This window comes from Dermochelys coriacea, chromosome 9 (assembly GCF_009764565.3).
Source record: "Dermochelys coriacea isolate rDerCor1 chromosome 9, rDerCor1.pri.v4, whole genome shotgun sequence".
Classification (NCBI taxonomy): domain Eukaryota; kingdom Metazoa; phylum Chordata; order Testudines; family Dermochelyidae; genus Dermochelys; species Dermochelys coriacea.
The window spans coordinates 46,995,050-47,139,228 of NC_050076.1; the positions used below are offsets into that span (position 1 = coordinate 46,995,050).

The window sequence follows — 144,179 nt, forward strand, 5'->3', positions numbered from 1 at the left end:
CCAGTTCTGCAGCGTAGACAAGTTTATTAGAGCCTGTAGCAAGGTGATGTGGTTCCCCACCGCCCTGGAGAGGGACGAGCCCCTCCGGACGCCAAAGTGGGGAGAGCCAGTGGAGCCTGTGCCTGCCCCCCAGAGGTCAAGGCACATGACACGAAGTACAAAAGCCCCACCCCAGAGCTTACTAGAGCCCCAGCCGCCGGAGAAGCCAGATGTGGCCTAGCTCCTGGTTGGGAGACTCCTGCAACTGGCAACCGACCCGAGGACTGGCCAGACCAGCCGAGGCCTGTTGCTGACCAGACCCTGGAGAAGCTGTTAAGCCTGCCCATGGCAAGTTACCCAGAGGAGCTGCCAAGCCTACCACTCGCTGGGTACCCTGAGGAGCCCATGGTGCTTGATTCCTTGGCGGACACCATCACTACGCAGGGGGGTAGGAAGTAGCCCGGGGGCAGCCAACCCTAGTCTGGCTGCAACACACCCAGAGCCTATGTCAGTGTGTTGTGGCTGACAAAGCAGCATGCCTTCTGCCGCTGCTAGGGCCCAGGGCTGAGACGCAGTGGAGCGGGTGGGCCTGCGTCCTCCCTGCCACTCAACGTGTGGGTGGCAGTCTCCCCCTCTCCCAGGCCCTTTGGAGCCAGGACCTGGGCTTGTTGAACTTAACTGTTTGCTCAGCCCCTGCCTGAGGGCCTGAGCCATTGCCTCTGTACGGCCCGCCCTGACCCAGGGCCTGGGCCTCCGGAATTCGTTTCTTTGCTCAGCCCCTGCCTGAGGGCCTTAGCCACGGACTCTTTGCCACCCGCCCTAGCCCAGGGCCTCGGCTTATTGCTTAACAGTTTGCTCCATCCCTATCCAAGGACGGGAGTGTGGGGCTTGCTACTGCCTGCCAGCTGGGCATGCATAGCCCTTGTTTTGCCTCTACTGCTGTTGCAGCGCAAGACCCCCGACAGAACCAGAGGGACGTAGTGAGGCGATGTGGTTCCCCGCCACCCCGGAGAGGGACAAGCTCCAGCCGATCCCTTCTACAGAGCCCTGTCTGCTCCCCCAGCAACACTGGACTACAGACTCCTACCTGGCCTTCTAGTCTGTTGAATGCTGTAAAAGACAAAATGGTGGGCACAGAAACAGCAATGGCCACATGGTGGAATTAGACAGCATCTGTGGAAAGGGACTTATATTGCAATTCAGATGGTGGTATGGCTGTATAGAGCACTGGTTATTAGCTACAACCATGCCAACTTACTGAGGAGAATAACTAATTCTTCTCCCTTTCTCTCCAAAGCTAACCTAAAAGGGGCAATGCAATATAGAACAGAGGTGGGCAAACTACGGCCCGCGGGCCACATCCACCCCTCGGGACCCTCCTGCCCGGCCCCGGAGCTCCTGGCCCAGGAGGCTCACCCCAGCCCCTCCCCTGCTGTTCCCCCTCTCCCGCAGCCTCAGCTCACTGCACCGCCAGCACAATGCTCCTGGAGTAGCACGGCTGCAGAGCCCGGCCTGACCCACTGCTCTGTGCTGCACGGTGGCGCGGCTATAGTGCCGCCAGCCACCTATGCTCCAGGCAGCGCGGTAAGGGGGCAGGGAGCGGGGGGGTTGGATAGAGGGCAGGGGAGTTCGAGGGGGCGGTCAGGGGCCAGGGGTGTGGATAGGGGTCAGGGCAGTCAGAGGGCAGGAAACAGGGGGGTTGAATGGGGGCAGGGGTCCCGGAAAGGGAGTCAGGAAGGAGGGGGGGTTGGATGGGGCAACGGGGGGAAGTCAGGGGCATGGGTTCTGGGGGCAGTCAGGGGACAGGGAGAAGGGTGGTTGGATGGGGCAGGGGTCCCAGAGGGGCAGTTAGGAATGAGAGAAGGATTTGGATGGGGAGGTAGGGGGCAGTCAAGGGTGGAGGGTCTGGGGGCGGTCAGGGAGCAGGGGGTGGTGGATGGGGCAGGAGTCCCGGGGGGGCCGTCAGGGGACAGGGAACAGGGGGGTTGGATGGGGTAGAAGTCCCAGGGGGGGCCATCAGGGGGCAAGAAGCAGGGGGGTCGGATAGGGGTCGGGGGCCAGGCCACGCCTGGCTGTTTGTGGAGGCACAGCCTCCCCTAATCGGCCCTCCATACAATTTTGGAAACCCAATGTGGCCCTCAGGCCAAAAAGTTTGCCTGCCCCTGGTATAGAACATACCATACCCTCATAAAAGATGTGTATTCAGAAGATACTGAACTCAGGAAGTCTAGGTTCAAAATGCTTCTACCACAAATCTACCCTAACCTGATCAGTACAGCTACAACTTATTAAATAAGTTTAGTATTTTGCTCTATAACCGAGACTTGTCAACATGGAAAAATAGTTTGCACCAACAGTATGTAGTGCTGCAGATAACTAACATGAAAAATGTCATGCAATACAGGTACTGAATAACAAAGTTAATCAGTTTTTCCACTCAGATGCTTTTTAATATTGCTTATGCTTTTGTGCAAGATGTGGTCTTCATAATAAGTACTGTAAAGGCCTAATGTTCAGCAGCTCCTTTTTCACTGGCAGCTATTGAATTGCCAAATGAACATATATATATATATATTTACCTGTATATTTGTCAACATTGTTATAACTCTTAGCAGGACTCCAGGAATATAATCAGTGTGGGATCCTCTCTCAAAGGCCTACTATATTTAAACAAAAATTAAAATGAAAGTCAGATGCTTCGCTTTTCCCCTTTATTATACCAGCGCCATTCATGCCACTATAGTTAAGAGTCTGTCAGCATTTTTATTAGGAACAACTACTCCAGGGGGTTATAATTCAACAGTAAAAATACTCTCCAGGAGGAAACTTGTCATGCAAGGGAGCACTTATTTAAAATGGAATGTCAAAAATTATATTTAGATGTTTATTTTAAAGCACCTATGACTGCTCAGGCAATCAGTTTGCTGGACTGGCTGAAGATTCAGCCCCCATTCCTGCAAAGACTGACATCTGTGCTTAACTTGACGACCATCCACTTAACCCAAATTCTGCTCCCCATTTAACAGCATGTCTGTAACCAAGAGCAGAATCTGGCCCAATAGCAGGTGCCCTCATTGGGGAGCACCTTCCCATAGCATACTAACAATGTTTAAGCACAGGGGGGAGTCTGAAGATTTTTTGTTCAAGTATAGCTACTTTCAAATCTGTTACAGAATGTCCAGGAAGACTGAAGTGTTCTCCGACTGTCTTTTGTATGTTACCATTCCTGATGTCCGATTTGTGTCCATTTATTCTTTTACGTAGGGACTGTCCAGTTTGGCCAATGTACATGGCAGAGGGGCATTGCTAGCACATGATGGCATATATAACATTAGTAGACATGCAGGTGAATGAGCTTCTGATGGTGTGGCTGATGTGGTTGGGTCCTCTGATGGTGTCGCTAGAGTAGATATGGGGACAGAGTAGGCAACGAGGTTTGTTACAGGGATTGGTTCCTGGGTTAGTGTTTCTGTGGCGTGTAGTTGCTGGTGAGTATTTGCTTCAGGTTGGGGGCCTGTCTGTAAGTGAGGACTGGCCTGCTTCCCAAGGTCTGTGAGAGTGACGGATCGTTTTCTAGGATAGGTTGTAGATTCTGGATAATGTGCTGGAGAGGTTTTAGTTGGGGGCTGTACGTGATGGCCAGCGGTGTTCTGTTATTTTGCTTGTTGGGCCTGTCCTGTAGTAGGTGACTTCTGAGTACCCATCTCACTCTGTCAATCTGTTTCCTCACTTCCCCATGTGGGTATTGTAGTTTTAAGAATGTTTGATAAAGATCTTGTAGGTGTTTGTCTCTGCCTGAGGGATTGGAGCAAATACAGTTGTATCTTAGGGCTTGGCTGTAGACAATGGATCGTGTGATGTGTCCTGGATGAAAGCTGGAGGCATGTAGGTAAGTATAGCGGTCAGTAGGTTTCCGGTATAGGGTGGTGTTTATGTGACCATCACTTATTTGCACTGTAGTGTCCAGGAAGTGGATCTCTTGTGTGGACTGGTCCAGGCTGAGGTTGATGGTGGGGTGGAAATTGTTGAAATCCAGGTGGAATTCTTCAAGGGCCTCCTTCCCCTGCATCCATATGATGAAGAGGTCTTCATCTTCCTGAACATTCTGTAACAGATTTGAAAGTAACTATACTCGAATAAAAAAACTTCAGCAACAGAATTCAAAGTGAAACAGCAGAACTAAAATTCATTTACAAATTTAACACCATTAATTTCAGCTGAATAGGGACTGCGAGTGGCTGGCTCATTACAAAAGCAGCTTTGCTCTCCTGGAATTGACACCTCCTCGTCTACTATTGGGAGTGGACTACATCCACCTTGATCGAATTGGCCCTGTCAACACTGGTTCTCCACTTGTGAGATAACTCCCTTCTCTTCATATGTCAGTATATTTATGTCTGCATCTGTAATTTTCACTCCATGCATCTGAAGAAGTGAGGGTTTTACCCACGAAAGCTTATGCTCAAATAAATCTGTTAGTCTTTAAGGTGCCACCGAACTCCTTGTAACATTATAGTTGGGAGTTGCAAAGGAGCCAAAGCAAGGCAGGTGCTCAGATCCCATTGCATTTCAATGGGGGTTGGGCACCTAATTCCTTTTAGCTCCTTTGAAAATGCTCACACATAAGCTATCCAAGTAAGTTCTTTAACAGAGCGGCATTGAATACTGGCCTGAGCACTTAAATAAGAACTAGATGGTGATTATATCTAATATCTTTGAAACATCTTTTGTTTCGATCAAGTAATTCTCTGCCTTCTTTTCCCCTCCCCATCTGTAAAATGGGAATAATATAAAAATATTGACTCACATGCCCATTTATTTGAATTCTCCAGATGGCAAGATCTGAACAAATTGACTCTATAGGCAACTGATAAAGTTTTCAAAAGAAACTAAATCCCATTGTCAAGAGCAACACAGTTACTCAGGAGCCTCACAGAGGTATAATTCCTATAGCATTATACACAGTATGTTAACAATTCAGACATGAGGATTGAGGTGGGAAGAAGGATCAACTAACTACACAAGGAATGAAACTGCAGTACCACTCTGAAATAAACTGAAGACAAGGACTTGTGGGCGATAATAAAGAGGTACCTAAATTCCTCCACACTGAGAGGTTAATATTGTTACACAGCTCTATAAATAAACTCGGATATTCAAAAATGTGACTTGAATTCCTTAACCTTGGATCTAAAAGACAGCAGGATACAACTTACAAAAAAAATTTAGATGAGCCCCATTATATTCAAGAACTAAGACCCATTTGATAAAGTTCTATTGTACACTGAATTGTTTATTATCCCTAATGTGCCTTATATAAGTGAATCATTGTACTTGGACTGCTGCTCACCGAAGGCGAGATTGGAAAATACCAGTTCAACCAAGCATTTTTTGTTTTGTTTGAGAGGGGGACTGTTATTTTTTTCCTTGAAAGGTGCCCGTGTTTTAATGCTGTGGTTGATGAAATGCATTTCTAAAAAAATCCTCCAAAAATATTTTTACTCTTTTCAAAGAATCAGTGAATATAGTCTCACCACCTGTTACTTAATTAACTAACTTCATTGCTCATTCAAGCAAAATCTGGTCACTTTCAATGGAAGGGGACTTTCAGCAAATGCTCATCTTTTTAAAGCAACTCCTGATTTGTGTTTGGTCGAGATTGTTTCTCATGCGGCTGTAATCTACAGTAACTGTTGTCTGACAAGAGCCTTTTAACTGAAATTGCTCTTGTTACTGCTGTAATAAAATCAGTTCAGAAGATGAAGAGGCTGGCTTTACATGTTCATCTTTTTCTCCCCCTCTTTTTAGGTAAGTTTTCTATCATTTATGGTACTTTATAAGACATTAAAACATTTAAAGTGTTTAGAGGGTTTCATTTTAATATTCAAAGCCAGTTACTGAAGAATCAAGTGAAATCTCTGAAATTAGACAGAGAGGAAGGCTGAAAAAGCATCCTTGTTGCTATTTGATAAAAATGGCTTCGTGACAGTTTGCATACTGCAGGCTTCAGCAAATATGGGTGCAAGGTGACACAGGAGTGAACATTACTCAGCTTAAGGAGAAAGTAGATGTATTCGGATACACTGTGATAAGTCCAACGCATTCATTTTAAAAATAAAGCACAATAAATTGTTCAGGAAAAGTAGGTATGAACAAAGTATTGAATGTTGCAGGTTTTTACAGAATCTAAGTCTTTGAGGTACTCTGTTACCGTGGTAATATTCCATAAATACATCCACTGAAGTCAATGAGACTACTTTCAGAGTAAGGGCCTCCTCAAGTTGAGTAATGGTGGCAGAATCTGAGCCTTGGAGTCCAAATGGAGGGTCTAGAGACACATTTCTGGCTAAGTGCCCTACAAATGTAGGGTCTAATACTGCGACCACTGAAGATAATGAGAGTCTTGACACTAATTTCAATGGGAACATGATTGGGCTTCGTATCGCCATAACAATATACTATATAGGGTGTCATACTGGTGGAAAAAAGTACTACAGCTTACTGAAATTTTCTCACAATCAGTCATAGCATTATCCTGTGTCATCATTTCCCCCCTTCCCTCCCCCCCCCCCCCGCCATTAAGACTATGATTGAAAGATGAGGGGAGAGGTGGCCAAGAGGAAATTCTGGAAAAGGCAGAGCTAAGAGATTTCTGACCAGCTGCAGAAAAGGAGATGGCAAGTGGGGTATTTCAGATGCACCATCCCATTACACTCAGGTGCATTTGAATGATCTTCTTCCCTCCCTTTTCAGCATCTCCAGTTCATTTTTAGAATTATGTGTGTGGCTGCCAGTGATGACTGATCCTTGCAGGCACACCTTGACATGCTCCTGAGCTATAGGAAGCTTGGGTTTAAGTGATAAGATAGAGGTGAATCCAGCAGAACTCACTGAGTCCTAACTCATGCAAAACTCCCATTTGCTTGAATGGCAGTATAGCCAGAGTAAGGACAAAGGGAGGATATCCATCATCCCCTCAGACAGTCACAGCAGGCTCAGTGGGCCTTCTCCAAGTCCACTGAAGTCAATGGAAAAAATCCTTTTGATTTTTCCTTTTTGATTTTCACTGAATGCAGTGAAATCACTGCAGTTCTGCCCTTTCTGGGTGTCATGCAGCAGCTCTGACCCTGGCACCATTGAAGAGGACAGCATGCAAGGGGAGGAGGAGGCAGCATGGATAATGAACCTGGAACAGCTGGCCAGAAGTCCATACAGGGAGAGCAAAGCAGACCAAGGATCCCTCTGCACTGCAGGAGCTCTAGGAGCAGGCATGGAGTGTCTGCATGGATGCTGTAGCAGTTGAGGAGAAGTTTCAGTTTCCTTCCTGCCCTAAGCAGATCACCTCTGTAAAGCCTGTTTACTACTTTTGCACGCGTACTTCTCTCTGATTAAGAACGGTGTGATTTTGCCTACAGTAGATAGCACTATTGCTAGTGTACTAGCCACTTTGCATTACTTTTTAAATATTAGGTGAAATAAGTAGGTCATCAAGTAGTGTTATTTTTAGATGTACTTGTAACTCTCATAGGGGGCTCAGCACATCATCTAATAAGATCTATGACACTTCCATGTTATCAGTACCAATTACAGACCTTTCCCAAGGGCAGAAAATGATTATAATTATTAGTATTTATAATAAAATGATGACTGACTTGGGGGTATTTTTGGAAACCCATGTCTGAACACTCATAGCATGTACAGTATGGGAACATCGGTATGACAAATATCATTGTCATGCTAGGAAGACGCATAACTGTCCTCTTTCTTGACTGACTATAATTTACAGTCTTTCCCAAAAAACTTGTAGCCGACTCTCCTTGGTCCTTTCAAATTCCACAGACAACTAATACAGGAGGCACAGAATTGGAACTCGAGGGATATGGGCTTAATGCCCAGCGCTGTGGCAAGTCAAATACTCTCTGTGCTCAGCTCTGTCTAAAATAAAGGTATCAATATACCTTTTCCCCACCTTTTGTCTGCTTGTGTGCCTATAGCCTGGTCCAAAGCCCACTAAAGTCTATGGAAAGACTCCCCCTGACTTCAATGATCAAGCCCTTAAGAGGGTAAGAGATGTGGGGCAATGACTGTATGTATGTACAGGGCCTAGCACAACACAGCCTCAATCACTGTACATGCTTTCAGGCCTGATTGCTGTATTTCTGGTAGGACAGGGTGAGATTAGACTAGCTTGTTGGCAGCAGGTCCGAACCCTTCACTCTTTCTTCCAACTACTCTCACCATATTCAGTGAGGGGAGGAAGAGTGACCGATGGAAAACACATTCCCGAAAAGAGCCAAGAACCCCAAAGATAGATACCAAGGCCTTCAAAGACCAACGTTATTGTGTATGGAGAAATTCTTTTCAATAATTGTAGAAGTTTCTAAAATGTATTTGCTATAACTGCTATCTCTCAGTGGTCTGTACAGATGAAGTTGTGGCACTAAGAAGCCTGGCTTTAAAGGTGAAGGGAAAAGGAAAAAGTACCAAGTGCTTACAAGCTCTCAGGTGTGGCATATACAGAACCTGTGATGCCACAGATGTTTGATCCAAACTCATCTGGGGAGACTTGCATTACTCATGTTATACTTATAAGAAGCACACGGGAACTTTATAGGGAAGAAGGCAGACCGCCGCATTTATTGAGAATACAACAGCATATGCTTTTTTAATTTTGTACACACACACACACACACACACACACAAACAGTCCTGTCAGTTGATGTTTATAGTTACCAGTCCAGAGTCTGGATCAATTTAATGGCCAGCCAGATTGGTCGCAGAGGGAAGCAGGGCTCTGTCAGTCGCAATCTGATGCTTTTGGAGTGTGGCAAGACAAACCCAAAGTCCCAGGGCAAAGCCCTCTGTTTTTATAGTTCTTTTTTTTGTTGAAGTTTATAGATTTTGCTGTGTTAGTTTTTGACTGGTTACTTTTTGATTGGTGTTAATATTTTAAAACACCTCTGAGAGGGTCAATTCTGTTTTTGTTTTGATTTAATTAATTGTTTTGTTTTTAGGGGTGCTAGCCTTTACCTCAAGGTTGTCAATTTCCCCTTTTTTAATTATGGATGCAAGTTGATGGGTTTTTGGCGTTAACAAATCTCGTTAAGTGTCTTCGCTTTTCTTTTTTTGACCATCTGGTTAACAATGGCTTTTACACCTTTTTTTTTTTTTGATGCATGCATTTTTTATTTATGCAAACAGTCTTTTACAGAGACCAAACAGTTTTTTACAGAGACTTTGAGAATACAAACAGTAGTATTTTATATCGAGTAAAAAGGCATTGCAAATTAAACCTTGCTAAGTTTTATAACCAATAACCAAGACAGTTTACATTGAGACCCAGGCCTTCAATGTTCCTCTAATCTATTTAACATAGACACAATACAGAATTCTGTCTCTAACTTACTGAACCTTAAAACAATGAACTAAAGAGGGCCCAATTTGTAATGCATATGGGAAAACAGAATCTCATAGTCCCAGAGGGTCATTCCTTTCTGCTATTCAAAAAGGGTGGCTAGCAGGATGAAATCAAATCATACATTAATTCTTATAATGCAATTATAAAATCCTGCTCCTACACTCACTCATGTGGCTTTCCCCATGTCATGCCAACACCACATCACCATGTCATCTGTCTGCTGGGGATTCCTCTTGCTAGCAGTCAGTTGCAAACAGCCACCCCCTTGCCTTGAGGTACTGACCCCTCCTGCAGCCCTGGGGGAGGCAAGGATTCACCCAGCAATCACTCCAACACCATTGTCAGTAACGAACAACCAGCTTTCTCAGCCAATGCACAGTGCCAGTGGTCCCCAGTATCTGCCCCTCAGTCACTGATCTGGGGCCTCCTGCCCTTTGGGCTCTGGCTCCTGCTTGCAAGCAGCACAGAGCAGGCGTATAGAGTCTACATTTTCAGGCTGCTCTCTGCACGTTTGTCCCAGCCTGGAGCTCAGATGCTCAGCTGGTTGTGGCCCTGGAGCAGCAGAAGCCACGCAGCCACCTTCTCCAGTTGCAGGAGAGCTGGCAATAGGGGATGGATTTCCTGCCAGCTATGGAGCCAACCAGAGCTCTGTGAGGGTGGGAGGTCGGCTTTTCCTGTTTGCTCATCCCTCTGTCAGTCAGGGCTCTGGGGGTAAGCAGGGCTGGATCTACAGTTTTTGCCGCCCCAAGCAGTGAAAAAAACTGCCGCCGCAGACGGCAAAAGGGATGCTGCCGCCGAATTGCCACCACTGCAGAAACACTGCCACCCCTTTCTAACTGCCACCCCAAGCACCTGCTTGGAACACTGGTGCCGGGAATCAGCCCTGGGGGTCAGGCCAGCTTTCACAGCACTACGGCTAAACTGTGGGGCAGGGCTTCACGCTATAAAAATGACATCTCCACACCTGCCTGTCCTTTGTTCCACTCACTATCTGTAGAGCTGCAGAGCTCCGTGTCCCTGAACAGCCTGGCACCACCTGTACTCTTCAGCCTCCTCCGTTAATGATGGGGTTGAGAGTCGGAGAACATGGGAATCCCAGCCATCGTGCTCAGGGCTGTAAAAGAGCCGCAGTGGTTGAGCAGTGAACTTCCTCCCCACATGTGGCAGCTCAGAGGGGTGGGCAGGGAATGAGCTGTCTTCTCCCATGCTGAGCAGTTAGCTGACCAGGGCTTGGCAATGGAACTGCTGCTTCCACTTTTCCAGAGATCCAGGTAGGGTGGTCAGGACAGTTCAGTGAGGGGTAGAAGGAAAGTCAGCCATAAAGTCCCCCACCCCATATTCTCACAGGCTCAGCTTTTCCTTGAGTCCTCTGGTCAGACCAGTCTTAGTAATGTCACCATGAGTGTGCCATATCCACCCCAAAACCAGTTCTGCTGGACCGGCTAGGTGTTGGCAGACTAGGCTGAACCTACAGAAAGAGTGATATCAATTTTACAGCAGCCTTTGGCAGAGGAGGAAAATGCAATGGTGAACTCTTGTATGTTATTCATGCACATGACCAGGAATCCATGCTCCCCACAAGCATCAGTTATAACTTTGGACAATTATATTTTATTATTAAAAGAGTAGTCAGACCTCTTCACTTTAACTTTTCACTATCAGACAACATGCACCACCAAAGCACCAACTGTCAAGCATCAGGTAAGCAGGTATGTCAGGAATTCAGAAGCCAAGGAGTGGTAGAACTGCATATGAAAAGTCAAGCATCAAGAGATCCAGTCAATTGTTAGATATCAAGAGGAAGCCACAGCTTAGGCATGTGGTTACAGGGAAACTAAAAATAACTTGGGGGATTTTTAACGCTTTGCTTTTTAGCTCTTTGCTGTATGTCTCTAAACTACTATTTTTCCTTCTCGTTAGACTATACAGCTAGGATTACTTTAGATGCTGGGAAGAGAATGCATGGTCCCCCTGGTTTGTAGCCCCAAGTAGATAAAGTGTTAACAAAAGATGAAAGCTAGAATTTGTATAAAAAGCAAAGATGTTCCTTTGTTAAATATTGCAACTATAAAGCATGAACCAAATAATTAGCATGGGCTGAAGAGACCAGGGTATTAGAATAAAACTCTCCCATCAAAATTCATAAAGCCATCATTTTATACACTTCTAATCCCCTATTTAAAAACTCTTCCATGCAGTGATGCCTATAAATAGCTGTATTTTGGCCTGGCTGTAACTGACCACTGAGGCTAATTAACAAATGCAGCCATCTTGACTGTTATATCTCCCTCACCCACTGCAACCCCATTTGTCTTTTGCATCTGTTCATATTCCCAGACTGTGCGATCTCTGGGCAATCTCTCTTTGTGTTACTTGTTTATGCAGATTCTAGCACAGTGGGATTCTGATCTCTAACTATGAGCTCTAGGCACCATCACAAGTAATAAATAAATAAATATAATCAGGAGACTAACCAGAATGGCTCCTCTTTTGTGCCTGTCCTCCTTCTCGCTGCCTTAGTTTTTGTTGAGTCTCAAGTTATGGGAAGGGCTGACATACTATGAGTGAGTGTTAATGTGAAGAATCCAGCAGCTGCACTGAACATGTCTGGTTGGACTTGTGCCATTTTCTCTCCTCATGATAGCCTTCCTAACATGAAACAATGAGTAAATTGCCACTGTGGTATGTCACCGCACACTAAAGTGGTATGAATTCCAACAGTATGTTACTCCACACTGACTTGTTCATTTACTGGGTTTGATGGGTTAGCTAATCCATTTTCCTTGTCTTCTTTAGGCACTCACTCAGACCTGCGAAAATATTGGAACCGCAAGCAAACCAAGACACAAACCACAGCTCAGTCCTTTATATTATGCACTCTTGATACTTCTATAGTTGGGGGGGGGTCAATTTGCAATGGGATGTGAAACAGTATAAATGTAAGCCTTTCCCCTTACAAGGTCAGAATTATAATTAGTTATTGTAGTTTATGAGTGGTGCAATCTGGAAGACTTTGAACTGAGTCACACAGCAATTCCTATGGTCAAACCTTCTGTTTCTTGATTGGTTATCATGCAATGTTGAATTAATTCATTGCTTAGTTTGCCCTGTGCCCCCTTCCCTTTCCTGCTGCATTTGCTTCTCTTTCTAACATTTTTTAAATTCCTGAATGAATTACTCCATTAGAAAAATCAAGAATTTGAAAAACAGCGTTCTGATTTATAGTGAGCAAATGAAGACACTAAAAGAGCACTAAAAAGAAAAGGAATACTTGTACAAGTACTCCTTTTCTTTTTACAGATACAGACTAACATGGCTGCTACTCTAAAAGAGCACTAATTTCCTTGAGAAACTGATGCTCAATATTTCCAATAAAACAAAAGATCTGGCAATATATTTCAAGGGTGTCAGTACATAATTGCTATGCTATCTGAATCTTCAGGTATCATGAGGGGCTGACAGAGAAAACTGAGTCTATTAACCAGCTCTGCCATGTTAGTAGCTTCTGCTTCTCCATTACTAAAGGTATCCCAAGCCAATTGTCTGCTGTCTGTGCTCATCAACAAGTCAACAAACTGAGGCAGGTTAATCAAGACACCCCACAGTAGAGAATGTAAAGGATTTTTTAAAAAGAAATAGATTAAACTTTTGGTCTCTGCTTTCCCATCAACATTATTCTTATAGTCCATCAGAGCTCTTAATAGATTATAATGTGCCCCGTTTTGACCCAAGTGGCTCGTCAGAGTTTGGGGCCTTGGGGATGTTCCAACTGGGAGTAGAAATTAGTGATAGTCAGGTATTCACAAGGAATGTGTAAAGTCTTTTGTCTCTGAACACAGAAGGAACCAAGAATAAAAGTTTCTTTGCTTACAGCCCCTGAGCCTCTTTAACCAACACCAAAGCCAAAAGCTCTCTCTCTAGCTTTTTTCCAGGGTCACACTGTGCTGGCTCTTGCTTGACTTTTCTTACATTTTTCCCTCTGCCTCTCTGCTCTTGTCTGAGAACTCAATATCAGTATGTTCTCTCACACATACACAATCCTCAACTCACAAGCTCCGGGGGCGGGAGGGTAGTTCCACACATACCTTTTATCTTATGTGGGCCTTATGTTTTCAGGTATGTTAATTGAAGGGTGAGTTCACACCTTTCCATATCAATGGGGCTTTAACTTAACATATAAAAAGGTTTCATCTAGCTCATAACAACAATGATCTTCTTGTAAATGTGGCAACTCCTTTTACTAGTAACTTTAAAAGAGAATTCATTACAAAGCAAGTCAGTAAGATTAAAGAATTAAATAAACAAAAGTTTACTTTTTCCTCATAAGGTAAATACTTAAGAAATAATTGTAATTATGGAGGGCAACCCATGTGGAAATTCCAGTTGGAAACTGCCAGCTCCAGTTAGATTTTGGATCAGAGCTATTAGTTTGTTTGTTCCTAGAGCTTTTGATCCTCCAGTAGAAACCAACAGAGATGAGTGCAGACAACCAAGTATTCCAACAGAGTCCACTGGAATCTTTACTATGGAAAAGGTCTATGGCTAACTTCACTGGGATCTACACCAGTGGAAGTCAGCAATGATGTTCATATAGTCCTTGAAATGGAAAGTCCACCTGAAGAGTTCCTGCAACCTTCCTTCCACTACCCAAGCTGGAGGCAGTCAGCAAGGCACCTAGAGTAATGACAAATTTGTGTCAGGGAAGCTTACACAACTTCCGCCAACAGTGCACTTTGCTTGAGTCAATGCCATTTCCCTGTCAAGTTCACAGACACTAAATAGAAGAATAAAAACACAAAGAGGAAAGATTATGGAGAACAATAAGTATAGCAATTACTATATATTCCACTTGACCAGAATGTACTTAGCATTCTGCTGGGCTGATTCTTCCTCACAAAAATCGTCCCTTTGACTGAAGGATTCAGCCCTTAATCTTGACAACCACATCCTTGGGCTATTGCTTAGTGAACTAATATAGCCTAAAAATGGCAGACTGCTCCTTATTCAGGATAGTATTAGTATAAATTCAACTTACCACCACCTATTTGATTGCCACTTGCACTGCAGCAAATTTCCAGTCTGGCTAGATGTACAGGTGCTAGCTTTGATCAAGCTAGAACATTAAAAATAGAAATGTAGCCCCAGCAGCTCAGTGGCAGGATGGGATAACCACTTTGAACACAATCTGGCTTGGGACCCTGGGTACTTACTTGGGTGGCTAGCCAGTCCTGTTGCCTGAGCTGCCGCTGCTATTTTTAGCTAACTACCTCCATCAAAGGTAGCACAGGTATGTATACCTGAGCTGGAGATTATACCTCCAGCTTGACTGTAGATGTGCCTTTTGGGGACACATGGGGTAGGTATGTCCTCTAGTTGTGAGTGATCTGCTAGTGTAAATGATGGTTGATTTTTCTATTGTAGAAATAAGATTTAGAAACAAACAAGATGCTGGTGTAAGAGGGCATCACTCAGTTAAAGTGAATGGTTCCGCACCTGCTTATATCAGTAGTTAATATGGCTCACAGAGCTAAATTCATCTTTGGTGTAACTCTATTGACTTCAGCTGAATTTTGCTAGGGAGGAATCTGGCCAATATATCTGTATTTTAGCGAACCCAAACCATAGTTTTATAATCACCAAGATGCTTGGCACATTTCTAGCAAATACTCTGTAATCTTGATCTATACAAATATACAGAAGTCTAATAACTGATGTAACGCTTTTTATTTGTTATTAGCTTCAGGTAGATACCTCTCTTGTGACACTGTAGCTTTTCTTGAACCTTTTATGTCCATCTCAGCAGCGAAATTCCAAGGGCCAGATTCTCTACTCTATTCCATCAATGTAAGTCCATTTGACTTCACTGTAGTTAGAGCAGCGTAAAATTGGTGTAATGTAGTAGTGAATCAGGCTCCAAGTCCTTTTCTTTGATACTTTTTGAATACAGAGCCAAATTCTGCTATCATTCACACCAGAGTACATCTGTGAAAGTCAATGGAATTATCCTGACTTATATCAGTGTTCGGGATCAGAATACGGCCCAATATTTTTTATTCATACAGCCATAAGAAAAGTCCTACACTGATGAGGCCTGATACAGTTTTGATCTCACTTCTTTTAGTAAAATATCAGTTAAAGTGGTGCTTGTAAAACACATAAGCACCATATCAAAGGTCTCATACTTACACTGTTGCAGTGATCGGGGTTGCTAGAAGCCTTTCCACTTTATACTAACTCTGGTTTTCAATTCAGTGCAGCTCAAACATGCATCATCCTCATCACACATCAGGAGAATTTTCTGTCTTTTCTAATAAGTTATTGACATTTTTTTTATGGGCTGATGAGAAAGCTCAGGAGCGTCTTCAAGGGCAGAGCATTGAAATCTCTGCTGATCACCAATCACAGACTGTGCCCAGAATAATGAAATCTCTATAGCCTGATCCTTGATTTTTTTTAATGCCAAACGAAACAGCAAATGGGCTTATGAGCAACTCCTAATGAAATGTTTGTAAAACAGTGCCAGACACAGATAAGAGCTTTCACCATTTCAATAAAGACAGCAATCTAAACCTCAGCAATTCCACAGTAAATAAACATCAGCTGTCATGTTGTAATAATATTTTATTTTTCAGTGTGTAGAATATTCATACCAAAATTCTCCAGGTACAGGTATATGATTGACAAAGCCACAAATTAAAACAAATATCAAAGCAAACTAACGTAAGAGAATTCAACTAATTGCTTCAGCAAAGAAATCCAACTCTTCTGTTAACCCTTTAAAAGACTTAGGGAAAAGGTAAAAATCTTAGGGAAAAAAATAACCTTGCAGCATGATCTGAAGGTCAAGGAACCCACACTCTGCAGGACTAATGTGATGAGTTCTAGAGAAAATAAATTTCCATAGAATATGCTGCGTCCAACCCCTTGACATACAATTCTAGGGACTATCAAAATGAGCTCCTTATCTTATCTGAGGAACATGAGGAGAAAGGCACTCTCTAAGATAACCAGACAATCTCAAATAATCTCTTCCATAATCATTTAGAATATTACAGAACAAAAATCTACAATTAATTGTACCCAATAACAAACTGCAGCTAATGTAGCATGCAACACATACGCAATATGTTCCACATAAGAAACTCCAATAAGTGGACAGGTTCATTCTACATTAGTTGACATTTGACTTTTAAGTTGTCTTCAAGGAGAGACCCATGTAGTGTGGATTGCAGTGCTGTAGCTATCATTGAGTTAGTTGATGACACCTTTCTGCAGGAAGCTAGCGGATGGTAGGTCTTTGCTTTGAAGCCATCTCTTGACACTAACAAGCCAATTCCAAAAATACCCCATGTCTTAATATAATACAGAGGCAGTGCTCAAGTTTGGGTTAATGACCTCCTTTATTAATGACTGAAGTCCAGAGGATTAAGATTTTTTTTTTAGTCTATTGCCTGTCTTCAGTACAATTGAAAAGGAGTTGTCAGTAAAACCATGTACCTGAAACAGGACTGGATCATGGAGTTGCTTGAGACGTTCCATCTTTTTCTTTGATGGAAAGATTTTCCCAGCTTGCTTCTCCCTTTGTCCTCAGGAATCCAGATTGGATGGCCTTTAGGACATGTTAAATGGCTCATTTGTTTTCCCAGTCTTTTTCTGGTCTGTGTGAGGAAGCTCTGATTTTGGGGTGAACAGTAGGGTAATAGTATTTTGGATCTACTGAGCAATTATTTATTATGATTGTCCAGCACACAGCATTACTGGGGAAGATGCATGACAAGGGAAGAGCCCAGATTTATTTTCAGATCCCAGGTACAGTTTCCAGGATTGACTTTTTGAGGGGAAAAAAATCTGTTTTTACTTGCAAACTGAATACATTTGATATCAAAATAATTGAATGAAAATAAACATGGAACCCCAGGATGCCATTTTTACAATCACTCATCAAACTACAGCCACAGTGATTAACACTTCTGATTGGGTTTTCCTCCCCTTCCAAAACAACATTTTTATAATATGTCAGAAAATATGCAGAAAATAATAAGCATGTACCATATGGCCCTGTGAACATCTGCAACACATAGCACTCCATGTCAGCAGTAGAGTGTGTCAGTATCAGACTGCCCAGGCATTTTCATCTGATCTCCTCCAGGGACTGAAGGAGGAGCAATAACAATAAAATGGAACTGTGAATGTTGTTTAATGTTTTCCAACGGATCATGCACATTGGAAACAGTAATTAATTATTTGGTTTATAATGCTTTGGGGAATGACTGTCCAACAAAATAATGTAACTCATTTACATGTGCAATAAAGTTTAAGTGCAGGGGCATTTCATGGCAGCACAATGATTTGAAAGGAGAAAAAAAAACATTGTCATTACAGCCACATCTAAATAACCAATAGGAAAAACTATATCAAGCCCATAAGTGATTTGATTTCTTTCTTTTAATGTATAATAGTCCTTCAAGAGGCATTCAAACCCAAATACACTTCACAATAGTGTATAGAATAGTGTATAGAATACCCAAGGAATAGTCAAGCACATTTAATCTAAAGAATTATTTATTCCTTCTGAGCTACCATACCAGTCCTGTCATTCAGAATATATTCCCCCAACAACTGTCATTATTTATTATTCTTATTATTACTTCAATTTTTCAACGAATCTGTCTAGTTTAACCCAAGGCACTGTACAAAATTAAAAATGATACCCATGAAATAACCTACATAACAAATCACTTTCTCTGCCTAAAGCTGCTCCACAATCATATGACCAACAATATTTGAGAACACCAACTAAGATTTTAAACTAATGCCCTTCAGTCCACTATTCTCAAGTCCTCAATCCTCCCCTCCCCTCACCCAGGAAAAGCCTGCAAAAAAAAAAGGGGGAGGTGGAGGAGGGATGAGCCATGCAGTGTGCCTGGCAGTTCAGTAAATCCAGGCTTTGTCAAATGAAGGAGATAAATGAATCTAGAGACAAAGACCTCTGCGAGACATGCCCTGGAAGCAGACTGCTCTGTTATACCAAGGGGGTACAGCTGAAGGATTGTAACTACTAAGGTTTAAACATAGTGATGATTATTTAGGTAGACCAGACCCAAATCACACAGTGCTTCAGAGGCCAAACAGATCCAAAGGCAAGAGAGGCTTTATTGGTCAGATGCACCACCATAAATTCAACTCAAACTAATCAGCATCCTGTGCAGATATCAGAGTGCTAGAATGACATGCTTTCTTATTAAAAAGAAAAGGAGTACTTGTGGCACCTTAGAGACTAACAAATTTATTAGAGCATAAGCTTCACGGCTGCTACTCTGAAACCTGTCAAAATGCTTTCTTATTGTAGGTTACCAAGAAGGCGGTTCCATCTTGAACTATTCTAGGTGCCTGAATGCCTTTGAGGCAAAGTCCCATGTAAACTACATGGCAACAATCTCATCTCAATGTGGCATGAATAAAATCTGCCATTTAAAAGAAAAGGCCACACTTTATGCACTGGCACAGATGGTAAAAATGTTGCCTCTGCTTCTGAGGGAAACGGGTAAGAAACAAAACTACGTACGTAGCTGAAGGAAAGGCAGGCACGCTCTCATTTGGGGGAAAGAGTGAGGGGGGACTAACAGAATTGTCAAGTTGTCTCTATATAAGGGAGGATCCTAACAGATGCACTAGGAAAGGAAATGTCAGGCCTCTGTTCTTGGTTGTCTACTTATAGCCACTACCTCTAGGAAGGGGTTCAGGGAGTGAGAAAGACTGATGGACTGGCATTCCGATATTCTCAGTAATACAACTCACTGGACTCTCTGGGCATTGGCAATGGTAGCAGAGCACTGCAGGATCTCCTTGCTGAAGGAGTTACAAGGAAAGAGTTAGAAATTATCATCTAAAGTGCTTCTTTTACCTCCCAGTACTGCAAAGTGCATTGCTTTCTATGTTCAAGCCTTCCTCCCTCTATTGATCTATTTTTACCCCAGTGCCCTTCACCTCCTACAAAAAAATGCATTGTAAATTACAAAATGCTCTCGCAAAAACATAAGGAGCCCAATTGTCCTCCTCAGAGCCATGCAGGAAGGGAGGCACACTGGAGAGCAAAAGGAGTACCAGCTCCATGGAATTATCCCCTCCCCACTATTCCCATAGAAGTCACCTAGTTGATGCATCATGGGGCCAGGGTTCTGCAGATTGTGGGTCAGTTGATGGCAAGAGGGAGTTGTGCTACCGTAAGAGATGTGGTAGCCCTGGGTGCTGGGTGGAGACCATAGATACCTTCTGATTTAGGTGACTGAACTCCTTTCTGGCCACTCCAGTCATGGTATTTCCTGTTGCCATGTGTTTGGGATAGGAAGCAACAGAATAATAGTGATTATTTTCAATAGTTTAAAATTATCAGCTACATTTTCCTTACCATATTGGCCTCTGGGTTGAGCAAAGGGTTATCTTCACAACATTTCTTGCAGATTGTTGTCCAAGTACTGAAAATTAATTTTAAAAAGGCTATTTAAAATGTAATAGTACATATGAGAATTAGATTTAAAAACTGTCAAAACATAAAGGGTAAATTTCAGCATTTCAGATTGGGGTAATGTATATGAATTGTTCACATCTCTGTCCCAGTCTTACTTTGCTGTCTTTTTTCTCTGATATGTCCATTTCAGCTCTCTAGTAGAGCTGGTCAGAAAATGGTAAGTATTCTCCATGAAATATTTCAAAAGAAAAATTCATTCACAAATTTCTGTTGGGTAAAAAAAGTCCATTCTAGTAATTTTTAGGGTTTTTGAAAAACAAATATTTCAAGTTTTGAAAACCAAAAATGTTTGTTTTGCATAAAAAATACTGGTAAATTTTAATGAATTGAGAATTTTCCTACAACATATTTTTGGAAAAAAAGCTAAAAGTTTCAATGGTAAATGTTCAAGCAAACTCTACTTTCTAGTGACATTCAGTGGTATTCAGTTGTCAGCACTGTTACATACATCCAGTCATCAAGCCCTTACTGTGTCAATACTCCCATTGATATCAATGAGCGCTTTCTGTGAGTAAAGATGCTATCACTTGTTAAACACAGCCATAAGAAGGTGATGAAAATAAACTGATGGATTTTAAAGAGAGAGAACTATACATTTTACTCTGAGTAATCAGCAGGAAAGTGTTATTTATCCCACATGTTTTATCTGTGGCAATGCATGTTCTCATCTGGCTCACATTTTTGGAAGAGTCAACATATCCTGTCTTGTAAAGAGATTCCCATATTTCATGCACTGTTCTTTCAGTTTCTTGCAATTTCTTCACAGTCAACTTAATATAACTTGATATTTTTAGTGATATCTGGAGAAGGCCGAATTTTTTCCTACCTGACATACCCCAGCAGACACCACACAATTCATTAAGGACCTGATTCTCCAAACGTTCATGCACATGAGTAACTTTGCTCACATGGCAATCTGTGAATATGTAAAGTTACTCTCATAAAATGTATTTGCAGGATTGGGCTCTAAATGATCAAACTCATATGCCAACCCTCTTGTGCCACACGTACTTTGGTTCTGTTTATCTTTATTCTACTTTTTTGCGTGATTCGGCAGAGGAAATCTGGATAAACTATTAATAAATGAGTACCCCTTTAAGAGTAGGGCATGAGGGAAACCCTTTCAAGGGTAAAAACAGAACATGATTAGACTACACACAATTTGGTAGACTCAGGAATGAAAGGGATCTATGGCTTTGTTCTGGAAACATAGCTCTGTTTGTGTATGGTTTGTTTTTTCTTGTTTATTCTCTCATTTTATCATCAGTTTAGTTTTGTAAATATTTTTAACCCCCACACTCCTGGCCTCCATTTGATGCTAGAGTTGGGAGACTCTAATAACTCATTACAAAGGTTAGCCAATTGGCACTGTCAGGTATAGTTTCATGAATGACATTTTAGATTATATTTATAGAACAGCCAGCTCTGTTAGTTTGGAGATGGCCAAAATTCACTAAACACACTGTAGGCCATGCAGCAAGGGAGATACTGTCATAAGTCTCCCGCCGTATATGCCACATCTCAGTTAGGCTAAGTCAATGGCCAGGAGCCATGTACTCGGAGACGTGGAAGACCACAAGGAGTTTTAGCACAGAGAGCACTGGCACTGTTAAAATGAATATCCCCAGAAAGGACAGGATGCTTCATGAAAATATATTATTCTCAGCCAACCAGATAAAATGCAAAAGGGGAAGAGACATGACAACCCGGCTGACAAAAGGCAAACTGTAGCAAACAACATTAAAGAGAATGCCTATTTCCTCCACAGTTCATATCTCTGGAGCAGAAATGCCATTCATTAATCATTAATATTGGGAGATGGAGTGAAATCAGCCAAACAGGTTGCTACCCTACTTTTGCCATTCTGAATAAGCAATAGCTTCATGTTTAATGTATGAGTTAGGGCCCTGAATATAGACTGCAATCTGCTTTATATAAGTCAGTAGTGTCTTGCTTAACGTCTTCTGTTATTTGCAGTCAAATAATGAAGACCAAGATTCATTAATGAAATCATGTTGGGAATTAATTTGCACTGCTGCCACCTTCACTATACCCATCTTAAAAAAATTTCTATTAGTCCCCCATAGTGAGGAGCACTACATAAATTGTTTTATATAACACCTTTCACAATCCTCAGGTCACTTGGCAGGAGGGGGGCCTAATCTAAATCCAGCTGAAATTGGTGGATTTAGAAATTAACATGATAGGGATCTCTTATCTTCACTGCCAATGAAATTCATTAATATTACAGATAGAACACTATAACCACCATGATATCAGCAACAGTCTATGGAAAGGAAATAATAATAATACTTAACCCTTTAGTGACACAAGGGAATTTAGTTGGTATCATGGGGTAACCCCATGACCTGCAATGCACCCAGTTAGTCTGCATCTGGGTACATGAGTAGTTAATTGTCTCCTGGCCAGAGGTGGAAAAGCTAAACCATAATAAGTAGACTGAAGGAGCTCAGCTGAACAGAGACTACAGAGGAAACATCTTTCAGGCAGGAAGAAGCCCACAACTAGGGTTTAACAAGAGGTTAAAGTGGGAAGCACACTACAGGCACAGTTAGAGTTTGCAAGAAGAAAGACTTCAAAGGGGCAGAAGTAGTATTCAGATTTGTTTGGACCTGTTCTTGATATCCTGGAAGGGGATATACTTTATGACTTGGCTGGAAGGCTGAGCTACAGAAGGCGTGGAGCCAGAGGGGGCCAGGCAGCCAGCAGGAGGCACTGGAGCCGAGGTTACCAGCAATATCATGCCCAAATGAAATGGGATGCTCCAAGGGCGAGTGTGTCCCACCACAGCTGGTCAAAAAGCAATTACCCCATAATGGAATTTGGCATGCACAATAGGGCAGATATCCCTAATGCAGACAAATCCTGCCACAAAATCATTAGTGACCAGGGTTGTGGTTTTAGGGTCTCAACCAAAGGGGGAAAAAAAGTCACTCAATTTTTAAAGGGTGATTTTCCTGACCTAACAAGTCAGCAAATATGACATTGCTTGACACTATTTGAAAGTACATACAAAGGTTCCCCCAGATTACCCTTTAAACTCAACGTCTTCCTCCTGCATTTGGATTAGAAAACCAGGTTGCAGCTGTTTACCATGGAAGTTGTGAGTGAACAACTTAACGTCGCTGCCTCATACACTCACTATATGCTCTGCCTATAAATTTCAGTGTGTTGTGTATGGTGTGTCTCTAGTGTCTCTTATAAGCCACAGCCTCAGCTGAGCATCTCTTATTTTCTTTCCCACATCTATGAATAATCATGAACTATCCATCAAATATTAAATGGTACAGGAGCTAATCAGGCATTACAATAATTCAGATAGTACCAATTCATGTTTGTTTCATAGAAATCTCTGCTTTATAATGTAGGTGTACTTGTGCTTTATGTCTGCAACCAATATGCGCATGAATTACTGATGTGCTATAAAACAAGTATATTGGGGTGGGGGGAATGAACTAACCAAGGAATTTTCATATAAATGACTGCAATTTAACTTTCTAAAACATTTTATTTGTCAACCGTCTGCTCACTTCAAATGAAGTATATACATTGGATTTGGCCAAGCGTGTCCAAAGCCTATAAATTCTTAACCTATGAGGATCCATCACAAATTAAATATGAAAGAAAGAGAGGCCCAGAATAGGGAAAAAACACTTGCCTTTTCACTTTTAACAGACTTTTGCGTGTCACAGCTCCTGAAAGCTGAAGCTCACTTGTGTAATGCTTTGGACAGCCAGCTCATCGCATGCTTAGGTCAGTAGTTTTAAAGCACCACAAGTTTTGTGGTGGACATTATAATGAGCCTGCCCAGATGTAATATTAATGCACTGAGCCCATATATTGTCAGACACTGAACAGCAGGAATAAACGAACAGTACTAAAAGATATGGTTGTTCCTTTCTCCCAGAGTGCCAGAGCCAGACTCAGCCCCCAGCTCCCCACTATAGGTCTGATCTCACATCCAAAGTCCACAGCAACACTCCCAGTGACTTCAGTGGGTACAGGATCGAGCCTCTTGTTTGTACTCTGCATGAATTATTTCCCCACAACCAGCCCAGCGCTGGCACCCTGTACACAAGACAGAGAACTGTGATCCCTTCCTCTAGCCAAAGGGAGAGAGTTAACCACCTTCCCAGCCAACCTCTAGGCAGCATCTCTATATCTTACCTCAAAGAATCACACGCTGCACTAGAGAAGGAAAAAGCACAATACAACATAGCATCTGCCTGAATAACTACGGGCTTGTCTACCCGGAACAGCAATGCAGACTACAGGGGTGTGATTTCTAAAGATGTGCGAAGTGAGAGAGGCTGAGCACTACGGGTGCTGACTTCTTTTTCACAGTGGGTGCTTCACCCCCACTCCGTCCCAAGGCCTCTCCCCATCCCCAGACTGCCTCCCCCCCCAACCCCACCCCCTACTCTTCACTCCTCTTGGCCCCCTTCCCCAAAACTCTGCTGCCTGCCTGCCACTGGCTCCTCTGCACACACACACACACACACACATACATCCCCGAGTGCCTCCCACCAGCCACTCGCTGACCGGTGGCCAGGATGCCCTGTCCCTTGGTTACTCAGGATCACAGAAATCTCCAAGGAGTTTGAGCTCAGTTTGTTGAGAAATCTCATCAGCTCTTCCTTTTAATTTAATAATTCCAACCACTTTTAACAGCTCGGCGCATAGGGCCATATCAGCTGGTACAAGCTGGTGTAGCTCTAATGAAATCAACAGAGCCATGTCAGTTTACAGCAGCTGACACTGTTTAAAGTAGGCTGAAAAAAGTGGGTTCTGTCAACACACCCATATCTGCCCACCCCTCTCCCACCCTCATCAACTCTGCCCCTCCCCACCTCTGCTCCTCCTGCAGCTCTTCAACCCGCCTTTCCCAGCCCTGGGGCAGGGGCTGCAGCAGGGTCCCCTCTCCCCAGTCCCAGGCAGGTGTTGCAGGGAGGAGCAGCAGAGGAGGGGAGAGCTGAGACTCTGAGACCCAGCTGAGACTCTGGCCCATACCCAGGCCTCAGGTTAACAGATCCCCTGCTTTCCTTGTACCAGTCTTCTACTAAGGGGTTGACTCACAGTTGCTGAAGCCTGTTTCTCCAGACAGCCAGGGAAATAACCCAGGAAATAGTTTGGTTTTCACTTTTTAGGGGAATCCAAGAAGTGGGAGTAAAACAGAAAGTTTTAATCATTTTACTTACCAAACAATATATTATTCACAAAGTTGTCATCCCTGATCCCAGCCACAAATGAGCGGCACACAGATATGCTCAGGTCCCAGCTATGTCCTGTAGGGCAGTGTTTCTCAAGCTATCTCATGTGGGGGACCGGCAATTTTTTTTCCAGTGTTTGCGCAGACCGGCAGCCAATGGCTCGCGGACCGGACCACCACTCTGAGTAGCACTGCTGTAGGGTACCAGTTTCAGAATCTTCACTACACTTTTATAGATTCCCAGGCCAGAAGGGTCCACTGTGATCATCTAATCTGACTTCCTGCATAACACAGAATTTCTCCAAAATAATTCCTAGAGCAGATCTTTTAGAAAAACATCCAATCTTGATTTGTAAATTGTGAGTGATGGAGTATCCATCACGACCCTTGGTGAATTGTTCCAATGGTTAATTCTTTCACCATTAAAAATGTACACCTTATTTCCAGTCTAAATTTAACTAGCATCAACTTTCAGCCATTGGATCAAGTTATACCCGTCTCTGCTAGACTGAAAAGCCAATTATTAAATATTTGTTCTCCACATAGGTACTTTACAGACTGTGATCAAGTCAGTCCTTAACCTTCTCTTTGTTAAACTAAATAGATGGAGCTCCTTGAATCGGTCACTAGAAAGTATATTTTCTAAGCCTTTAATCATTCACATGTCTCTTGTCTGAACCCTTTCCAATTTGTCAACAACCTTCTTGAATTGTGGGCACCAGAACTGGACACAGGATTCCAGCAGTGGTCCCACCAGTGCCAATCAGAGAGGCACAATAACCTCTCTCCTCCTACTCAAGATTCCCCTGTTTATGCATCCCATAAACAATAAGAAGTGTAACAGAAGCAAGGGAGGTGGGAATGTCTTATAGGCAGCATCAGTGTCATCGACACAAGCATTTGACAGGAAGGAAGCACTTCTAAAATGCAGGTGGCTGAGAAAAGAGAAACGCACTGGGAATGTCTAGTTGCTAGTCACTGAACACAAATTTAATAGATAAAAATCCACTATGTAAAATGTACACTTCTAGAGATGATTCAGTAATAATGGTGACATAAAAATTTTATGGGTAGCTTTAGCTGTTAGAATAGTTCCTACATTATATAAGTCAATATTTAGTAGAACTTTCAGCAGACAAAGCAGTACTCTTCTATCTACATATGGAAAGCTTTGTGCAGTGTATGTTGTTTTTTTCCCCATGAAATAGTTCAGTCTAGGATCTATCTTTCACTAGAAATTATTTAGTGTCCTTTAGACACTGACAGGGGAATATGTATAAGTCATCTTAACCTCAACTAAAAACTATGAGTGCCTTAGAAGGTAAGATCCATACTTGTGTGACCCTGTCAGGCAATAAAGCTTCTGCCTTCTAAATTAACATGGAGGATATATGTACTCAGACTGTGAATCTGAGAGATTAAACCAGGGAACACATGGGGTTAAAATTAGAGAAGTGCAAAATGATCACTCTTTACTTTATGGTTTTTTTACATGTGAAATTGGAGATTTTCTGTGAACTGGTCTCCACTAAATTTTTGCCCAGTCAGGGACAGAACGTTCTTTTCCCCAGAGTGTAACACAATGAATTCCATCTTGGGAAAAATTCCAAAATTCCACATAAAACATGCATTTGCTTGGTGAGATGACGGGGGTGGGGAGGGGGTTGCCTGTAGAAATCATTATTCATTTGTGTGAAAAAAGCTACAATAAAGTAAGTCAAGACCACACACAAAAAAATTACAGAACAAAAGATATTTATTTCTGGTTTATAGCTTGAAGTCCATGAGAGTTTTGGCATTGACTCAAATGGGAGAAGGGTAGGTTCACAGTATACCCTGATTTTCTTTTTTAAAAACCATTCATATAACTTTGTTAAAATCCAAAATAAAATAAGGACTTGACACTTTTGTGCAGCTTTCTCTTGACCTCAAGAGTTTGCAGATTAGGCATGTCTTAATGAGGTTCAATGTTTTCATTTAAAGATTGTGGCCCAAATCACAGGTATGGTGTAGTACCAGAAAGAAGGGGCGACAGGCGGTATTACCATGCTTACTTACATATGATAGGATGTAATCGGATAGAGAAAGCAATTATAGCCAAACCATTATCACTGAGAAGCAGCATGATCCAGAGGCTAAGGCACTGGATTGGGACTTTAGAGACCCTCGTTGTGTGCCTATGTGCCATGTAAGATTTGGCAAGTCACACACCGCTCCCCTTCCATCCTTTGTCTTTATGATTTAACTAAGCACCTTAGGGCAGGGATTGTTTCTTCCCATGTGTGGGTATCGAGCATTCAGCACAATGTGGCCCTGTCCTTGGCTGAGACCTCTAGCCACACAAATGAATAATGATTAAGCATGTATTAAGTAGGGTCACTGTTTTCCTGAAGAGATTACAGGCCCGATTCATGACTGCCCCTGAGCTCTGCTCAGGGTAGCACCCTGTCGGGAGAAGTACAAATGTGGTCTTTATTATTTTTCCTTTGGTAGCATGGGATGCAACAAAGTTCACATCAGCTTTTTTCAGCAAGAGGATTTCCTAACTGGCCAGCAATCTGTTGAAGTCTTCCATAAAACCACATCTGCATGCACCTGTAGGAAGGGGGCCAGCTTTCATTTATTTAAAACATCAAATTTATTCAAACATCAAAGGGAGGTTACCAGTGGAGTTCCTCAGGGATCGGTTTTGGGACCAATCTTATTTAATCTTTTTATTACTGACCTTGGCACAAAAAGTGGGAGTGTGCTAATAAAGTTTGCAGATGATACAAAGCTGGGAGGTATTGCCAATTCAGAGAAGGATTGGGATATTATACAGGAGGATCTGGATTACCTTGTAAACTGGAGTAATAGTAATAGGATGAAATTTAATAGTGAGAAGTGTAAGGTTATGCATTTAGGGATTAATAACAAGAATTTTAGTTATAAGTTGGGGACGCATCAATTAGAAGTAACAGAAGAGGAGAAGGACCTTGGAGTATTGGTTGATCATAGGATGACTATGAGCTGCCAATGTGATATGGCTGTGAAAAAAGCTAATGCGGTTTTGGGATGCATCAGGAGAGGCATTTCCAGTAGGGATAAGGAGGTTTTAGTACCGTTATACAAGGCACTGGTGAGACCTCACCTAGAATACTGTGTGCAGTTCTGGTCTCCCATGTTTAAAAAGGATGAATTCAAACTGGAGCAGGTACAGAGAAGGGCTACTAGGATGATCCGAGGAATGGAAAACTTGTCTTATGAAAGGAGACTTAAAGAGCTTGGCTTGTTTAGCCTAACTAAAAGAAGGTTGAGGGGAGATATGATTGCTCTCTATAAATATATCAGAGGGATAAATACAGGAGAGGGAGAGGAATTATTTCAGCTCAGCACCAATGTGGACACAAGAACAAATGGGTATAAACTGGCCACCAGGAAGTTTAGACTTGAAATCAGACGAAGGTTTTTAACCATCAGAGGAGTGAAATTTTGGAATAGCCTTCCAAGGGAAGCAGTGGGGGCAAAAGATGTATCTGGTTTTAAGATTCTACTCGATAAGTTTATGGAGGAGATGGTATGATGGGATAATGGGATTTTGGTAAGTAATTGATCTTTAAATATTCAGGGTAAATAGGCCAAATCCCCTGAGATGGGATATTAGATGGATGGGATCTGAGTTACTATAGAAAATTCTTTCCTGGGTATCTGGCTGGTGAATCTTGCCCATATGCTCAGGGTTTAGCTGATTGCCATATTTGGGGTTGGGAGGGAATTTTCCTCCAGGGCAGATTGGAGAGGCCCTGGAGATTTTTCGCCTTCCTCTGTAGCATGGGGCATGGTTGACTTGAGGGAGGCTTCTCTGCTCCTTGAAGTCTTTGAACCATGATTTAAGGACTTCAATAGCTCAGACATGAGTGAGGTTTTTCATAGGAGTGGGTGGGTGAGATTCTGTGGCCGGCGCTGTGCAGGAGGTCGGACTAGATGATCAGAATGGTCCCTTCTGACCTTAGTATCTATGAATCTATGAATCTATGAAATCTGGACACTTCCATTTTCAAAGGGAACTAGTGGTCAAGGGACGTAATTGCCAAGTGGTATTTATGGGAATGCTTTGATTTCTGCAAGTAAGAATAGATGCATCAGGCATTGTTAGAGTCAAATAACCCCATGGGTTGTGATTACTTTGGCTGATGCACACAGAAGGAGCACGTAGCACGTTCTGCTGAAAAGAGTCAAAGTCAGCTGAAAGGAACCAGAACTACAGAGACCAAAAAGAGAACTGAAAGTCCATTTACTCCCTGCTTTTATGTGTTTTTTCAGGTTGACTAGTCCCTTTTGACAGTACTGGGGTCTAAGCTTCCTGCCCCCCAGAAGGACTTGACTGAGGGGCCCTGGTTGTACCCACAAGCTCTGTTTTAGACTGTGTTCCTATTGTCCAATAAACCTTCTGTTTTACTGGCTAGCTGAGAGTCACGGCGAATCCCAGGAAGAGGGGTGCAGGGCCCGGACTCCCCCACACTCCGTGACAACTTCATGAAATTATTTCAAATTATTTTAATTGAATGCAGCAGCCTGTGATCAAGAAAGTGAGGCTTTTAACTTAATTGTTGACCAGTTATTCATAAAGATGCTGTTTTGCAGCTTTCTAGTAAAACTGCTGATTTGTTTTGTTTTTATGCATGATAAAAAATGGAAATTTAATGAAGCACTCTCTCCACACCTTAAAACTCTGTAAGGCTCTTAGATGGGATTCACTCAAATCTCCAGAATGGTGCAAGTATCTGTTTAAATATTGTGGAACCTCATAACCCAGTCACACAGAGAACGGGTGATGGGCTGGTATAAGTTTCAATCACATGAACATGGGATGCTACATTAATTACAAGCAGCAAAGTGATGAATGGACTATTTGGATTTCAGTCTCATCTAGAGGCCCTATTGTAGATGAACCGGAACATGCATCTGAAGCTGCTCAGAGATTTAGAATGTCAGAAGCAAGAAGTGGTCCTAAGTCCTGCTGAATAAGGATTAGTTGGCAGACTGCAGGTAAAAGTCAAAATCACATGAAAAATGCAAATCACATGAATATCACCCATCATATCTGTTGTATAATATATAATACATTACAGATCGTACTACATTCAGTACCACAGGTATAGCATGCAGTATAGTTAAGCTTGCCTGACACTTTCCATTATACGACCCTGTTTTCAATTGCTTGTAACTTTGCCAAATTATAACCATTCCAGGTGAAATTTTCAATTAGGTGTCTGCATCAGGCTGAATTATTTTTTCCAAAAAAAATCTTTCAGTAAAAATGATTCAGCCATTTCTCAGAATGAGATTAGGGGGAAGTACTTTTTTAAAAAAAAAACACTGGGGGAAAAAAATCTCACAACTGTGTTAATCGAAAAGCTCTAGCACCTCCATGCTTTGAAGCACAGGCTACAAATTTCGCAGGGGGGTTAGCTTTGTTTTAGGGATGTGCCTTTTGCTATCCACATTTGGCCAATAAAGCTTTGAAAATTCTCAGTTCACACTTGCTCAGTAAAAGCTTGTTAGAGTTTGCCAGCTAAATTCTCTACAAATTCCCTGTGTTCTGAGCACACTCCTTCATGTTGACTGGACTGTGCATTTGCAACCCACAGAGCAACTAAGCATGCTCCATCCCAGGGTTAAGGGGGCTGTGCAGGATTTTTCTCTGAAATTGCTGCTCCTGGCACTAGAATTGAGAGCAGGAATTAGAGAGTTAAGGGTCCTCACTGCCTCCCCAGAGGCACTCAATATTCCTAAAAGAAACCTAATAGCCGGTATAATCCAGGCACTGCTGAAGGTAAATGAGATGAAGGCTTTACTGAATGTGTTTGATAATGACAAAAAATGAAACTGAAAAAGAGGGCACTTACAAATACAGTGCTCAGTGCAACTTGCAAAGGAAGTCTAATGTTTTCAGTGAGTATTGGATCAGACCCATAGCTAGCCCTGCTCTCTGAAATGTCCCCCCTTCCTTGTTTCTCAATTATTTTAAATTCTCATCAAAGTGCTTGTATGATAGATGAAAAGAATAGCAATTAAGAGGAAAAAATAAAATGCCATCTTTTAATATATAATATTGAGTTTTTATCCTTTCCCCTCTGGCACCCTGTTAATGTAAGTAAAATAAAAAAGGTTTATGAATCTAATTTCAAAAAACCCTGCTCACATGCATTATCAATGAAGAATTTCCGTGGCAATACTGCTTTGATCCTAATAATCTTATTTATAGGAGAAGCAGTTTTCATATTCCATTTGCAGTTTCCCCAGATTACCATAACCATACATGATCAGTTGTTAAGATCAACTGATTGTATCTATGCAGGACGAGGCATCTCACTTAAATATCTAAAATGTGAAAAGTTGAGTGAATTAAATGCCCATTCACATTGGCATATTGACACCACAAGGAAGTGAAGTTCTCTACCGTATTTATCCACTTAAATTGTGACACAGGGGCCCTTTGGTGGTTCACTATTTGTGTCAGCAACTCATCAGGCGTGACATGCTTACTATACCTAATCTGCTGTTGTAAGGATATATACCCCAAAGTTGGCATGTAATATGTAATTGGAAAACTAATAATTAGCTGATCATTAATATTCTTGTATGAGGTATGTATGGTAATCCCACAAAGAACTTTAGAGCGTCCACAGGTACGGGTGCTCACAGCTCCCAGTGGCCGCAGTTCACCGTTCCCCGCCACTGGGAGCATCTCTGCCCACGAGGGTCTTACCCTGAACAAGCCACAAACCAAGTTTGGGAATCCCTGCCCTATCTTTATCACTGATACTTGAAGTCATTTTAAAGTTCTCTTGTTAATTGAATCAACTTATTTTACTTTGTATCTAGTGCTTTGATTGAATTGATGTGATTCTTAACACGACTGAAGAAAACAAGCTGCTGTTTTTGTCTCTTCAAAGGAGCAGCAAACCATTACTGCTGTGAATGTTCCCGGAGAGGGCTGGACATACCAGAAAGACAGTTTTGGGGAAATTTGGGATGGGGGGGGCGAATGCTGCAGTCACTCTGCAAGCAGTAACTGGGCAGGTAAAGCCAAGGTGTGATCATGCATTCAGGACTCTGAATCACAGCAGCAGAGCATTTAAGGCCCTCAGCATTTCAGGGCAGCGGGTGACAACCTCTCATTGATCTAGACTGAACCTCAGAAAGTCAAGTTCAATATAGGAAGTGGCTATGGAAGAACCCCTTACACACTCTTGCCAGTGTCACACATCCTTGACTTGCAGGGACATTGCTTAACTCTCAAGGGTAGCTTCTTAGTACCATGAGTGTCCTCATCTTTTCTAATAACTGTGCCCACAATTGCTCCAACTGATGACAGAAGTGTTGCTGTTCTCACTGACGTGTGGGAAAAGAAAGCAATAAGTGGAATGGTCCATGTGACACTGATATGTGCCTTGAAAGGCATATTTCAAGATTATCTTGGAAGTGATATTGTTATGGGTTCCTCTGGAGGTAGAGAATATAGAGAGCATTTTGTACAAATTATACCCTGTAATTCTTCTTGCGGACAGCTGCAGCGGCACAGGAGCTAGGAAACAGAGCTGTAACAGGGGAGTTTGTATTGTGGTGCTTGTTTGGGGTTTGTTTTTGCTGTGGGGGGTGGTCTTTTTGGTGTGGCTTTTGTTTCCCAGATTAACAGGACTCCGGTGGGAAGGCTATGACAGATACGGAGGCCACAGTGGGAGTCACTCATGTAGTGGAAGACACAATGAGGATGACTGGATGTGGAAGCTGTGGTATGTACATGATCCTGGAGGGGGGACCTGGTAAGAGTTTTTTCTGCATGAAATGTCATCTGATAGAGCTGATGGAGGAAAAGATCCGAGGTTTGGAGATGCAGGTGGAAAGTCTCATTGAGTTTAGGAAGGGGTTTGAGCAGATGATGGAGTTTAGGAAGGGGTTTGAGCAGATGATGGAGCAAAGACATGAAGGGAAAAGCTCAGATTCACAGATGGAAGCAGGGCTGGGGAATTTTGAGGGAGACTGGGTGAGGAAGGTGGTCAGTGGAAGTATGTGACTAAAAGAACCAGGCAGAGGAAAAGACGGGCTAGTGAAGGAGAAATAGAGCTTACGAACAGGTTTGCAGAGTTGGAAAATGAAGAAGGGGCTCAGCAGGTAGTCGCTGAAGGTGGAAGGGCAAGGAAGAAGAGAAGAGAGGCTAGCCCTATAGGAAAAGGGGAAGAGTCAAGGGAGACTACTCCAAATATGAGCCCCAGGAGGATACAGGATGGGTTGAAGAGGACTATAAGGGAAAATAGGAATGGAAAGAACTTGCAGCCAGAGGGAACAGGGGAGAGACTGGAGAATAGCACTGTCACCAGGAAAAGGCAGGTCTATGTGATCGGGGACTCTTTATTGAGAAGAATAGACAGGCCTATAACTAGAGCTGATCCAGAGAATAGAAGGGTGTACTGTCTTCCAGGTGCTAAGATATGGGATATAGACCTGAGGTTGAAAAGGATCCTAAAGGGAGAGGGAAAGAATCCCCTAATTATCCTTCATGTGGGAACAAATGATATGGCTAGACTCTCACTGGAAAGTATTAAGGGAGACTATGCTAGGCTGAGGAAGACGCTTAAGGAAATCGAGGCTCAGGTGATCTTTAGTGGGATCCTACCTGTTCCTAGAGAAGGGCAACAAAGTTGTGACAAGATTATGACTGTCAACAGATAGCTTAGGCAGTGGTGCTATAAGGAGGGCTTTGGGATGTATGGCCACTGGGAGGCATTCATGGACAGAGGACATTTCTCTTGGGATGGACTTCATCTGAGTAGGGAAGGAAATAGACTTCTAGGATGGAGGCTGGCACAACTGATTAAGAGAGCTTTAAACTAGGAATTTGAGGGAGATGGTTGGGAGATGTCGAGGTAATCTCCACGCCAGATTTTAGCATTGAGAGGGAAGAAGAGGACGTAAGAAAGGATACAGCTGTGGGTAGGAGAATGTACATAAGGAGCGAGGGCAGTGTGGATACCAGTCTAATAGGTTATACTGGATGTAGAATGACTGTGCCTAATAGGGTACAAAATGTGAGCGAGGCCAAATAGCAAAAATTAAGATGTTTGTAGACCAATGCGAGGAGCCTAGGTAACAAAATGGAGGAACTAGAGCTACTGGTGCAGGAAGTGAAACCAGATATTATAGGGATAACAGAAACATGGTGAAATAGTAGTCATGACTGGACTACAGGTATTGAAGGGTATGTGCTGTTTAGGAAAGACAGAAACAAAGGTAAAGGTGGTGGAGTAGCATTGTATATCAATGATGAGGTAGAATGTAAAGAAATTAGAAGTGATGCAATGGATAAGACAGTCCGTCTGGGCAAAAATTACATTGGGGAAGATAACTAGTAGAGCCTCTCCTACGATAGTGCTTGGGGTGTGCTATAGACCTCCGGGATCTAATTTGGATATGGATAGAGCCCTTTTTAATGTTTTTAATAAAGTAAATACTAATGGAAACTGCGTGATCATGGGAGACTTTAACTTCCCAGATATAGACTGGAGGACTAGTGCTAGTAATAATAATAGGGCTCAGATTTTCCTAGATGTGATAGCTGATGGATTCCTTCATCAAGTAGTTGCTGAACCGACTAGAGGGGATGCCATTTTAGATTTAATTTTGGTGAGTAGCAAGGACCTCATAGAAGAAATGGTTGTAGGAGATAATCTGGTTCAAGTTATCATGAGCTAATTCAATTCAAACTGAATGGAAGGTTTAACAAAAATAAATCTGCAACTAGAGTTTTTGATTTCAAAAGGGCTGACTTTCAAAAATTAAGGAAATTAGTTAGGGAAGTGGATTGTACTGAAGAATTTATGGATCTAAAGGTAGAGGAGGCCTGGGATTACTTTAAATCAAAGCTGCAGAAGCTATTGGAAGCCTGTATCCCAAGAAAGGGGAAAAAATTCATAGGCAGGAGTTGTAGACCAAGCTGGATGAGCAAGCATCTTAGAAGTGATTAAGAAGAAGCAGAAAGGATACAGGAAGTGGAAGATGGGAGGGATCAGCAAGGAAAGCTACCTTATTGAGGTCAGAACATGTAGGGATAAATTGAGACAGGCTAAAAGTCGAGTAGAGTTGGACCTTGCAAAGGGAATTAAAACCAATAGTAAAAGGTTTTATAGCCATAAAAATAAGAAGAAAACTAAGAAAGAAGAAGTGGGGCCGCTAAACACTGAGGATGGAGTGGAGGTTAAAGATAATCTAGGCATGGCCCAATATCTAAACAAATACTTTGCCTCAGTCTTTAATAAGGCTAAAGAGGATCTTAGGGATAATGGTAGCATGACAAATGGGAATAAGGATATGGAGGCAGATATTACCGTATCTGAGGTAAAAGCGAAACTCAAACAGCTTAATGGGACTAAATCGGGGGGCCCAGATAATCTTCATCCAAGAATATTAAAGAAATTGGCACCTGAAATTGCAAGCCCATTAGCAAGAATTTTTAATGAATCTCTAAATTCAGGAGTTGTACCGAATGATTGGAGAATTGCTAATATAGTTCCTATTTTTAAGAAAAGGAAAAAAAGTGATCCTAAGAAAAGGAAAAAAAAGTGATCCAGGTAACTACAGGCCAGTTAGTTTGACATCTGTAGTATGCAAGGTCCTGGAAAAAATTTTGAAGGGGAAATTAGTTAAGGACATTGAAGTCAATGGTAAATGGGACAAAATACAACATGGTTTTACAAAAGGTAGATCGTGCCAAACCAACCTGATCTCCTTCTTTGAGAAAGTAACAGATTTTTTAGATAAAGGAAATGCAGTGGATCTAATTTACCTAGATTTCAGTAAGGCGTTTGATACTGTGCCACATGGGGAATTATTAGTTAAATTGGAAAAGATGGGGATCAATATGAACATCAAAAGGTGGATAAGGAATTGGTTAAAGGGGAGACTACAACGGGTCCTACTGAAAGGCGAACTGTTAGGCTGGAGGGAGGTTACCAGTGGAGTTCCTCAGGGATCGGTTTTGGGACCAATCTTATTTAATCTTTTTATTACTGACCTTGGCACAAAAAGTGGGAGTGTGCTAATAAAGTTTGCAGATGATACAAAGCTGGGAAGTATTGCCAATTCAGAGAAGGATTGGGATATTATACAGGAGGATCTGGATGACCTTGTAAACTGGAGTAATAGGATGAAATTTAATAGTCAGAGGTGTAAGGTTATGCATTTAGGGATTAATAACAAGAATTTTAGTTATAAACTGGGGACGCATCAATTAGAAGTAACAGAAGAGGAGAAGGACCTTGGAATATTGGTTGATCATAGGATGACTATGAGCTGCCAATGTGCTATGGCTGTGAAAAAAGCTAATGCGGTTTTGGAATGCATCAGGCGAGGTATTTCCAGTAGGGATAAAGAGGTTTTAGTACCATTATACAAGGCACTGGTGAGACCTCACCTGGAATACTGTGTGCAGTTCTGGTCCCCCATGTTTAAAAAGGATGAATTCAAACTGGAGCAGGTACAGAGAAGGGCTACTAGGATGATCCGAGGAATGGAAAACTTGTCTTATGAAAGGAGACTTAAGGAGCTTGGCTTGTTTAGCCTAACTAAAAGAAGGTTGAGGGGAGATATGATTGCTCTCTATAAATATATCAGAGGGATAAATGCAGGAGAGAGAGAGGAATTATTTCAGCTCAGGACCAATGTGTACACAAGAACAAATGGGTATAAACTGGCCACCAGGAAGTTTAGACTTGAAATTAGATGAAGGTTTCTAACCATCAGAGGAGTGAAGTTTTGGAATAGCCTTCCAAGGGAAGCAGTGGGGGCAAAAGATTTATCTGGCTTTAAGATTCTACTCGATAAGTTTATGGAGGAGATGGTATGATAGGATAATGTGATTTTGGTAATTAATTGATCTTTAAATATTCAGGGTAAATAGGCCTAATCCCCTGAGATGGGATATTAGATGGATGGGATCTGAGTTACCCAGGAAAGAATTTTCTGTAGTATCTGGCTGGTGAATCTTGCCCATATGCTTAGGGTTTAGCTGATCGCCATATTTGGGGTTGGGAAGGAATTTTCCTCCAGGGCAGATTGGAAGAGGCCCTGGAGGTTTTTCGCCTTCCTCTGTAGCATGGGGCATGGGTCACTTGAGGGAGGATTCTCTGCTCCTTGAAGTCTTTAAACCACGATTTGAGGACTTCAATAGCTCAGACATAGGTGAGGTTTTTCGTAGGAGTGGATGGATGCGATTCTGTGGCCTGCGTTGTGCAGGAGGTCGGACTAGATGATCAGAATGGTCCCTTCTGACCTTAGTATCTATGAATCTATGAAAACCCAAACACACACTCATTGAAATTTGAGAGCCTTGCAATGTGTGCAGAAGTTCTTTGCTAGGAGCTCTCCCTGCTAGAAATGTTTGCAAATTCTAAATCTCTTTCATTAAGATAATTAATTGTCTGCCACCAAAGCCTCTACAAATGGCAATGTGGATCAGTCGATCATGTATTCACGGAAACAAATGGCATTTAGGGAGACATTCTCAGCACAAAAAACTGTTAGAGAAAATTAAGACTGATACCAGAGTGAAGGGTCAAGAAGTATGGATCTGGAAGAATGATATATGGAACTGAAAAGTACAAGAAATTCAGTCCAATAGGCAGCAAGGGATCAGAGCATATCTGGAGAGTGTAATTAAACCAGAACTGTATGACTGTATTGCATTTAGTTTTGATAATTATTAATGTGTCCTTTATACCTTGCCTACATAATACATACTCCACCCCATTACACACAGAGAAGGCTCTAATAATTTGTATTCTGCTTTAATCTTAGCATAAAATCCAAGTTTGATTTTACAGTTTTAAGTGCATCAACTCCTTTCTACAAGTTTGTGGCCCTGGGAACAGCTCTTAGGAAATTCATTCTTTTCCCCCTTCAGGCAGCTTTTAGAATCATCTCTCCTGCCCTGATATCTGCCAAAGCCAAAATAAAAACCTCAATGGCATCCTGAATCATCTGTCAGTGAAGAGTCCCTCCTCTATGCATTTTAGGTTTGTAAAATGCACTTGCCATCCTAAGCTCCTGGACCATGCACAGTGTAACACACAAAATGAATCCATAGAAAAAAGGGTAGTGTGGCCTCTAAAGTGGGCAGGACCCAAACCAATACATTGAATTGCACCAGGAACAGAACAGAAGGCACTACAGATCAGGAAGTAGAGGTGTAATGGACTCCCCACGAGAAGCACCATTAAGCATCCAGGTAGTCATTCTCCATTAACCTAAGTGACCGACTGGCCTCGAGGGCTACCCCATACGGCACACATTAGTCATCCAAGTTTGATATTAATGTTCAAGAGTTGATTGCAAATCTAGCTGGGTCATAGTCCTTAAAACAAGTTGGGAGATCAAGAAAACAGATCTTCTTGGCTGTCCCATTATGTTCTATAGTTTCCACTGATGTAGCACTTTTCACACCACATCTGAGGAAACCTGTTTGACAGTAGTGTGCCATCTATGTATGTACCACCTGCATTGCATGCCCCTGAATTTACAAAAAACATGGTTCAACTGGTAGCCCGAGGGCCAGATCTGGTCCACGGGATGATTCCATCCAGCCCCTGAACATGCATTGTAGAACAAAATGGTGTCCTCTGCACAGTGTGACATGACATGTGCCATACATGCAAGGTCAAGCTTCACGGAGGATGTCTTTTCGTGGAACAGAGAAAAGGAGTACTTGTGGCACCTTAGAGACTAACAAATTTATTTGACCATAAGCTTTCGTGAGCTACAGCTCATTTCAACGGATGAAGTGAGCTGTAGCTCATGAAAGCTTATGCTCAAATGAATTTGTTAGTCTCTAAGGTGCCACAAGTACTCCTTTTCTTTTTGCGAATACAGACTAACACGGCTGCTACTCTGAAACCTGTTTTTGTGGAACGCCACTAAAAAGGTTGGACCACCTAACACATTCAAATAGTAGAATAGAGTCATCCATGACAGAACAGAGCTAGCCACACAAACTCTTCACCTAGATGAAAAGTTTAGTGCAAAATTTTGTTCACTAAGAAGTTGTTACATGACTTGCTAAAAAGGCCACAGCACACCACTGCTGTTTGAATTGTTCCCCCTGCATTCTTCTTATACAGACTCACCTTTGTAAGACATTTCCTGTTTTCATTTGCATTTAAAACCATCTATAGCTTCTCATGTTATATGCAGCAGGGCCAACAGGAGTTTGGGAGGTTTGTTACAGAAATTTTGGGTGTTGTGGGAGGAGAGCAACTCAATAGTGGTGCAGCCACTTCCCTCCAATCAGTACCACATAACCTAAACACATCACTTTAGTCCCTCTTCCTTTTATCCTTTGGTGTTTTGTCCTTGATTTGCTGCTGGTGAGTTGGTGATGTCAATGACTCCCATCAATATTAGACTTTGTCATGTCCATCAGGAATTCCAGTCAAGTGCAGCTATCCCACATAAAGCCAGCCTAAGTACTCTGAGTGTTGACCAGAACTTGATTTATTGCATTTTTTACTTTCCAAGTATAATATCTGCCTTCATTTTTACACGGAAGCCAATGGGCTTGTTGATATATAGAATATCAATTAAAATATCTTAAACAATAAATAAAAACAATACTTAACACACAGAACAAATTTATACAATAATCTTAAGATTACCATGCACACAATAGCACCATACAAAATCTCATGAAAACAATATGTACTCTTTAGCTCCAGTAACCGTATTACTAGAAATAGATTCTCTACAATCCTCCTTCAAACAGCCATTTAAGACCCAGGCTTAAAGGAGATTATACTGTTTGCTGATTTAAGCTAAAAGAAAGCCTGCTCCAGTCATCTGGAGGCTCCAAAGGAAAACGCTCATCTGCTAAATTCTCTCTTTATCCTAATACAATGTACAGCATCTAAATTGTGGTGATAAATCTCAAAGCAAAATCATTCTCCTGTCCAAGGTAACATTTAAAACAGTTTCTGGAATTTATCAAGCATTTCTAGGGATTATTTTAACTTTGGTGTAACGATAGGATCTTGCCTGATCTGCTAAAGATGTTTTATTGTAATGTTAACACTGAACCTTTTCACATGCCTACCTAAAAACAAGGATCACTCACTTTCTAAGGGGAACAGGCAATCGGCCAGAGGAAATGGATGGTTTTATATGATACTGGTCTGAGACTCAGGAGATCTGGTCCAATTCCTAACTCTGCAACTGACTTCCTACCTGACCCTGGACAATCACTTGGGCCCAGATCCTCAAAGATATTTAGGCCCCTAACTCCCCTTGATTTCCATGGGAATTAGGTACCTATATATCTTTGAGGATCTGGGCCTTAGTCCCTCCACCTCACTTCCTCATCTGTAAAATGAGGATAATAAGAGTTCTCACTCTCCTCCTTTGTCTCATCTATTTCAACCGGAAGCTCTCAGGGCAGAGACGGCCTTGGATTATGTATTTGTACAGTGTCTAGCACAAGGGGCCACAATCTCAGCTAGGCTCTCCAGCTGCTACTGTTGTACAAATAGGCAATAATGTCACATTGCCAATTAAATTCCTATACTCTCGTGCCATTACTCTCAACCATTCCAAACTATTGTACCCCTTTGAGGAGCCTGATTTTTCTTGTGTATCCCCAAGTTTCACCTCACTTCAAAACTATTAGCTTGCAAAATCAGACATAAAAATACAAATACTAGTACTGAAAAATGTGCTGACTTTCTCATTTTTACCATATAATTATAAAATAAATCAATTGGAATATAAATATTGTACTTAATTTCAGTGTATAGTATACAGAACAGTATAAACAAGTCATTGTCTGGATGAAATTTTAGTTTGTACTGACTTCCCTAGTGTTTTTTATGTAGCCTGATGTAAAATTAGGTAAATATCTAACTGAGAAGACTTCTGCGTACCCCTGGTTGAGAACTACTGCTCTAGTGGATACAGTGGGTTACTCAGGCAAAATGAAGAGACGGTCTGAAAGAAAAGAAAAATATGTTGTCTCTCACATTACTCCATTGTAGGTTGCTCTGTGGTTTGTACTACTTCATACTATGGCAAAGATGCTGAACACTGAGCAGGTCCTGTGCAGAGCATTCCTGCCCAGTCATTTTTCAGGTACTTTAGATATCAAGTCCTCCGCATATACTGGTCATGCCAAATAATTACTGAGATCTCCAATGACCACAGCTCATTTTTATTCCTGTTATCCACAGAGTTTGGGTGTTTTAATCCCAGTCCCTAACCTTTATTGTCCACTATCATCAATAACATTTGATAAAAGGCAACAAAACCTATTAGAATAATACACTACATCTGATTTTTAAAAGAATGCAGTTAATGCAGCATTATGCCTGGCAATATGACACAATTTACAGATTTAATCATTTAATGCTCAGCACTTCAAACTTCCATTCTATGTGTAATTTCATATGTGAAAATTATTTATCAATAGGAGATGGCTCTACTTCAAAACAAGTAAAAATACAATTAGATGCAGCAGGGCAGAATAAATTTCTCATAGTAATATGGTTAGAGCAGAGTGTATAACCCTTCTATAAGGCCTTATAGTGAAGCTCAATTCTCATATGACATAATGTCTCTAAATATACCACATAATTAGAAAAATTACATAGCTAATGAAGGGAAAATTAATGGAGCTCTGTAACATTTTATAAGCCTATAAGAACAGCTACTTGTCATACATTGCTAGGAAGTAATTGCAGCAGAGTCAACTGCATGAACTCATTAAGTTTTTAACAATACAAACTGGGCAAGCTATTTCCCAAAGAGAATCTCTTCCAAATGTGCTGCTCCATGGTGCAGGGGAACAGATTTCAGGGCTGGCATTGCAGACAGACCTTCTGCTAAAATTTTCCATTGCCCAGCACACAGAATTTGGGGAACCCAAGCTTTTTGGCTAGAGAGCTAGACTGCATTTTGCCCTAGAGCAAAGTGTACTGTACCATCAAACAAAAATCCTAAAATCTGTTATGTTCATGTAGAAAAATGTATAGAAAAAGTCTATTGACTGTGTAGCATTGTTGTGTTTGGGAATGCTACAGCGCAGCCCTGCAGTATGTATTTAGTTCTGTATACCCTGAAAAGTTAGTTTCTGGCTTGTTTAATGTGAAGGTGTGTAATGAAATACAAAGGTCTTAGTATAGTTGACTAAAATTTCTTTCTGTTTTTAAAACAAATTATTCAGAGAAAAATGGTATGTGTATACGGCAATGTAAGCCCAGTGTTAGTGGGACTGGAGTCTGTGGAGCCTAAGGTTGAAAGCCAAGGGCTTGAGCATCCACACTCACTCATAACCTTAGGTTAAAAATTTGAGCCTGGGCCCCACACCCAGGCTTCAGCATCCACATTGCAGTACACAGACTTGGCTCAAAACTATCATAACCCCGACCTCCTAAAACCATCCCAAAATGAGGGCCACTCTAGTCCTTTATTCATGGTGCAGTGTGGGAAAACCTGATTGTCCACCTCAAATGTTACAGGAAGTTGTTGCACCTGGCAACACTTCCTGCCAAGATGTCTACATGCTCCTAGCAACCAAAGCCGGAAACATGGAGAAGTCACCATTTGAAGAACTTCTCTTGCTTGGGCTTTCACTTCTAGTTCAGGAAACAGGCAGAGCTTCCATAAGATGCCAGTGGAGATTTTGGCAGTGTTTTCTGACCTACCGAATGTACCTGATGGAGGAGGACAATGACAATACAGACACAAAAAGAAAAGGAGTACTTGTGGCACCTTAGAGACTAACAAATTTATTAGAGCATAAGCTTTCGTGAGCTACAGCTCACTTCATCGGATGCATTTGGTGGAAAAAAAAAACTTTTTTTTTTCCACCAAATGCATCCGATGAAGTGAGCTGTAGCTCACAAAAGCTTATGCTCTAATAAATTTGTTAGTCTCTAAGGTGCCACAAGTACTCCTTTTCTTTTTGCGAATACAGACTAACACGGCTGCTACTCTGAATACAGACACAGAAGACTTGCACTGGCTGATGCTGCTCACTATAGCCACATATGCTCCCTGTGTCAGTGCTTCTGGAGAAGGGCCACAAGCACGAACTGGTGGGAACACATCATCATGCAGACCTAGGAAGACCTGCAGTGGGTCCAGAACTTTCTCATGAAAAAAGCTAAATTTCTGGAGGTTTATGAGCAGCTTGCCCAGACCCTCAAGCATAATGGGACATGTGTGAGGGCAGCCATCCTGGTCCAGAAATGAGTTGCCATAGCCACCTGGAAGCTGGTTATTGCAGACTGCTATAGGTCTGTTGCTAATGAATTTGATGTTGGAAAGTCAATGTTAGAGAGCTTATTCCTTCACTCTCCCACTTCCCTGGTCCTTCTCGCATGAACAGAGAGCAAGAATACCCGAAGTCCGAAGGTGCAAACAATTCAATGTTTATTGGGGTGAACTTCCAGCAAGCTTAAATCCAAGTTCCTTTTCCCTTATTTTTGAATCCCAACTTACTTCCTGTTTGCCCCTAATTTATTTGGTAATATTCTTAGCTATACCTTAACCAATCATTCTACTGAAATTTAACTAACCAATCCTAACATATTGTAACATGATTAGCTAACCAATTATATCCCACCACCTTAATTAGTTTACACCCAGCAAAATTAATTATACAGCAGACAGAAACAATCACAGAACCAGACAGAGACCATGCCAATAAACAATAGCAAAGTGGGAACTATAATGACAAAACAATACAGAAGTGAGGATTTCACAACTACATCTATAAAGACATAAGGGTTTCCCAGCTGTGTCTATTGATAAGTGAGTTCTTACCAGACAGAAAACTATCAACCTTAACTTCCTTTTACATCTTCTAGGCTCTTCCCTTTCTCTGGAGGTGATAGATTGGATCATCTTCCTAACAGCCCCATATTGACTAGTTTGGAATGTGAGGATGTGACCGTTCGCTTCCCAGCTTATGGCTGCCTCTGCTGCTTAGCCAAAGGCATTGGCCTAAGAACAGGGCCTCAGACTGTCACAGTGAGAGAAGGCCCTTACACAGATTCTTTCTTGTATACCTCTATTACTAGCTAAATGATAAATGTATATCTATATTCTTAGAGTATAGGCCTTTACAGACAGGCCTGAATATCTATATCTTAACAGTCAACTGTGGGTAAAGTAATGGCAGTGGTTTCTGAGACAATCAGGTGTGTGAGTTCCCCAAAGATGGTAAATATAAACAATATTCCTGAAGTAATTGCTGGCTTTGTGCAAATGTGGTTTCCAAACTGTGCTGGGAGCCATTGTAGGGACTCATGCTCAAAGTTTGCCCTCCTCAAGTTGAAAATGAGTAAATAAACTACAAAAGGTACTGCTCAATTTTTATGCAGACCTTGTGGGCCACAAAGGCCAATTTATGGATGCCGTCATCAGCTGCATTGAAAAAGTTCACAGAGGTTTTTCTGACAATATGGAGTCTACTTTCATGGACAGGCTGGTACATTATTCCCACCAATATAGGGTGCTGCTGTTCCCATTGTTATTCTGTGGGATCCTGCCTTGGCTTATGAAACCATATCCTGATTTCAGAGGGCCTGGCAAAAAATTACATTCAGTAGGTGTAAAATCTTGGTTGTGCATTTGGCAGAGTTGGATTCCAGTGTCATCATGCAATCTGCATTATTGTGGCTTGTTGTGCTCGTCTCTTCATAATCTCTGTGAAGCTAAAGGTGAGCCATTTGCCCCAAATGGATCTATGACTAATGAATCTCTTATCCGGTACACTCAGCCAGAAAGTGCATCAAATTACAGCTGGAACAGGATGCACCCAGGAAACAGAAATCAGGGAAGATCTGTACTTCCTTATTATGGACTTGCATGGGCCAATGGAAGAGCAGAATAGTAAATTTGAGAATGTGTTTGTACAGCAATGTTTACAGTAAATCCTGCAATGAAATGTTACTAGTACTGTATGCAGTAAAGGGGCAGGGGGTTGATTTTCATAAATTTGTATTATGGATAAGCTGACTGCTTATGAAATGGGGGGTGGGGAACTGTACATATACATTATGGATAGATGTACATAGCTATATTGAGAAAGTGTGTTCAGATACAATTACCAGTTGTGCTGTACCATGAGTTTCTTTATTATTCAAAATACACCTTATAGCATGTGATGTAGTGATGTCAATAAACTTTCTTCATAAAATAAAAGCCCTTATTTGTGAACATGGCTGTATTAAAAAATACCCAATATTAAAGCATTGCTAGGTAGGCCAGCTGCCATTAGAACACCAAAATAGTGATAAACCAACACCACAGCCAGTAACAAAACAAAGGCCATAAACCAAATGTTGAATAGTGCAAAGGGTTCCATACAAAACCCCTAGTTTTGCATGTCCCCTGTCTCCACCACTCGCCTTTCCCTTTTTTGTGCATTTAGTGTGCACTCGGCCTGCTGCATGGAGGCTTGCAAGGGGGATGGGGCCTGCAAGATCCAGTTGCTGTTAAGTCCTGGTTGCAAGGGCCACCCAACCATACATTTGTTCAAACTATTCCTGGACTGCAGTACATAGAGGGGACTCAGGCTATGGTGTGGGCACCACAGGCACCTGTACCCATGCAGACATTAGCACAAGCAGCCTCTCAAACAGGCCTTTCTGTTTTCCTCCCTCAGCAGACATTCCTGTTCCAGAAACTGTGCTGCAAGTCTCTACTCCCACACTGCAATTCTGTCCTCATGCTCTGCAGCCTGCCTGTGCCTTTCTGCTTGCCATGAATCCTTCTCCCTTTGGTATCGCACCTGCCTGTTGGTCCTGTCCAGAATGTTCATCACAGAAATGCTTCCTCTTGGACTGGTCCATGACAGGCTGGAGACCCAGGCTTTGGCTGGAGCGTAGGCAAGCTGCTGAGATACAAGGGGCTGTAGAGGTTGAAGGACCCAAGAGAAGATATCAAACAGTCCTTTATTGTCTCAGTAATTCCTAAAAAGATTTCACTTCATCAGCAAAAGTGCTTTATAAAATCTGGAGGCCAAAAAATGATACATTGCAAAATTGAGCCTCAATACATAGTCACAGGTACACTTCCGTTTGCACAAGTTCCATGGAGACAACTGAGTTAATCAGAGTGAAAATCATGCTATCGTTTCAGGCATTCTACATTTCGGAGAACATAAACATTCTTGTGATTCCTGAATGACTAAAAGATGTTTTATTCCAAGCTGCTTGTGGCAAGCCACCAATGTATGCCACAGAAGTTTTCAAAGTTATGGTGACTGACCAGCACATCTAGGAGTGTAGTGGGCTTATGACCCACAGAGGTGGGTCTGGAAAAAACACACCCCTCCCAAAATGCAACCACCTATCCGGAGTTCCTACTGCAGGAGAAGTTTGCATCTATCAGCCCCCAGGACTGGGTCAAAATTCCTGGGGCAGTCAACAGGATGCTGTGTTAGCATCCACATGGGATTTAAACACACATGCAAATATGGACTCTGAAAGAACAAAGCAGCCCCCACACTGGCACATTTCTGGACTGCATACCAACCCCCAGCTGTATTTTGGACAAAAGATTTTGTCATCCATGGACTACATTTAACCTCCCCCCGCCCCCTCAGTTCACTGTTTACAGGTAACTTGTTATTCCATTGGCTTGCCGTGTTGTACAGAGCAACATAGTAACATGGAAAGTAATATAAGGTTCTTATTTTTAACACCCTGGCACATCTTTGCAAGAATGAGTGAGTTTCTAGCAAAACTTCAATTGTAAATGCTTGTCTCACTTCTTGTGTCTCTATTTTGAATTCCATGTGGTGAAGTGCAGGGAGGGTTGTGCCATTTACAGCTACACTTTGCTGCCCATGTAATAACTTCTGCATTGGGTCATAAACTGGAAATCGCTCTTATTCCTAGATTAATAAAAACAAATATGGAGCCAAACACTTTCCTGACTCCAGGGCTATATCTGCCCCTTTTGTTTTGCTGCTGGTTCTCGATGGGAGGGTATCAAACAGCTCTTACTATATGATATAGCTGCTCTGGCAACAAAGCTTCCTTGGGGGCTGGTTTCAGCATCAGAGTCACTTAGGCAGCCTGATCAGACACCTGCTGGCTCCCATCCATTCCTATAATAGATTATGGGGTCATAAGGTCATAATCATCCAGGCTGATTAGCCCATCGTGAACCATTTATTTTGGTGAGTAAATGGGAAGTGAGCTCTTTTGAAACTCTTGCCCCTAGGACCTGATCCCAAACCCATTAAGTTTAATAACAGACTCCAATTGACTTAAGTGGGCTATGGATCAGATCCATAATGCAAGAAAAAGTATATGCAGTAACTGCTAATCTCTGCCATGTTCACAATGCATCTGCATGACATTCCTTGTTAGCATGTGGTAACCTTCCAAACTGTTACCATAGGTACCTGGAAAATCCTACTTCATCCAGACTTATGACAGACAACCTTAAGCTTTGGTTAATCCATTTCAGTGATCTGCAGCCTGTACTTTATCAAGTGGCTACAAATGTTTTCCCAATTAGCCTGCATTGAATCCTCTGTTCTGAGGGTGCATATGTTATCAAGACAGGAGAGAAGAAGGATCAGGGGATTATTTGTTTCCATTTCAATATAAATGCTGTCTTCTAACCAACAATAACCAAAAAGGAGACAGCCCCACTGGACAAACAAATATCACTTTAGTAATAGCTGTATTTTGCTCCTTGAAGCGATATTGATTATTACTGATCAAACAGCACTGGTGTCAGCAGCTCAAAATTATTCTAATTTTGAAAACACTATGAAATTTCAAAATTAGAAAAAAATGGGGAAAATTTAACAATTTTTGCCTTTAAAAAAAACCCACACCAGTTCTGCAATTGGTCAAAGTGTTTGAAATTTCAGAAAGAGAGATGGAGATTTTTTCTTTTCTGATCAGCTCTAATGGCCACTTTACATACATCCGCTCATATCAAGAAAGAGGAACTGGTAGTCTCTACAATATCTTCATGGTCACCCATGGCCGTTTAATTGCTCATCAAGTGTTCCCTTGTTCTTATGTACTTACATAACCGCACATTTCGACTTTCAGCTGTTTCTTAATGGCACATCTTGTATGATTTAAATGTTTAAGACATTATATGTGTTGATCTTAAAAACATCTAATGAACTTTAAAGGACCCCCCTTAAAAAATAACATAGTCCTATGTGACTAAGGAAGGACTCAGTAGGACCCTAAAACATGCCATGGAAAATGATGATTCATTGTTGAGCTTCCAGGAGCTTTGCTGGTTTCACTGAGGTATACAGAAGAATCCATACTAGATGCTTTGCTAAATAACTGACTCTTCAGTCAGGTATACCAGATTGGGCAGCACTGAACTACTGCAATGTGATTGGATGCCTTTTTCTAACATAGTACAGTTTCCATTTGCAATCTGATTGGCTTTCCATCAGCCCACTTTTTTTTTTGTTTTTGGATTGCATTGTACTAGATTGTTGGTGATTTATCTAGTGCTTTTCACATACTATGACAAAGAGTTACAGAGAATGAATGAGCAATTTTCTTGCTGGGCCAATATCAGTACATCTCAATTCAGTTTGGATTCATAACATTTATAATGGAATTGAGCAATGCAAGATCTACTACCCATAGGGTGTGATAAGAAGGTCAATGGCTGACAACCAGGTTTTATGGTTTCCTTTTTAAAGTGTATGCCATGTTTGAAATTTCCTAACTCCCCCCCCTTTTTTTGTCATGTGTAAAATACTGCTCGCTGCCCTTGTTACTGCTTATGTCTAGTAAGGACATAACAAATGTATGTAAGTCTGATATTGCATCAGTGAGCTATTGGCAATGCTTGAAGACATATATACCAGGGTATAGAATGTACTGTGTTATTAAAGGATGCTTTTGTGGGTAAGGCATAAGACTGGGACGCAAGAGACCTGGCTTCAGTTTACTGAGTTAACTTGGGCAAATCACTTACACTCTGTGCCTCAGTTTTGAATCTTTAAAAGGGGTAACAACATCTTTTCTCCCATTCTTTGGGCATGTCTACACTGCCCCATCTCTCCTCTGTTTTTTCCACCAAATGCATCCGATGAAGTGAGCTGTAGCTCACGAAAGCTTATGCTCTAATAAATTTGTTAGTCTCTAAGGTGCCACAAGTACTCCTTTTCTTTTTGCGAATACAGACTAACACGGCTGCTACTCTGAAACCTGTGATTATGCAAGGCACTGAATTTAGCCGTATAGAGTGGAAATCTGTCAACTTCATGAAAAAACTCGCACAGATACAGACAGACGTCATCTTCCTCTCCAAATGCAAACAGATGGACATCATACCGAAAGGACTGAAGGTAAAAAATCCATTACAATCTACATACCACACAGACTATGCTGACAGCTTGTGCCACACACTCTCAAAGAAACCGCGGAACCACCTGATCAACATCCTCTACAGCAAACAGGGAAAGATTAAGAATGAGCTCTCAAAACTGGATACGCTCTGATAAAGAACCAACCTTCCACACAAACTTCCTCGTAGCTGGACTTTACAAAAACTAGACAAGCATTTTACAAAACACACTTTGCTTCTCTACAAAAGAAAAAGGACACTAAGCTATCTAAACTACTATATGCCACAAGGGGCCACAACAATGGTTCCCGTAACCCACCCAGCAATATTGTTAATCTATCCAACTATACTCTTAGCCCAGCAGAAGAATCTGTCCTATCTCGGGGCCTCTCCTTTTGCCCCTCCACCCCCACGAACATGATACAGTTCTGTGGTAACCTAGAATCCTATTTTCAACGTCTCAGACTCAAGGAATATTTCCAACACACCTCTGACCAACATATTAACCCACAGAGACCTTCCTGCCAACACTACAAAAAGAAGGATTCTGGGTGGACTCCTCCTGAAGGTCGAAACAGCAGCCTGGATTTCTACATAGACTGCTTCCGCCGACGTGCACGAGCTGAAATCGTGGAAAAGCAGCATCGCTTACCCCATAACCTCAGCCATGCAGAACACAGTGCCATCCACAGCCTCAGAAACAACTCTGACATCATAATCAAAAAGGCTGACAAAGGAGGTGCTGTCGTCATTATGAATAGGTCGGAGTATGAACAAGAGGCTACTAGGCAGCTCTCCAACACCACTTTCTACAAGCCATTACCCTCTGATCCCACTGAGAGTTACCAAAAGAAACTACAGCATTTGCTCAAGAAACTCCCTGAAAAAGCACAAGAACAAATCCGCACAGACACACCCCTGGAGCCCCGACCTGGGGTATTCTATCTGCTACCCAAGATCCATAAACCTGGAAATCCTGGACGCCCCATCATCTCAGGCATTGGCACCCTGACAGCAGGATTGTCTGGCTATGTAGACTCCCTCCTCAGGCCCTTCGTTACCAGCACTCCCAGCTATCTTCGAGACACCACCGATTTCCTGAGGAAACTACAGTCCATTGGTGATCTTCCTAAAAACACCATCCTAGCCACTATGGATGTAGAAGCCCTCTACACCAACATTCCACACAAAGATGGACTACAAGCCGTCAGGAACACTATCCCCGATAATGTCACGGCTAACCTGGTGGCTGAACTTTGTGACTTTGTCCTCACGCATAACTATTTCACATTTGGAGACAATGTATACCTTCAAATCAGCGGCACTGCGATGGGTACCCGCATGGCCCCACAGTATGCCAACATTTTTATGGCTGACTTAGAACAACGCTTCCTCAGCTCTCGTCCCCTAATGCCCCTACTCTACTTGCGCTACATTGATGACATCTTCATCATCTGGACCCTTGGAAAAGAAGCTCTTGAGGAATTCCACCATGATTTCAACAATTTCCATCCCACCATCAACCTCAGCCTGGACCAGTCCACACAAGAGATCCACTTCCTGGACACTACGGTGCTAATAAGCGATGGTCACATAAACACCACCCTGTATCGGAAACCTACTGACCGCTATTCCTACCTACATGCCTCTAGCTTTCATCCAGATCATACCACTCGATCTATTGTCTACAGCCAAGCGCTACGATATAACCGCATTTGCTCCAACCCCTCAGACAGAGACAAACACCTACAAGATCTCTATCATGCATTCCTACAACTACAATACCCACCTGCTGAAGTGAAGAAACAGATTGACAGAGCCAGAAGAGTACCCAGAAGTCACCTACTACAGGACAGGCCCAACAAAGAAAACAACAGAACGCCACTAGCCATCACCTTCAGCCCCCAACTAAAACCTCTCCAACGCATCATCAAGGATCTACAACCTATCCTGAAGGACGAGCCATCACTCTCACAGATCTTGGGAGACAGACCAGTCCTTGCTTACAGACAGCCCCCCAATATGAAGCAAATACTCACCAGCAACCACACACCACACAACAGAACCACTAACCCAGGAACCTATCCTTGCAACAAAGCCCGTTGCCAACTCTGTCCACATATCTATTCAGGGGATACCATCATAGGGCCTAATCACATCAGCCACACTATCAGAGGCTCGTTCACCTGCGCATCTACCAATGTGATATATGCCATCATGTGCCAGCAATGCCCCTCTGCCATGTACATTGGCCAAACTGGACAGTCTCTACGTAAAAGAATGAATGGACACAAATCAGACTTCAAGAATTATAACATTCAAAAACCAGTTGGAGAACACTTCAATCTCTCTGGTCACTCGATCACAGACCTAAGAGTGGCTATACTTCAACAAAAAAGCTTCAAAAACAGACTCCAACGAGAGACTGCTGAATTGGAATTAATTTGCAAACTGGATACAATTAACTTAGGCTTGAATAGAGACTGGGAATGGATGAGTCATTACACAAAGTAAAACTATTTCCCCATGGTATTTCTCCCCCCCACCCCACCCCCCACTGTTCCTCTGATATTCTTGTTAACTGCTGGAATTAGCCTACCTTGCTTGTCACCATGAAAGGTTTTCCTCCTTTCCCCCGCCCTGCTGCTGGTGATGGCTTATCTTAAGTGATCACTCTCCTTACAGTGTGTATGATAAACCCATTGTTTCATGTTCTCTGTGTGTGTGTATATAAATCTCTCCTCTGTTTTTTCCACCAAATGCATCCGATGAAGTGAGCTGTAGCTCACGAAAGCTTATGCTCTAATAAATTTGTTAGTCTCTAAGGTGCCACAAGTACTCCTTTTCTTTTTGCGAATACAGACTAACACGGCTGCTACTCTGAAAACTGCCCCACAGTTTGGACTACCAGATGTGAACAGCATTGCGCCCTGAAGTGCTGCCCTGTATCTCCCCTTTGTGGATGTTGCTAGCACAAACGTAAAGGTTCTTACTTCGCATTAATGTAGTCCTGTTTGAAAAGGCAGTGTAGACATGCCCTTTGTCTGATCTATTTAGAGTATAAACTACTCTGGCCAGAAGCGATCTTACTGTGTCTTGATTGGACATTCAGATCACATGATCTTTGTCTGGCCATATAGATTACCCGACCTGTTTCTCTTTCCTGGTGGACACTTAAAATCATATTTCCAGTGAAAATTCATAATTACTAACCTGAAGTTTGCTTTCTGTTGATATATGTTTAGCCCAAGACTCACTTAAAATGAGCTTATCTGTTGAACATTCATTTGCTAGAAATACAGGCAAGGTCCACAATCAAAGCAGAATTAATTTAAGAGATAAGTGCAACCTTTACTCACGAGCAGTCAGCAACACATTGTGCTGAGATGGGATTTTCTAGAATAGCATTATGCAATTGCAGAAGTTAGTTCAGGAAGCCCGAGACTCAAAGTATAATTATATTCAGAAACATGATTCTAAAAGCGGCACCTCCTTACTCAACGCATCTGCAGTGTATTCAGAGCTCAATCTTCTCACTTTACAGACCAAAATAAATGGGAGCTATTTTTTACTCCTATCAGCACTGCACTAAAAACTTTGGGAAAAGGTCAGATGGTGTTTGCTGCCAAACACTTCCCTCACTTGCAGTTTTGTCATAGGCATGCTGCACTTTTGGAAGAGATACAACAACATACCCCCTCCCCCAAGCCATGCAGGAGGAATTGTAGCTCAATCAGCAGATGGAGATTGCCTTCTGTAGCAAGAAGCTATACTCTTTCCATGAAAATCAGCAGCAAGCTCCATTCGATCTGGTCTTACAATGGTTACCATAGGCACTACTGATGTTATTAGAGCTTGCTGCATCTCACCTCAGTCCTTTACTTAGGTTGCCTAACACAAGACTGTCTTTTCCAGGAGTTCCCATCTCTGGAAATCTGCACTGCATTATACAATAGACATTACACTTGGACTCACCAAGTTCACTGTTTGCTACAGGCAAGGACTGTCCATCTGCTCTGTACAGGAACTTTTGAGATAGACACATCGGCAAAAAAGGATTTTTCCCAGCCTGTGATACCAGGATAAATAGGCATGACAATCAGAAGTAGATTCTTGTCTGATTAACACTAAAGATAAGAGACTGGGTGATGCACCTGGAGACTGGCTGTAGCCCGAATTGGCTGGGTCATCCGCAGGGATTGAACCCAGGACCTCTGATTATAAAAGCACACGCTTTTACTTCCTGAACTATAGGACCATGTCCATTAGTTTGAAGGCAGTAACAGACTCTTATGCCTTTAAAATAACTCAGCCACTACTGCGGGACAAAGCTCTCCCTCTGTGGGTTGCATGATTGTTCCTCCCGACAGACTACTAAGAAGGGACCTCTCCAAACATAGGTCCGTGCTTCCTGTTCACTATTGTTCGCACGGCTGGAGAACCAGCCTCTTGCCCTGACCCTCAGCTGTGGGTGAGGAGTGCAGAATGCATGCTCTGCATTCCTCCAATCTTGGAGCTGCTAGGCACCAAACCAGTCCTCTGACATAAAGCAGTCCTCAGGCTGCTCTCAGTTAACTTACACCAGTCACCTATGGCCCCTCAAGGGACTGTCATGGCATTTGGGGGACCACTGAGCACAAGGGAGCCCTGGATATGCCTCCTGTGGTGGCCTCCCGCAAGGAGATGGGAACACAGGAGATGCTATTCTGGCTCTGCCACTTGAGAATCCCTGGGATATTGAAGTGATCCTTCAGGATCAACTCTACTAGTTTTAGGACTACTCTGTGCCATTCAAGTGGCATAAATCAGCTGAGGAACAGGCCCGCAGCTGGCCTATACTCTGACAACTCCCACATTCATGGTTCCTTACTTGTGCTCCTTTACCAGTCAGCACAGTCCCTGACCTGCAAGTCTGACATTCACTGGCTGGGCTGATGCTATTACATCCCCTTAACTTATTTTGCTCCCTGTTACCGAGAGGCCACATCTCAGGGGTGCTGAAACAATTTGTACAGTGGGGGTGCTGACAACCATTGACCAAAATTGTAAGCCCTGTATTTGATGGACACCACGTCAAGCCAGGGGTTGCTGCTGCATCCCCAGCACCTCAGCTGCAGCTTCAAGAAATGAGCCCCCTTTGCCTAGGGGTACCAACCTAGAGAACTACTGCCAGTCATGGTGCAATCTACAGTTATTCGGGGAGGGGGCAGGGGCAGAAGAGCCAGTGATACCTCAAATCCATTCAAAAGTGTCTTTCTCATATCAAAACACAATAAAAATATAGGACTCCCCATTATACTGGGCCTGATTCTTCTCAGTGTAAATCAGAAGCGATTCTGTTGATATAAGTGGGCTGACACCTGCATAAAAGTGGTGTGAGATCAAAATCAGACCCACTGTTTGTGGCTTCATACAGAAACTAATGGTGACATCTTGATTACGAGATATGGGACTTGGCTGAAACGTTTTCTTGTACACATTCTTGGCATCCTTACAGCTGCTCATTGGCCTTTGTTACAATATCCCACTCTCATCAGATCAGTGGAGACACATAGTAACTAATGAATTTCAGAACATTGGATTCAGAAAGAGAAACAGACTTCCAGTATTTATAATACAGACAACTCTATTCCAAATTAATAATGTATAAAACTTCTATTCAGCTTTCCATTCAGAGGTATCACAGTGCTTTAGAGAAGCATCATCACCTCCATTTTACAAGCAGAGAAATCAAGGCATAGAGGTCAGCTAGCTTACCCTAGACCTCAGAGACAAAGCTAAGACTAGAAGCCAGGTCTGCTATTTAAGTAAAAGTATGCTGCTTCCCAAGAAAGATCCATGTCCAGTCCATCTACTGATCATAAAGGGAGCTTTCAAAGCAAGGGTTGTCTTTGATCAGAAAACTGAGTTTTAATAAAGAAATGTAATTTACCACCAGCAACTATATACAAATGGGGGCAGCGGCAGGGGGACCTTTCATCCTTTAGAATTATTTACAGTAAAATTTAAAACATTTCACAATATTTGCGCTGTCGACTTCCTCCTAATCACCACCAGTCTGGAACTGTGCAATTGGTTAGGGGATCTTGTGGTAAACTTGAAAAATTGATACAGTCCCATTACACCCACTCAGTTCCAATCCCACACTCATAACTTCAGTGCAACTGTTTGCCTGAATTGAGGACTACTCCCAGGAGGAAGGGCTGAGGCTTTAGGACCCATTGTAACTGATGAAAAGCAATGGATTTTGTTGGTTTGTTTGTTCTTCCCATAAAATGCAGGGGGGCAGGGTGGGCGAACTGGAACCAAACTTCACTAGTAACATTGTTAGGAGCATAAATCCATCAAAGCAAGCTGTTTTTTAATTCTAATTTTTCTACACAAGAAGTGTTTCAAACAATGTATAACTACTATGTTACCCATAAAATTAACATTTAATGTGAATTTCATGGATTCTAGAGATTCTACTTTTATGGCAAGATGGCAACTTAACCTTGCAAAGATGTGTGATCGAAGGGGGTCTATGCAAAAGCTGGTAACAAAGGCAGAATATGTGCTCTCCAGGCTACCACCACTGGTTTTGCTATTTTTCCAGAGGTTAATTCTGCCTCTCTCTCTATGCAAGCATACATGGGCATTGGCATGCTATATCCAATTTGAAAGATTCCACCACTCCTTATTGTAAATTCCCTTGCATGGAGACAATTTGGCCTTTAATCTTCATGTACCTGGAAACTACTGTTGTAAATCTGAACTGGCTATATGAAAAATGGAGGAGATGGGATGGAGTAATGGATACTTAATATAATCTATCATAGACATGGATTAACTCATTCAACCCCATTTCAAACCAAATCCTAATCTCTTTGGATTAATTGTCTTTTAGATTTTTACACAGCTCTGAATTTCCCATTGCTGTCCAAAACCCAAGACACAGAAATAGCATTAACAGATGTTGCTTTGTGGGGAGTGAGTTTGCTTTTTGTTTTTTTTTAAGAATTGGCCAAAATGAGGAAATCCCACAAGGAAACCTATTCTCATAAGATTCTCACATCAAGAAGATACTTGGTTAAATTTTGTACGTGCATCGGAACATAAGCATACTAAATGAGAGAGACCTGACATTCCAAACCTTTAGAATTGCTTATGTTATTGGTCAGTTGTGTTCAGACAGATCCACTATTACAATTTTTCTCTTAATAATCCTTAGGAACACAGCAGAGATATAAAAATTACAGCTATTTTCACTGGTGAGTAGTGATTTTGGATGCCCAGTTTGTTAAACCTTAGCAGGACCTCATTTTCCAGAGGGTAGGAACTCACCACCTCTGAAAACCTGATCCCTTTATGGTGTCTCAAGTTGGGCCCCCAACAATTAATGTATCCCAGAATCACTAGTCACTTTTGAAAATTTTGGCCTATAACTTTATACTTCACACAGCCAGTGTGAAATATTGTATATGCTCATTTCAATGTACCACATGGATCCAATTGTAGGACTATGGCATTTGTTGGCCACTTGCAACTGTTTGAAGGGAGGTTCATACAGACACAACAAGGAGAAAAAAATAATGTCCCTTTAAAACAAAAACAAAAAAAAAAGGGTAACTAAACCCACAAAAATTGGCTGGGGACATTCAGGGGCAGATACAGTACTTTAAATTATTTGACAACAGTGGTTGTAATCTAAAAGTGGAGGCTGCTTGATAGCAATGGTCAGGGATTTTGTTTCTCCCAGATTAATACCCAGGAAAGAAGCAGCATGCATTGGTCTGACCCAATTGGTCATCAGCTGCAGCAATTCACAAAACTCAGCCTACAAGTCAAAGTCATTGGCATACTCAAGCTTCCAACTTTAGGTTATAACCAGCTGAATATTAGCCTGTACAGAGAGGGTATTGAGCCGATGGCAACTATGAAACACTGGGGAAGCAACATAGATCATGCTGGAGGATGTTCGAAAGATGTGGACACACATATAACAGTAGCTGTCACCATGTTCTGGACCCTTCAGTGGCCTCTCTGGGGTTGTTGGGACATCAAGCTTACTATGAAGTTGCACTCAATGGAACCATAATTGTACCAACCCTATTATACAGCAGGGAAAGATGGGTGCTGAAGAAAGCTGAAGAGCACTGGATTGATAGTTTTGATTCTTGTTGTCTTCATCAGCTGCTCCATAGCAAGTGGCAGGATATGATCAGCTTCAAGGATATTCATAGCTGAACCCACCAACCACCTCCATCAGCACTAGCTCAGATTCAGTGGCTTTCTTGGTATGTAAGACCAACAAATTATGAAGAGTGTTTAGATCAAGGAATGCGGCTAGTTGGCCACTGATCATGTGGTTGCCAAAAGCTTTGGATGGTGCAATAAGATCACCAGTGACCAACATAAACTGAATATCCAGCCAAACCATCTTAAGGAGCTAGCTAGAGATAGAACCAGGTGGCATTCAATCTGCAAGGAGACTACATACATTTGGGATTTACTATGATGGGGATGAGGAAATTACTTGACTATTTTTTTTAAAAAAAGACAAGATTTAAAGATGGTGCTGTCTCTTGAATACCAACTTGCTGCATCTTCACAGTCTTTGCCTGCATCCCCTTGCTAATTCCTATCTCTAAGTCCTATCTCGGGGCCTCTCCTTTTGCCCCTCCACCCCCACGAACATGATACAGTTCTGTGGTGACCTAGAATCCTATTTTCGACGTCTCAGACTCAAGGAATATTTCCAACACACCTCTGACCAACATATTAACCCACAGAGACCTTCCTGCCAACACTACAAAAAGAAGGATTCTGGGTGGACTCCTCCTGAAGGTCGAAACAGCAGCCTGGATTTCTACATAGACTGCTTCCGCCGACGTGCACGAGCTGAAATCGTGGAAAAGCAGCATCGCTTACCCCATAACCTCAGCCATGCAGAACACAGTGCCATCCACAGCCTCAGAAACAACTCTGACATCATAATCAAAAAGGCTGACAAAGGAGGTGCTGTCGTCATCATGAATAGGTCGGAGTATGAACAAGAGGCTACTAGGCAGCTCTCCAACACCACTTTCTACAAGCCATTACCCTCTGATCCCACTGAGAGTTACCAAAAGAAACTACAGCATTTGCTCAAGAAACTCCCTGAAAAAGCACAAGAACAAATCCGCACAGACACACCCCTGGAGCCCCGACCTGGGGTATTCTATCTGCTACCCAAGATCCATAAACCTGGAAATCCTGGACGCCCCATCATCTCAGGCATTGGCACCCTGACAGCAGGATTGTCTGGCTATGTAGACTCCCTCCTCAGGCCCTTCGTTACCAGCACTCCCAGCTATCTTCGAGACACCACTGACTTCCTGAGGAAACTACAGTCCATTGGTGATCTTCCTAAAAACACCATCCCAGCCACTATGGATGTAGAAGCCCTCTACACCAACATTCCACACAAAGATGGACTACAAGCCGTCAGGAACAGTATCCCCGATACTGTCACGGCTAACCTGGTGGCTGAACTTTGTGACTTTGTCCTGAGCCATAACTATTTCACATTTGGTGACAATGTATACCTTCAAATCAGCGGCACTGCGATGGGTACCCGCATGGCCCCACAGTATGCCAACATTTTTATGGCTGACTTAGAACAACGCTTCCTCAGCTCTCGTCCCCTAATGCACCTACTCTACTTGCGCTACATTGATGACATCTTCATCATCTGGACCCATGGAAAAGAAGCTCTTGAGGAATTCCACCATGATTTCAACAATTTCCATCCCACCATCAACCTCAGCCTGGACCAGTCCACACAAGAGATCCACTTCCTGGACACTACGGTGCTAATAAGCGATGGTCACATAAACACCACCCTATATCGGAAACCTACTGACCGCTATTCCTACCTACATGCCTCTAGCTTTCATCCAGATCATACCACTCGATCTATTGTCTACAGCCAAGCGCTACGATATAACCGCATTTGCTCCAACCCCTCAGACAGAGACAAACACCTACAAGATCTCTATCATGCATTCCTACAACTACAATACCCACCTGCTGAAGTGAAGAAACAGATTGACAGAGCCAGAAGAGTACCCAGAAGTCACCTACTACAGGACAGGCCCAACAAAGAAAACAACAGAACACCACTAGCCATCACCTTCAGCCCCCAACTAAAACCTCTCCAACGCATCATCAAGGATCTACAACCTATCCTGAAGGACGAGCCATCACTCTCACAGATCTTGGGAGACAGACCAGTCCTTGCTTACAGACAGCCCCCCAATATGAAGCAAATACTCACCAGCAACCACACACCACACAACAGAACCACTAACCCAGGAACCTATCCTTGCAACAAAGCCCGTTGCCAACTCTGTCCACATATCTATTCAGGGGATACCATCATAGGGCCTAATCACATCAGCCACACTATCAGAGGCTCGTTCACCTGCGCATCTACCAATGTGATATATGCCATCATGTGCCAGCAATGCCCCTCTGCCATGTACATTGGCCAAACTGGACAGTCTCTACGTAAAAGAATGAATGGACACAAATCAGACGTCAAGAATTATAACATTCAAAAACCAGTTGGAGAACACTTCAATCTCTCTGGTCACTCGATCACAGATCTTACAGTGGCTATCCTTCAACAAAAAAGCTTCAAAAACAGACTCCAACGAGAGACTGCTGAATTGGAATTAATTTGCAAACTGGATACAATTAACTTAGGCTTGAATAGAGACTGGGAATGGATGAGTCATTACACAAAGTAAAACTATTTCCCCATGGTATTTCTCCCTCCCACCCCACCCCCCACTGTTCCTCTGATATTCTTGTTAACTGCTGGAATTAGCCTACCTTGCTTGTCACCATGAAAGGTTTTCCTCCTTTCCCCCGCCCTGCTGCTGGTGATGGCTTATCTTAAGTGATCACTCTCCTTACAGTGTGTATGATAAACCCATTGTTTCATGTTCTCTGTGTGTGTATATAAATCTCTCCTCTGTTTTTTCCACCAAATGCATCCGATGAAGTGAGCTGTAGCTCACGAAAGCTTATGCTCTAATAAATTTGTTAGTCTCTAAGGTGCCACAAGTACTCCTTTTCTTTTTGCGAATACAGACTAACACGGCTGCTACTCTGAAACTTGCTAATTCAGTAGCCCACACTGTGATATTGCTGTTTACAATTACATACAATTTATTTTGCTAACACATTAAATGAAGTGCCTGAAATAAGCACCTAAATTAGCTTCAATAGAACAGTTGTTACATTTTCATTGAATTTCAGCATATTCCGTAGCAGAACATTTACTCGGTAATTTAACTATTATGTTTGGAATAATTTGCCAAAGAAATGAAGGTGTGATTTGATTAAATACATTAAAACACCGAAGTGTTTCTGAAGTTAATTGCATGAAAAAAATAAATGTTAGATATTAATTAGCATATCTACTAAATGTGATTATTTGTTTCAACAGTCATCCTTTATCTAAATGCACTTGCTTTGGGCAACAAAACAAATCTGATAGAACTATTTAAATCGTTACCAGGGCATGGACACAAATACAGATGGAGCAACCACAGCTAGAATTTTACAACCAACATCCAGCATTGAAATAAAAGCCTTTCAAATAAGATGTTGATTGTATGTTGCTCTTTCCAAAATGGAGATACATGCAATAATGGTAACAAAACATAATGCTGAAAGCCACCACTGGTATGAAAAGTTGTTCAATGATTAGGCAAGAAGTACCAGACTAGTAAATGCTCAGCACCCACAACTGGGGACAGATTTTCAGAGCTCAGCTTCCATTTAGGAGCTATAAGGCCCAGGCTGGCAAAAGAGCACTAAACAGCTCCCACTGTGACATTTATGGCCTCAGCTTCAGAAGAGCTCAGCAGACTGAGCAAACAGAAGCTCAGCTCTTTAGAAAGATCTGGCCCCAATGAGGGGTCCTGAGTTCTTTTGAAAATCAGGCCCTAAGGTTGGCACTGACTTCAGCGGGGGCAGAGTTAGGCCAATGTTGAGCACTTATCAGAATCCTACCTGATGTGTCATGTGTGACACTATGCCCCATATTCTTCATAGAAATACTGTTATAATATGATTATAGCATATCTAAGATGTATTTTATGCAAGATGGGTCATGTGAGATATCATTGGAAAGGTTATGATTTACTGAATATGATTATCATATTTGTATGCATGAATCATTTTTTAATCTGAAGTTAGGAATATTGTCTATGCACCTATTACAAATGTGTTTACACCTGGGGGATGCTCACTAGACAAATGCAATCAGTCTAGATTGCTGGCTGGAAAGGGCCATTAGGAAAAACAATAGCTCTTTGAAGATGCTAATCTCCCACCTTTCTGGAAAGCTTTCCTGTAGATCTGCAAATAGACCGAGTTGTGGGTGCAGGCTCATGTGATCACGTCACCTGATACTGGACTCCATGATAAAATTAGTATTTTTCCACTGATCAGGGGTGGGAATCACACTGGAAGACAAAGGATTCCCACCATATATAAAACCTATTTAAGGCAGGTGAATGACATAATAGTGGTTCCTTCTTCACTGAATCCCTGCCCAAGATGACTGCTATAAACATCTAAGACTGAACTGGGGAAGAAAGGATTGAACCCAGGCTAGAGGGCGTCTGGTCGCTGAAAGAAATACCTGGGGTGTAAGCTGCAAGCAAGTGCAGCTGGCCTTCAAGAATCTCTGCAATCTGCCTAAAACAACATTTAGGGTGGGAATTTTCTTCTTATAACCAGTTTCTTTAGTATATTAAACTTAGCTTGTGTGTTTGTTTCATTTGCTAGGTAATCTTCTTTGATCTGTTTGCTATCCCTTATAATCCCTTAAAATCTATCCTTTGCAGTTAATAAACTTGTTACTGTTTTGTCTAAAACCCAGTGTGTGGAATTCATAACTGGGGGGGTGGGGGAAGCTGTTGCATAGCTCTCTCCACACCAAAGGAGATGGTGAATTGCATGAGCTTACGTTGTACAATTATCTGTGCAGCATAAGACAGTACAATTTTGGGTCTACCCTCTAGAGCAGAGGTGGGCAAACTACGGCCCACAGGCCATATCAGGCTCGTGAGACAGTCCTGCTTGGCCATTGAGCTCCCGGCCAGGGAGGCTAGACCCCCGGCCTCTCCCCTGCTGTCCCTCCTCCCCCGCAGCCTCAGCTCACCGTGCCGCCAACACTCTGGGAGGCAGGGCTGCAAGATTCTGCCAGGCAGTGCAGCAGCACAGCTGGCTCTGGGCTGGCGGTGTGGCTGCCAGACATGCTGCTCTGAGCGGCATGATAAGGGGGAGGAGAGGGGAGGTTTGGATCAGGGGCAGGGGGTCAAGGGGGCAGTCAGGGAGCAGGGGGCCATTGGATAGGTTGGAGGTTCGGGGGGGCAGTCAGGGTTTGGGGAAGGGGGGGTTGATAGGTGTGGGAGTCCCAGGGGGTCTGTCAGGGGACAGGGGTGTGGATGGGGTCAGGGCAGTCAGGAGACAGGGAGTACGGGGGGTTGGATAGGGGATGGGGTCTGGGGGGGCAGCCAGAGGACAAGGAGCAGGTGGGGTTGGATGGGTCGGGGCTTCTGAGGGGGAAGTCAGGGGGCAGAAATTGGGAGGAGGTGGGGGCCAGGCTGTTTGGGGAGGCACAGACTTTCCTACCCGGCCCTCCATACAGTTTCGCAACCCTGATGTGGCCCTCAGGCCAAAAAGTTTGCCCACCCCTGCTCTAGAGGGAGGGGTACACTTGGGTACTGGACAATTCCTTAGCTGAGTCTTCCCATGCAGAGCTGATCTCAGCATCTGTGTGTAAAGCTGCAGGTGGGTGTGTCCATACTTGTATGTGTGCTGGTAAAGTGCAGTCTGAAGCCTGAGGGAGGGCTTGGCTGGCTAGCCTCAGCAATACAGTGTGAAGGCTGGTGGGTCAGGTGGGCTCAGGGGTACCCCAGTGCCAAGTGGCACCTTGGGGGAAACCCATCACATCATGATCTCACTAATTTTAATGAGCCAAATTCTTCCTTCAGTTACACATCTTCAACCACATTGACATGAGTGCGGCTGTATGAAAACCCCATACCAATTGTAGAAATGAACCAGCTAACATTACAGGGGAATACATCAAATTGTTTACTTCTGCATTTGACCACATTATGCATAAAGTGAAAATGTTACAGGCCGTCATTCATAAGTAGAAGTATAGCATGAGCTTTCAATTTTACGCTGTTCAGTGAGCAAAGTGTTCAAGTGACATCCAAAGTGAGTTCATGAAGCTGACAGCCATATCATATCTATGGTTGTAAACTAAGTCCTAAAACACCAGTGTGAAGGTAAGAGTGCAAAGAGTATGTGCCAATTGTCTAATGGTGAAAAACCTCATCCATTATTGCCATAATTTGTAGAAAATTATCTGTAATATTTAGGCTTCAGGGAGGATCATAGGCAGGGTCTTCAAATGGGAACATGACCGGGTCAGGAGAAAAGATGGGACTATTTACTATTCATTCTGTTTGCATGACTAGTAATTTAAAGCATATGGTAGTGTTTCGGCACCCAGTTGGATGGCTGAGACATTAGAGTAGAACAATAGGGAGGCAGTGTGGTCTAGTGCAGTGCTTCTCAAGCTATCTGATGTGGGGGACCGGCAATTTTTTTCCAATGTGCACGCAGACCAGCAGCCAATGGCTCGCAGACCGGCACTGGTCCGCAGACCACCACTTTGAGTAGCACTGGTCTAATGGGTGGGGCACTGGACTAGGAATCAGGCCAAGAGATCTGGGTTCTTATTCTGCCTCTGCCACCAACCAGCTGCATGACCTTGAGCAGGTCATTTCCCCTCTCCGTGCCATAGTCTCTGTTCTAAAGGGCTTAGTCTGTCTCTTTCTATGTGTTTGCACAGTGCTTTGCACAATGAAGATCTTAATGAGATTGGGGCTTCTAGGTTCTAATGTAATTAGAACAACAGTACTAACCAATGCAAGCTAAATTTCTTGTATGCATTTACTGGCAAATACTCATTCATGCTAGCATTAGTGAAGCTCAGAATTCATTCACATTTTTCTAATTCCACAGTGGTTGTCCAAAAGAAAACAAAAAGGAGATGATCCTGCAAAATGATGAGTGCTAATTCCCAGAGACTCAAATGGGAGTTGAGGGCACCCGGCAGCCTGTTAGATATTTAAGAGTACGACACCACAAACCATAGCAAACTGAAGTGATTGATTTTGTTTTCAAAAGTCACTCTCTAGCCAGCTTTAGTATGCAGTCTGTGCATGAAAAATAATTAGCCATCTTTACTGTATATGAAATATTGGGGCAGTGGGGAGGGAGGTAGCAATAGTCGGTTGCAACCCCTCCCACAGAAGTTCTTACAACTGAAATTAACCACTCAGTAGAAAGATGCACACACACGCAGCTCCTTTTCCAAATACAAAGCTGAGTGACTATTTTCATAGATAATTTCACAGCAACGGGAAAGTCCCACAGATTAAACCCTTGCACCATTTTCTAAGCAAGACTATGCACATGTGTTTAATACCAACTGTGCCACCTTAATTGTCAGGAAGCATCACTCTCTACAGCTAATCAGGACTATCACAAGGCAGACAAAGCAGCCAACAATCTGGCACCATCTTGAGCTGCTCATTGATCATGGAAATGTACGCCAGGTTATCTGCACCATCTGCTGCACAGGGAAGGTAAACTCCTGAGAGGGTTGGTTCTACAACACTTAGAAAGGCCATGTTCAGTCCAGTTAGAAAGAGTTGTGCAAAACAGAGTCTGGACCATTTCCAAGTTGCTGAGAAAGAGTTGAAAAGAAGAACAAGTAACAATTGTAGGGGGGGTGCTGAAGAAGCAAGTGAAATTTCCTAAATGCTACTGAAGTTATTTTGGGTGAGATGATGGCTGAGCTTTCTGACTTTGTCCTCACCCACAACCATTTCAGATTTGGGGACAATTTATACCTTCAAGTCAGTGGAACTGCTATGGGTACCCGCATGGCCCCACAATATGCTAACATTTTTATGGCTGACTTAGAACAACATTTCCTCAGCTCTCGTCCCCTAGCGCCCCTGCTCTACTTGCACTACATTGATGATATCTTCATCATATGAACCCACAGGAAGGAGGCCCTTGAAGCATTCCACCTAGATATCAACAATTTCCACCTCACCATCAACCTCAGCCTGGACCAGTCCACACAAGAGATCCACTGCCTGGACACTACAGTACAAATAAGTGATGGTCACATAAACACCACCCTATACCAGAAACCTACTGACCACTATACTTACCTACATGCCTCCAGCTTCCATTCAAGTCACATCACAGATGATCCATTGTCTACAGCCAAGCCCTAAGGCACAACCACATTTGCTCCAATCCCTCAGACAGAGGCAAACCCTTACAAGATCTTTATCAAGCATTCTTAAAACTATAATACCCACCTGGGGAAGTGAGGAAACAGATTGACAGAGTGAGATGGATACCCAGATGTCACCTACTACAGGACAGGCCCCACAAGGAAAATAACAGAACACCACTGGCCATCATATACAGCCCCCAGCTAAAACCTCTCCAGCACATAATCAACGATCTACAACCTATCCTGGAAAACGATCCCTCACTCTTACAGACCTCGGAAGGCAAGCCAGCCCTCACTTACAGACAGCCCCCCAACCTGAAGCAAATACTCACCACACCACAGAAACACTAACCCAAAAACCAATCCCTGTAACAAACCCTGTTGCCTATTCTTTCCCGATATGTACTCTAGCAACATCATCAGAGGACCCAATCACATCAGCCACACCATCAGGGGCTCATTCACCTGCACATCTACCAATGTAATATATGCCATCATGTGCCAGCAATGCCCCTCTGCCATGTACATTGGCCAAACCGGACAGTCTATATGTAAAAGAATAAATGGACACAAATCGGACATCAGGAATGGTAACATACAAAAGACAGTAGGAGAACACTTCAATCTCCCTGGACATTCAATAACAGATTTAAAAGTAGCCATCCTTCAACAAAAATACTTCAAAAACAGACTTCAAAGAGAAACTGCAGAGCTACAATTCATTTGCAAACTTAACACCATTAATTTGGGTTTGAATAGGGACAGGAAGTGGCTGGCTCACTACAAAAGCAATTTTCCCTCTCTTGCTATTGACACCTCCTCATCAATTATTGGTAGTGGACCACATCCACCCTTGAATTGGCCTTGTCAACACTGGTTCTCCACTTGTATGGTAACTCCCTTCTCTTTATGTGCCAGTATGTTTATACATATATCTGTAATTTTCACTCCATGCATCTGAAAAAGTGGGGGTTTTTACCCATGAAAGCTTATGCCCAAATAAACCTGTTAGTCCTTAAGGTGCCACTGGACTCCTTGTTGGTTTTGGTTGAGATATAAATTTGGGGGGTTCTTTGCCCATTCTGTGAAGGGTGGAATAATTCTGACCTAGACACAAGGAATAAATATCAGCTGATGCTCGAGGTAACAACTCAGGGAACTTCCCTTGATGGTGTTTCTAGGATATTAAAAGCCTTATTCAATATATGCTAATGTTGGCCAACTTTCTCCCTTCACTTCCAACTCCTAGAATCTTGGTGCCAGAATAAGTAACATCTTCAACCTACCTGCACTGAATCCTAGGAAGTGAGTTGTGTTATTGCGAAGACATTGTAAATTAGTTGACTCAGTTTTGGAAGAAAAAGCCGGGATGAATCTTCACTCCTAATTCAGGATGAATCCCGTCCCTACAATACTTACAAGTAACTTTACTTTGTGTTTTGCACACTTCTGCACTGTTCTGTTTCAGCCAAAACCAGAAGGGAACAAAAAACCTAGCTGCAGTTTTCTGGGCTTTCCCCCATAAAATGCAACCTCCTTGATACAACCCAAGTGTCTCAGCCTATAATCAGGCCTGGCTTAGTCCCTGGCTCTCCAGCCATGGACAAGCCACCCTGTTGCACTATTCTTACTCTTTTTACCTAGCTATAAACTGAACACACTAGAAGACATATTTCTCACAACACTGGCAACTCAATTCCTAGGCCAAGTTGAAATAATTCCAGTTAAGCATTTCGTTTTCTGAACACTTCCTGAAGTGGAAAGGCAGGGCAAATTTTGTCATCCCATAATGTTCAGGCAAGGTGAGCTTTTCAAAAGATCAGAGTTGGCTGAACTCTGCTTCCACTGAAGTCAGTGATAAGGTTCACATTTTTTTCGGCAGGAGTAGTAGTCGGTTGAAGCTGAGCATTTTTGAAAATCCCACCCATAATAGTCTGTTTTCTTGCCTAGGTATAGGTCACTGGGAACAGCTCTCCAACTAAGAAACTGGTTTCAGTCAAAGACAGATACTCAGGCAGACCAGATATTACTCACAATATGCCCATTGTCTATAAAGAATTGCACCACAACTGACAATTAGCATTTTTCCAACATTAAACTCCTTTACTTTCAGGAAAACAGAAGACAATTTCCAAAAGCATCATCTGGGGACTCACAGTAATGCTGCACATTCATCATTAACAAAAACTAGGGGACAAATTCATTCACTGGCATATATAACCACAATTCCATTGACCTCAATGGATTTGCGATAAATTTAAACCACTGGTGAATTTGGCCCTTTGAGCAGACACATGTGAGGGAAGTTTAGGATCAGATTCTGCTGCTGACCCCCAAGTAGAGGCTGACAGCCTCAACCTCCCTATGCTCTGGAGTGGGTTCCTGGAACAAACAGTCCCGGTTGTTGGCTGTGGCCAACTATCTCCTTTCACCCATACTCCGAGAGCATAGAGGTTTTCTGGGCAGGTAATGGGAAGCAACTTGCCCTCTACTCCTTGTGCAGCACATGAAGAACAAATCCCATGTGCCCCAATGAACTCAAAACATTCAGATTTGGTTCCATGAGTAGTAGAGCTAGTCCAAAAAATTTTGTTAGACTTTTTTCCTGTTCTCATCAAAGTTTGAAATTAAAACAAAAATGTCATTAAATTTTTAAGTTAAAAAATATTGAAACCAGCTGTATTGTTTAGTGATTTGGGGTACCCAACTGGAGATACCTGATTTTCCAGAGGACAAGTGCTCAGCAATTTCTGAAAACCAGATCTTTAAGATTTCTCAGGTTGGGCACCCAAAATCTCTAGTCACTTTTGAAACGTTAAGTCTGGTGGTCAAACGAAGCCTTCAGTGTACTCCCATTACCTCGCAGAACCTTTCGCTAAGAATTTTCAAAGGGGCCTATGTGAATTTGGCTCCCAACTCCCATTTCAGTCTCTTCTACACATACATACGCACACATGGTAAGAATTTATGTGCCAAGTCTCAGCTTGGAATTAATGTGTGTATGGAATAATAAACCTATCAAATTCTAAGTTGTTAATGGACAGCCACGTTAGATGCCTAAATTACAGCAGCTGAAACAACCCTGCAATAATCAAACCCGCAACTGCCAAAATGTTTTCATTGTTCATTAGCTGGGACTTTTTTGCATTGCTAATCCTAATGAGCTGCCATTCTTATTCCCATCCAAGCACTGTCTGCAGCACATCTCTAGTTTTATTCTTCTACCCAAACAGGCAATCTTATTCAACAGGAAGCCTTTTAATGCATCAAATCCAGGGAACTAGCTGATATAATGTAACGGTAATAAATCCACAACACAAACAGCTTCAGGGGAAACTGCACTTCACTCCATGGCAGTCTTCAAGGACTTTTGTTTAAGTGGAAAAAGCCAAATGGCTGTTTTGTTTCTTCTTTAGAAACTCTGTACAAAAGAGTTTAAGGCCCCAATCCAGTGACCATTAAAATTAATGGAATTATTTCCATTGATTTTAATGTGCATTGGATCAGGCCCTAAAACTAATTTACTCCCTTCCTAAACCTGAATAAGAGAATTCATTTGCAGTACAGAGCTTTTCTAGCAGGGATCTTGACTGATGGCAAGCCATACCTGTTTTGCAGACAAGACTTTGTATTTCAACATAGTGATCACTACTACAATCGCTGTTTCTCTTAACTTGATTCCATAGCTGTCACGTTCCAACATCAGACATCCAGACACTCTTTCTTGTAGCCTACTAAGTAAGGTTGCCAGGTGTCCAGTTTTTAACTGGAACAGCCAGTCGAAAAGGGACCCTGGTGGCACCAATCAGCACTGATGACCAGGCCATTAAAAGTCTGGTTGGCAGCACAGCGGGGCTGGCAGGATCCCTGCCCGGCTCTGCGTGACTCTCAGGAAGCAGCCAGCATGTCCCTCTGGCTCCTAGGTGGAGGGGTGGCCATGGGGGTGCTGTGTGCTGCTCCCGCCCTGAACGCCAGCTCTGCAGCTCCCATTGGCCAGGAATTGCAGCCAATGAGAGCTGCAGGGGTGGTGCCTGCGGGCAGAGGCAGCGTGCAGACCCCCTGGCTGCCCCGCTGCCTAGGAGTCAGCGGGACATGTCACTGCCCAAAGCCCACACCCCAACCCCCCTATCATGCCCTAACCCCCTACCTCAGCTTGGAACCCCCTCCCACACACAAACTCCCTCCTGGAGCCTACATCCCTCCCACACCCCAAACCCCCAGCCCAGAGCCCTCTCCTGCACTCTGAACCCCTCATTTCTGGCCCAAGCCCAAAGCCCATACCCCCTCCCACAACCTTACCCCTACCCCAGCCCAGTGAAAATGAATGAGTGAGTGAGCGTGGGAGGAAGCGAGCGACGGAGGGAGGGGTGATGGAGTGAGCAGGGGTGGGACCTCGAAAAGGGGCAGTGCCGTGGCAGGGCCTTGGGGAAAGGGCAGGGCAAGGGCATTCAGTTTTCTGCAATTAGAAAGTTGGCAACCCTACTACTAAGCAGTGTGTTATTTACTAAGCTGTATTCACAATTCATGCAGCTTTCACTAGTTTCCAGGCCTCTCACTGAAGGATACTGGCACAAAGACAGCATGGATAAATTTGAAACCTCAGGGCTTTAATATTAATCATGGGCCAGAGTGTGCCTTTATGCACTGTCCTGTGCAAGGGGTTATGCTCAAGCTTTACCAGCCCAAGAGTTGATGTGCTTCATACCCATATTATCCTGCTTCCCTCTTGCTCCAGGGAGCTGCAAGTAACTAACTGCAGGCCTGGAAAGAGTGCAACTTACTTCCCACTTTGTGCCTGTCCAGCAAGTGGGGTTGGGGGGGGGGTAGCGCCAAAACACCTTCGCCCCTAGTGTCCACTTGCTTAGTGTGCAGGACCTGAGGGACTACCTGTGAGCAGGGCCAGCAGTCCAAATCATACCCCAATTCAAGACCCAAGTAGTTCTTACTCAGCCAAGAAAGGCAGGGGCAGGGGCCCTGGCTCCCCTGTTCAGTTGAATAAGACAGACTAACTCTGGGCAATACCTGCCATTATGAGCGTATACATTTATGTTGTTGTTGCCCATCCCACCCCACCACCATTTCATTCTAACAACAAGCATAAAGAAGAAAAAGCTCAGAAGAGTATCATAAAGGTGCTACCTGGTGCCATCTGCCACAACTCTGTGAAATGTTTTTTTAACTTGAAAAAGCGCTGAACAGATGTGGAAAAAAATCCACTCTCTCACATTAAGCAAAAGTAAACACAAACTATTCCAGTCAGGATATAAGAGCATCTGACCTTTGAAGTGGTTTCATAGCTGGTTAAAGAATCTATGTATTTCCACTTGGCAAATACTAATGATTGTATTAAATTAAGAAGAGGCTTGCGCTTAGATTTTTTTGTTAAATAAATACTTGCTATTCCAGCAACACAGCTTCTTGTATGTATCCTGCTTAGAAATATTTAGTGGCACTTAAGACACTAAGAAATTTCCATGAGTACAGTATAAATGGGTATAAAACATGGCTCTCCTCACTTCCTTGTCTCCTACATGGGGTTTAGTTTAAAGTGTGTCTTTATAGTTTCCAAAGGACAATTCTGAGAGTGAAACAACAAACTCAGTGGCATGCATTTGTGTCTTAAGTCACTGTCCTAGAATGTTCAAAGAAAGGCATACCAGCAGACCAGAGATCAGACAGTGAATGCCTTTACTATGATGTGGTGGGTGAGGTAATATCTATTATTGGGCCAACTTCTGTGGGTGAGAGAGACATGCTTTCGAGCCACACAGAGCTCTTCTTCAGGTCTGTGACTTGTGAAAGACAGGAGTTATCTGGAGGCTGAGAAACTTGCTAATGGTTTGGGAAATGACAGTTATTTTTAGGAAATCCAAGGTGAGAAGTGACAATCAGGTTCATAGTATTTCCACCTCAAATTAACAAATTTATTTGAGTATAAGCTTTCGTGGGCTAAAGCACACTTCATCAGATGCATGCAGTGAAAAATACAGTAGGAAGATATATATATACACACAGAGAACATGAAAAAATGGGGGTTGCCATACCAACACTAACGAGACTAATCGATTAAGGAGTAACAGCAGGAGGAAAAAAACAGTTGTAGTGATAATCAGGATAGCCCATTTCAAACAGTTGACAAGAAGGTGTTAGTAACATTAGAAGGATAATTAGCATGGTGAAATAGTTTTTAGTTTGTGTAATGACTCATCCATTCCCAGTCTTTATTCAAGCCTAATTTAATGGTATTAATCTTGCAGATTAATTCCAGTTCTGCAGTTTCTCATTGGAGTCTTTTTTGAAGTTTTTTTTTGTTGAAGGATGGCTACTTTTAAATCAGTTATTGAATGTCTAGGGTGATTGAAGTGTTCTCCTACTGGCCTTTGTATGTTACCATTCTGAATGTCTGATTTGTGTCCATTAATTCTTTTACATAGAGACTGTCTGGTTTGGCCAATGTACATGGCAGAGGGGCATTGCTGGCATATGATGGCATATATCATATTGGTAGATGTGCAGGTGAACGAGCTTCTGATAGTGTGGCTGATGTGATTAGGTCCTATGATGGTGTCCCTTGAATAGATATGTGGATAGAGTTGGCAACGGTCTTTGTTGCAAAGATAGATTCCTGGCTTAGTGTTTTTGTTGTGTGGTTGGTGAGTATTTGCTTCAGGTTGGGCGCTGTCCGTAAATGAGGACTGCCTGTCTCCCAAGATCTGCGAGAGTGAGGGATCGTCCTTCAGGATAGGTTGTAGATCCTTGATGATGCGTTGGAGAGGTTTTAGTTGGGGGCTGAAGGTGACGGCTAGTAGCGTTCTGTTACTTTCTTTGTTGGGCCTGTCCTGTAGTAAGTGACTTCTGGGTACTCTTCTGGCTCTGTCAATCTCTTTCTTCACTTCAGCAGGTGGGTACTGTAGTTGTAAGAATGCTTGATAGAGATCTTGTAGGTGTTTGTCTCGGTCAGAGGGGCTGGAGCAAATGCGGTTGTATCGTAGAGTTTGGCTGTAGAAAATGGATCGTATGGTGTGGTCTGGATGAAAGTTGGAGGCATGTAGGTAAGTATAGCGGTCAGTAGGTTTCCAGTATAGGATGGTGTTTATGTGACCATTGCTTATTAGCACTGTCCTACTGTATTTTCCACTGCATGCATCTGATGAAGTGGGCTTTAGCCCACAAAAGCTTATGCTCAAATAAATTTGTTAGTCTCTAAGGTGCCACAATTACTCCTCATTCTTTTTGCTGATACAGACTAACAAGGCTACCACTCTGAAGCCTGCCACCTCAAATTGAATTTTATCCTGAGAACAATTGCCCTTGTTATGTTAATTAGTGTAATTAATAGAGAACAGGGAAGCATTGGTAGCTCTCCATGCTGACTATTTATTACATTTGATGGCACTTAAATTGGAATGAAATCAACAAGATGAAATTCAAGAAAGACAAGTGCAAAGTAGTACATTTAGGAAGGAAAAATTAAATACACATCTACAAAATGGGGGTTAACTGGCTAGGCTGGAGTACTGCTGAAAAGAATCTGGGGGTTATAGTGGACCACAGATTGAATGAGAATCAACTATGTGATAGAGTTCCAAAAAAGGCTAATATTCAGGGTGTATTAAGAGGAGTGTTGTATGTAAGACACAGGAGGTATTTGTCCCACTCTGCTCAGCACTGGTGAGGCCTCAGCTGGAGTATCATGTCCAATTCTGGGCACCACACTTTAGGAAAGACATGGATAAATTGGAGAGAGACCAGAAGAAAGCTGCAAAAAATGATAAAAGGGTCAGAAAACCTGATCTTTCAGGAACAGTTAAAAAACTGGGCATGTTTAGTCTTGAGAAAAGAAGACTGAGGGGTACCTGATAACAGCCTTCCGATATGTTAAGGGATGTTATACAGAGGACTGGGCTCAATTGTTCCCCATGTCCACTGAAGGTAGGATGAGAAGCAATGGGCTTAATCTGCAGCAAGGGAGATTTAGGTTATACATTAGGAAAAACTTTCTAACTAGAAGGATAGTTAAAAGCACTGGAATAGGCTTCCAAGGGAAGCCATGGAATCCCTGACATTGGAGGTTTTTAAGAAAGGCTTGGACAGACACCTGTCAGGGATGGTCTAGATATACTTGGTCTTGCCTCAGCATGCAGGGCTGGACTATATGACCTTTTGAGGTCCCTTCCAGCCCTATAGTTCTATGATTCTATGATTTATAATTCTATTCTGAGCTCTGTTAAGTTCCTCTGTTAACTTAACTGTTAAGTTAAGTTCCAAGCGAAATTTCTCCAGAATACATGGAGCTAAAGGAAATTGTTTATTATAAAGTGGAAATAATATTTTATCTAACTTATAGAGTGGTATTTTGAAAAATGTCCAAGTAACTTAGGAGGAGAAGCCCCATTGAAAGTCACCAAGGGACTCATCTTAACCTCTGAGTGGATGGAAAGACATCATTGACTTCAGTGGGCTTTGAATCACACTCTTTGGCACACTCTTTTGAAAAATCTCACACCCAAAATACACTTTTGGTAAAGTTTCATAAACTCACCTGACCCATTTTCATCATTCTTCATAAAACATGGCATAGAGAGATTAAAGTCTTCTCTGGCAAGTAATTTTGGTGGGGATACAGAAAGGAAGATGAGCAGGTTCTATCTGTACTGTGGAGGCACTAAACACAAATACAATTCCCAGCCCTGCCACAGACTTCCCTTTGGGATCTTGGGCAAGTCACTTAGACTGGCAATTTCAAAGGCATTTAAAGGAATTAGGCACTGAACTCCAAGGTCACCAGTGTAGGTACCTCTACTTTAAGGATTTTTGCCAGTTAAACACTGACTTAGTTAAAAGAGTACTAGCTTTCTAATGTAGAAAATGTAGGCTGGGCAATACTTTGAATTTCATTTTTAATGGTATTACACTAGCACCTGGAGGCAACATTTTACCATGCACTCGACAAACACTAGAACTGGTGGGAAAATGAGTTTCCCACCCTATGGAAAACTTGGACAAAAATTTAAAAAAAAAATTGTAAAAGTTTTCTATGAAAAAGTTCTATTTTTCATGGAAGAACTGAAAACAGAAAAGTTTTCTTTCTTTTTTTTTTTGACAAACAGTCCAAATTTCCAAGAGAAAGCAGACACTTTTTTACCAAAAATTTTATTTAGTTGAAAACCCAGCTTTCCATCCAAAACAGCACATTTTTAGTCAGCCCTCACACACACAGTAGAAACAGTCCCTGGCCCAGAGATCTTACAATCTAAATAGGCAACACAAAGGGTGAGAGAATGTTAGTGGGTGACTTGATTAATCTAAATAGTCTCACAGGGAACAAAATATTTAATAATGGGCTCTTCAGTCTAGCAGAGAAAGGTAAAATCCATGATCCAGTTGCTGGAAGCTGATATTAGACAAATTCAGCCTGGAAATAAGGTGTAAATTTTTAACAGTGAAGGTAATTAGCCACTGGAAGAATTTACTAAGGAATTATTAGGAATCTAATAATAGGCTCTAGGAATTGTTTTGGGGAAGTTCTCTGGTTTGTGTTATACAAGAAATTAGCCTAGGTGATCCCATTGGTCCCTCCTGGCTTTGGATTCTAGGAGCTCTCTTTATTCTACAGGTGGGGAACTGAGGCAAAGAGCCATACCCAAAGTCACACAGCAAGTGTGTCACAGAGCTGGGAATCAGACCCAGATCTCCTCAGTCCCAAGTGCCTTAAGCACAAGGCCAGCCTTCCTCTCATTATAGCAGAGTTTTAAATCTCGTTTCTAAAACTGACTTGTAGCCATGACGAGTGGCGGAGAGGTATGATGGGTTATTTGTGCCACTTCCTCCTCACTCCATCAAGGAGGTACCGATCACCCGCAGCAGCACCCTCTGCAACCCTAATCCCAGTTTAGTGCAAAGGGGAGTCCCTGAGAAAGGCAGAGGGCTGGAGAGCAAGCCCACCCTGCACTCAGCCCACAGCAGCAACTCCTATCCCACAGGGCTGGGCCCGGCTCCTCTCTGCAGGCATTGCAACCTGGCACACAGAATCACAGTGCCACTCAGTGGCCACCGCTCCTTTGTGAATGTGGGGCTGCCAGGCCAAATTCCAGTGAGAAGCACTGCAACCCAGCACATGGGGTCACACCAGCACTCAGGTGTGGGGGTTCACGGCAAATTACTCCTTTCCCCACTCCCAGCAGCCCTATGGTTAACCACTGTGGGCTGGTTGCCTCCCAGTCCCTCTATCAGCTCAGCCACTGGCCATGTCAGTATAAATATTCAAAACCTGGCCTGCCTTGTTAATGGTGAGAACCTTGCTGCATTGTGCACAGAATGGGAGAAGAGCAGCCACGATGAGGTAATGCCAACAAAGCATCGTACGTACCTCTATAAAGATTTTTCATCTTCATTTCAGCCTCTCCTTGGAAAACTGAGTGAGCCTCAAGAGACAAGCCTCCCAGCCCAGGTTCACAGTGTGGTGTTAGCAGAGCTTGCAATAGTGAGCTGAGAGCAGCTGTGCAGACACTGCTCTCACATTGCAGCTTGGCATTCAAGCCCACCCCTCCCCTTCAGCGACAACACCTACATGGCTCTTTTTAGTGTGCCAGCATGAGTTCCAGCAGCACAAATCTGGGGACGTAGTCTGGGAGGCTCTCTCCCTGGTGCAGTGTAGACATGCCGGTGTTTGGAACTTTATCCAAAATTGTTCAGTCATGACATTAGGATGGAAACTGAGTGCTCATGCAATTACTCTCTGCTGTTGGCTGGATTAGAAGTAGAAAAGGATTATCTGTCCTTGGGAAAGCTACAACTGGTCAAAGAGAGGTTGTGAAAGTAATTGGAGTTATAGAAAGACTCCGTGTGTGGAAGAGTTGGTAGCGGTCAGAGAGGAGACAAACAGAGGTGGAGACGAGAGAGGAAAATGCAATGTATGGTACAGACGGGAAATCAGGTGCTCCCTTTTAACACTTCCTAATACAAGAACAAGGGTACTGTAACCGTGCAGGGCTTCTCCCCTCCTTGCCCTAACCCCCAGCTATCAGTCAAGTATGTGCAGCCACACCCAGGCTTTTTCAAGCAGGCTTTTTCAAGCTTATTCTCGTAAAACAAACCTAATCCCCATTTTTTTTCAGTATTATCTTCTTTCCATTACACACACTAAAAAAAAGTTTGTTTTAGTCAAAAATAAGAGACATTTTACAAAGCTGTTTCTCTAGCTATATACAAATATCAGGACAAGAAAGCCATTTCCTAGGAAAGTCAGAAACTAGAAAATTGTGTACCTCCTGGGATGTGGCCCTTTGTTGTATGAGACTTGCAAATCTGTCTAAAATCTCCAAACACCTTGGGTTCATGTTTTTCTCTGCTAGCATCTATCTTATTCACTTCCTTCACCAACTGGCAAGTCAACCTGAGCAGAACCCCAGATCATAGGTATGCCAGGATTTAATTAGCAAGTCAGAGACCAATGAAGCGGGGGTGGGGAGGAGAAGTAGTAGTAAAGAAGAAAGATGAAAGAGAAGGACCGCCAGGAAGAGAAGGAAAGGGTGGGGGGGGGAGACAAAAATAGTCCCTGTTCTCAACTGTGTTAGGATTACTTTAGTTTTGCACCAGTGCAACTCCACTGAAATCAACACTGGAACCCACTTATACAAGTCTCCTTCGAACAACATTTTTGCAGCCATATTTTTGTACATTCAAAACCCTGAATTCATGCACACAAATTGTAGTGGTGCAAGCCAACTGCATAGTAAGATGCCATTCGTGCAAACCAATCAGGTAGCTATATGTCAAACTACATAATTTTCATTTGCAGATGTTGAGATTTTGAGAACACAAGCCATATTTCAAAAGGGTCTTAAGATGATTCCCATAGTTTCACATTCATTTTTTTGAAGATATAACATTTTGCATCAAGACAAAGTTTGTGTCAAAGGCATACTATTCTACAGAAGTATTTGCTAGGAAACATTGTAGTTGTTGAGAAATACTACTCTTCACTCGCTGCACTTGATCTGGTTTATTACTGATTTCCTACATGAGAACTAGAAGAACTAAAAGTAAGAAGGGTCTAGTTTATAAAATCTACAGACATTTCATCCCCGCTGTCAAGGATAGAAAAATCCTGGCTTCAATGCAGCAGAAAAACAACTCACTGAAGCAGAAGGTTCCATCTCAGTGGAATTCAGCTGATTATAGGCTTGAATAACCCTTGTAATAACAGCAAGTTGTATGGCAAGTAGAGGATAGGCCAGGCAAATACCACCTTGACCTCTGCTAACTGGAATCCGATAACCAATTATCCATCCTTTTCTGCACATCTGGTGTAGTCACTTGGGGAGGAGGGCAGGCCAGTGCTGATGAGGCATGTCTTAGCAAAGTTTGACCACAAAACCTGGGACACTGTCTTGATGGGGGAAAAAATAATCCAAATTGAAAACAGAGGTGACATGGCTGAAATAATGTTATAGCAAAAACATGGCTCTTAAGCTGTCTACTAACTCCAAGATAAGTGAAGTGCCTGACAGACAAATAGGAGTTGAGAAGATTGCTTGATCTGTGGTACATTTAGAGGAAAAATTGAAACCATTGTTTAACAGAATTCAGACATTGAGCACTCATGTGGAAAAAAAATCAGATCATTCCATCATCACATGATCTTCTCCCCCATTCTACACACTGGTCATAGATTATATGCTGCAGAAATAAGAGATGTCTGTGTCTTAAACCAAGAGAATCCTTGCAAAAAGATGATGAACGTTAAAAAGTTGACAAGACACAATTAATGGTAGCATAACGAATTAAAGTTGGTCCCCTTAACACACTTCCCGCTCCATTATAGTATATATGAAAGCTGCTGCTTAACATTCATTTTCATTGGGTTTATTGAAGTTATACTTTCGTGGGCACTGGAAATCATTCTAAACCCCAAATGAGCAATAGAAGGGGGAAACATATTAATGCCCTAAATTTTCAAGTGTTGGCAAATGTCAGGTGCTTTGGGTTTTTGGGGTCCCCAATTTGAGACGTCAGTATATTAGGTTTGGTATCCAAATGTAGTAGACACTTTTGCAGATTTACACCCAACTGATTTACCCAAGGTCTGAGGGCAAGTGATTTGTGGAGGTGGAAAGAGAACCAGGCCTCAACCGCTATTCATATGCCCTTTCTGCTGGAGCTAGCTGCCCCTAATCACAAACAAAGGCTTCAGTCTCCTGAGCTTTCAGATAAACACAGCATACGGATGGAAAGCCATAACTGGACAGAGTCCTCCCTACTTACATGTAGTTTTGTAGGAGATTTCCCCCTTAAATGACTACATCTTTTTGTTGCCACATCAACTGGTCAACGTCTGATGCTGTTCGCCAGAAAAATAAGATGGTGAGTCAATTGGGACGTTCTATTCAGTAGAAATTTCCTCAGGGCAATAACCTAGCACTGGGGTGGGCAAACTATGGCCCGGGGGCTGCATCCAGCCCTTCAGACATTTTAATCTGGCCCTCAAGCTCCAGCAGCTCCCAGAAGCAGCGGCATGTCACCCCACCCCCCCGCCTTCTATGTGTAGGGGCAGCCAGGGGGCGCTGCACACTGCCCCTGCAGCTCCTATTGGCTGGCAATAGTGGCCAATGGGAGCTGCAGGGGCAGCACCTGCAAACAGGGCAGCACACAGAGCCTCCTGGCTGCACCTCTACATAGGAGCTGGAGGGGGGACATGCTGCTGCTTCCGGTAGCTGCTTGAGGTAAATGCCGCCTGGAGCCTGCACCCCTGATCCCCTCCTATGCCCCAACTTCCTGCCCCAGCCCTGATCCCCCTCCCACCATCCAAACCATTCGGTCCCAGCCTGGAGCACTCTCCTGCACCCCCAACCCCTCATCCCCATCCCCATCCCAGAACCCACACTCCCAGCCAAAGCCCTCACCCCCTTCCACATCCGAACCCCCAATTTTGTGAGCATTCATGACCCACCATAAAATTTCCATACCCAGATGTGACCCTCGGGCCAAAATGTTTGCCCACCCCTGACCTAGCAGCAAAACCTTGAAATTGAACCGTGGGGAATCTTACAGCAAAAATACTCAATTATCTTTTTTCAGAAACCCTTCACCTGATGGAATTGCACCAGACATGCATATGAGATCCTTTGCTCCTTCCCTTCCCCATCTCCTTTAGCCATCAGCTGGAGAAATTGGACCAGTACTCTTATAAAGCAGGATGAACCCGCATCTCCAGCATAACAGCTGAATTAGTACCTCTGCATACATGAAACACTGATGTCTGAAGACCACAGTGACTAAAACTGAGGAATTAGATTAGATTAACAGAATAAGATTAATGGACCGATATTATGGATGGTAATTTTAGACTAGCCATTTTCCTTTAATTTGATTCCAGGAGAGACGATCATAATAAGAAATTCCAAAGCCCAAGGTTACATCTGTTTGAAATAGTTGACTTGAGCTGGTTGAAAATAATCAAAAAGTGATGACATTTTTCATTTTTTTTAATTGCAACATATGCAAAAATTAAACAATTTTTATTTCAATAAAAACATTATTTTTGAGCTGCTACGGAGCTCATCAAAATATTTTGAATTTCAACAACAACTAAAGTTAATAAAATTTCATTTTATTTTTTCAACTACCTCTACAATTGAGTGTAAAAATCCCTGACTTTAGTCTTGAAAAAGCCAGTTCAAAATCATTTCTCCCAGCATCAGAGTGAGAAAAACAGACCTTAAAACTCTCCAAAAATGTCAGTTGTTATACCTTTAGCTTTTACCATAGCATAGAGCCTGCCACAGCAGAGTCCATGTTCTTCCCAAAAGCTTAAACATCTAGGGTCTTCCAAAAGCCAGCCCAAAGGCAAGAACTTTGCTGTTTAGCAGCTGCCTGACGGCTAACGGAAATGGAAGTTATGCCAGGCACTCTAGGCCAGGGACTGAGAGATTCATTTGGGAAACCTGATAGAGAGCTCATGGGAGGTTTTTTTAAAAATATTTAAGGTCCACAGCCAGTATGGATCATTTTTCTGGCATGTTTCAGGTAATTAGCCCTGTAAGTTACAGTACAACACTGTTTTAATGAACCCTGGTTAACCAACTCTCCTGCTTAAATAAAGCCTGTAAGTGCCACTCTAAGGAGTACTTTATTTTGACTGAGCTTGGGCAGAGCCCCAAGTGGGACCTGCAGTAAAGACAAAAGGATTCTGCAGGGTTCCTTTTTCTTGGCTCACAGTGCAGACTTTTGGCCTCTGCATCCTCATCTCTTATCACAGTGAAGCTGCTGACAAGTGTCTGTGCTCTGGATTCTCATCCTCCCAAGATCAGGGAAGATCCTGCCAGCTACCAATGGAGAAAGTTGCACTCTATGTCCCACTCCCCACAAGACCAGGGCACAATAATGACCAGCCAGCTTTCAAGAGGAAGCATTTGTTGCAGCGTGGACCCTTTAATGGCATCAGCCGTCATAACTGTTTTGGGTCCCCTACAATGGGTGGAGCCATGGATTTTCTTCACTTTTACTTCTCCTTCTTAGGCGTCCCCCAATGCTGTCAGAAACGCTGCACTGTATTTGCCTTTCCTTACTGCAAGGGTCTGTGAACAGCAGTCAAATATCAGTACTACATAGAACATTTTACCCAATAATAGGTATCCAAAAGTGGGCTGATTCCCAGTGGGGTGTGGTGATAAAATATGGAACAAAACCACTTTGAAGATGCTTAAGTATTTGCTCTCATATTTTCCTAGGATTTTCCCAACTTTTTTCTAATTTCCTGTTGATAAGCCCAACATAAACATCTCTGCTAAGTAATTAATAACAGCTATGAAATGCCCAGACTTTTTTTTTAATGGCTAGCCAGAAGAGGAAGTTCATATTGGAACTGGATATTTCTTGCTTCCAAACCAGCTGCTAGAAGTGAGTAGCAATCACGTATTTGCAGCCCCATACAGTTCTAATTTAAGCATCATCCTAACTGCTGCTAATCTTCTCTGTTTGGCTAAGATAACAATCATGAAAAGGCTATGCTTGGCTTCCTTAGTTAAATATTTCAGTTCCCAGTCACTCTGAAAATATAGTAATTTTCAATGGAGTTGTAGCACAGCCACAATTACACTAATGTTCTGTTTATCATACAAACAGAGCCCCTAAGATCTGCAGTTGAGAAGGGAATATTTTTGTTCCCCTCACAGTGGAGATGGCTAGCATATCATTATGAAAGTTATGGCTGTTAACAGATATTCGCCCTATTAATCTCTAGCTAAAAATACTTTAAAAATGCATATGCCCTAAATAATTCGGTAAAAATCCCTCCAGCTCTTGGAGAAGGAGTTTCAGCCATGTTATTTATTTTTTAATTCAGATTGGATGAGGATAGCTAATACAAGTTTGTGAGTATAAACATTCCCTTGCCATCCTATTCAGCATGATGCTTTATTAGTGTAACATTAACTCTGGGAAAAGAAAGAAAAAGACAGTTACCTAATTGAAACTAGGAAACGAGATGCATAAAAAGTGAAATTACACATTATGCTAAGCATGCTACTTTTAACCATGGTTCTGGGATATTTTGTTGGTTTCCTTTTTATACTGTGATGTATGATTCACTATCAGATTTAATTAAGTGGCCTTATTGCAAAGCAATCTGGGACTTTTAAAAAAACCTACGTATGGTTTAAATTTAGCACATAATTCTTATTTCTAGAAACCTGATATGTACAGTTTTTACTTCCACAGAAAGCTGTTAATTTTGTTGGTATGTTGAGGTATGAGAGCCAAAAACAAAATCCTGTAACAAAGCAGACGTTGCAGTCAGGCATGGGCACTTTTAGACAATAACAGATGAAAAGTGCCATAGTGCACAATATATGTACTTAACAAGAGGGCTTTGCCAAGAGATCAGTCTTGAGAGATCTATGCAAATCCTTACTAAAACACAATTGGGGCTATACGACAAACTGCATGTGTATGATAGGAAGGATCCAAAACTCAGTCCTACTCCACTTAAAGTGAATGGCAAACTCCTCACTGACGTCAATGGGAATGAAATTGGAAGTCTTAAAAGAACCCTTTATTCTCTTTTGAAATATGTGGATAATAGGATATAAAACCAGGCAGATATCACAGGCAGGCAGTCAATTATCAGCCATACCGCATGGCAAGACCTAAGGAAGCCCCCAACTTGTGGAGCTCATCAAAAAGCCAGATGTTACAGATGGAAAGAGTTTTCTACACCTTGCCATCTGTGTCTTGTTAATGCCTTTTAAAAAGCAACAAACAGAAGGATTGTGATGGAAGAGAAATAACATCTAACTTTGTTTAAAATTATGTAAAAACTGACATGGAAAGAACAGCTACCTGCCTTCTATATATGGAAAGAATGGATCTCTATTATGTTTCAATATGCTAACAGTTTATCAGAATGTTAACAGAACTATATCAAAGGATTTTTCATATTTGTATTGTTATGATGTACAGTAAGGGCTATGCCTCTACACTGGCAAGGGAATGGCTTAGATAATCTAACTCATCTTCTCATCTTTAACTTCTGAAGTTGTAAAATAATAGGTTAAATTCATCTCTGGGGTAATTGTATTGACTTCAACTGAGTTACACCAGGCATCATGGTCCTGTGGATAGTGCCCTGGACTGGGGCTGGAGAGACCGAACCTCTATTCCTGGATCTGACACCAACCTGCTGTCTTACCTTCAGCAAGTTACTGCCCCTCTGTGCCTGTTTCTCCTCCCAGCCTTTGTCTTTTCCATTTAGACTGTAGTCTTTTGTCTGCCCCAGGCACAATGGAGTCCCAGTCTCAGCTGGGATCTCTAGGCGTTACTTGTTATAAAAAACAAATGTCATTAAGTCCAACCAATAAGCTCTGTCCTACTGCACTAGAATGTCTGCCTTGAACATTCTGGGGCATGACTATCCACTCTGTCACACTGGTTCTGGGCTGGTGTCGCTCCACAGCAGAACTTTTTACCCTGGTTTGAAATGAGTTCTGCCAGGGAGTAGGGTGACAAGATGTCCCGATTTTATAGGGACAGTCCCGATGTTTGGGTCTTTTTCTGAATTAGTCTCCTATCACTCCCACCCTGTCCCGATTTTTCACACCTGCTGTCTGGTCACCCTACCAGGGAGGGACACCAGCACACAAAGCCCCAGCATAACAGAGCAGACACACATGCCTTTTATTTTCTCTTCAATTGGGCAGAGAACCAGACTAGACTCTGTAGGAACTATTTGTAATAAATAGGCTCAGAGATTTGCATCTCCTCATTTTGTTCAGCATTACAGGCAATGTTACAAAAGATACATGATATTTCACCTTGCTGGGGACCATGCATATATCTTTTTGATACTGCACTGACATACAGGGAATGCAGGTGACTTCACTACAGCAGTTAGAAAACTGACTGGAAACTTTATGCCAATGAAAAACTTTGAAACTGAAATAAATATCTTTGGGCAATGCAGACAACAGCAAGGGGAATCACTGGACTCATATCATAGCAGCCACATGTGAATGTAATGATACAGAGAAAGGAATAGAAATTAAAAATCATATTGAGTTGCTCCTCACGTTTACAGCCCTGGGAACTGAGGGAGGCAACATGAAGCAAGCAAAGGGTTTTAAAAGGAGTTGTGCTGTGCCAGTGAACAGAATGCATTAGCTTAACCCTCTAAAGACAGATTTATTTTCAGATGTGTGTTCCTAAGTGCCACACCAATTTACACTGAAATCGTGATGGTACCTATCAGTATCATCCACCGAGAAAAGGGCGGCTTTCAGGGTCAAGGGATACCAGGTACATACTGTGCAAAATTCCATTGTTTTCCAAAGGCTTCAGCGTAGCAGCCGTGTTAGTCTGTATTCACAAAAAGAAGAGGAGGACTTCTGGCACCTTAGAGACTAACAAATTTATTTGAGCATAAGCTTTCGTGAGCTACAGCTCACTTCATCGGATGCATTCAGTGGAAAATACAGTAGGGAGATTTATATACACAGAGAACATGAAACAATGGGTATTACCATACACACTGTAACAAGAGTGATCACTTAAGGTGAGCTATTACCAGCAGGAGAGCGGGGGAGGAGGGGAAATCTTTTGTAGTGATAATCAAGGTGGGCCATTTCCAGCTGTAAACAAGAACGTCTGAGGAACAGTGGGGGGGGGAGGATAAACATGGGGAAATAGTTTTACTTTGTGTAATGACTCATCCATTCCCAGTCTCTATTCAAACCTAAGTTAATTGTATCCAGTTTGCAAATTAATTCCAATTCGGCAGTCTCTCGTTGGAGTCTGTTTTTGAAGTTTTTTTGTTGAAGTATTGCCACTTGTAGGTCTGTAATCAAGAGACCAGAGAGATTGAAGTGTTCTCCAACTGGTTTTTGAATGTTATAATTCTTGACGTCTGATTTGTGTCCATTTATTCTTTTACGTAGAGACTGTCCAGTTTGACCAATGTACATGGCAGAGGGGCATTGCTGGCACATGATGGCATATATCACATTGGTAGATGCGCAGGTGAACGAGCCTCTGATAGTGTGGCTAATGTGATTAGGCCCTATGATGGTGTCCCCTGAATAGATATGTGGACAGAGTTGGCAACGCGCTTTGTTGCAAGGATAGGTTCCTGGGTTAGTGGTTCTGTTGTGTGGTGTGTTGTTGCTGGTGAGTATTTGCTTCAGGTTGGGGGGCTGTCTGTAAGCAAGGACTGGCCTGTCTCCCAACCTCTGTGAGAGTGATGGGTCGTCCTTCAGGATAGGTTGTAGATCCTTGATGATGAGTTGGAGAGGGTTTAGTTGGGGGCTGAAGGTGATGGCTAGTGGCGTTCTGTTATTTTCTTTGTTGGGCCTGTCCTGTGGCAGGTGACTTCTGGGTACTCTTCTGGCTCTGTCAATCTGTTTCTTCACTTCAGTAGTTGGGTACTGTAGTTGTAAGAATGCTTGATAGAGATCTTGTAGGTGTTTGTCTCTGTCTGAGGGTTTGGAGCAAATGCGGTTGTATCGTAGAGCTTGGCTATAGACAATGGATCATGTGGTGTGGTCTGGATAAAAGCTGGAGGCATGTAGGTAGGAATGGTCAGTAGGTTTCCGGTATAGGGTGGTGTTTATGTGACCATCACTTATTAGCACTGTAGTGTCCAGGAAGTAGATCTCTTGTGTGGACTGGTCCAGGCTGAGGTTGATGGTGGGATGGAAATTGTTGAAATCATGGTGGAATTCCTCAAGGGCTTCTTTTCCATGGGTCCAGATTATGAAGATGTCATCAATGTAGCGCAAGTAGAGTAGGGGCATTAGGGGACGAGAGCTGAGGAAACGTTGTTCTAAGTCAACCATAAAAATGTTGGCATATTATGGGGCCATGTGGGTACCCATAGCAGTGCCGCTGATTTGAAGGTATACATTGTCCCCGAATGTGAAATAGTTATGGGTGAGGACAAAGTCACAAAGTTCAGCCACCAGGTTTGCCGTAACATTATCGGGGATACTGTTCCTGACGGCTTGTAGTCCATCTTTGTGTGGAATGTTGGTGTAGAGGACTTCTACATCCATAGTGGCCAGGATGGTGTTTTCAGGAAGATCACCGTTGGATTGTAGTTTCCTCAGGAAGTCAGTGGTGTCTCGAAGATAGGTAGGAGTGCTGGTAGCATAGGACCTGAGGAGGGAGTCTACATAACCAGACAATCATGAAACCAAAGTAGTTGAGAGATGAACAGAACATGAACCAGGCTCTCAAAGAAAACATTTGATGAGAATAAAATCCATTCATAGACTAAGAGAAATGGTCGATCATGAATATTCAGAGAGTGCTATTGTGTACTGTCCATCTTATCAACTATTTAAAATCACCAGGGCCAAAATCATCCCTGATATAACTATACTGAAGTCAAGGATCATGTTAATGGGCATATACAAGGGATGAATCTGGCTTCCAGTTAATGCAACCCTAACCCATTAAAATCACAGTGGGCTTGGGTGCCAGCATGGATTTGCTAATTGACAGAGCATACAGAGAGATACAGCATCAAATACGATTATAGAAAACAACCAAAGAATCTCCATAAGGGTCAGAGAAAGTGATGTCACTTGGGGAAAGTTTGAAAGCCTGCTGACAGCCAGCTGCTAACATACCTGTGACAGGGAGCTAAGTCTGGACTCTATACATTCTGTTAAGAACAGGGGCAAGAACTCCAACTGATTATACATGACGGGAGGAATGTGATCAGAATGAGGAAATGAAAGCCATCCTGAGAAGGATGATGGGAGAGCAGAAATAAGACAGCAGCCCTAACTGTAGCATGCCTTGCTGCGACTGAAGAAGGAGCAACTACCTCAACAGGACAGCTGCAGACCTGGCTTGCAGCATCAATAGTTCTAAGAGCAGCTGCTTCAGATACCACTAAATAGGGTGCACCACTCAGACTACCTAATACTCTGATGTTCCCTAGCCAAAACAGGACTGGAAGAGGGTCCCAGAGGCTTACACTGGTCATTTTTCATTTTTCACTGGAAGCGGGTGTAGCTCAGGGGACAAGATACCCAGAACTACTCTTTTCTGATTAACAGAGGCAGATTTACAGTGAAACAGAGTACCTGGCATGGGGCCCCCCAATGACAGGAGCACCCCCACAACTCCAGCCCACACCCCGAGCCCCTTGTCCTTACTCCTGCACCCCCCTCACACACCCCCAGCACCCTGCCCTCCCTGACTCCTGCACCCCCCCAAATCCTCCCCCCTATCCTGAGCACCAAACGGGAGCTCCTGCACACACACACACACACACACACACACACACACCATATTCCCACCTCCACCCTTCTGCCCCAGGTAAGTGCTCTGCACCCCAACCTCCTGCCTCAACCCTGAGCCCCCTCCTGCATCCTAACTCTGGGCCAGACCCTGCACCATAACTCCTGCACCGTAATTCCCTCCCAGACCCTGCACTCCCAGCCCTGACTCCTGCACTCCCTCACACACCCCCAGCACCCTGCCCTTCCTGACTCCTGCACCCCTCTCACATTCTCCCTGCCCTCCTGACTCCTGCAACTGCCCACACCCCCAGCCCCGCACACTCCCAGCCCCTATCCTCCCCCACACACATCCCCACCTGCACCCCTTGCACAAAACGGGAGCTACCCCAGGTAAGCGCTCCACATCCCAACCCCCCTGTCCCAGCCCTGAGCCCCCTTCCACACCCTAACTCCTGGCCAGATCATTAAGTGGTCTACTGAGACCCTCAGCGATTTTCAAGTGGTCTGTGGAAAAATAAGTTAGGGTATGTCTACACTACGAAATTAGGTCGAATTTATAGAAGTCAGTTTTGTAGAAAGCGTTTTTATACAGTCGAGTGTGTGTGTCCCCACACAAATGCTCTAAGTGCATGTAGTCAGCAGACTGTGTCCACAGTACCGAGGCAACAGTCGACTTCCAGAGCTTTGCACTGTGGGTAGCTATCCCACAGTTCCCGCAGTCTCCACCGCCCATTTGAATTCTGGGTAGAAATCCCAGTGCCTGATGGGGCTAAAACATTGTCGTGGGTGGTTCTGGGTAATATCGTCAGGCCCCCGTTCCCTCCCTCCCTCCGTAAAAGCAAGGGCAGACAATAGTTTTGTGCCTTTTTTCTTGAATTACCTGTGCAGACGCCATACCACGGCAAGCATGTTCAGCTAACAGTCACCGTATGTCTCCTGGGTGCTGGCGGACATGGTACTGCATTGCTACACAGCAGCAGTTTATTGCCTTTTGGCAGCAGACAATGCAGTATGACTGGTAGCCGTCATCGACGTAGTCCTGGGTGCTCTTTTAAACGGGCGCCTGGGCAAACATGGGAGTGACTCAGCCAGGTCATTTCCCTTGTTTTGTCTCATGGCGATTGAGTCCTACCAGCAGTGCACTGTCTTTTAATCTGCAGCTAGCAGAAGACGATGGCTAATAGTCATACTGCACTGTCTTCTGCTGAGCACCCAGGAGGTGACAATGGCTAGCGGTCGTACTGCACAGTCTGCTGCCAGCATGATCTATAAAGATAGATGAAGTGGCTCAAAACAAGAAATAGACCAGATTTGTTTTGTATTCATTTTCTCCTCCCTCCCTCTGTGAAATCGACAGCCTGCTAAACCCAGTTTTGAGTTCTGTCCTTGAGGTTTTGAGTTCTATCCTTGAGGCAGCCATTCAGTTTCTCGCAAAGCCACCCCCTTTGTTGATTTTAATTCCCTGTAAGCCAACCCTGTAAGCCATGTTGTCAGTCGCCCCTCCCTCCGTCAGGGCAACAGCAGACAATTGTTCCGCGCCTTTTTTCTGTGCAGACGCCATACCATGGCAAGCATGGAGCCCGCTCAGATCATTTTGGCAATTAGGAGCACATTAAACACCACACGCATTATCCAGCAGTATATGCAGCACCAGAACCTGGCAAAGCGAAACCGGGCGAGTAGGCGACATCAGCGCGGTGACAAGAGTGATGAGGACATGGACATAGACTTCTTTCAAAGCACAGGCCCTGCCAATGTGGGCATCATGGTGCTAATGGGGCAGGTTCATGCGGTGGAACACCGATTCTGGGCTCGGGAAACAAGCACAGACTGGTGGGACCGCATAGTGTTGCAGGTCTGGGACGATTCCCAGTGGCTGCGAAACTTTCGCATGCGTAAAGGCACTTTCATGGAACTTTGTGACTTGCTTTCCCCTGCCCTGAGGCGCAAGAATACCAAAATGAGAGCAGCCCTCACAGTTGAGAAGCGAGTGGCAATAGCCCTGTGCAAGCTTGCAACATCAGACAGCTACCAGTCAGTCGGGAATCAATTTGGAGTGGGCAAATCTACTGTGGGGGCTGCTGTGATGCAAGTAGCCAATGCAATCAAAGATCTGCTGATATCAAGGGTAGTGACCCTGAGAAATGTGCAGGTCATAGTGGATGGCTTTGCTGCAATGGGATTCCCTAACTGTGGTGAGGCCATAGAAGGAACCCATATTCCTATCTTGGCACCGGAGCACCAAGCCAGCGAGTACATAAACCGAAATGGGTACTTTTCAATAGTGCTGCAAGCACTGGTGGATCACAAGGGACGTTTCACCAACACCAACGTGGGATGGCCGGGAAAGGTACATGACGCTCGCATCTTCAGGAACTCTGGTCTGTTTCAAAAGCTGCAGGAAGGGACTTTCTTCCCAGACCAGAAAATAACCGTTGGGGATGTTGAAATGCCTATAGTTATCCTTGGGGACCCAGCCTACCCCTTAATGCCATGGCTCATGAAGCCATACATAGGCAGCCTGGAGAGTAGTCAGGAGCTGTTCAACTACAGGCTGAGCAAGTACAGAATGGTGCTAGAATGTGCATTTGGACATTTAAAAGCGCGCTGGCGCAGTTTACTGACTCGGTTAGACCTCAGCAAAACCAATATTCCCACTGTTATTACTGCTTGCTCTGCGCTCCACAATATCTGTAAGAGTAAGGGGGAAGACGTTTATGGCAGGGTGGGAGGTTGAGGCAAATCGCCTGGCTGCTGGTTATGCACAGCCAGATACCAGCGCGGTTAGAAGAGCACAAGAGGGTGCGGTGCACATCAGAGAAGTTTTGAAAACCAGTTTCATGACTGGCCAGGCTACGGTGTGAAAGTTCTGTTTGTTTTTCCTTGATGAAATCCCCCACCCCTTGGTTCACTCTATTTCCCTGTAAGCTAACCACCCTCCCCACCTCCCTTCGATCACCACTTGCAGAGGCAATAAAGTCATTGTTGCTTCACATTCATGCATTCTTTATTAATTCATCACACAAATAGGGGGATAATTACCAAGGTATCCCAGAAAGGGTGGTGGAGGAGGGAAGGACAAGGCCACACAGCACTTTAAAAGTTTAAAACTTATTGAATGCCAGCCTTCTGTTACTTGGGCAATCCACTGGGGTGAAGCGGCTGGGTGGCCGGAGGCCCCCCCACGGCGTTCTTGGGCATCTGGGTGAGGAGGCTATGGAACTTGGGGAGGAGGGCGGTTGGTTACAAAGGGGCTGTAGCAGCGGTCTGAGCTCCTGCTGCCTTTCCTGCAGCTCAACCATACCCTGGAGCATACTAGTTTGATCCTCCAGCAGCCTCAGCATTGTATCCTGCCTCCTCTCATTATGCTGCTGCCACCTTTCAGCTTCAGGCCTCTCTTCAGCCCGCCACCTCTCCTCCCGGTCATTTTGTGCTTTCCTGCACTCTGACATTGTCTGCCTCCATGCATTCATCTGTGCTCTGGCAGTGTGAGAGGACAGCATGAGCTCAGAGAACATTTCATCGCGAGTGCATTTTTTTGCCTTCTAATCTTCGCTAGCCTCTGGGAAGGAGAAGATCCTGTGATCCTTGAAACACATGCAGCTGGTGGAGAAAAAAAAAAGGGACAGTGGTATTTAAAAAGACACATTTTTATAGAACAAGGGGTACTCTTTCTTTCATGGTAAACCTTGCTTTTAACATTACATACATAGCACATGTGCTTTCGTTAGAAGATCACATTTTGCCTCCACCCACCGCGTGGCTAACAGCCGGGAACATTTCTGTTCAGCCATAGGCAAACAGCCCAGCAGGAACGGGAACCTCTGAATGTCCCCTTAAGAAAAGCACCCTATTTCAACCAGGTGACCATGAATGATATCACTCTCCTGAGAATAATACAGAGAGATAAAGAACGGATGTTGTTTGAATGCCAGCAAACATACACTGCAATGCTTTGTTCTACAATGATTCCCAAGTACGTGCCACTGGCCTGGAGTGGTAGAGTGTCCTACCATGGGTGGATGAAATAAGGCTGCCCTCGCCAGAAACCTTTTGCAAAGGCTTTGGGAGTATATCCAGGAGAGCCATGAATGCCAGGGCAGATTAATCATTAAACATGCTGGCTTTTAAACCTTGTATAGTGTTTTAAAAGGTACACTCACCAGAGGTCCTTCTCCACCTGGTGGGTCCGGGAGGCAGCCTTGGATGGGTTCAGAGGGTACTGGCTCCAGGTCCAGGGTGAGAAACAGTTCCTGGCTGTCGGGAAAACCGGTTTCTCCGCTTGTTTGCTGCAGCCTCCTCATCATCGTCTTCCTCGTCCCCAAAACCTGCTTCTGTGTTGCCTCCATCTCCATTGAAGGAGTCAAACAACACGGCTGGGGTAGTGGTGGCTGAACCCCCTAAAATGGCATGCAGCTCATCATAGAAGCAGCATGTTTGGGGCTCTGACCCGGAGCGGCCATTCGCCTCTCTAGTTTTCTGGTAGGCTTGCCTCAGCTTCTTAAGTTTCACGCGGCACTGCTTCGGGTCCCTGTTATGGCCTCTGTCCCTTCATGCCCTGGGAGATTTTCACAAATGTTTTGACATTTCGAAAACTGGAACGGAGTTCTGATAGCATGGATTCCTCTCCCCATACAGCGATCAGATCCCGTACCTCCCATTCGGTCCATGCTGGAGCTCTTTTGCGATTCTGGGACTCCATCATGGTCACCTCTGCTGATGAGCTCTGCAGCTTGCCACACTGGCCAAACAGGAAATTGAAATTCAAAAGTTCGCGGGCCTTTTCGTGTCTACCTGGTCAGTGCATCTGAGTTGAGAGTGCTGTCCAGAGCGGTCACAATTGAGCACTCTGGGATAGCTCCCGGAGGCCAATACCATCTAATTGTGTCCACAGTACCCCAAATTCGATGCAGCAAAACCGATTTCAGCGCTAATCCCCTTGTTGGGGGTGGAGTAAGGAAATCGATTTTAAGAGCCCTTATGTCGAAAAAAGGGCTTCGTCATGTGGACAGGTGCAGGGTTACATCGATTTAATGCTGCTAAATTTGACCTCAACGCCTAGTGTAGACCAGGGCTAAGACTACAAAAACAATCAAGGTACCTCACTTTATTTTCATTTACTTCCTATTACTTATAGGAGAAAGATGAAGAAAAAAAGAATGAAAAATGGGGGTGGGGGGAGATAAGAGAGAATGTTCTTTTTCTTGGCTGGGTCCCAAGGCGGGACCCCAAAAATGAAGATGAGCACAGGGCCCCACTAACGCTAAATCTCCCACTTCTGATCAGCGTGGTGCATGCTGCATATCATGCCCTGTAGGTGCAGATGCAGACTGTTGGATTACAAAGGCTGCTATCTCCAACTGGTTGGGGGTCCTTCTGCTGGAATTCACCTATGAGTAAGGAGGCTAGTCAGCCAACTCATGGTAGATTTCTTTCTATCCTCACGCTGGCTAGTTGTCATGAGGAGGATACTTCCAACTCCTCCTGGCTTTTGCCATGGAAAGGGAAACCCCACATAGAGCAAGAACACTGATTTCTCAGGCAACAACAGGGCTCTTTGAGAGTAAGGAAATAAGAGCACCCCTTGCACTTGGCTCAGAGGAGTCTTCTTTTGACACCCCCACCCCAGTTAGTAGGTGTTAGAATCCTGCACAAAGCTGCTACCTAAACTCCGCTGTCTCATTGTAGCAGCTGCAGTTTGTTACTTCCTCCAGGATATAAGGCAGGTGGAAACTATTCTCTGGGCAGAAGGAAGCAGGTCAGCAACAGAAGGTCTCTGCAGGGAAAGCCCTATGAACATCTAAGCTTAGGGAGAATGCTTAGACTGAGGTTTCTGTTGGGCATTGTTATTCCAACTCCCAACAAGGTTAAACCCAGAGATGGGGGGGGGTTGGACTATAAAAGGGCCGTATATACTCTGTTCACAGCAGGATGGGATTTCCATCTTCTCACTGATCAATGTTCATTGTAGCAAAAGGGGACAGTGAATCAGAGTTCATTTATCATTCACCATCTGGTCTTGAGCTAATTAAAATAATCCCTTTTATGTCAATAGTCAGCCCTGCAAAATACTCCTCTCCCATTCCACACCATCTGGCTGCAGTATACCCAGACTTATTGTAAGGTACAAGCAAGTCCGATTTAAATGGACATGACCAATTCTAGATGGCAAAGACACAGAACATATGAAAAACCCAGACTAAGAACCAGACCTTTCAGCATAACCCATGTCCCTGGAAAAAAAAATGTTTGTGCCCACTCCCTCCATTTCCCTCAATAATTTCCATATCCAAAAAGTGTGCCTATGCATAGCTTACCATCTCATCCAAGTGACAGAAGGCTCTTCTCTGTGCTCAGAAGATTCACTAACTGCATACCGGTTTGTGACAGAGTACTAGTAGCCTAGAGCTGACCCAACACTCTGATCACTGAGGTACTATTTGTTCCCCTCAGGTGTGGACTTAATTGGGTGATGGGTGCTCAATGACTTAATTAAGCAGGACGGTGATGAGCTAATGAGAACAAATCAGCCCATCAGTTGGGAATAGTTAAAGAAGAGGAAGGAAGCACAAGAGGCAGACGCTGGTAAAGGCTGCAGGATCTCAGAAGGAGGAGATTTTTCTTTCTCCTTCCCCAGAGAGTGGGCTCAGGTGAATGTTTCTATCCACTTGTATGTTGCTGCACATGGCTGTGTTGATGAACTGGTTGAGGGAACCTCATAAAGAACACTCTGGTGCATATAAACCTGGAAAGCATCCATCCTGCTTCTTGTGGTCCAAAGGGTGGGGGAGATAACCTTGTTACACACCAGAATGGTGCATGCTGCTTTATTCACAAATAAAAACTTGGAAGCTGGATGTCACCAGCTACAATTTACTCTTGCAACTTGTTCTATCAGTGGGCTGTTATCCATATTTTTCATTGGATGACCCAATGATTTAACAGGTTTCAGAGTAGCAGCTGTGTTAGTCTATATTCGCAAAAAAGAAAAGGAGTACTTGTGGCACCTTAGAGACTAACAAATTTATCTGAGCATAAGCTTATGCTCAAATAAATTTGTTAGTCTCTAAGATGCCACAAGTACTCCTTTTCTTTTTTCCAATGATTTAACTAGCATTTCTTTTCAGAGGAGTCTTTCGAGATGAAAAAACAAAGGTGTTGCAGGATACACCATAGATCATAAATTATAGTGACAACATCTTTATCTAGGAGAACCATTCAGACAGGGCCACATCCTTAGGGCCGGAGTTCCCCACTCCATTATACCAGTTTTATGGGAGTGTAACTTCACTGAAGTCAGTCTTAAATCAGCATCAAACCCATATAACTGAGTTGAAAATCTGGCCCTTGGAGTGCTTTTCAAGTGACTGCACGAGAAGAGAATTGCCCCAGAAAAAGCAAAACCTGAATTTGGCAAGTCCAGTGTAGAATTTTATACATGTATTTTCAAAGAAAGGATGGCTCCTAACACAAAGAAAGCTGCATCCATCAGTATCTGGCAGCCCTTCCCTATCCCAGTGAAGTAAGAAACATATATTGAATGGCCAATTATTGCCAGAGATTCATATATTGCTACAATTGTGAAAATATTCTGATAACTTAGAAAGAGCCACTGCTTCATCCAGGATCCAAAATGTTGGCTCTTTCCAGCCAATCTAGTGCAGCCTAACAGAAGCACTGCTACTACATACTTTCATCCAGCCAAGTGCACAGAATTTAATATGGATGCAAGCCCATTTGGAGTGGATAATATCATAGCATGCTCTCCCAAAAATATTCAGATCATAGCATCTGCCAGCAGAGCATTTAACCTGATTGAATCACACTGCTCAAACTGAACATGAAATCTTGTTATTGTGTATCGCTGTGAACATTTCTGCCTATTCCAACAGCAGAGAGCTCCTCGTGGATCATAAACCATTAAGCATTAAACCATTACCTTCACCAACCCAAAAGGTAATCTACCAGCTCTCACCCACCACTGAACCCAAATCCTCCATGCTCATGAACTATGAGACCTCCCCCAGCCTAGAATGCACAGTGGACACCATTAAAAGTATGGGGAAAACATTGACTTTTTAAAGGCAAGCACTGTATATAGTGCATAGATACCACAGCAATAGATGGGCATTTCTAAGTCATCTAAGACAGATTTTTAGTGAATTCATAATGTGAATTGACCACTTCACCTATAGTACTATCCATTGGAGATTAACAGAAGAAAATGGAGAACAATGATGCATCTGGACTTAACCCTTTGGAAGTTAAGTATTTTTAATCTTACCAATGTCCATTTTACAAACTTTCTGAATTTATCACAGTGAGCATCCAGTGGTCTCCTTGTTAGATTAGCCTGGAGATGGTGGATATTGTTGTAAGTATCTTGGGCTCTACAGTATTTCAGTTAAGAGGAGTGAACTTGGTGACCATTAAAGTGAAAACTTATCATAGATCTGACAGGCACTATGCAAGCTTTCCCCCTCTCTCAGGGCTGACACTGTTGCTTTCAGTTATCCCTACTATGCCAGTCTAGAACCTCCAGAGAGGTTCTAACTAGCCTTCTACCAAAAGAGACTAGCAGACATTCCATTGTATCTTTTTGCTGTTGAGGTGAACATTTCTCCACTAGATGCTAGGCTGTCACTGATATCAGCAAACCCATTTCACTTGTGACTTGGATTTGAAATACGGGCCAGATCTTGGGGTGTGGCTAACTAGCAGAATGCTAGTCAAGGTGGAGGGGGGTACAAAAGTGTCTTAAAGCCCCCTTTAGGTAAAAATCATTTGTCAGGAGTAACCATAGCAAAGTAGGAATTGCCAGACTGGATCACACCCATTGTCATCTGATCCAATACCCTGTCTCCAAGAATGGCCAATAACAGATGCTTCAAATGATCAGAATTAAAAATAGTTGATAATCCTAAAATGTGTTGTGTCTGCCAAAGAAGTGTTGTCAACATTAGAAAATGAGGTTCTTGCCTGGAAAAATGTTTTCACTTAATGAATTTCCAATACTAATTAGTTATCAGGTCTGAGAAAACATTTCTGAACAACCACAGTACTAGATAATAGAATTATTGCTTATATTATCACTTGAAAAGTGTTGTTTATTAACCAGAGCACAGAGTGGGAATGCTTATTTTGGCATGAAATGTAGGTTTAGATCACAAATTGTCTCATAATTACTTTGCTTTAGAGTAACTTGAGTGGTACAGTTAGCCTGCAACCCCAGAATCAAACTCTCATGATGGTAAACTGTAAAAATATTTTCTCTTTTATATTAATATTTATTCCGGTCTTTTGAGTACATTTGAAATAAATCATAACATTCGAATTGAGTGGATTTCTATCTTGCTTCAAGCAAACTCCAGATCCCTCCAAAGCAGAACAGTACTTTTAAAAAGTGAATGTACTAACCCAGGAAAATTCAGTTCAAACGCAGCATCTGGCTTTCAAGTGAAGTCCCAAATTTTTACCTAGTTTCCCATCTGGATTAATTGAGTCAGAGTGGGCCTGATTCTCCATTGCCTTGCAAAGTGGGTATGAAGCGACCTTAAATGTAGAACATGGGACACAAAGGGCCGAAATGTAAAGAGGGTCAAGTAGTCACAGAACACACAGTTGCAGTTTCATATTTCTAAGAATTATAAGCATATCGTTTCCCAAATTTAGAACCAGACTGTGCCTTTAGGCCACAGCATGGAGCGACACATTGCACTGAGAGCCCAGAAGGAATTTTGGATGACTGAGTCAGAATTCTTCGCAGGGCTTCAGGGGACCATATGTTGTAGTGGCAGTTCTGCCATACTTTATAAATGAGTCAAGATGTGCTCTGTCCTGTGCCCAACTACTTCCAGGTAGGGCTGAAATGGACCAAGCTCACCCTTCCCTCATTAGGGAAGTTGGCACTACATTATGCGTAGCACTGGGAGTCAGGACTCCCGGGTTCATTTCCTGCTATGCCACTGACTCTGTGTGGTCTTGGGCAAGCCAGCCCTTTGGTGCTTCAGTTTCCCCATGTGGAAAACAGCATTAATTATTCTTATGTCACAGGGGTGTTGTGAGGTTTAATTCATTAAATATTTGTGAAGCGGTTGGAGATACCTGGAAGAGCGACACAAGTACAAAGTGTTCTTGACCCTTTACCAAGTGGTAGATTTGGGTGGCTTTGAATTGGTCTTTTGACTGAATCTAAGAGAAAATGGGGACAGCTCCTAATCTAATTTACTTATTTACAGTCTGCACATGACTTCTATTTGCCTTGGGCAGAGATGGCAAAAACATCAGCAGGATTGTCCACATGAAAATCCACTTGCAGAAGCATCAACTAAGATACCACTATGATCCAATCTCATAGGCAGACAGACACTTCTCTCACTGATCCTTGGTGCCTCTCCCTGATTTCAGAGCATTACGTGCACTGGGCAGCCTGCCCATTGACTTCTCACCTGTGGAACCCTTGAGCCCCTTTTGTCCAATTGCTCTGTCACATAAAGGAACTCCTCAGGCAGGTTTGAGTATAATCAGAGTTCACACAATCCCCTTAAGGAGCATCTAAATGAGGTTGTGATAGCCTCAGTATTTATGGGAATCTTCAAGTTAACCTCGCTTCACTTCACCCTCTTTATAGAGAGCTTTAAAAATCAAGTTTTCCTAACATTATACCCATATGACAGAATAAACCCCTGCATTCACACCCTACACACTATTGTAAAGTCTTTGTACAAAGTATCCCCTGTAAGGCACCCTTTGAAAACTCATAATTTGCTGATCAGTAATGTCCTGGTAAAATGTGTGTGCAACATTGTATGTGAAGTTGTAAGATTCTCCTGTATGGTGTTATTATTGCATGTTCCAAACCGCACAGCGCTGCCAAAATAGAAGTTGGTCTGTCCTAAACAAAAGAAACATAAGAATGGCCATACTTGGTCAGACCAAAGGTCCATCTAGCCCAATATCCTGTCTTCCGACAGTGGCCAATGCCAGGTGCCCCAGAGGGAATGAACAGAACAGGTAATCATCAAGTGATCCATCCAGTCGCCCATCCCCAGCTTCTGACAAACAGAGGCAGGGATACCTAAGGAATGTGTGTTCAGCTTAATTTGCATTTAAGAGTCATCAAGCAGGAAGGGAAGACAAAGGAAGTTCCAACAGGTGAAAAAAACATCAGGGAATATCCTCCTAAATAGACTGTTTGGCTTGTAGTTCTCAGCTGAAAATGTTTTTCAAGAGTGAGACTGAAACTATAAAAAGGAAGGACAAATGCACCAAGACACCCCTCCCTTTACTCCTGCCCATTGCATTCACTGCACCTGAAGAGACAAAGAAAGTAGTCATTGGCCTGTGCAGGAGAAGTCCTGACCTACAGAGTTTGGTCACTAAGACTGCTGAAGGGCATGTGGTGAGAAGCTTTGTTTTAATCTGATATAGTTAATCTAAAATAGGCATCAGTAAGTGTTTTATCTTTATTTTTCTTGTCACCATTTCTGACTTTTATGCCTCATTACTTGTATTTAAAAATCTCTCTTTTTGTAGTTAATAAACTTGTTTTGTTGTTTTATCTAATCCAGTGTGTTCAAATGGAAGTATCTGGGTAACTCCATTTTAGAACAATAAGTTGTGTGCATACTATTCCTTTAAGGGAATAACAGATTTTATATATTTGTACTGTCCAGAAGAGGGCTGGGCAGTACAGGACATATATTTCTGAGGGCAAATCTGGGAATGGAGATGTGTTGGGGTCACCCTGTGGTAATTTTTAAGGCTGGCAAGAGCGAAGGTACAGCTGGCTGGCTGCAGCACAGACACACATACATGGCTGGGAGCAACGTGCATGCTGAAGGCTGTTTGTGACCAGCAAGGCATTGTAAAGGGCACTGCAGATTATAGGGCAGGGGTGACACTATAACATAGAACTTGATATTCCTGCATGTTACCCCAGAACTTGACAGTACTGCAGTCAGCCATTTTGTTTGTTCAATCACTGCTAGCTGAAATCCAAACATCACAGAGCTAGAAATAATTTTTAGGACCCTGAGAGGCAAGGCCATGTGTATGTTTGCAGTTTTGCTATCAACATGAAAGGATCAGAAAAGAAGTAAATATACTGTAAAAATAGAAGAAATGTTTGAATGGTTTTAAATGCCTGTGGCCCTTCTGACATGTAAATTTTATTGTTGTAATGACTAGAAATGCTTTGCTGATAAGGAGAATAATGAATTGTTATTGGCTGTTGCTAGGGAAACTCTTAGCCTATTAGGAATCACTATGAATTATGTGCTTTGTTTAAGGTTAGCTATAAAAGATTAGATGAAAGAATTTGCTTTGGAGTAGTCTGAGTATGCTTTTCTTTGGCAAGGATCTTACACCAAAGTTCCCCAACAGCTAGAAGGAAGGAGTGTCCCTGCAAGCCTGGCTATTGTTTCCTAAGAACCATCTTATCTTTGGTAAATATAAAGGTGTAGGATGCTCTAAACCTACTGCTACAGTGTGTATGTTTGTGCGTGTGTGTGCGATTGAGACCTAGACTGTAGGTGAAACCACTCGTTTGTATCAATCATTCATCAGATGGAGGAGCTGTGTCCCCATTGATTTATTCCTGACACTGCCTGGAGAGAAACAATGAAGTTACCCCTGCTTTGGGTTCTGAAAACCCTGGGCAACAATACAGCTACTCATTTGTCTGGATTTTACCTTGGCATGTCACAGCCCAATAAATGCAAGTTGTTAAATTAATTCAGACCTTTACCATGATATTGTTTTGTTACAGCCCAAATTTGCATGCATCTCAACATAAATGCTCAGATTTATCAATAGGTCTTTCACAATATGAACAATGGGATCTACTTGAATCAACTAGAACATCTGGCAGGTTGATGGGAACTTCATTGATTCGTTCACTCCGATCACATTGACAGGGACAAATCCTCAGACATGGAGGAAAATTGTTTTACTCAGGCCTGGTCTACACTAGAAAATTAGGCCGTTTTAACTGTGTCAATCAGCGGTGTGAAAAATCCCACCCCTGAGCAGTGTGGTTAAGATAACCTTAGTCCCCATATAGACAGCACTAGGTCAGTGGAAGAATTCTTGCATCGACCTAGCTACCACCTCTCAGAGAGGTAGATTACCATGCTGACAGGAGAATCCCTCCCATTGGCATAGGTAGTGTCTACACTGAAGCTGCTGTAGCATTTTAGGTGTAGACAAGCCCTCAGATTTCACAGTATCAAAACATGGCAGGCTTTGACGGATGGAATGCTCAGTGCCAACTGGTCAGCCTTCCTGTGCACCCATTCATATGGGATGTAGTGGGGAGTAGTGGAAGTTAGCCAAGTTCACTGGACCAAGCAGTGCCCATCATAGCTGCTTCCTTTTCTGGTCCATAGTGAACCATTAAGATACACTGCAAAAATATCTACATAGAGCAGGAAGCAGCAGAGTCCTGCTGGGGGCTCACCTGTTTTTGCCTCCTAATACAGCAGACATGCAATTTAAGCCACTTTCAGATTTTGGGGGCAAAGTTCTGTGGCCCCCTATGCAGACACATAAGCACATACCATATACTTTACAGAGATCTGACCAATGTGATGGGGCAAGGCCCGATGGCTATGGAAGAGTAGTGGGAGATAGATATATTAGCTCCAGGCTAAACAAATCCCTGGTACCAGGATAAGTGAAATGGCAGCTGCTTCAGTTCAATTAAGAAATTTTCAGAAGGCAGGGTTGATTGGGACACCTGAAGCCAATCAGGGGCTGGCTGAAACTAGTTAAAAGCCACAGTGAGCCTCTGAGGCTAGCGAAATCTGCCAGGAAATGCAGGACCCATGGAGGCAAGGACAGAGCTTTGTCACACCAAGTTAAGATATACTATGGAATCTGAAGGCCCCAACCCCCCATTTTTTGCACTGCACCTTGGGTTATCCCATGCTTTCCTGGTTTCTTTGACCCTAGACTTCTGACAAAAGGGCTGAATTATTGCTTTTAAGCATACTACACCCAGCTGGATTGTGTTACTTTCTAACTTGACTAGGGCTATCTTAATGTTGATAATCTGCTTGGTGGAGTTTCATACTTAGATGCCCTTTATTTTTGTTCAACAACTCAATTTTAAAGAGACTATATTTTGAATTGGGCTTTGGGGACACCAGGTTCTAAGGGCAATACACTTTCTGGCAGAGGTGAAAGTAAGTCGAGTGACTACCGGTACTCTGGGGCCAGCTCTGGCCTCTGGAAGGGGCTGGGCCTACGGCGGAAGGGGCGGCGTTGAGGGGGTCAGAGCCAGCCCACCCTGTAAGGTAAGTGCTCCCCCACTGGGGTAGCAGCAGCAGCATGGGGTTCCTGGGGCTATTTAAAGGGCCCGGGGCTCCCCTCTTCTACCGCCCTGGCCCTTTAAATAGCCGCTGGAGCCCTGGGGAAGTGGCGGGGCTCCAGCGGCTATTTAAAGGACTGGGGCAGCAGAGGCAGCTGGAGCTCCGACCCTTTAAATAGCCCCTGGAGCTCCCGCTACCCCAGGGCTCCTGGGCCTATTTAAAGGGCCCAAGGCTCCCCCTTCTACTGCCCAGGCCCTTTAAATAGTTGCCGGAGCCCTGCAGCCACTACCCCAGGGCTCCAGCAGCGGGGCTCTGGAGGAAATTGAAAGGGCCTGGGGCTTAAATTGCCCCCTGGGGAAGCTGCCCCAGTACTGTGCACCGGCTCTTAGCGGTACGCCGTACTGGGGCGTACCAGCTTACTTTCACCTCTGCTTTCTGGGCTCTACAGATACATGGCAACTATGGCAGTTTTACAAATGTTCAAAATGGAAATTTAATATTCAACATCATTCTGCCTCCTAAGGCAACATTTCTAGACTTTGAAGCGGTGATTACTTCTGCAACACCTCACTTTATAGACATGCCAACAGATCTCTGCATAGATTGCAAATTAACTCGTGCAGAAAGCTGCCACTGCGGTCCTCATTAGCACAGTAATTTCCAGTACATTTCTCCAGTTCCTAGATCATTACCCTATTTCTGAATTAAATCCAGCATCATAATTCAGTTCCCTCTCAACTTAAGACCCTAAAAAATTGTGGTCTAACTTATTTAAACAATCTGCTTGTGTCATATGTTCTGAGTAGAGCCCAACCAAGGAGGCTAGGCTAGGCTAGGCTTTAGGTTTACAAAATTATGTTAGCTAGGTTTTGGTTTTGCAACCCAAACTCAGTTGGGTGAAGGGAAGGTTAAAATCTTGATTCCATTTCATCTGAACCAATAGAGTCCAGCAGGCTCTGGATAAAATGTGTTAGCCCATTTCTTGTTCTGAACTTTACTGTCAGATCTAGCCAGACTGCGGCACTGGACTTCCAACTGTTCTAAGGTGGCCCCTTCTGTGCCATGTCAAAAGCCTCAAATGGTTGCCAGAACAACATACTGATGAGCTCCATCTATCAGATCCCTTCAACACAGGCTTGCAGATGCCTCTTATATTTCTGATCTGAACTCCTGGCTTTTGATGATCCATCCTAGACCAAGTTTTAATGTTTATATTCAAATTCCAGACCTAGGGAGGTGACATGTGTCTATTAATTCAGCTGCTCATTTTTATTTCATGCAGCACCCTGGAATGAAGGGTATAAAGGGTATACCCTTATAGAAGCGTAGTTTTGACTGATCATTCCTCAAAGACCTTTTAAGCCAATTCAGAAATGTCATTGACCAACTCTTGAGGGAATCCTGCCAATAGCTAAAAGAACAGTCATGTGCTGCCTTTTGTGTGGGGTAAAGCGAAAAACTGGTAGAACTCCCAGGCATTCAAAGACAACTCCGGTTGGGATGGGAGGTGACTGGGGAGGTAAACAAAAGTTTTGCTTCTACTTCATCTCTCTTCCTACCATTTCTAACCTTGGGGTAGCAGATGAAAAGAGAGCCAGGTATTTAACGTGCTACCTGAGTCTGGATTTTACACTTTCATGCTGCATCTCAATTAAAGATTTGCCATAAAACTCAACCAGCAATGCTCAGAGCCAAGTCAAGCCATAAAATATGAGCTGATTAATTTCCTTCTAATTTGTATGATAATTAAAATTCCAACTTTTAATTCTGTTAATTGTCCTCCCACAAGGAGGTTGATTGGGCTTTGCTAATACACGCTGTGAAAATGCACTTCCCACAGGTCTGGCTTTGTTTCCTTTCAAATGTAACGCTTTTACATAATTATCCCTTAACTTCTATAGATAAATGTAAGCTTATCTCTTTGGCCTGTTCTGACAGGAGCCCACATGTAACTTAAGCTGCGTCCATAAATCAAATGCTGAAAGTCATTAGGCATTTCATCAGAACATTATGCAGGCATTGTGGCTCTCTGTTCCTCCTAATGAACAATTAAATGTGCAGGATACAGAAAAGAAAAAAACAAAGCTACAGTCAGAAATACCCAGACAAAAAGTGTTGTTCATTTCTCAGATGAACTGGAATGAGATTGAAAATCCACAATTTGCCAACGAGTTTCCTTTGCCCTCTTTCCCCCCCCCCCACTTTCCATTATCACAATGAACTTCATAAGAGCGCAATCAGGGGAAGAGAGAGGGCAGCTGAGAAATCTTGATGGAGGTCAGATGTTCACTGGCAAAGAAAAAATAAATATTCTGTGGTTGTTCACTTACAAGAAAGTGGTGAAGCTACAATGAACTTTCTGCCCATGGCTTCTCTCGTGGACCATATTAAAAGCTTCATTAACCCCTTACATGGTGTACCTGTAGGCACAGCCACATCTTCTGAAGTTTGATCCTTTCATTTGTGAGCAGCAAATAGTTCCTCATATGTCCCTACATGGTATAATCATGGTGAACAGGAGTCATTTGCAATTGCAGGGAACTGCAAAGAACTTTCTAAGTCCTGGGCTGGTCAGTAGTTTGCTGTTGACTGTCTCATTTAGGCCCCCATGCTGTAGTAATTATGTGGGTTTGATCATATGAAATATGCAATCACTAATCACATTCCTCAGGTCTAATTCTTAAGAGCTCAGAATGTCAATTTTCACTAACTGCCACAAAATGCTACTGTCACAGGGTTTACTCAGAGCTGGTGCACCCCCCTTGTAGCTGGGTCTGGTATCAGCTCTCATCCAGTCTAGCACCCACTTCCTTGGTTACTCTGTCACTGTGGTGATCTTTCCTCTTACACTTCACAGCACTCCTCTTTCATGACCCAGCCCTCCAGCTAGGTCACTATAGTTCTCCCCATCTGGGGTATCAAAGTCTCACCAGACCAACTGCCTGGATATAGCCTTCACCAGTCCTGGGCCTCTTCTCAATGGCTGGTAGGGGAACCCAGGCCTGCTCACCCATTACTCTGTGTTCCAGCCCTGGGACCCTATTAGCAGCAGCCAAGGTCTACACCGGGGTGGCCAACCTGAGCCTGAGAAGGAGCCAGAATTTACCAATCTACATTGCCAAAGAGCCACAGTAATATGTCAGCAGCCCCCACCTCATCAGCTCCCCACCCTGCTCCCAGCACCGCCCGCCCACCGGCAGCCCCGCCGATCAGCACCTCCCAATCACCTGTTTTGTGGGGTGCAGGAGGCTCTGGGCAGGCTCAAGGGAGGGGGCAGGAATACATGGAGTGGGGGCAGGGCCTGCGGCAGAGCAAGGGGTTGAGCAGTGAGCACCCCCCTGTACATTGAAAAGTTGGCGCCTGTAGCTCCAGCCCCAGAGTCGGTGCCTATACAAGGAGCCACATATTAACTTCTGAAGAGCCACATGTGGCTCCAGAGCCACAGGTTGGCCACCCCTGGTCTACCCCATCTCAACCCTTGCTGCTCTTTCCCTGGGCTTCTTCATACTCTGCCTTACACAGGCTTTCTTCCCCACAACTCCTCTGGGTAACCCCTTCCATCAGAGACAGGATCCCAAGGCTTTTACTCCCCCCAGGTTTCCACCTACTCACTTCTCTATTCCCAGACAGCAACTGCAGACCCTCTATCTGCAGCCCTCTTCTGCTGCAAACTTCCCAGCTTAACACAAGTTCAGCCTTCCCCTGCCTATCTGGGCTTCATCACTAATTAGCTTTTATTAGTCCCTGGCTCTCCCCAGGTGTGGCCTCTATGGTTAATTGACCTCTTATGAGCCACCTTAACCCCTTCAGGACTGGTGTGGAGTGAACACCCCACCATGGCAACTTTTTAGGAAATAAAATGTTTTTGAGAAAAAAGTCATTAATGCAGTTCTCCTGAAAGTTAGAGATTAATTGCACAAGCTTTAAAGGCATATTACTGGCATGCCCCCATGTGAGCTCTCTCCCTCCCCACACCAGCTCTGTCAATGAGCCTCTGACCTGACCAGGCTGCATCATTGCAATTATTTTAGTCTCTTTGGTGCTGAATTCTTCTTAACGGTGTTGTGATTAGAGATGGTTTAATACTGGGAAACGTACTAGACAAATAGTTCATTATTCATTAAATATAATATTTGGGTATTCATCCAGTAATAGTGTTGACTGGATACAAAAGAGTTGTAAAATAAAGAACAATTTTTTAAAAATATCATAATTCAGTGAAGAGATTTCCACCAGATCAAGTTGTAATATACATAAATGAGGATTCGGATAAGGCTAATAAACTCATTTGCACCTGTAATTTAACCTAAAGTTTTGTCTTAGGTATCTAGGTAAAAAAATATTAGGAGATCTCATAAGCATGGCAACTTACCACCACAATTCAACAAGAACTGAACGATTTCAGTGATAGACTTATACACAACTATATTGTTGGGTTTGATCTTACACAAGAAGAGCAGTATTATGTACAGAATCATGTCTCGAAAATCTGCATTGAAATCATCCTAGCTCTCGATTAATTATAAAGTTAATGTCATTTGGTTAGAGAGATCATTTAAACAGTTGCAATCAGTAAAATTTTGAGATTCTTCATTCTTCACTGCTTTTGGAATATTCATTTTAAGACAGTAGTCAAAATTTCAAAGTTTTGAATTTAAAAAAGGGGGACATTTGGAAATGTTTGAAATTTTTTTTTCCTTTTTTCAAACTCTACTTTTTAATCAAACTCACATTAGTTATACCTAGTTTTGCAACCTACCTACCATGCATCTACTAACAAGTTTATCTCCCCTAATACAAATGATATCATACCCTTTGTTTTGAAAAATCATATTTAGTCACATGACTATCTGAATGCAGAAGTAATTAAATCAGCCAATTTTAAATCCCACAATCTGCATAGTCATTGCTTTGATCACAGTTCTAATATCAACTGTCTTGATAAATGCTATTGTTACTAATCTGCATTGGAGTCAAATGGGATCTTTAAAAAAAAAATCTTGGTTCCCTTTTAGTCTCATACAAACAAACAAACAGGAGTGTGTGTGTGTGTGTGTGTGTGTGTGTGTGTGTGTGTGTGTGTGAGAGAGAGAGACTTTACAAATGTTGTGTGCCCTGTTGCTATGAAGACATCCAAAGAGCAGGAGAAGAACTTGTCCTAATAGGTGTAATTCTCAAAGGTCTTTTTAGGTACCAAAATAAGGGCCAGATTTTAAGATGATTTAGCATCCCTTGTACCCAGAAATACTGAGTGCAATCTGGCCACTTGCATTTTAATGTCTTAATGGGAGATCAACAGTTTTGGAAACCTGGCCCCAGTTGCAGGTGTGAGCTCTCTGGAACCTGTGTCAGTGCATCTCTGAGGAGGAATGGGTGGGATTGTCAAAGATTCTCAGCATTGGCTTAACTCTGCTCTTATTGAAGTCAATGATAAAACTGAGCACTTCTGATTATCTCAACCAATTCTGTGAAGCCTCAAACCCAGCACTTGAGAGAACTGATACAGCCTCCAAGTTTTCTCCTTAACTTCCCTGGGCACAGCACTCTTTCCTGTACAGCTCTTCCAAGCCTTAATTCACCTTGAATTCCTTTGACAGTCCAACAGTTTACCTAACAATGTAAAAGAGCTGTTGCTGCCTCACATCATTTGTCCCTTGGCCTTCCCATTTTTCCTTCTACCCAGCTTAGATTTCCCCTACCAAGCACTTTAGTTTTACCATGAGGTAAACTCAGTGAGTTCAATGCTTGGAGGAAATACAGGGCTGTTTACCTCACAGTAAAACTAAAGTGCTTGGTATTCATTGTGGTTTTTTAACATGGGGTAGCTCATATATGTTAGTTACCATGAGGTAAAAATACACACTTCCTTTTCGCAGCGACTAAAAGACCTCATATTTCCCAGGTGCCTATTCCCACCAACAAGTGCCATAAAGGCTCCCCAAATGATCAAGTTTGGAACCATACCTCACATATGAGCTTTCCCTTTGAACAAAGCACTCATTTAGTATGGTTTAACATGTTTCTAGGGTATTATTGTTATACTGTACATACACCAACACTAAAAATATAGCCTCACCCTTCTATGCCTCTACACAGCCTCACGCTAATCAACTCCAGTCTGACACAACAGTGACTATTCAAATTTTAGTGTCATTGGTATAATGTAGGATAATTCTCTCCAGTTTATTTGTTGGTCAGAGGTAGACAAAAACAATACTCCCTCAGTGCCATTGCCAATGAGGCTGCACAGTCAGAGAAATTCCAGATACAACAGTGAAGGTTCGTCCGGGATTCCAGAGATCCCTGTGTTGCTCCATAGGTAAGACTGACATTTGGATATCAACACTTCCAAAGCTTCAAAGTGTCAGTACTATTTTCTATCATCCATAATAGTACTCCAGTGGCTTGAGTGAATGATTTCATTATTCCTGCCCTGAAATGGCTGGAATGAAGAACCATTCATATGTCTGTCAATTCCCTTTTACAGCTGAGTTAGTGGACTTGTATATCTATCTTAATGTAGTTTGCAAGTCTTTAGCTTAACCTCCTCCTCCCCCCGTGCACACGCACACGCACAGGACATGGGTGCTAATCTAGACACTGCCTGAATGCAGTTAACTAAGGTATGCAAGGCCACGAACTGGGCTTGAAAGGTCTTCATTTTGAACTCAGGTGCTTTGTCAGAGTGATGCACATGGGTGCCCAGTGAAAGGAACCACGCATATTGCTTTCTCAATGCCTTTTGCAGCTGATCTACTGAGTGACATGGACATGACCTTGGGAAGGATATCCATTTCTCCTACTCAGCTGGACATAGACCACTGCAATGATAGCTAAGTAAGAGCAGATGGAGACTTTAGGATGAACAGGTGCTGGGGAACTGGAGCATATGCTCAGATACTGTACCTTAGAGGACACCACCACTAAAATAATATGGGAATCAAAACCTTACAATCTAGTAGACTACTTGGTATCTCCTGATGCAGCAGTGCATCTAGACAACCAGCTATGAAAGTACAGCTGAATGCATGAACAGCAAAAACATTTTTCAAACAATTGATCTTGCATGTAGTTATCATGGTGATTCAGTCAAATGCACATCAAGAAAAGGAAGGAACATCTTTAATTGTTTCTTTTGCATATTTTTCACGCTTTATAAATTAAAGTATCTTGACAGTCTTGATAAAATAGCTCAAGAAACCTGTAATAGCCATTGAAGTTAATAAAAAGGGTTTGAGTTGTAGGCATTTTTAGAGTTAAGAGGTTCTTGTGTGTCACAGTTGATCTTGGTAGCTGGTTTGCTGTTAGAGATGGATAACGAGACTATGCAGAGTAGTAATAAAAAATTAAACAAGAGCTTTGGAAATGATAAACTCTCAATCTCTGGGCACAAGCCAACTGCAACTAGTGAAGGGTTGGAACAAACGCAAAGCAGGTTATCCTATAACTGCCTACCATGGAGTTTCTTGTATCTTATTCTGAAAGAGGATCTGGTGCAGTCCATGTCAGACAGAGCACAGTGGACAGTACAGACCATGGGTCTGATCCAGTCTGGCATTTCCTATATTCCTAAAATGTGACAATTTTCACTACAAATTATGTATAAGTAGGCCAAGGAACCTCTAAATCAGGGACATTGTCTGGAATTTAGGATTTGGGATAGCAGTTGATGTGAAGAATTTATATCCTAGGGGTGGGGCATTACTCATGTCACTTCCTTACCTGCTGGGGAAAGGTGGTGCATTTTCCATGCAGCAAATCTCTGACAGAGTTGCAGGCAGAACACAGATCTCCTGATTCCAGGTCCTGTGCTTTAACCACTATACCATCCTACCTCATTTGGGGTGGGCAACTAAACTAGCCACATGCTACCCTCTGGCACATATTCCTGCTCCAAATGCCTGTGATATAAGTAGCAACATTCAACAGGGCAAGTCTGTGCAGCTTGTCATAGAAAGAAGTGCTGTTACGGGACTGTAGTTGTACAGCTGTTAAAGTAGTCAAAAAGGAGTGGGAGCTCTCATCATACCGCCAAAGAGGAGAAGTAGCTGTATGAGAATATTGCTCTCCCAAGCAAGTGAAAGAATGGCTCTAACAAAGGAGAGGTACACAGCTTTCCCTTACTCATTCTACTTTAATCCCTGTAAGTGTCCCCTCATTCCTCTTCATAGGGAAACTAGACATCCTCCAGGCCTGAATTTCCTATGATCATGCTCCTTAGCTGTGACCTTCTACATACTGTCCTAGTTACAGAGATGGAAAAGTAATTATTAACATTTGGTTTCCTTGGAGAATTGCATTTTTAAATGCTAATTTATCTTTCGTTTAACATATTGTGGGTCGATAATATCGGGATAACATGAAGATGTAAAGGGGTCAGGGAAAAATTTTGCATTTACTTCTCTGACTCTCAAACTGATATAGGAGCATGCCAAGTATGTTATACTAATAATACAGTACAAGCCTTAGCAGATAAGACAAGAAAATCAATTGTAATCCTTTTGGCTGTTTTCTCATATATTCTCAACCTGTTAGCAACCCATTTCTTTTTAGAGAGCAGTCAATGAATATTTAATGTTCAAGTGCATTGCCAATTTTATCTGCCAGCTAATAAAAAGCTGCTTGGTCATGGGTATAAGAGGAGAGGTCTATTTTAGTTGCCTGGCCGGCTAGTTGTAATAAGAGGGATGGCAATTTTAAATTGGGAGATTAATGGATAATTTGGAATTGCTGTCATTCTGACTCAGCCAGTGACCTTTTCAAATTGATAGATAGCTCCACTTCACCCCAACCAGCTACAACAAGAGATTGTTTCAAAGAATGGGACCTAAATGCCATGCTCATCAAAGATAGAAAAGGGATGGGGATATGGCAGGAGAGTTTGAGAGAAACAGCAATCCTCTTGTAGATTCATGGAATAATTAAGAAGGTCCTTGCTGAGTAAGTAGTCCCAAATATTGTTTTGCCTTTAGTTTGAGCTGCTTCGGTGTTAGTGATGTAAAAGAGACACAGAGAGAAGGATGGTTAGATGGATTTTTTTTTTTTAAGTGAGGAAAATGGCACAACTGAGTCCTCTAGATCCTGTCCTCTAGGGTGGCATCTTTCCCCAGTTTATGTGGATGAAAAACAGAAGGTGGAGAAAGTGAGTTTATAGGGAGGCTGGGGTACCATTAAATGCAATTAAGTATCAAGATTCTAAAACAGACATGCCTCAAATGCATTCACAGGAAAATGTCTAATGAAATTTCTTTGTAATGATTCACTAACAAAACTGGACTTTGAATGAAAAACCCATATTTGAAGAAGATAAGAACTGTTGACATTAAAGAATCATCATGTTTTCCATAACTCCAACCCCTTTCTAATAGATTAAAAGGCTAGCACTGGATAACACACAGTGACTTATAACATTGATATATACAAAGAAGAATCATTAATGATAAGATTAAAAGCTTTGATAGCTATTTTTTTAATATTTGTAATTATGGATACTGAATCAGTACAAAAGAGGTGACACTTAGGCCAAGTGTGGTTTTGCCAATTCGTCTTTTACATAGAAATGCTAATCTGCTTAAAATGAGGTTCTTGCTGATGGAACAAAGGTAACATGTTGTGCTAGAAGTTTTGGGGTGAAAAGACGCAAACCTATAACAAGAAGCCCTTTTCTGAGAAGGCTCAAACAGGGTGACCCAGAAAAATGCAAGCCCAGCAGAAAAAAATGCAGCAGTTGGGTGACTGAAGCTTGTGAATGTGTAATATATGCATTACCTAAAACCCAAAGGGTTGATGTGTTAAAAGCCAATTGGATAAAGATTAGGTCATCTGTGATGTATAAAATTATAAAAAAAAAACCCTACATGAATATGGGCCCAAATGGAGAAACACTGGACCAGCAAACAGGAGATCTGAGAAGACAATGGCTATCATGGAAGGACTTCACAGTGTCCCAGAATATGGTAACTGGGCCCATTTACCAATTCCATCTACCTATTATTATTTGCCTGGCATAAATGCATGCCCAGACACTATAAGTGACAATAATTCTGTCTGAAATTGTATAAATAAAGATGAAAATTGATTAAGACTAAATTGGGTGTACTTGTGACTCAATTTCCCAAATTTTATCCCCAACAATATCCTAGGTCATCCAGTAAGTTTCTACTAAACTGCTTCTATTGCAGTGCTAAAGATTCACCTAGCAAATTAAGAATACGAGTGCTCTATCCCATGGTAAAGAGAAGAGTTTCTGATTTCCAGCAACATAATATTTGCTTCTGCAAGTCCTGAGATATTGGGCCTTAACTAGGGTGACCAGATGTCCCACTTTTATAGGGACAGTCCCGATTTTTGGATCTTTTTCTCACATAGGCACCTATTACCCCTCACCTCCTGTCCCAATGTTTGACACTTGCTATCTGGTCAGCCTAGGGCATTGTTCTGTATAGAAAAGCTATTTTATGTAATGTTTAGACATTTCTAAAATATATTCATTATTGTCCCCATCCCCTTCTGAATCTTACAGTTGGACTCATGGTGCTAAAGAGTCTGGCTTTACTGAAATGAGTTTGGGATGGAGACGTTATTTATAAGTGGGGAAGCCAGAAGTGAATTATACAGATCACTCCAAATTTATGGCAATAAAGCCTTTATGCCACACCATCTCTCTTTAATATATAATTTATAACATATAATATAGGCAGGAACTGCAATATATCAAAGGGGCCACTTTCATGTTAGTTCATAATAAACATATGGCAGTTTGACAGTATTTGAATATAGGTTACGTATATGTTTGGTAGATCGGGGTCCCTCCATTTCATAATGAAGTGGCCCTAATGTTTGAGTTGTGATTTTTTTTTAGTTGTCATATACTTAATATATAGGACTAAAGTTCTAAAAACACAGAGGACCCATGGGTTTGTTTTTGGTTTTTTTAAAGGCACAATGTTCAATTTGTGGTCACTAGCAGGAGGAAAGAGCTTATAATGCTCACATTTAATTTTGCAGAGAAGAGGCTGATCCGTCAGAAGCATGCATTTCCATCCATACAAACAAATTGAACTTGCACACCCTGACAATAATTCCTGATCAACATATTAAGTTTTGGGCAAAGCTACTTTCTGCTTGTTAAATGTTCTTAAAGCAAAGACAATGGTTTTTCCTCTCCTCTGGATATAGCATGGGATATAACTGTTCTCACCCTGCACTGGGATACCTTTTGCCCTAACTGTACTGGCAAACCAGGATCAAAGTGTGCTAATAGCTCAGAAGCAAGCAAGCCTTTTAAAATCTCTATCACATTCATCTGACCTGAAACAAGTTTTAGACTCAGACTTCAGTGCCAACAGGAACCATCATTATCATCTAGTCTGATCTCCTGCACATTGCAGACCACAGAACCTCACCCACTCCCTCCTGTAATAGGCCCATAACCTTCGGCTGAGTTACTGAAGTCCTCAAATCTTGGTTTAAAGACTTCACATTACAGAGAATCCACCATCTACTCCAGTTCTAACCAGCTAGTGAGCTGCACCCCACAATGCAGAGGAAGGCAAAAAGCCCCCCTCTCCCCAACCCCCAGTCTCTGCCAATCAGACCTAGGGGGAAATTCCTACCAGACCCCAAATATGGTGATCAGTCCTGAGCACTTGGGCAAGACCCCCAGCCAGAGACACATGAAAGAATTCTCTCTCATAACTCAAAGCCCTCCCCATCTAGTGTCCCATCTCCAGCCATTGAAGATATTTGCTTATAGTAGTCGTGGATGGGCCATATACCATTGTAGGCAATCTCATCATACCATCCCCTCCATAAACATGTCAAGTGAAGTCTTAGAACAAGTTAGGTATTTTTCCCTACACTTTCTGAGTGAGAGGATTTTGTGAGGTCGCCAAATGAAGCACCCATAATGCTGGATCATTAACCAGCTATAAAAAAACATGTCTAAAGCACTTACCATGGTATATAAATGACAAATATGCAAACTTTGTATCACTTTGCTAGCTAAGGAATGGCACCTATCATTGTGGTATTTAAGCACTAATACCTGTAATTGCTTTTCCATTCCACACATGAATTACCCTCTGCATAAAAAAGTTTTTCCATGAATTGCCTAAGTGCCCAGCCCTTTCTTAGTTTCAGTCTATGCTCTTGGTTTTGAGCCAGTTGCTTGAATAAGTGAATGCACCTCTTTTATAGATCAGAATGATACGCATCTCAGTCAGGCCCCTTTCTAACTCTCTTTTCCATAAAACAACAACAACAACAACAAAAAAACACATTTTCCTAACCTCACCTTTATACCTACAAAGTAATTTCTGAGGCTCTTGATCTTTGTAATTGCCTTGTGCTGTAGCTTCATTTCTTCTATATCCTTTGTTTAACAGTGTCCATAATTGTGCACAATATTCATGTGCAGTTATACTAGCCCTTAGTGAATGATCTATTCTGAACCAACACTTTTTTGAATAATTACAAATAACATTTTATATTTAAAACTAGAGAATAAATAGTATAAAATGCTTATGAAATTCTCTCCACTGATACGGAGTATATCCAAGATTAATATATTAACACAAAGTAAGGAAATGAAGGGGTAAAAATAAGCTATGAGGTTATAAAAGTATATAAACATAGCCATAAAAATGCACCATTCTTCTAAGTAGGCTAAGGCCAAAACTCAATGGGGGCTGCTGTGCTATCAGCACTTTTTAAAAATCACAGTGTCGAATTTTTTAAAATCTTGACCTAAAATAAGTAGTGTGCTATATACAGCAAGCACATCAGCTACTATAGCATTTCACATGGTTATCTTGCAATAAGGATCAATTATAATATTCACTAGATTTGGTCAAACAGACAAGTAGAGATGCATGTTCTGCAAAACATCCAAGTTAACTAACTCAGGAGGGGGTGTCATTACGTATTATTTGTGAGTCTTCTGACAACCACCAGTTTATTTGTGAAAATGCTCAAATCCTGACTGTTTCCTGGCTTTCAAAACAAAGACTTTCTAAAATATTTGTATCAGGTGAATATTTCCATATTACAAATATATTTGTGAAAACAGAATCGCTTAGGAAATGATTGAGAAATGTGGGCTAAATTAATTAGAAAACTTATTTGTTACTCTGATGCTTACCAAATATTAAATAGCCCATTAATGCTACAGATTAAGTATAAATAAATGCAATAGTTGTTGTTGATATCATGCAAAAATGGAAAGGTTTGGTGCTTGTCTGGTAAAGAGTTGAGCTTTGTCGTATGCTGGTAGGAATCAGAGTTTGTCAGTTTCAGGGTTGTGTTAGGCTAAATCACAATCACAGCATGTCCAATAATACATCTATTTACTCAAAGCACTCAGATAGCTCAAGGTCAACAATTTGATGTTGGGAAATGACCAATTTTTGCCCATTTGATGCCAACCTGTCTGTGCATCAGAGCAGAATTTTGCCTTAACATACAGTAGGCTACATCAAAGAAGCAACATCACAGTTTTTGTAATTTAACATTGTATTGTCACAGCATGTTTATTTAATGCATGCAGCACAGGCAGCCCTCAAGCTAGAAGAGGAGGAAATGGATAATTTCCTTTTTGTTTCCTCAGATAAAAAGAGAGACTTCAAATTTGAATCACAGAACAAAGGAGAGGTTTCATAGTAGCAGCCGTGTTAGTCTGTATTCGCAAAAAGAAAAGGAGTACTTGTGGCACCTTAGAGACTAACAAATTTATTAGAGCATAAGCTTTCGTGAGCTACAGCTCACTTCATCAGATGCATTTGGTGGAAAAAACAGAGGGGAGATTTATATACACACACAGAGAACATGAAACAATGGGTTTATCATACACACTGTAAGGAGAGTGATCACTTAAGATAAGCCATCACCAGCGGGGGGGAGGGGGGAGGAGGAAAACCTTTCATGGTGACAAGCAAGATAGGCTAATTCCAGCAGTTAACAAGAATATCTGAGGAACAGTGGGGGGTGGGGTGGGGGGGGAGAAATAACATGGGGAAATAGTTTTACTTTGTGTAATGACTCATCCATTCCCATTGCTCTATTCAAGCCTAAGTTAATTGTATCCAGTTTGCAAATTAATTCCAATTCAGCAGTCTCTCCTTGGAGTCTGTTTTTGAAGCTTTTTTGTTGAAAGATAGCCACTCTTAGGTCTGTAATCGAGTGACCAGAGAGATTGAAGTGTTCTCCAACTGGTTTTTGAATGTTATAATTCTTGACGTCTGATTTGTGTCCATTCATTCTTTTATGTAGAGACTGTCCAGTTTGGCCAATGTACATGGCAGAGGGGCATTGCTGGCACATGATGGCATATATCACATTGATAGATGCGCAGGTGAACGAGCCTCTGATAGTGTGGCTGATGGATTAGGCCCTATGATGGTATCCCCTGAATAGATATGTGGACAGAGTTGACAACGGGCTTTGTTGCAAGGATAGGTTCCTGGGTTAGTGGTTCTGTTCTGTGGTTGCTGGTGACCAACATATTAACCCACAGAGACCTTCCTACCAACACTACAAAAAGAAGGATTCTGGGTGGACTCCTCCTGAAGGTCGAAACAGCAGCCTGGACTTCTACATAGAGTGCTTCCGCTGACGTGCACGAGCTGATATTGTGGAAAAGCAGCATCGCTTACGCCATAACCTCTGCCATGCAGAACACAGTCCCATCCACAGCCTCAGAAACAACTCTGACATCATAATCAAAAAGGCTGACAAAGGAGGTGCTGTCGTCATCACGAATAGGTCGGACTATGAACAAGAGGCTACTAGGCAGCTCTCCAACACCACTTTCTACAAGCCATTACCCTCTGATCCCACTGAGAGTTACCAAAAGAAACTACAGCATTAGCTCAAACTCCCTGAAAAAGCACAAGAACAAATCCGCACAGACACACCCCTAGAACCCCGACCTGGGGTATTCTATCTGCTACCCAAGATCCATAAACCTGGAAATCCTGGATGCCCCACCATCTCAGGCATTGGCACCTTGACAGCAGGATTGTCTGGCTATGTAGACTCCCTCCTCAGGCCCTACATTACCAGCACTCCCAGCTATCTTCGAGACACCACTGACTTCCTGAGGAAACTACAGTCCATTGGTGATCTTCCTAAAAACACCATCCTAGCCACTATGGATGTAGAAGCCCTCTACACCAACGTTCCACACAAAGATGGACTACAAGCCATCAGGAACACTATCCCCGATAATGTCACGGCTAACCTGGTGGTTGAACTTTGTGACTTTGTCCTCACGCATAACTATTTCACATTTGGGGACAATGTATAGCTTCAAATCAGTGGCACTGCGATGGGTACCCGCATGGCCCCACAGTATGCCAACATTTTTATGGCTGACTTAGAACAACGCTTCCTCAGCTCTCGTCCCCTAATGCCCCTACTCTACTTGCGCTACATTGATGACATCTTCATCATCTGGACCCATGGAAAAGAAGCCCTTGAGGAATTCCACCATGATTTCAACAATTTCCATCCCACCATGAACCTCAGCCTGGACCAGTCCACACAAGAGATCCATTTCCTGGACACTACGGTGCTAATAAGCGATGGTCACATAAACACCATCCTATATCAGAAACCTACTAACCGCTATTCCTACCTACATGCCTCTAGCTTTCATCCAGATCATACCACTCGATCCATTGTCTACAGCCAAGCTCTACGATATAACCGCATTTGCTCCAACCCCTCAGACAGAGACAAACACCTACAAGATCTCTATCATGCATTCCTACAACTACAATACCCACCCGCTGAAGTAAAGAAACAGATTGACAGAGCCAGAAGAGTACCCAGAAGTCACCTACTACAGGACAGGCCCAACAAAGAAAATAACAGAACGCCACTAGCCATCACCTTCAGCCCCCAACTAAAACCTCTCCAACGCATCATCAAGGATCTACAACCTATCCTGAAGGACGACCCAACACTCTCACAGATCTTGGGAGACAGGCCAGTCCTTGCTTACAGACAGCCCCCCAATCTGAAGCAAATACTCACCAGCAACCACACAACAGAACCACTAACCCAGGAACCTATCCTTGCAACAAAGCCCGTTGCCAACTCTATCCACATATCTATTCAGGGGACACTATCATAGGGCCTAATCACATCAGGCACACTATCAGAGGCTCGTTCACCTGCGCATCTACCAATGTGATATATGCCATCATGTGCCAGCAATGCCCCTCTGCCATGTACATTGGCCAAACTGGACAGTCTCTACGTAAAAGAATGAATGGACACAAATCAGACGTCAAGAATTATAACATTCAAAAACCAGTTGGAGAACACTTCAATCTCTCTGGTCACTCGATTACAGACCTAAGAGTGGCTATCCTTCAACAAAAAAGCTTCAAAAACAGACTCCAAGGAGAGACTGCTGAATTGGAATTAATTTGCAAACTGGATACAATTAACTTAGGCTTGAATAGAGACTGGGAATGGATGAGTCATTACACAAAGTAAAACTATTTCCCCATGTTATTTCTCCCCCCCCCCCCCCTCACTGTTTCTCAGATATTCTTGTTAACTGCTGGAATTAGCCTACCTTGCTTGTCACCATGAAAGGCTTTCCTCCTTCCCCCCCCCCCCCCCGCTGTTGGTGATGGCTTATCTTAAGTGATCACTCTCCTTACAGTGTGTATGATAACCCATTGTTTCATGTTCTCTGTGTGTGTATATAAATCTCCCCTCTGTTTTTTCCACCAGATGCATCCAATGAAGTGAGCTGTAGCTCACGAAAGCTTATGCTAGAACAAAGGAGGATACTCAGAGAAATTAGAAGAGCTCTGCATCTCTAAGAGTATTTAATCAATAAGTGTTAGTCTCTGGCACTTAAAGAATACAACACCGCTAGGATCAGATAGCTCCCTTAAAAAAAAAACTTAAAGAATTGGCTGCTGATGGGGTAAAATAATTACATTTTTCATTCCAGATTAGTGAGGTCTAAGAATCTGCACTTTGCTGTCTTCATAACTCATTAAAACATGTTAGAAGTCTCCATCTGAGGTAACATTTGATACAAGTTGACATCTGACATACTTATACATTTTCCATCCTTGGGGTCCTGGAAATAGAATGGTTCAAATTAAATAACAATGACCTCGTTGGCTGATTAAGGAATGTCACTGATGGTCTCTGAAAGGAATCCTGTCTTAAGCAGACTTCCTTACCTAGTAGGTTAAAGACCATTCTTTGTGGACTTGAGAATATGGAGGTGGTGTTTGAAGAGAAAAAAAAAACTCAGACTGAATCTTCAGAACACCACAACAAACAGATTCTGCTGCTTTTCTTTAAAAACAAAACAAAAAAAAAGTCTTCTGTAGAAATCTGAATATTGGCAATATTGCATCCAACCTCCCCTGCTCAACTACTGTTCACGCACATGCTTCTGCACAATGCAACTCTGCAAATTGCGGTAACAACAAAGCTATACACAGAAAGAGACCCTAGAGACAAGATGAAGTTGGCACCACCACATTAAACCCAACAACCACAAGTATTGCAGCCCACAGGCAACTAAAGTATTATGTGCCACAGGCAGAGAATAGGAGGGACTGAGGTGCACCAGTGCCAAAGGACCCAGCAATGGTGAGGAATTAAGTGAAATATAATGAGATGAACCTAGCATGGTAAGAGAAATGTTCATATTGTGGAAGGAGTTTTTTCCTTGCCAATACTTGATGTAAAGAAATTACTGTATGAAAGATATCACTTTGCTACTCAACAGATGCTTGCATGCCCTGAGTACACTGTGATGTTGCACTCCATAATGTTTTATGGAAATATGCTTATGATTGTGAATATAATGTAACTGGAATATGCTTCATGCAAAAGGTCTCTTGTAAGGTATCATTACAAAGCTTATGATCTATTGAGTATGTTCATCCTATTTGTTTGCATGTATTATTTCTAAGTCTGAAGTTAGGAAAATAAGATATAAACTTGTATTACTGATGTAAATCCATTAAGTGGAAGCCATTAAGGGTGCTTCAGAATCAATGACCTGTAAATGGCTCTGTTTACTTGCAAACCTTCCTGGGTATGTACGGGCCAGCCCTAGAAGAATGGAGGCGGGTTTCACAGGACATACGAACATGTCACCTGATACTGGAATCCATCTTAAACCTGGAGCTTTTCCATTTAGAAGGAGGGGTGGAGACCCAGAGAGACAAAAGATTCCCACCTTGTGCCAAAGCTATAAATGGGGGTGGAACAGAACAAAGGGGGCTGCCAGTCATGAAAACATCCCTGCTTTCCACCTAAGTTCTCTGCTGGAACTAACAAGGACTGTACCTGGGGAAAAATTGGGCCCAGACTAAGAAGGAATCTAGTCTGTGAAAGAAGCTTATTGGAATGTCTCTGAGGGTGAGATTTTACCTGTAATCAGTTCCTTAATGTATTAGGCTTAGACTTGCGTGGTTTTGGTTTATTTTGCTTGGTGACTTCTTTTCTTTTTAGAGAGAACAAAGTGAGTACTTGTGGCACCTTAGAGACTAACAAATTTATTTGAGCATAAGCTGCTCACCAAAGCTTATGCTCAAATACATTTGTTAGTCTCTAAGGTGCCACAAGTACTCCTTTTCTTTTTGCGAATACAGACTAACATGGCTACTACTCTGAAACGTTTGTTCTTTCTGTTATTACTTGAAACCACTTAAATCCTACTTTTTGTTCTTAATAAAATCACTTTTGTTTATTACTGAACCCAGAGTAAATGATTAATATCTGGGGAAGCAAACAGCTGTGCATCTCTCTCTATCAGTTTTATAGAGGGCAGACAATTTATGAATTTACCCTGTATGAGCTTTATACAGAGTAAAACAGATTTATTTGGGGTTTCGATCCCAGTGGGAGCTGGGTGTTGGAGATAGGTGACCTGTTGAGCAGTTTTTGGTTAAAGTATGCAGCTGTGGGGGTGTGGACCAGACCTGGGTCTGTGTTGCAGCAGGCTAGCATGTCTGATTCAACAAGGCAGGGTTCTGGAGTCCCAAAGTGGCAGGAAAAATGGGCTCAGAAGTAATCTCAGCACATCAGGTGACAGTCCCAAGGGGGTCTCTGTGACCGAACCCGTCAGTCAGTTTCAGTATGTCAATACTGCGCCTCAGAGAGAAAAAAACTTTTTAATAATGAAGTCAAATAATGAGATTAGAAATACAATTATTTCTATATTGAATAAGCATCCTGGAGATTTTGCTCTGGTATTAAAAGTATATCAGTATTCTTTGAGACAATATGAAATATTGAAATGAGACATCCATTTTCACCCTTTTCTGTGATACTGGAAGCAGAGAATCCATACAATGAGATTTCTGCTGTTTCAGATGCCACTTATATCATTGTACATCACACTACATGTTACAAGAGCCTTAGGACTACACAACAAAATTGTCAGTATAGCTATGTCGGTCTGGGATGTGAAAAAACCACACTCTCAAGCCAGCGTAGCTATGCTGGCAAAAACCCCAGTGTGGACACAACTACACCAAGAGAAAAGTGCTTCTGTTGGCACAGCTAACAGTTTGTTTAGGCAGTGTTACTATGCCAGCAGAAAAACTCCTTCTATTATCACACACTGTGTCTACAGTAGTGGGCTCTGGCATCACAGCTGTAGCTATACCGGTACAGCTGTACTAGCAATGCATCTGTAGTGTAGACAAGACCTTAGCAACAAGTTTGAGATGGTCACTATGATAACCAGGATCTTGTTGGTAACCATCATGGCTACATTAAGTTATCCTTATACAGTGCAAGCTAACCTAAGTAACACATGTAGTCCCATTTATTTCAAAAGGGACCACTTCTGGAGTAAAGGATTCCATTTCAGAGCTGGTACACCACAGAAACAGTTTCACTGGGAATGTCAACGTTTTGAAGCTGTTTCCATTTCATAGGGCTGAAAATGGACCCATTTTCTATTTTCACTAACGTTTCAGTAATTTTCATTGAGATCACATGCCATTACTAAACATGGTTTACCAAACTTGCTGCCAGGAAATATGTTCAATAAGTAATTTCAAATAAGATTTTGATTACAAAAATTGCTGAGATACTGATGTGTCCAGAAACTTTTGCAAAAACTTAAAAATTCAAAGAAAGTTGACAATGTTATACAGTAAGATCTGTGTTCTAAAAAAAGACCAGTATTCATCAGAAAAAATTTGGTGTGAAAAAAACTCCAACTCTATTCAATACGAGTAAAGGGGTCACAGTCCAACTTTGTGTAATTTACTTAAAGCTGAGGACAAATAGGGAATGTTTAGTTGTTAGCCTGAACTTTTGCCCTTTAATTGAATCAAAGCAGGGGTACAATGTCCAAAAGCACCTAAGCGACTTAGGAACCCAAGTTCCATCATTAAAAGTGATTTAGACACTGAGGTCCAATTTGCAAAAGGACCGTGATGGATCTTTAAGAGGGAGAGTAAATGGAACCTTTCTAGCCGCAGTCATGCATTGAAAGCAGAAGCTAGAGAGAAAAGTGGTCCTGTCAGCTCCCAAATGCTAGCCATACAGAGGCACAAAGAGTAGTTCAGCACCCAGCTCCCACTGAAAGTCAGTAAGACAAATTCCATTGCAGAAATGCTTGATTCTGATCCAACACCTGAGTAAATCGGGAGTGATTCAGCTGAAGTCCAGGGAGTTACACCTAATTGTTCTTTAATTCATATATGCTACCATTATCCACATAAAAGCCTGCCTGGCCCCAGTCTTCACTTCAAGAGGGAGTAAGCAGCATGTCATAACACGAGGAGATGGGCTGCTTTATTGGAAAGGCAATAAAAGTGATACAGCTGAGCAACAGTAAATTCATACTTATTTCCCTCCTGTCATTACAGGTTTTATATAACAACTGTGCTTTATAATTAAAAATTTTCATTAGGTAATAAAAATGCAACTAAGCAATTAACAGTTTTTCTACAAATATCTATTATTTAATTAGCATTTTATGCAGATTGTTTTTTTAAAACCAAGAAATTTCTCTTCAGCATCTTGAAAGCAGTGTTGAGGGATACAAATTAATCCCTAAATATTTTCCACAGCAATCATTAAATTATGAAATAGAGTACACAAAAGTAGTTCTAGCAGCTTTGATGAGAGGTTTTCCTGGTCTAGAGGTTACAGCAAAGGACTTCAGGGAGCCAGAGGTATATTAAACCTTAATCCCACTTTACATCCTGCAGAAATTGGGCAAATCATTTGACCTCCTTGGGCCAGAATCAACCCAGCTTGAAAGATTCATGACAAGCAGACACTTCAGTATAAACCTAATGCTGCGTATTAGCTGATTTTTTCTGGGTAGATAAATTATATTTATTTCCATTAAGGCTTTTTCATTCAGAGATTGTATTGAGAGGTAGTCACTAAATTTATAGACATGAACTCAAGCCATACTGCAGCACTTCACATTCTATCACAGTAATGTCACATTGTTGCTACAGTTTGGGAGATTTACTAGTTTCAATTAAATGAACTATAGTTGTATATTCACACCATAGATGCTACATATTTAATCAAGTAACCAAAGTTATTCCATAATTTTGTGATTTAAAAAAAACTACTTCCGTGCATAGAGCTATGCAATTCCTATTAAAGTTGATCCTTTGAAGATTTCCCTCCAATGCTCTGGCTACCATCTATTTTTGCGGGATATTGTACTAATGAAATATTTTTGCATGACTGTATGTGCCTGGATACCTAACAAAATGGTTACAGATTGTCTCCAGTCTAAATTCTTCAGCTAGAAGGGTGCTAGGAGCCTGCATCTTCTGGACAAGTTAGAGACATTGACATATGAGGAAAGACTAAGAGCTAAAGATGTATACTTTGGCTAAGAGAGGACTGAACTGGGAATTTTGTAATGGTCTTCAAATATTTGAAGGGCATAAAAACTCCAGAGAAAGGAACTATTTAAGGTGGAGCACTAAAGTATTGCTAGGAGTATAGGAAGAAAAGAAGAGGCGGAGAATTTACGCTGAATATCAGGACTAGAGCTCAATCCTGACCAATACTCGCCTCTGTACAATGCTCAGGCAAAGCAAATGGGCCCTGAAACCCCTGTATGTGAAGAAATCCTCAGCGAAAGTAAGACCCATGGCTGCAGGCTCCCTACATTCATGGATATGGAGGCGAGTTAGGGGACTTGAGGACTCTCACAGGAGTTAGGGTTGTAGCAGACACTTTCCTTCATGCAGAGCAGCAACAGCATGGGCACACATCCTGTTTAGCTGGGGTGTGCACATATTTGAATAATTTACCCACTTGGGCCATGAGTATCTACTGCTTGAGCTAACTGCCTAAGTCTCCTTGCTAGCAGCAGTAAGAGACGGTCACAGGGTTCACTCATCATTGGGTGCCTCCTTGTGGCCACATCTGGGGATTAGCTTCACTCAGATCTGATGTCCCCTTCCTCACACCATGGCTCTTCTTTCTCTCTGGAACTCAGGGTGCTCCTTCTTTGTGACTCAGCCATTAAGCCAGGTGACTATGTAATCCCCCCCCTTCCAAGGTATCAAAATCCCACTGGATCCTCAGTCCACCTCCCATTCCAGACAGTCTTCTGATCCAAGGCCAGGCTTTGTGCCCCTTCCCTAGTGCCTGGTAGGGTAACCCAGGCCCACCCACTATTCTAGTCCAGGGACCTTATATCTAGCAACTCCAATCTTCATGCTCCCGGACTCTGTTGCTATTTCCCTGCACTCCTTCCTACTTCCCTTCCCTGATTCTGACCCCCCCTCTCTGGGTTTAACACACCAAACTCCCAGCTCCCAGGAAGTGACTGTATACTACTACTTTTGGCTTCTTGCAGCAGCAAACACACCTCCCTTTTCTTCAGGAGTGACTGCAGATTACTTCCCTTTTCTTTTTGTTTTTTCTTTTCCTGTCATTTAATGGTGCAGCAGCCTCAGCATGTAAGGCTCTGATCACCATCTACCACAGTTTTCACATAAGCAACAAACTATCTCCTATCACCCAGTCCTCTATTCTTAAAAAGCAAAGTAATGCTTTTTTAATGCAACTCCACTTTCCTGGTAATCTCACCAATCCTTTCAGACTATATTCTTTCACCTTGAGCCATCTCCATTCTTTATAAAGAATCTTTCCTTCTGTGTAATTCTCCCTGAATTGCCACAGCAGATGCTCACGTTTCTCGGACTTTGCATGAATCACACAAACTTTGTGCTTGTTTAGTACATATAGATTACCATTCAGGTCACAGTGACTTGTTAGCATTCATAATCTAGTTACTTCACTTCTTCTTTCATAGCTATTAAGTATACTATTATCCTCAAGTTTAAGACATATTTCATAGAACCTTTGTCCTTTTTTCTCTTTGGTCCATGGTTCTTGAGATTCCTTCTTAACTCCTTGCTTGACCAAACTTTTGAAATCCTCTTCACTCAAAAGAATCTTTATATCAACCGCCTCATTTTTAAGTCACTTTTTATTGCTTTATGGGCCATTTCATTGCCCGGTAGCCTGACATGCGCTGAAATCCACATTATTACTATATGTGTCGCTAACTGTATTATCTCTATAATTAAGAACAGTATTCTATTGGTTAAGTTTTTCCTGCTTTCTGAAGCTCCTTTTCTAATTGCAATTATACCCAATACAGAGTCAGATAGGATAGCAGTCACAGATGGGCATACATCCATTATCCAGGTCAGGGCCAACAGTATGCCCATCAATTGGGCCATCATAATGACCACAAATTTGATAGTGTCAGGGATACAAAAGGCTCTTCCCACTGTACCTGAGTTGTCATCTCTCGAGTCATCAGAATAGATTTGGCAATGCTAACCCCATTTGCCATGTATGAACTCATAAATCTTAATCATATTTGATTAACATAAGAACGGCCATACTGGGTCAGACCAAAGGTCCATCTAGCCCAGTATCCTGTCTTCTGACAGTGGCCAATGCCAGGTGCTCAAGAGGGAATGAACAGAACAGGTAATCATCACGTGATCCATACCATTGCCCGTTCCCAGCTTCTGGCAAAACTGAGGGCACGTTTTCACTACAGAGCTAAATTGACACTGCTGCAATCAACGCAGTGGCATCAATTTAATGGGTCTGGTGAAGATGTGCTAAATCAATAGGAGAGCACTCTCCTGTCAATTTCTGTACTCCACCTCCCCAAGAAGTGTAAGGTAAGTCGGCAGGAGAGCGACTTCCATCAACACAGCATGGTGTAGACACCGCAATAAGTGGATCTAGCTACATCAACTTCAGTTACATTATTCTCATAACGAGTAATGTAGCTTAGATCGATTTATTGCAGTAGTGTAGACCTGGTGAAGCTAGGGACACCATCCCTGCCTATCCTGGCTAGTAGCCATTGATGGATTTATCCTCCATGAATTTATCTAGTTCTTTTTTTAACCCTGTTATAGTCTTAGCCTTCACAACATCCTCTGGCATGGAGTTCCACAGACTGACTGTGTGCTGTGTGAAGAAATACTTCCTTTTGTTTGTTTTAAACCCGCTGCCTATTAATTTCATTTGGTGACCCCTAGTTCTTGTTTTATGAGACAGAGTAAATAACACTTCCTGATTTACTTCCTCCACAGCAGTCATGATTTTATAGACCTCTATCATATCCCCCCTTAGTCATCTCTTTTCCAAGCTGAAAAGTCCCAGTCTTATTAATCTCTCCTCATACGGAAGCCATTCCATACCCCTAATCATTTTTGTTGCCTTTTTCTGAACCTTTTCCAATTCCAATATATCTTTTTTGAGATGGAGTGACCACATCTGCACACAGTGTTCAAGATGTGGGTGTCCCATGAAGTTATCTAGAGGCAAGATGATATTCTCTGTCTTCAGAGTAGCAGCCGTGTTAGTCTGTATTCGCAAAAAGAAAAGGAGTACTTGTGGCACCTTAGAGACTAACAAATTTATTAGAGCATAAGCTTTCGTGAGCTACAGCTCACTTCATCGGATGCATTTGGTGGAAAAAACAGAGGAGAGATTTATATACACACACACAGAGAACATGAAACAATGGGTTTATCATACACACTGTAAGGAGAGTGATCACTTAAGATAAGCCATCACCAGCAGCAGGGGGGGGAAAGGAGGAAAACCTTTCATGGTGACAAGCAAGGTAGGCTAATTCCAGCAGTTAACAAGAATATCAGAGGAACAGTGGGGGGTGGGGTGGGAGGGAGAAATACCATGGGGAAATAGTTTTACTTTGTGTAATGACTCATCCATTCCCAGTCTCTATTCAAGCCTAAGTTAATTGTATCCAGTTTGCAAATTAATTCCAATTCAGCAGTCTCTCGTTGGAGTCTGTTTTTGAAGCTTTTTTGTTGAAGGATAGCCACTCTTAGGTCTGTGATCGAGTGACCAGAGAGATTGAAGTGTTCTCCAACTGGTTTTTGAATGTTATAATTCTTGACGTCTGATTTGTGTCCATTCATTCTTTTACGTAATCAGACGTCAAGAATTATAACATTCAAAAACCAGTTGGAGAACACCTATGCTTTAATTACCGGACAACCCATTTTTCCTCTCCAGTGATGGAATCTGTACTCCTGATACAGTACTTTACATTGAATTATAACAAGCTCAGGATTGTCTGTCTTTTTTCCATAGGATACATGTTTCAGTTCTTTACCCATTGTAATATTTTTAGGTCATTCAGTACATCTCTGTGTTAATCTCCAAAATTTACAGCTGTGCATTGTCTCATGAAATAATTTGACATTCTCTTTTATAATCCCAAAACAAAACAAGCCGACACTAAATCCTAGTGATTATCCAGTAATCCGATTGCACTTTATACCTGTCATCAATGATTATCCTCGATAATCTAATGGAATAAAAACATTAGTTGTGGGGTTGGAAAATTATAGACTTAAAGATCAGAGCTGAGTAAATTAGGTGGTGATCCAATCTCTTATATCAAGGAGTACACTAGGAAGAAAGAAATGAACAACATATTGTGTAATCACCATATATTTTAAACTTAAGTTTTTCCTCCTTACTTGGCTACATTAGACAGTGTCAGTTTAACAATGGAGCGCTGATTGCATTTGACTCCTTTTTCTGCCTTCAGTTTTACACAGCCACGTAGAACAGGTTAATGAACAAGATCCTAAACAACAAACACAGATACATGACATTTGTGTTGTAATATTAAAATATTGTTGTTCTGAATTTTGTAGACATTTGGCCAGACACTTATCTCACTCCTGATCTCCACTTTAACTCCGGTGACTTGAATGGAATTACTCCAGTTTTACATTGGTGTTCCTAGGAACAGAATTTGATGCATTATCATTAGGGCTGCCAAGTGATTAAAAAAATTCACCGCAATTATCGCACTGCTAAACAATAACAGAATACCATTTATTTAAATATTTTTGATGTTTTCTATATTTTCAAATATATTGATTTCAATTACAACACAGAATACAAAGTGTACAGAGCTCACTTTATATTTATTTTTATTACAAATATTTGCACTGTAAAAAACAAAACAAATAGTATTTTTCAATTCACCTAATACAAGTACTGTAATGCAATCTCTTTATCATAAAAGTTTAACTTATAAATGTAGAATTATGTCCAAAAAATAACTGCATTCAAAAATAAAACAGTGTAAAACTTTAGAGCCTGCAAGTCCACTCAGTCCTATTTCAGCCAATCGCTCAGACAAACAAGTTTGGTTACAATTTGCAGGAGATGATGCTGCCCGCTTCTTGTTTACAATGTCACCTGAAAGTGAGAACAGGTGTTTGCATGGCATTGTTGTAGCTGGCATCACAAGATATTTACGCGCCAGATGCACTAAAGATTCATATGTCTCTTCATGCTTCAATCACTATTCCAGAGGGCATGTGTCCATGCTGATGACAGGTTCTGCTTGATAACAATCCAAAGCAGTGCGGACTGATGCATGTTCATTTTCATTATCTGCGTCAGATGCCACCAGCAGAAGGTTGATTTTCTTTTTCGGTGGTTCGTGTTCTGTAGTTTCCGCATCAGATGTTGCTCTTTTAACACTTCTGGAAGCACGCTAAACACCTCGTCTCTCTTAGATTTTGGATGGCACTTCAGATTCTTAAACCTTGGGTGGAGCACTGTAGCTATTTTTAGAAATCTCATATCAGTACTGTCTTCACGTTTTGTCAAATCTGCTGTTAAAATGTTCTTAAAACAACAACATGTGTGGAGTCATCTTCCGAGACTCCTGTAACATGAAATATATGGCAGAATGTGGGTAAAACAGAACAGGAGAACTTCCACACAGGCAGATCCCTGCACCTGCACAGAGCTAACAGGTGGGGAAGTACCCCTGAAAAGGATTCCTGCTGCGTTCTGCCCTTCCATCAACACATAATGCACTTTAGCATTTGGCCAAATACTAACCTGAAGTGTTACTGAAATATTTGTAGCACCTTATAACAGAGATTAACCCTGAGCACCAAATTCAAGCACACCCAGACTTTAGCGTAACTCCTGCTCCTGAGTTATTACTTAGCACATTCCCCCCGGCACCACACTTGACACTTTCCTGCTGAAACTTCAGACATCTCTATGCAAGTTTCTCCCCAGAATCCACAACAACATCAGTGAGCACAATCCTAGCAGAACCCTATGTTATTCCATCTTTTCATGTTACTACTAGTAATATCTCATCATGTTAAGATAATGTGAACTGATTATTTTGGAGCATGAGATATTTAAAACAGAACACCATAAACAAGGAGACAAAAAGAGGAATACATTTTTAAGCCTTGGGCATGTTAGACACTATAGTGGAGAAATTGGAAAAGGCTGCAGAGAATTTTAGTGATACATTTTCAATGCGAAGTGTGAAGAGTTTTAGACCTACATCCCCCATTATTTCCCATGGAATTCATGTCTCTCCCCTCATACTTCCCCCAATAGGTTTGCTTTTATATTTTTAACTCACTCAAGTGCTCTCTCTTATCTCTGGTACTGTAAGTTCAGCCCGGGCTCGTCCCTCGTCCCACACTACACTCTCGGCTGGGTTGGGGAATACCCAGTCTATGGCCCAGGTCTTCAGGCTGGGTCCCGTAAGAAGTTCAGTATAAGCCCAGGCCCTGGGTCAGGGCGGGGCAGCAAAGAAACAGTCCGAGGCTCAGGCCCTTAGGCAGGGGCTGAGCAAATAGTTCAGTATAAGCTCAGGCCCTGGGTTTAGCAACCATGGGAGGGGGAGACTGCCACCCGTGAAGTGGGTGGCAGGGGGACGCAGGCCCACCCACTCCACTGCGTCCCAGCCTGGGGCCCTAGCAGCAGCCGAAGACCCGCTGCTGTGTCAGTGGGGATCCTGGCTGCAATACACTGACATTGGCTCTGGCACTGCTGCAGCCAGACTGGGGTCGGCTGCCCCCGGGCTACTTCCGGATTTCCTCTCGTAGGGAACCTGGGTCAGGGTATTGTCCTCGGAGGGTTCCAGCACCATGGGCTCCTCTGGGTCGCCGGCGAGGGGTAGGCTTGGCCACTCCTCTGGGTAGCTGGTGAGGGGTAGGCTCGGCCACTCCTCTGGCCATCGATCAGCGTCAGGTCTCGGCCGGTCCGCGGCTTGCCGGGGTCTCCCAAGTCGGAGCCAGGCCACGGGCGTCTGGCCTCTCGGGTGGTTGTTGCCCAACTGAGCTCCGGGATTGGGCTTTTCTACTTCCTGTCCTGCGCCTTGACCTCTGGGGGACAGGCACAGGATCCATTGGTTCCACCCACTTTGGTGTCTGGGGTGGTTCCTCTCTCGGCGGGGTGGTGGGGCACCACACCGCCCCACTACAGGTACATACAATTTCATCTGCAATGACAGAACACAAGGCTGGGCCATGGGAGACTATAAACTCTTTGGCGAGGTTACTTTTTAGTATACTTCTGTAGAGTGCTTAGCACAAATGGGCCTGGATCCAGTGCAATACAAATAAACAATAATAATGAAAACCGCCTTGCACTGAAGAGTTACTAGACCTTAATGTAGCATCTGCAGAGCTACAGGGACCAAGAGTGCATATGGTGACAAGTGAGTTTAATCTTACCATGTGATTAATGATTAGAATCCATTTAGCATAGGTAGGAAACTCCAATCTGGGATATATCCGAGTGTTGCAGCCTGGGACTCACAAGTGAAATATTTTCATTCGGAGTCCAAATGAACAAGGGGACCGAGGGAGTGTTTTCCCTTTCTGGAACAGATTCAGAATGACTTTCATAATGAACACTTTGATTGTAGCATTGCATTTTTGCCCTTTTCCTCCCAAATCTCCTACTCCTATCACACCACTACTAGAGCACCCACAAACATCTAAAATGTGATGCCCATAAAGCTGTATATTTATTTACTTTTCTAATTTAAATGGCCTTGAGTTTAACAGATGGTGAGTGGGAGTCAGGTTGCTTCATGAAGCACAAATGTTTTCTGAAATAAACCAGCAAGAAAAATCTTATTTAAATAAAAATGACAATTCTTTGTAAATGGAAACCCCCCCCCACCACCACTTTTTGCAAGTTTCTCTTCATTTTAGGATTTTTTTTAAAATAATAAATGACATACTAAAACTACATAGAATATGGGACAAAATGTAAACTGAACAGGCATTTTAAAGCATAATTACAGTGTCTTGCTTTGGGAAAGTATAATAGGGTTTCCCTTATGATTAAAGGAGTGCAGACTATTTGGTTTCTATGCTATTCTATATAGGTTTTTATACTGTGCTCATCACCATAGCATCTGAGCCCCTTCCAGTATTGTATTAAGCAACACAACTACACATCTGTCATGTATGGTTGGTTTAATATTCTATCCTGACACACTCTTCTTGGAAAAACTCTCTACTCTGACCACTCCTCTTAATTCAAAAACAAATATCAGTACATGAAATGTAAGCTTCTGTGGTACGTGTCCAAAGCTTTCCGACTGCTCAAACATAGCGGCCCTGATCCTGCAAACACTTACACACACGACTAGCCTAATTGTTTACAGGACACGGAGCCCAGTAAAACTATTTGGAGCTCACTCCCTCTGCAGTTTTGACAGTTACTTCAGGAAGTGCAGCATCAGGTAACCTAGTCCTTTACAGAGTGAACTGGATCCTTTTTGAAAATCTTTGAGGAATAAATATCTTGTAGTACAAGCCACATCAGAACCTCCAAAAACACAGCTGATATTTTACCTAGTTTTTCCATCATTACAGTCTTTGTAATAAGAGTTTAGTTCAGAAAATAATATAAAAAACACTGCAGGAACTAGTAGAAAACTAAGTGCTCATGCATAGCTCTCATTTGTTATTTATTACATAGAGGAAAAGGGACGCAAATAGTATTTTTGTAGAGAATAGTGCCCACTCTGGTGGCCAGTTTATGAACAACCGTAAGCCATGATCTGATCATTTGATACAAAAACATCATCATGTTTGGATAAACTAATGAAAGTTCATTTCCACATATTGAGCATTACAGAGAGTTGTGTGTATCAGAACCAACATTCGACTAATATTTGATTGAGAGTAGCTTGGAGTGCAAACAATTGGCTTATTTCAGATCAAGCTATCATATTTCTATTACATTTCAAAGATTTTTAATAGATTAAAATATCTATATAAAATGTGTACAATTAAACAGCTTTTATGTTTTGTGACGGAGCAAGGCCAGATGGCTATGGAAGAGTAATGCGAGATAGATATATTAGCTCCAGGCTAAACAAATCCCTGGTACCAGGATAAGTGAAATGGCAGCTGCTCCAGGTCAATTAAGACACCTGGGGCCAATTAAGAACTTTCCAGAAGGCAGGGAGAAGGCTAAGTTAATTGGGACACCTGAAGCCAATCAGGGGCTGGCTGAAACTAGTTAAAAGCCTCCCAGTCAGTCAGGTGGGTGTGCATGTCAGGAGCTGTGGGAAGAAGTTGCGTAGTTGGAGAGGCTGAGTAGTACACACCATATCAGGCACAAGGAAGGAGGCCCTGAGGTAAGGGTGAAGTGAAGCTTGAGGAAGTGAGGGCTGCTGTGCGGGAAATAGCCCAGGGAATTGTACATGTCATGTTTCTAAAAGGTCAGCTACCATAGCTGATACTATTAGGGTCCCTGCACTGGAGCCCAGGAGTAGAGGGTGGGCCTGGACTCCCCCCCACCCCCCCCAAACCTTTGCCCCCTGATTAATCACTGAGACTGGGAGACAACAGAGACTGTGCAAGGAAGGATAACTTCTCCTCACCTCCCTCACTGGCTTATGATGAAAATGGCTCAGTAGACTGTGTCCTTTGTCTCTAGAGAAAGAAGGGTTACGTGGAAGGTCACAGTGAGCCTCTGAGGCTAGCGAAATCCACCAGGAAACGTGGGACCCATGGAGACAAGGACAGAGCTTTATCACAACTGGTGTCAGAAGTGGGATTTCGTTCACAGTGTGGCAGAAGAAAGAGGTTATTAAAAAAAAGTGCACTAGGGGTTTAGATTTTTTTTTGTTTTGGTTTTTGTTTGTTTGCTTTATACCACAATGGAGGAGGTGGTAAGAGCTCTGGTACAAGCCACAGCAGCTCAGCAGGAGGTCATCCGGGTTCAGGCAACGGCACAACAGGAGTCTATGCGGCTACAGCAGGAAACCAATCAATTATTGATGAGCCAGGTGACCCAAGATCGTGCTCTCTGGAGAGAGGTGGTGGACCAGCTGAAGATCCTCATCACCCAGGCCCAGGGGTCCGACAGGACGCAAACCCTGAGGGCCACTGGTTGTCTGCCAAAGACGACATCAAGAGATGACAGAGGCATATCTCCTCTCATTCGAAAGGACTGCTCAGCATGAGGCATGGCCCCAGGAGCATCCTCGCCCCTTTTTTGTGTGGAGAGACCCAGAAAGCCTACTTTGACTTGCCTGCCACAGATGCCACTGACTATACCCGTCTGAAGGCAGAGATCCTAGCACAAGCAGGGGGTAATGGCAGCAGTAAGGGCCCAGAGGTTCCATGAGTGAAAATACCAGGAGAATAAACCCCCGAGGTCCCAGCTATTCGACCTCATACACCTTGCACGGAAGTGGTTACAGGCCGGAGGAGATTTTGGAAACCCTGGACATAGACCATTACATGCGGGGATTGCCGCCAGATCTCCGCAAATGGGTAGGCCAGAACGATCCGTCCATATACGAGATGATAACATTGGTAGAAAGACTGATGACAGCCAGGGGACTGACCTGACTACCCAAGGAAGGCCCCTTTCGAAGCAAGCACCCGACCCCAACCCTGGAAGTTGGGCAACCAAACCCCTGGGGAGTCCTAGGTGGAAGGGGGGCCGAAAACCAACGGGGATCCCAGAAGGAAGGGATTGGCCTGAGTTGGGGGAGCCCCAGGACTAAACCCTCTAACCCCCGAGATAGGGGAGTGATTAAAGGCAATTATAGATGTTATGCATGTGGGGAGTGGGGACACATAGCAGTACAGTGTCCCTGCATTGAGGAGCCTATGCAATGTAACTTGGGGGATTGGGAGGTCCCATGCTCCCTTATCCACCTCGCGGTGGTCGCATTAGCCCCACATAATTATACAAGGCCAGTGAGGATAAATGGAGCAGAGACTACAGTGCTTGTGGACGCTGGGAGTGCTATCACCCTCATATCGGGTAAGTTGGTAAAAAATAGTCAGCTGCTACAAGCCAAACGTGTAGCAGTGACGTGCGTGCATGGGGCCATGAGCCATTACCCCACCATCCCAGTGGATAGAGAGGTTCAGGGAAACCCCATTGAGGTGACTGTGGGCATAGCTCCTAAACTCCCATATCCTGTAGTCATTGGGAGGGACTATCGAGGGTTTGATAATTTAATCCCCCCGGAGAGGCTGGAGGGAGGTGGGGACCCTGAGGACAGCGACTCGTCACCAGGGGAATGTCAACCCCTGATATTCGCTGAGATTTCTCAGGATCTGTTCTCAGCCCCCTTAAAGACCCAGAAGACAAAAAGAGAGAGGAAGGCCGCGAAGGCCTTGGGAACCCGGATCCTGACCCAGGGCCAGAAGACCTCCCTAGTAGGCAGATGGACGCGAGCAGCCAACAGAGAAACTTCCACCACAGAAGGTGAGCCAGAAGCTGCCCCCAGCCATGACGGCAGCGAGCTGTTGGAAGAAGCAGAAGCCAGCCCCTGGGAGCTTGGGCAGATTAGTCTTGGGAGAGAGAGACTTTTGGGTGGGACCAGGCGGAGGACCCCAGATATGATAACGCCAAGAAAGAGGTGGCCGAGATTGATGGGATACCCGTGGATGGGAAGGTCCGGGGTCCCGGACCTTACTTTATAGTGAAGAAAGATCTCCTGTACCATGTGGTGCAAATGCAGGAGCAAGAAATACAACTTCTGGTGCCACGAAAACATCAAAAAGCCATATTGAGTCTCACCCACAGTCACCTGTTTGGAGGACACTTAGGGATAGAGAAAACCCAGGCATGGATCCTGCGGAGGTTCTTCTGGCCAGGAGTACATGAAGATGTCTGGCGATACTGCACCTCTTGTCCGGAGTGTCAGTTACATAGCCCTCACCTGCACTTGCGGGCTCCTTTGATACATCTTCCAATAATAGATGTTCCTTTCGAACCGATAGCCATGGATCTGGTAGGGCCCCTAGAGAAGACAGCTCGGGGCCACCAACATGTGCTTGTTGTACTGGACTATGCAACCCGGTACCTGGAAGCTGTTCCCCTGTGCAACACAGCTTCCAAGGAGGTGAGAGCAGCTAAGGAGGTATTACCTCACCTGAGGTAAGGGTGAAGTGGAGCTTGAGGAAGTGAGGGCTGCTGTTGGGGAAGTAGCCCAGGGAATTGTACATGTCATGTTTCTAAAAGGTCAGCTACCATAGCTGATACTATTAGGGTCCCTGGGTTGGAGCCCAGAGTAGAGGATGGGCCCGGGCTCCCCCCCCCCTTTGCCCCCTGATCAAACACTGAGACTGGGAGACAACAGAGACTGTGCAAGGAAGGGTAACTTCTCCTCACTTCCCTCGCTGGCTTATGATGAAAATGGCTCAGTAGACTGTGACCCTTGTCTCTAGAGAAAGAAGGGTTACGTGGAGGGTCACAGTGAGCCTCTGAGGCTAGCGAAATCCGCCAGGAAACACAGGACCTACGGAGGCAAGGACAGAGCTTTGTCACGGTGTGTATATTGTAATATGCATTGAGCACATCTGTATTCTAGAAACATGCATGCAAGCTCTGAGTATGTACTATAAGAGTACATAATACCATTCTGAGGAGCAAGGGAAGCAAGTTTTAAAAACAAGGAATCATACTAAACTAATGTGCTGTTATAGAGCGCCTCTGTTGCTACTCAGTGAACCTCACTGCCTGGCCAGTGCAGATGCTTCCATAGTCATAAACACACATCAGGCTGTTTATCCATCACCAAGGTGTGCATTTATTTTTCTCTAACATCACAATTACATGCAGGACAGGCTTTCCTGCAACCCTCGCTCCCCAGCCCAGACTTGCCCTCTTGAGCTACTTCTTACTTCCTGTTTCCTCCTGATATTCTCCCCAATTATCTTGTTAACCATGTGTTTGTCACCCAGGTGTTCACAATCCCCCCTCCCCTGCAGAAAGAGTATAATTGCCCTCATCTGGGCCTGCGGCCCTCTCCAAGCTGCAGCAATGTCAGTGATCAGGGTGCTGCTGACAGCACCCTGTCACATGTGTTTATTAGATTGTAAATCAAAATTAGCCAGCCCAACAAATACATTGTGCTATTTGTGTAAGGTAAAACAGCAGCTTTCCTTCCAATTTCCAGTGAGCTAGTATCCACAACACAAAATACTTCTTTTTGTTTCATCTCAGCAGACATAACATGGGTTCAGTGAACTAACCCAGTCACTCCAGATTAATGGCATGGGGGTGGGGGGAGAGGGAAAAGGGAACATAGCATCATAAGTAAATTTGCACCTATTCTATAGATAAACATAGAACATTTTTCTCCCGGGCTGTCAGATGCCCTCTCACAAGCACTGAATTAATATTTTTGTGTATTGTACTTTTCATATGATTAATTTGATTTAACAGGCTTGTCAATGAAACAATGTTGTGTGGTGATATGAAGATAAAACTTAGCATAAAAAATTATTATGAGAATATGCTGTGGGTTCTGGCATAAGATGAGAAAAACATAACACTGCTCAAGAGCACTTAGCACAGCTAAAAAACAGGTGAAGGGAGCTGCAGTCATCTCTAAAATACCCACTTTAAAATTGCAGCTGTTAGCCTCTGCCAAACTGAAAGAACCACACACCCAAAAGGCATGATAGGGAAAAAAGTGTCTATAAAAGGGGAAACCTCACAGACTTTAAGGCCTGAAGGGATCATCATGATCATCTAGTCTGACCTCCTGCCCATCACAGGCGACAGAATCTCACCCACCCACTCCTGTAATAGACCCCTAACCTCTGGCTGAGTTACTGAAGTCTACAAATCATAATTTAAAAGACTTCAAGTTACAGAGAATCCACCATTTATTCTAGTTCAAACCAGCAAATGACCCAGGCCCCATGCTGCAGAGGAAGGCAAAAAACCTCCAGAGTCTGCCAATCTGACTTTGGTGAAAATTCCTTCCCAACCCCAAATGTGGTGATCAGTTAGACCCTGATCATGTAGGCAAGATCCACCAACCAGACACCTGGGGAAGAATTGTCTGTAGTAACTCAGAGCCCTCCCCATCTAGTCTCCCATCTCTGGTCGTTGGAGATATTTGCTAGCCATATGCAATCTCATCCTACCGTGCCCACTATAATCTTATCAAGCTCAGTCTTGAAACAAGTTACGGGTTTTTTGCCCCCACTGCTCCCCTTGGAAGACTGTTCAAGAATTTCACTCCTTTGATGGATAGAAATCTTTGTCTAATTTGAAGCCTAAACTTATTGATGATCAGTTCATATCCATTTGTTCTTGTGCCACCATTGGCCCTCAATGTAAATAACTCTTCTCCCTCCATGGTATTTATCCTTCTGATGTATTTAGAAAGAGCAATCATATCTCCCCTCAGCCTTCATTTTATTAGACTAAACAAGCCAAGCTCCTTAAATCTCTTCTAGTAAGGTAGGTTCTCCATCCCTCTGATCATTCTAGTAGCTCTTCTCTGCACCTGTCCCAGTTTGAATTTGTCTTTCTTAAACGTGGAAGACCAGAATTGCACACAGTATTCCAGATGAAGTCTCACCAGTGACTTTTATAATGGTACTAATACTTTTCTGTCTTTATTGGAAATACCTTGCCTGATGCATCCTAGGATTGCATTAGCCTTTTTCATGGCTACATCACATGGAAAGTTCAGAGTCATCTTGTGATCAACCAATACACCCAGCTCTTTCTCCTCCTATGTTGCTTCCAGCTGATACATTGCCAGTTTATAGCAAAAATTCTTATCAGTCCCTAAGTGCATGAGCTTGCACTTTCCACAATTACATTTCATCCCCTTTCTATTAACTCAATTTTCAAGGCTATCCATATCTTCTGTATGATATTTTGGTCTCCTCTGAAGTTGCAATACCTCACAACTTTGTGTCATCCGCAAATTTTATTAGCACATTCCCAATTTTTGTGCCAAGGGCATTAATGAAAATGTTAAATAAGATTGGTCCTAAAACCAATCTGAGGAACTCCACTAGCATCTTCCCTCCAGTCTAACGGTTCCCCTTTCAGTATGACCTGGTTGTAGTCTCCCCCTTAACCAGTTCCTTACCCACCTTTTGATTTTCAGATTAATCCCCATCTTCTGCATCTAACTAATAATTTCCCATCTGTATCAAATACCTCATTCAAATCCACGTAGATTAGATCGACTGCATTTCCCTTGTCCAGAAAATCAGTTATCTTCTCAAGAAAAAAGACCAGATGGGTCTCTTTTGTAAAACCATGTTTCATTTTTTTCCCAAGTTACTGTTTACCTCTATGTCCTTCTCTATTTTTTCTTTCAAAATTTGTTTTAAGACCTTGCATACAGTTGATGTCAAACTAATGGGCCTGTAGTTTCCCAGATCACTTTTTTTTCCCCTTTTTCTTAAATTCTCCAGTCATAGGGTATGATCCCTGAGTTTACAGATTCACTAAAAATCCTTCATATTGGGCTTGCAATTTCATGTGCCAATTCTTTTAATATTCTTAGTTGGAGATTAATCATGCCCTCCCAATTTGGTCCCATTAAGGTGTCTGAGTTTCACTTCCACCTTTGGATGTGGTAATTTCTACTTCCATATGCTTGTTCCAATTAGCCACCCTGCCACTGTCCTCAAGCTCCTCCTTACTCTTATTAAAACTGAGGCAAAGTATTCGTTTAGGTGTTGGGCAATCATCTTTACTGATCCCACTTTTTTCTCATTTTCTTTTTATTTATATGGATGAGAAACCTTTTACTATTGTTTTAATTTCCTTTGCAAGGTCCTCCTCTTCTTGGCTTTTGGCAGTTCTCACTTTTCCCCTACACTTCAAAAAGTGTAGCTTTCTTTGCTGATCCATCCCATCTTCCATTCCTTGTAGGCTTTCTGCTTTCTCATAATCACCTGTTTGAGGTGTTTATTCATCCAGCTTGGTCTGCAACTCTTCCTTATGAATTTTTCTCCCTTGCTTGGGATGCAGGCTCTGGATAGTTTCTGCAACTTTGATTTAAGGTAATTCCATGCCACCTCCATATTCAGATCCTTGAGTTCTTCAGTCAAGTCCACTTCCCTCACTAGTTCCATTAATTTGTTACAAAGGTTCCCTTCTTAAAATCAAGGAATCCTAGTTGCAAACTTATTTTTGTTTATCCTTCAATGTAGTTTAAACTGAATTGACTCATGATCACTCAAACCAAGTTTGTCCACTACAACGAATTCTGAGTGATCCTCACTACTTACCAATACTAAATCTAAAATGCATTATGAGTTGTTGACTGGCTGACTATTTGGTGAAGAAATCTGTCAGATATCACACCCTGGATATCTGGGCCCTACCATTAGCAATGGATTCTTTCTTACTCCCATGAGGATCCTCTTGAGCCTCCAGTCCACATTCTGTATCTTGGTTCTCAGCAGAAAGCACAGCCTTCTGTTCTCTGGATCAGCTCTGGTGACAGGCCTGTCCATTCTTAGTAGAGAGTCACCAGTCATGTACATATGCATCTTCTTGGTGTTGGTGCACTTCACAGGCATTCCCCATTCTGTTCTTTCTGGCTGCAAGTCTTCTTGTCTTCTGCTCTCACTTGTAATCTTCTGCAAGTCATCTTCTATTCTCCTGGGTCTCCAGACTCTGGCTACCTCCATTGACTCTTCCTCTTTTCTTATAGGACTAGCCGCTCTTCTCTTTTTCCTTGCCTTCCCATTTTCTGTTACTGCCTGCCATGCCCTTTTTTTCCACCTCAGCAAATCTGTTCTCGGCTCTATTTCTTATTTGCTAGCCAGTCTTTTCCTCTGCCTGGTTCTCATAGTCACAGGCTTCCACTGGCATCTTTCTTCACCCAGCAGTCTACCTTCACAGTTCTCTGCTCTAGCTTGCACCTGCATGTCTTGAGTTTTCTCTTCAGCCTCCTCTTTCTTCCCTCCATCATCTGTTCAAATCCCCTATGAAACGTATCTAGCTGCATCTCCAAACCTCAGATCTTCTCTTCCATCAGGCAGCACTTCACACAAATGAAGCACCTTTCAGGTACCCTCTCCAGAATAATACAACCCGCAGACTCCCCATCCAATCATCTTCATTGTCTCTTCCATTCTTTGGGTCCCTACCACTGCTGCTTCTGTAGCTGTTATGGCTTGACCAATGGTGAGTTAGTGGGGGCAGGATAGCTACACAGAGCAAAGAACTCCAGGAGAAGAGCTGCTTTGAGTATTTTGTGTTATCCCTATATTGTAGCTATTTGTGTCTTTCAGAAGTAATAAGCTAGTTTGTAAGATAATAGTGAGTATTCCTGTCTGTCATGTGAGCAAGAAACATTAGGTTTCTTGGTAGGAAGCATGGTATGGTAGTTAGAACACTAGGCTAGGATTTAGAAAACCTGGATTCAAATCTAAGCTTTATTACAGATTTTTCTTCCTGTGTGATTCCATTATCCATTGGTAGAATGAATTTCCTTTGTCCTATCCATTTAGTTTGTAAATTGTTTAGGTTAGGGACTGTCTGTTATTCTTCACTGTGTTTGTAAAATGTATAGCATAATGGAGCTCTTAACCCTCTAGGGATTACCATAATCCAAATAAGAAATAATTAGGCTTGGAAGGATTAGATTTTTATCTGCAAATGTCGGTAACCATCAATTTCACCGTACACACACAAACTGACAAGAAATATTTCCTACTGATACTAATCAAAATTTACAGATAGGCAAAGCAAAACAAATGTTGCTTAAGAATTTAGAGTCTGATTTAAGGATAGTTACTTTGTATATTTTGACATTGATGTTGACAATTTGTGTGTTAACCGTTATAAAGCTATAATTTTTTGACTTTCAACATTTTGAGTCATTAAATAATTATTGTCTGAGACCCGCTCACATAAATTTCCCACAACGTGAAAACTTAAATCAATACAAAATTTTTAAAATGCTTAAAACCCATCATTTTGCTCAAGTGTGAACATTAATAAAAACTGAAAAAAATCTTAAAAATAAATGTTGATATTATCCATTGAAGTGATAAAAATAAATATCAAATTTTGCCAAGCATAACAACATATTGAAGCAAACAATATACATGTGACAGGGTGACTGGCTCCTTTAAGGGGAGATGGGGCCTGACCCACCTGTGGCATAAGTAATAGCTGCTTCCCATTCTGAGGGGGTGGGACTTCAGGGATCAAATGATAGTTCAATGGGTACCTGGGCCTCATAAAAGGGCAGAAAGATCAGTCTAGAGTGTGAAACTAGAGGGTGCAGAGCAGATTCCTGTGGAAGACCCTGAGCCAGGGTCTGCAGAAGGCTGAGGCCTTCAGGGGAAACAGCCAGGGGGCCAGGGCTGTATGGCAGAGCAGAGAAGGACGCAAGGGACAAAGCAAGCAGGGGATAAGACTAGTAAATAATCCAGGGGAATCAGCCTGGGGAGCCAAATGCTCTCTACTGGAGCAGGAGAAAGACTCAAAGATAGCCCAGAAAGGGGCTTAGAACAGGGACCAGAGGTGGGATGAAGAGAAGTCCACAAAAGGTGGAAGAACCTTTTTGTTTGTTGGGGTATTTAGTTGGACTCTTGCTATCCCAGAAAGGGCTAGGTTTGTTTTTGACTTGCCTGGAGGGCCAAGCCACATCTACAGCACTGACCTGTGTATGGAGAGCTGAGGAGACCCACCTCAGGAGGAGAAAAACTGAGGCAGGGAGTGTCAGCAGTGCCATGTTTGGCCAGCAGGGGGTGCTACAGGCAGGCATGCCCTATGACAATGCCTTTAAGTTAAAGTTCTATTAACTTTTAATCACTTCCTCCCATTTAGCCAATTTTTCCCAATTTGGCTAGTAATCTAATACAGGAAAAAAATGATTTCACATTTCAATTCTTGTATGTTGGTCAGCCTCACTTCTATATGATACCTGTTTTTTGCAACCAAAGTGATGCAAAAAACCAAACATTCTAACTTGGCATCTCTCTGTTGGGACACTTTCCTACCACCAACTAGTGGGATTTAGGGAGCTATCCTTGAAACAACTCTTGCATTGATTTTCTTGCATCATACCAGAAACCATTTAGTCCCAGGAGATGGGGGAAATGGTATATCCTCCAGCATTTTGCTGTGTAGTTTGTTTTTGCAAAACTCAAGTGTCAAAATACATGATTAAACTTGTACCAATCACAGTGGATAGCCTCATCCTTCTAATTCCATAGAGAGATTTGTTGGATCACTTTCTTTTCCCACCAAACCTCACAGTATCAATACTACCCTGCAATTCTGTACAAAATTACATACGATATCCCAGTTTGGCTTTGCTTAACCAGAGATCTAATTTTCTTAAAATATCCTTACCTCGTTCACCACTGCGGATATATCTAGATCTAGCTGTCCCCGATTTAATACTATTTAAACATTGTAAAACACCGAGAACAGGAGAGTGTGCACTATAAAATTCTAAATAAATACTAAATGAATGGCCCTATACAGTTCAAGGTCTTTTAGGGGGTGTGATGGGATGACCTGGAAGGTTGTTTCCCATATATCTGGGGCATTTCTTATTCCAGTCCATCATTAATTATACATAAACATTAGCTAACATAGGCTTGCATAACATCACTAATTACACTTCATTTTGTTTGTTTCAACAGAAAGACAGACAAAAAAAATCAACGTAAACCCAAGAGGGCACACCTCCAGATTGTCTCTGATTTTCTTGGATGAAACCTTTAACATTCAGATTGTTTTTGTTGCTGCATCATCCAAAAGGTCTCTGTGATCCTCATTCATTTCTACACTAGGCAAAGAGGGCAAGTTGGGACCCTTCACCCAGAGCAGCTAGGAAGCATCAATCTCATGGGGTTCAGTAAACAGCTGAACTGACAGTTGGATACACAATATACAAAAGCAATATAGGAAGCTTGGATATGTTTCTTTGGGTTCTTACTTTCAGCAAGTGGCTAGTCTTGTGTGGCAATGTCCAGGCAAAGTTGTGCTTTGCCCGAAGAGTTTAACAACATTGCTACATTCCTTTGAAGCTGGCCACTTAAAGGAACTTCAGTTTCATATTTTTCATAGTCTGTCAGCAGAGCCCCTGTTCAACTTCCTCAGCAAAATGTGACTTGATAGTTATTTCTCATAATGGTCCAAAGCCCATTGAAGTCAACAGCAAGACTCCCACTGACTTCAGTGAGCATTAGATCAAACCGTATGATCCTGAAGATAAGCTTGAGTATCATGTTCCCTTGTCAGGTTCTCAACAAAACAAAGCTATCTAAAACAGGCTTATTAGCAGGTTTCCTTAAAATCTATTGCTGCCTGATGGCTCAGTAACGAGGCTGTATAAATCTGGATGGCTCTGAAAACATCTGTATGGCTCTGAAAACATCTGTATGGAGGCTCAAAGTATATGACTGCCAGAAGAGGCAAATTTGGAAAGCAAAAACATTCTTGACCTCCTTGCTATAGTAAAACGTTCTTTACAAATACATTCTTCCTAAGCTCTCTCTTTGGTATCACACAAACCAAAGGCTTGAAATGATGGGGCTCTTGCTTGATTTCCGTGATATGTATATGGGGTTTGGCCGTCTATTTACTGAGCTTGGGTGTGTGGCTGTG

The 144,179-nt window shown here is 42.7% G+C and overlaps 1 long non-coding RNA gene across 1 annotated transcript; it reads right to left on the reverse strand.

The window, feature by feature from the left end:
* Positions 1-13,682: 13,682 nt before the first annotated feature.
* On the reverse strand, positions 13,683-94,088 carry LOC122455896. The gene is made up of 3 exons (XR_006274404.1): positions 93,963-94,088; positions 19,806-19,872; positions 13,683-14,071 (listed from the first exon to the last, which is right to left on the reverse strand). It is a non-coding gene; the product is annotated as an uncharacterized LOC122455896 (long non-coding RNA).
* Between the last annotated feature and the right edge of the window lie 50,091 nt (positions 94,089-144,179).